Below are 142652 nucleotides of genomic sequence, written 5' to 3'. Positions count from 1 at the left end.
AGAGTGTGGCATTCAAGGCCACATCATCCAAGGGCAAAGCAAAGCAAGAAACATCAAGTGAGGATGATGATTTATGGGATGATAGTGATGATGAGAAGATGGCTCTCTTTGTCAAGAGGTTTGGCAAGTTCATGGTGAAGAAAGGCTACCGTGCAAGAAGAAAGAAGTCTTCATCCAAGAACAAAGATGAGTCAAGAAGATGCTTCAAGTGTGGAAGCAAAGATCATCTTGTTGCTCAATGCCCATATAATAGCGACAATGATGATGACAAGAAGAATAAGAAGAAGATAAGAAAGAAAAGAAGGAGAAGAAGGACAAGACATTCTTCAAGAAGAAGAAGGGTGGATCATATGTGGTCACTTGGGATAGTGATGCTTCCTCAAGTGATGATGATGATGATAGTGATGATCATAAGACCACCAAGAAGAAGGTTCTTGCAAGTATAGCAATCAATGAGACGCCTTCCCTCTTCGACTCTCCATCATGCTTCATGGCTAAGGCCACTAAGGTACAAACTTGTGATGATGGAAGTGATAGTGAACATGATAGTGATAATGATAATGATGATGATGAACCTACAAAAGATGAATTAATTGATATGCTAGAAGATGCTAGAGAACACTTTGACATCTCAAGAAGGGAATGCAAAAGCTTGCGTAAGGAACTAAAAGCCCTTAAGCAAGCATTTGATGAGCTTAATGCATCTCATGAGAGGCAAGAGGATGCCCATGAGAAGCTTTGCAAGGCTCACAAAAAGCTTAAAAAGGCTCATTCCTCTCTACTTGATGAGCAAACCAAAAAGAAGCATGTTGAAACTTGCAATATATGTTTAACTTGTGATTTAATTGATACATCACTATCTATGCCTATCATTGTTCCTCCAACTAACCTTTCTTGTAGCACTTCCACTTCCACCTCATCTAGTAGTGATGGTCTCACTTGTGATACCTCACTAGTGGTTGAGAATGAGAACCTCAAGAAGGAGGTAACTAAGCTCACTCACACCTTGGCTAAGGCTTATGGTGGTGAGGACCACTTGCTTATGGCCTTGGGTAGCCAAAGAGCTTCTCTCTACAAAGAGGGATTGGGCTATACTCCCAAGAAAGGCAAGGCGGCCTTTGCTCCTCACAAGACAAGTTTTGTGAAGAACAATGGTCAGCTTTGCACTAGTTGCAAGCAAGTTGGTCATAGAGAGCATGAATGCACCAACAAAAGCAAAAATGCTAATGTATCCTCTATTAAGCTTAATTCTTCCTATATGCTTGTTAAGGGTACAAATGGTGTGAAGGCTAAGTTTATTGGCAAACCATGGATGGGCTCAAAGAAGAAAGCCATTTGGGTGCCAAAGAGCTTGGTTACTAACCTTCAAGGACCCAAGCAAGTTTGGGTACCTAAAAAGAATTGATCTTCTTTTGTAGGTTAATTACAAAGCCGGAGGAAGGCATTGGGTTCTTGATAGTGGGTGCACTCAACACATGACCGGTGATGCAAGAATGTTCAACTCAATCAACACCAATGGCAATGATGGTTATGATAGTATCACATTTGGTGACAATGGCAAAGGCAAGGTCAAGGGGCTTGGTAAGATTGCAATATTAAATGACATGAGCATATCCAATGTGTTGCTAGTAGAGAGCTTGAACTTCAATTTGCTATCCGTGGCTCAATTGTGTGATCTTGGATTCAAATGCATATTTGGGGTAGATGATGTAGAAATCATAAGTGTAGATGGCTCTAACTTGATCTTCAAAGGCTTTAGATATGAGAATCTATACTTGGTTGATTTCAATGCTAGTGAAGCTAGATTATCTACATGCTTGTTCACTAAGTCTAGCATGGGTTGGTTATGGCATAGAAGGCTTGGTCATATTGGAATGAAACAATTGAATAGATTGGTTAAGCATGACTTAGTTAAAGGCTTGAAAGATGTTGTGTTTGAAAAGGATAAGCTTTGTAGCTCTTGTCAAGCCGGCAAACAAGTTGGAAACACCCATCCTAAGAAAAGCATGATGAGCACTAGTAAAGCATTTGAGTTATTGCACATGGATTTGTTTGGGCCAACACAATACACTAGTATCGGTGGAAATAAATATGGATTTGTGATAGTGGATGACTACACTAGATACACATGGGTATTCTTTCTAGTGGACAAAAGTGATGTATTTGCAACATTCAAATCATTTGTCAAAGGCATTCGCAATGAATTTGAAACAACCATCAAGAGAGTTAGAAGTGACAATGGTAGTGAGTTCAAGAATACTAGAATTGATGATTTATGAGATGAATTTAGAATTAGACATCAATTCTCGGCTAAATACACTCCACAATCAAATGACCTTGTTAAGAGGAAAAATAGAACACTTATTGATATGGCAAGGTCTATGCTTAGTGAGTACAATGTGAGTCAATCTTTTTGGGCCAAAGCTATCAACACGGCTTGCTATTGTAGCAACTGCCTCTATTGTCACTAATTGAAAGAGAAGACACCATATGAGCTCTTGAATGGTAGAAAGCCCAACATTGCATACTTTTGGGTCTTTGGTTGCAAATGCTATATCTTGAAGAAAGGCACAAGATTGGGCAAGTTTGATAAGAAATGTGATGAAGGACTCCTACTTGGTTATTCCACTACAAGCAAAGCATATAGAGTTTGGAATTTGGATAGTGGTACTCTTGAGGAAGTTCATGATGTTGAATTTGATGAAACCAAGGGTTCACAAGAAGAGAATGAGAACTTGGAAGATGTTATAGGCATTCAACTTTCAAATGCCATGAAGAACATGGATATTGGTGAATTGAGGCCTAAGCAAGTTATTAATGATGAAGATGATCAAGTGCAAGTGCTCTCCAACTCAAATGTGCAATATGATGCAAATCAAGCTAGTGCAAGTGACTCTCATGACATTGATCAAGATCAAGTGGCTAGTACATCATCTCAACCCAATGATCTAGCAAGTGCAAGCAATCAAGTTCCATTGCTCCAACCAACAAGTATTGCAAGAGATCATCCTTTGGATACAATCATTGGTGATATTTTAAGAGGTGTACAAATAAGATCAAGATTAGCATCATTTTGTGAACACTTCTCTTTTGTGTCATCCATTGAACCAAAGAAGATAGATGAAGCTTTGAAGGATGTTGATTGGGTGAATGCTATGCATGAAGAATTGAACAACTTCACAAGAAATCAAGGATGAGAATTAGTAGAGAGACCAAAGGGACACAATGTGATTGGAACCAAATGGGTCTTTAGAAACAAGCAAGATCAAGATGGGATAGTAGTAAGGAACAAAGCAAGATTGGTAGCACAAGGCTATACACAAGTTGAAGGTCTTGACTTTGGAGAAACATATGCCCCGGTTGTTAGATTGGAAGCAATTAGAATCTTGCTAGCCTATGCTTGTGCCCACAACATCAAGCTCTATCAAATGGATGTTAAGAGTGCATTTCTCAATGGTTATATCAATGAAGAAGTATATGTTGAGCAACCTCCCAGTTTTGAAGATAATAAGAAGTCCAACCATATGTATAAGTTGAAGAAGACATTGTATGGTTTGAAGCAAGCACCTAGAGCATGGTATGAGAGATTGAGAGACTTCCTCCTCTCTAAAGGGTTCACAATGGGCAAGGTTGACACCACTCTTTTCATGAAGAAGATTGGAAAAGATCTATTTATATTGCAAATCTATGTAGATGATATCATATTTGGATCAACAAATCAAGAATTTTGTGATGAGTTTGGGAAGATGATGGCTAATGAGTTTGAGATGTCCATGATTGGAGAATTGAGTTACTTTCTTGGTCTTCAAATCAAGCAATTGAAGAATGGTACTTTTGTGAGTCAAGGCAAGTACATCAAGGACATGATCAAGAAGTTTGGTATGATTGATAGCAAAGTCATTAGCACACCAATGGGAATGAATGGCAACTTGGATAGTGATGCAAGTGGAAATATGGTGGATCAAAAGTTGTATCGGTCCATGATTGGAAGCCTACTGTATGTGACCGCATCAAGGCCGGATGTCATGTTTAGTGTATGCATGTGTGCAAGATTTGAAGCCTCACCAAGAGAAAGTCATTTGAAGGCGACAAAGAGAATATTGAGGTACTTGAAGTATACACCAAATGTTGGCTTGTGGTATCCCAAAGGAGCAAAGTTTGAGCTAGTTGGTTACTTTGACTCGGATTATGTGGGATGTAAGGTTGAAAGAAAGAACACATCGGGCACATATCAATTATTGGGAAGATCACTTGTCTCATGGCCATCAAAGAAGCAAAATAGTGTTGCATTATCAACCGCCGAAGCTGAATACATATCCGCCGGTAGTTGTTGTGCACAAATACTTTGGATGAAGGCCACTTTGAGTGATTTTGGAATCAAGCTCAAGAAAGTGCCTTTGCTATATGACAATGAGAGTGCAATCAAGTTAACCAATAATCTGGTGCAACATGCAAGAACAAAGCACATTGATGTCCGCCACCATTTCATAAGAGGTCACCAACAAAAAGGGGACATTTGCATTGAGAGTGTAAGCACCGAAGATCAACTTACCGATATATTCACCAAGCCATTGGATGAGAAAAGGTTTTGCAAGCTAAGGAATGAGTTGAACATATTGGATTTCTCAAATATGTGTTGATGCACCCCCACTCATATGACATGCCTCTCCTTCGAGCAATCCAAGGTAAAAGTTGATTGGCATGACATACATCCTTGCTAAGGACATGTTTAGTGCATCTAGTCATATTTTCAATCTTATTAGGACCCTTCAAGTGGTTCTATTTTATTAGGCTCATTCATAAAAATCAAATGAATTTGATGTTTATATGGTATCACTATTGCTTCTATGCTTGACATGATCTAGTGATAGCATATGACATGTTTATGGGCTTGTAAACCTAGTGTTTAATCTAGAAAATGAACTATAAGTGTTTAACTCAACATGGTACAAGATAACCCTTATTTGGAGGTGTGAAGAAGCTTGTCCTTGGATCAAACCAAGTTAAATATCTTTGGCAAATGATCTAGATTAGACCAAATATGAGAAAATGATTCTCACCCCATTGATTGACATTGATAATCTCGGCCCTACAAGTAATACTATCTATAGTTAGAACCTTTGTGGTCATTGATGACAAAGGGGGATAGAAACAAAGATAGTAGTAAAAATAGTGAAAAAGGGGGAGAAATATCATAAAGGGAGAGAAACATAAAGATATCTTGATATATGAGAGAAATGAACAACAGAAAGGGATCAACTAAAATTTTGAGCACACAAGTAGGAGGAGCAAGCTTATGAACTTGTTTGGTGCATTCGAATGTGCATTTCATATGTTTGCTTGCATGGCACAAGTTTTAAAATTCAATATCCATGCTTGTGAGGTGTATGCTAGTTGTCGGTTTGAATGATGAAATGAAAACTAGCATGCATAGGATATCTAGTGATTTCACTTCTAAATGTTTTCCAAGTGGTATTAAATTAACCATGGTGCTAAGGATGGTATAATGGTGCGCTCCGATTTGTATCACGCTTTAAAGGTCCATCTTTTATACCTTAGCATCATGTGGTAGACATTGTCTTCTATATTTCCTATCTAAGCATATGTGCAAGCTACAATCCAAACTCTTAGCACATATGTAGGGGGAGCAATTGCTACCATTTTGGGGTTCATGAAATTTGTCCATATCCTTTTACATATGGTAAATATGCTTGGGCAAGCAACATGAATTCAATTGAATTTCAATTCATATCTTTGTATAAGGGTTGTCATCAATTACCAAAAAGGGGGAGATTGAAAGCTCTAGTTTGGTTTTGGTGAATTGATGAAACCCTAAGTGCTAACCTAGTCTATCAAGTGATCATGAGATAGGTAGCACACTCTAAGTGGTGAAGCAAATGAAGATTATAGCATGATGATGATGATGGCGTGGTGATGATCAAGTGCTTCGACTTGGAAAGAAGAAAGAGAAAAACAAAAAGCTCAAGGCAAAGGTATATTTTGTAGGAGCTATTTTGTTTTGGTGATCAAGACACTTAGAGAGTGTGATCACATTTAGGTTTGATAGCCGTACTATTAAGAGGGGTGAAACTCGTATCGGAATGCGGTTATCAAAGTGCCACTAGATGCTCTAACTCATTGCATATGCATTTAGGATCTAGTGGAGTGCTAACACCCTTGAAAATATTTGTGAAAATACGCTAACACATGTGCACAAGGTGATATACTTGGTGGTTGGCACATTTGATCAAGGGTGGTGAAGTTTGGGTGCAAGGGTAAGAAACTCCATCGGCGCCCTAGACAGAAAAGACGGAGGTCACTGTGAGTGATCGGACGCTGGACTCGGTTGGACCAAAGCGTCCGGTCAGTGGCAGCAGAGGACGTGCGTTTCGGTCTCATGACCAGACGCTGGGTCGCTCAGTGATCAGACGCTAGCAGGGTGCCTCCGGTCAGTGCTGACGTACGCTGGCGTAGGGCGTACAGAGGCAACACTGTGTGACCGGACACTGGCTATGTCTGGTCAAGCATGACCGGACGCGTCCGGTCGGGAAAAATCGCATTTGGAACCTTACTGGAAACGACCGGACGCTAAGGTCTAGCGTCCGGTCACTTTCTAACTGACGCGTCCGGTCAGCAGACGACCTTTGAAATCTGACGAACTGTATTTGAAGCAGGAGACACGTGGCGTGAATCACGTGACCAGATGCTGAGGGCCAGCGTCCGGTCGATCGGACCGAAGCGTTCGGTCACCCCGCGCTGTGCCTAGTGAAGGGGTACAACGGCTCTATTTCGTGGGGGCTTCTATTTAAGCCCCATGGCCGGCTTAAGCTCACTCTCTTGCACATTTTCATTGACATAGCAACCTTGTGAGCTTAGCCAAAGCCCTCCCACTCATTTCCATCATTGATTCATCATCTTAGCGAGATTGGGAGTGATCCAAGTGCATTGCTTGAGTGATTGCATCTAAAAGCACTTGGTGTTCGTGTTTCACTGTAGATTTCGCTTGTTACTCTTGGTGGTTGCCGCCACCTAGATGGCTTGGAGCAGCGAGGATCGTTGAGCGGAGGGTGGTGATTGTCTCCGGCTCTGATCGTGGTGATTGTGAGGGGTTCTTGACCTTTCCTCGGCGGAGCGCCAAAAGGTACTCTAGTGGATTGCTCGTGGCTTGTGTGATCCTCATCTTGTGTTGGTTGTGCGGCACCCTATTGAGGGTTTGGCGTGTGAAGCCAATTAGCGCGTGAACCTCCAAGTGAGTGAATCACCACAACGAGGACTAGCTTGCCGGCAAGCAAGTGAACCTCGGTAAAAAATCATTGTGTTCATTATTGATTCCGAGGTGATTGGTTATCATTATTATTCATCTTCGTGATTGATTGGTTCATTCATCTACACGGCGGTATAATGCTCTTGATCACTCTCTTTAGTTTACCGCAAACTAGTTGACAAGCTCTTTAGTGTAGCTAGTTGTGAGAGCTTGCATGCTTGGTTGGTGTGGCTCTTTAGTTAGCCTTTGAGAGCACACTAACATAGGGTAGTGTCATTACTCTTGTGTGAATTGACACTATCTAAACTAGAATTGTGGTAGGTGGCTTGCATTTTGAGTAGGCTAGCGCAACACTTGCTTCGCCTCATAATTGTCTAACCATTTGGTTAAGTGTTGTTGTAGAAATTTTTATTAGGCTATTCACCCCCCCTCTAGCCATTAGGACCTTTCAATGATTCCAGAGGATTTGGACCTCTCTAGAATCGACCGGACGCTGGGTGGTAGCGTTCGGTCGCTACCACCGGAGCGTCCAGTCAATAGGAATTGTGCGTGGCTTAGTTTCTTTTTCCGTTTCCTTTTCTGACACGTCAGGGGCCACCATATAATCCTAATCATCATCACGCATTGACCTAACCTGTCGTCCTCTCCTGAGCCGCCGCATCGCCATCTGCGCCTATGCCGCTGCTCCGCGCATCGCCCACAGCTCCTCGCGCCATCATAGCAGCGCCTCCCTCCGTGCCAGAGCCGTCATGTCCTGCTCCACGCCGCGCCTCTCTTCCTGCGCCAGCCTCGCACGCCACCACATAGTCCTGTGCCCTAGCGCCACCGCAAGCCCTACGCATGCGCCGCTGTTCCCACACGTCACTGGAGCTCCCCGTGCCGCCGCCGTGTCCTACCTGAGCTCCAGCGCCATTGAGCCATGCTCCCACGCCGCCAAGATCCACTGCTGCGTTCTCATCCCATGCTTCATGTCGGTAAGGCCATGCCCTAGCACCCACATTGCTTTGCCAGTAACCTAGATCGATTTCAAAGCTCTGTTTTCAAATTGCATTCAGGGCCATCAATTCACTGCTCACCGCAAACCCTAACCCTAGCCGATTCGGTGATTCCCCACGTGTCGCTTCTCTTTTCATCGGATCGTCGGTTCATCAGGTAGCAAGCCAGTCGTTTCAATTTTGTATCTAAATTGCTTGCTTCCTAGGGTTTTGCATCTATTAGATATATTGTATTTATTTGTATATCCTATCTATTCCATCGTGCAACGAGTTGGTGCCATTGAGATCGTGTGGCAGTTGTCAGTTAACTCGGGGCCAAGCTCACGAGTACGGATCGAGGCCAAGCCTTGGAAGTGTCAGTGGCAGTTGATCTTGGTCAGTGGTAGTTTTTCTCTTTAGATTCATCAGATGGCTCGCACAAAGAATGTCAGAGGTGGTCCAAGAGATGAGGATCCAAGGCGTCCGCCTCGCTTGCCTGCTGATCCAAAAGACAAGGCGACAAAGAAGACTGCATCAAAGAAGCACAAGTACCCAGATGCAGAGACAACTAGAGCAGCCGTAGTTGCAGAGGCCGCAGAGCATGCCGAGAGAGGAGGTACCCGTAGTGGAGTTGTTATTGCAGATCATCTATCACCAGAAGCACAGGGTAGACTTGAGCATATTGAGCGTCTTCATGGTGGTCCACCTGGGACTGTCATGATGTAAGGACAATGTCTTGCTATTGAGGAGCCTCAGCCTTAGGGGCAGTCATAGCAAGAGCCACAGCAGTAGCCCTCACCAGCAGAACCAACAGAGCAGGCTCAGGAGGGAAAGTAGACAGAGGAGATAGAGCAGGCACCTCAGCTATAGCTTCGCCGCTCTGGTCGTACTCGTGCCCCTGTCACGCCATGGGCTAACACATAGTGGAGGGGTTCTCGTCCACCACCCAGACCACAAGGTCCGCCTCCAGTGACCCATCTTCACTTGAGGGCCGCCACGGCCAAGCAGGTGCAGCAGCTGAGGTTCATGGACTTTGAGGTGTGGTTCCCGCCAAGGAGGGATGAGAGAGCTTTAGAGGGCTTCTACACTCCACTACAGGAGGATTTCTACAATGCCTATCTCAACAGTGGGGCAGTTTTTAGATCTCAGAGGGTGTGCCACATTGACTCTATTGTAGCAGCAGTCGGAGAGCACATTCACCCCTACCTTGCATATCTACCGGGGCTGACAGATCTGATTGGACGGACAGGATTATATGTTCCATCTTGGGTTCATCAGTTTTATGCTTCTCTCTGGATTGACTCGCACCATAACTTCATTCACTTTGGATTCAGAGGTAGAGACTACCGGTTGACGAGTACTAGGGTCAGGGAGATACTCAGGCTTTAGGAGCAGCCTGTCAGACTTTATGAGGTTTGCTATGGACAGACAGCGCCTCCCAGACGCCCGCATGGTGGCAATGTGCCCCCTACTGACTTGGTCCGTCACTGTTTCATAGAGCCTTTTGGTGAGGGGTCATGCAGGAACCCTAGTGATCTTAACCCCACTGCTCGCGTGCTTGAGGCCATTATGAGGAGGACACTACTTCCTAGGATGGGATACAGAGAGGGCTTGACTTGGATACAGCTGTGGCTTATCAACTCTCTGATGCAGTAGATAGTTTTTGATATTTGGGATCTTCTTCTGTCAAAGATGGAGGACACTATAGCTGAGGGCTTCAGAGGTTGCAGGCAGTTGCCATATGCTCACTGGATCACATTCCTTATCCACAGAGTAGTCACAGTGAGGCCACCAGAGATGCTTGTAGAGTATAGTGGTGCTACGACTGAGTTCCCTACCTATAACATGACACAGATGATCCGTCATAGCACTCCACAGGCACCTAGTCAGCCGTGCCGTCGTCTCGATGTGCCAGAGTCTGTAGCCCAGCAGGATGATATTATCAGGGGCATTACAGCTACAGAGGAGGAGAAGCTTGCTCAGCAGGAGGGGATGGTCGTGAGCGACCCCAGCGATAGTTCTGATGATGACTATCAGCCCATCCCTCGGATGCCTCCTCAGTGACATGACCATGAGGCCGGTAGCTCCAGTTCAGCTCCACCTGCCCTACAGACCGACCTAGCTTTACTTGCCATACTTGAGCGTATGAGGCAGGACCAGACACGTTAGGCACAGGAGACCGCCGCTACATTTGCTCAGTTCTAGGCTCAGTAGGATGAGTTCCAGAGCCAGCAGCAGGCGATCCAGCAGCAGCAGCTTGCTATTCAGCTGCAGACGCAGGCTCTACAGTAGCAGTAGTAGGCCATGCATCAGCGGCAGATCCTCATGCAGTAGCAGCTTCTTAGATTTATGCAGCATGTTGTGACTGCTATTGGGGCTCTACCGCCACAGACTACGCCCCAGCTTGGTCAGACCACCACTATAGTGACTCTAGCGTTACAGCCTAGTGGGCTTTAGAGTCAGGGATAGCCACCAGCACAGTATGCTTCACCTACAGAGCAGGTGTCCTAGTGGTTTGCTTTGCCAGTGGTAGCCCCGCAGTTCACACCTCTTCAAATGGGCTTCACACCAGCTGAGACGTCTTCGCTGCTAGTGCCAGAGACCACAGTGTCCAGGGGCCTTGGTGCTTCCTTTAGTGAGTTGACAGGGCATCCCACACCGCCAGACCTATATGTCCCTATACCTACCACCATTGCTCCAGTGATAGGCACGACTGAGACGCTCCCTTTCTCAGTGGCATCATCAGAGCCAGCTGCTTCAGTCGCACCAGCATAGCCTACAGTAGCTCCAGTCCCTGATCCGACCCAGACCGCTTCTGCATCGCTTCCAGCATCAGAGGGTCATACAGCTCAGAGCTTAGGGTCAGATGATGATGGCACTCAGTTCTAGCTCGCTCCTCGTACCTCAGCGCCCGACTCGTCCGCTGCAGCCCCGCCGACCGACCCTTAGGTTTTGGTGTTTGACGCCAAAGGGGGAGATGGATCGAGTATGTTAGCCTTAGGGGGAGCAACATATCTAAGGGGAGCTTAGTTATATTATTAGCTTATATTCTACATTTGTAGTTTTTATGTGTGATACACTACTATGCATTCATCGTGTGTTTATTTTCATGCATTGAAATATATATATGTGATAGTGATATCTACGTGATCGTGATATATGACATGTGTGCTCTCTACTTTGAATTACTTATATGTCATATCACTTGTGTTATGCTCATTTGCTTTTGCTTCCGTGTTTTTACTCCGATGCAAATGAGCTTTATTACTTGTACTCATGCTTATTTCATATCTTTGGAGTATATTATGATGGCTTGGGTCATATAAGCTTGACTAACTCTTTTGTTCTTATTGACAAAAGCTTATATGATCCAAGCATGTTAAAAACCTCATCTCTTTCACATACTCGAGGTGGTATTGTCATCAATCACCAAAAAGAGGGAGATTGAAAGCATCTAGGCCCCTTGTTGGGTTTCGGTGATTAATGACAATACAAGATTACTATGACTAACGTGTGTTTTGCGGAGGCAATTAAGTTAGGTCATGGTAATGGAGATTAATTGGGCAATCAAGGTGGTCATGCCCCTACGATGGAAATCGTTTCGGTTTTCAAAGGATGGACGACAAGGTTAAGGATGGACTAGTTCTAAGTATCGATTGGAGTTGAGGAGACACTTAGAGTAGTTTAGGACTTTGTTTTTCTTTTGACCATACTATTAAGGGAGGTATGGATGGGTAGCTTGACCTAGGTGAGTCTAGTGAGTTAGGTGTGGTGCACACTTGTTAAAACTAGCGCTAGATAGTTCCTACATATGCCTAAGATCCAATGGAGCAAACTTCATTCACGTATGATCGAGAGTTGGAAGTGAATGGAGGGTCAAATACTGACCGGACGCTTGCTTTGGTGTGACCGGACGCTGGCGTAGAGTCCGGTCAGTTCATTTAACCGAGGTGAAATCGTTCGGTGTGACCGGACGCTGGAAGGTCATGTGACCAGACGCTGAGAGCCTACGTCCGGTCGTTTCCTGTAAGGTTCCAGAGAGGGAAAATCACGACCGGATGCGTCCGGTCAGTGCTGACCGAACGATGGCAGCATCCGGTCACATTGTAAACACTGGAGTTCGGGGAGAACTGACCGGAGCATCCGATCAATATGACTGGAGCGTCCGATCACCCCGCAGAGGCACATAACGGTTTGTTTTTCAGCCCATGTTATAAATAGAAGCTCCACTCGTGTGTGGGGGTACTTTTGCTCATTCCAACAACTGAGAAATACCTTAGAGAGTGCCAAGAAGAGCAAGGTTCAAGTAAGGTGATTGAGATTTGAGAATCCCAAAGAGAGCCCTTATTAGTAAGATCAAGAGTAGCAAAGTGTGCATCCACCCTTCTCCCTAGGCTTGTCGTGGTCAAGTGAGAGTTCATGCTTGTTACTCTTGGTGATCGCCATCACCTAGACGGCTTGGTGGTGATTGGAGAGCTTGGTGATCATCCGGAGAGCATGTGGATGACCCAACTCAAGTTGTGAGCGGTTGTGGGTGATTCACCACGATGGAGTGTCGAAGAATCAACCCGTAGAGAGCACTTGAGCCTTGCGCGGATCAAGAGGGAGCTACACCCTTACACGGGTGCTCCAACGAGGACTAGTGGGGAGTGGCGAGTCTCCGATACCTTGGCAAAACATCGCCGCGTTTCTCCTTCTCACTTTACTTTGAGCATTTACTTTGAGCAATTCAATTCTTGTCATTTACATTCTTAGAATTACCATGCTAGAGTAGGATTGGAACATAGGTTGCAAGTCTTTTGTGCGGTAGAACAATTAGAAACACTTTTTAGGCACAATGGGTTAATTGGGCTAACCGTAGGATTTAATTATTGTAAAGAAATTTAGAATTAGCCCAATTCACCCCCCCTCTTGGGCATCTTGATCCTTTCATACCTCCAGAGCTCAAGCAATGGCAGACGAGAGGGAGGCGACGTGCAGGGACGTGGATGGCACGGAGCGGCGAGGTCGCTGGTAGAATTGCCGCGACGCCGAGACAATCGCCAACCGTCGGGACGAACCCCTTTTCCCCTCTCGCCGGGACGATGGGGAAATGAGACAGCAAGAAAACCATAGGCGCGACTTCCGATTTCAAGCAGTAACGCTCAGAGTGGGCCCGACAAATCAGCATCACAAGGCAAATGGACGCAACCAGACGTCGATTCTTCATCCAGCGGACAGAAAATTCGTGTGCCAACAAAACAAAAAACACATGGATGGAGTATAGCATTTATGTATATTAAACTACGAGTCTGTCTACCTAACAACCATGTGTTTTATGCAGTTTGAACACATGAATTTTTTTGCACCATAGAATTAAGATACAACAGCCTCCACCCTCCTTCTACCTCCAACCTCCAGCCTTCTTCTATCTCCAAACAATCAGAAATCACAAGATCACATATCCACAGATCACAAGAAACAAATTTTTTTCTATGGAAGGACAAATCACAACAGAGGAGGAGGCAACAGCACTGCACCAGTCTGGTGTCAGCAGGAAGGGCCACGCACGCATCGCCCGGCCACCCCGGTGCTTTTCCACTCCACGCGCTGCCTCGGCCGCCTACGCCTTGTCTGGTGCGGTGCAGGTAAGGATGAAAACGGACGGAATCGAACGGAGAACTCCTCAACCATTTTCTACTTTTACATTTGAATACGAAAACGAAAACGAAAGCGGACAAACCGAACACGAAAACGAACACGAACTTACGGAATATCGAGAATTTCGAAAACGAAACAATTCGAGCGGAATTATATCGAACACGGTCGGTATACGAAAACTCAATACGGAATACCGACCCGTAGACCAAGTGCATGACTAAGTGCATACATGATCAAGTTCAAGTGCATATAATAATTAACAAGTGCATATTATAGAAACATGAACTCGAACTGAGTCAGAATAATTTTATTAATCTTTTTAGAATAGATGTAGTATTTTATTTTAAAGATTTATTCAGATTTTTCTTTTGAGTAACAAAGATTTATTCGGCTGATGCAAAAACTATCAAATGATTGACTTTGCAGGTGGGGGTTAAACCGATGAGCTTGATGGGCTATGGCCCAGGTGGGCTTTCGTGTAGATGCTGCCGGTTTCCTGACATTTAGCACCATCTCATGAGGTGAAGAGAGACGAGGCTGAGCGCCGTCTATAAGAGAGGGCAGCTGGCCATCAGTAGAAAGAACATAGCTGCGTGGTGAACAACCTGTAATTAGGCTGTATGACCTGTGCAGTTGGCCAAATTCGGTTTAAACCGAATTTTCAATTCGGAATATTTCAAATTAAAAGTAGAAAAGTAGAAAACGGTCGGAAAAATGTCTAAACCGTTTTCTACTTTTACATTTGAAATACGAAACATCTGAAATGCGAAAGCGAAAACGGTAAAGTCGGACAAGAAAATGCGGATTCGATTGGATTAAATATAAAAAAACGATGCGGTTCGGTTCGGGATATTTCCGTTCCGTTTTCATCCTTAGGTGCAGGCAGGCACTGGAGGATGTTGTTGCCATGCGCTCTGCAGCAGCAACAGCTAAAAAAACCCATGTATTTTTTTACGCTAAAACACATGTGTGTTGTATAGCATTTCTGTAAACTTATTCACCAGTGCAAGCTAAAGGCTGGCCACATGCATGCCAAACCAAAAAATAAGGCCCTATTCAGTTCCACCAAATTTCCAACTTTGACACTATGCAAAAAGAAAATTTTCCGTCATATCAAACTTGCGGTACATGCATGGAGTACTAAATGTTGACGAAATCAAAAACTAATTGCACAATTTGGTTGTACTTTACGAGACGAACGTTTTGAGCCTAATTAGTTAATGATTGGATAATTATTACCAAATAAAAACAAAACGACACTGTCTCCGCTTGTAGCTACGGTGCGTTTGGCGGCGCTGATTCGGCCGATTCGGCCGAACTAAACGTGGCCTTACACAAACATCCCAGCAGACTGCATGCTCTCTCTCTGTCACGCCGAGATAGTACAAAGCTAGCTGTTGACTGTACCAAACAGCGTACCATTACCATCAATAGCACCAGGCAGTCACAGGCAGCTAGTGTTCTTCCTGCGACTACACGACGATTTCTTCCAGCTCGGTGTTCTTCCTGCTTGTCATCACCGCCGCCGGGGAAGGAGCTCAACGTGCCACCGGAAGGTGTTTGCCGCCGGCACGGCACGGTGGTGCGTGATGGACTCCCGCAGCTTGTTGTGAACTAATAAGTGTGAATTTGTTGTCACTCTAAAGGAGAAAATGTGTCACATTGCCAGTGACAGACGACCGAGACATTGTTGCTCCCTTCGCTGGTCAATATGTGCAGTTGCAGACTTGCAGGCCTCCTATATAGGCAACCTCCAGCGCCCAGCCAAACAAGCCAGCTTTGTAGCACACTGCAGGAGAGAATTCCTCAAAAACTGAAGCTTTTGTGAGCTACCACTACCAGTAAGCTTAGCAATGGACGCCATTAGTAACCAGACGATGAACTTGTGCCCGTCATCCATCGACAGGTACATCAAGAACCTCACGTCGTCGTACACCGAGAAGAGCAACGAGACGAGCATGGTGTCCGCCTCCGTCATTATGTTCGTGCTCGCCGGCCTCTTGTTCAACCTCAACCTCTTCAGCGGCATCTCCGACGTGAGCGCCACGCTGGACCCCAAAGTGCGGCTCTTCCTCTCGTCGGCGCTCTCCCTCCTGCTTCCCGTCATGTCCTACCTCTTCTCCGAGGCCAAGAACGCCGCCGTCGGCGCCAGCTTCTCGTCATCGGCGACGAGCGGCCGTGCGGCGGCCGAGCTGTCGATGGGGGCCGGGCTGATCCTCTCGTGGATGCTCCTGGTGGAGCTCCTCCTCAAGAAGGTGGACGAGATCCGCATGCGCGGCTTCTCCGGCTCCATCCAGCGCGCCGGCCGCGTCGTCTGGCTGGGAAGCCTCGTCTTCTTCAACATCAGGAGCACCGGCCGGAAGGCGCTGTTTGCCATCCTCTGGATCCTCTGTGCCACCAGGGTCGTGCAGAGGATCGCCTACACTGAGATCGGCAAGAACTCGTACGCCCATGGCAAGAACGCCCGCCTCATCAACTCGTACATGGCCAAGAAGCTGAAAGAAGCTGATGATGAGCATCAGGCTGCCGCTGCCGCCCAGGGTGCTTGCAATGACGACGACGTCGAGCAAGCTCCCGGCCAGGTCAAAAATGGACGGGAGCTACTGAAGAGCTGCACCTACATCGTCATGGGAGAAGAGAAGCTGGTGCAGCAGCCAACCGCAGACGACTACGAGCTGAACATCCGCCATTGACGGTGACAGTGGCGTCGTCACTGTCGGCAAAGTCTGGGAGCTCAACGAGAACGACGAGATCTTCACCTCCCCCAGCGAGGTTCAGCGACTGAAGAGACTCTGCCTCTCGTTCGCTCTCTTCAAGCTGCTGCGCCGGAAGTTCGAGCGGCTGCCGGCGGTGACCGACAAAGAGGCAGAGGACTGCCGGAGCCTCATCTTTAGAGGCCTGCTGCAAAGCCACAGCAGCAACGCCGGTGGTACCAGCTCCGCGGCGGCCGCGGCAGAGGACGTGTTCCAGGTGATGAACGACGAGGTCGTCTTCCTGAGCGAGTACTACCACTCCGTCGTGCCGGTCGTCCTCGCGAGCCCCTTCTTCCTCTTCGTGAACTACTTCCTCGTCCTTCGCCGCGGTGGCCGCGCTGTGCGTCCTGACCGTTACCCTCTGCGGCAACGGGGACGCCGTGTACGCGTTCACGAGCATCGGCGACGACAACTACACCTTTCGCGCCGGCATCGGCAAGATCGCCATCTGCCTCATCGTCAAGGCCAAGAACTCGCCGGAGGCCTTCTTCTCCATCGTGGACCTCTCCATCACGCTGCTCCTGTTCGTCATCTACTTCTACGAGGAGATCTGGGAATTCTTCGTCTTCCTCCTCTCCAACTGGTTCATGGTATCACTGGTCTGCAGCTACATGGCTAAGCCCCACTGGCGTGACAGCCCATGGATCCGGTACGCCTTCCACCGGATCATCTGGCTGAGGAGCATGCTCAACCATGGCAGCCTCAGCTTCCGGCAGTTCTCCGTGCTGCACCATCGCTGGCCACTCGGACTGCCGTTCTTCTCCACGCCGTCCTTGGTTCTCAGAACAGAGCTGGTGCCCAAGAACCTGAAGCACTCCATCATAGAACGCCTCTTGGATTTGGACCATGGCCATTGCACTGGTGGTAGCATTGCGTATCTTACTCCTCTTTCGAATGGCAAGGCCGCTCCGCAGAGCAACTTTCTCTTCGACAAGCTCTCGTGGGCGTGCCGGAGCGACAGCGTCTCCGAGGTCTTCCTCACATGGCACATCGCGACCTGCATCTTGGAGGTGAAGTCTGGTCAGCAGCGGGGAGATGAAGCGGCGGCGCAGAGAACGGCGGTGAGGCTGTCCAAGTACTGCGCGTACCTGGTGGCCTTCCACCCGGAGCTTCTGCCGGACAGTCCGGAGAAGACGGAGCGTGTCGTCGACGACATGAAGGCGGAGCTGGGCGGCATCTTCTGGTGCTGGGAGTACTACCTGTTCCCCCAGAGCGCACGAGCGAAGAAGATCATGGACGCAGCAACGTCTACAGGTAGTGATCAGGTGAACGGGGTTGTCAGAAATGGTGGGAAGCTGGGGAGCTTGCTGGTTGGTTTCCCAGTAGCTGATGCATGGAAGGTGTTGGCGGATGTGTGGACGGAGCTCATCGTCTTCGTGGCGCCGTCGAGCGACGAGGAGCGCGTCAAGGGGCACCAGGACGTGCTGGTGCAAGGAGACGAGTTCATCACCGTGCTCTGGGCGCTGACCACGCACATCGGCGTGTCTCACGGTGCCAACAAGTTACCAGTGAAAACTTTAGAAGACCTGATGGGTGAATCCATGCGTAATGCACCCCAGATTGCCCCCGAGATAAGCATCATGTAGGAGTAGTTGCTTTGTAAAGAGTTTGTTTATTGATTGTATTCGGAAACTACTTCGAGATATATGTATGTAATGTAGGGGCTTGTTTATTTTGGTGAAATTTGAGAATTTGGCTATGGTAGTATTTTCGTTTTTATTTGGTAATTAGTATTCAATCATGGAATAATTAGGCTCAAAACGTTCGTCTCGTGATTTCTAACTAAATTGTACAATTAGTTTTTTTTTCGTCTATATTTAATGCTCCATGCACGTATCGTAAGATTCGATGTGATAACTACTGTAGCACTTTTTGGAAAAACTTTTTAGAACCAAATAAGGCCCAGGTCATTTCAAAGTTGAGGACTATGCACCACTTCTGGGATGGAGACGCTCCGCTCCCCCCAACCACACCCCTCCCCTCTCAGCCAGCCGGCCGACACCCCTGCACCGCCGGCCACCGAGCCTTCCTCAGCCTCCAAAGGTAAGGGGCCAGCCTCCCTCTCTCCCAACGCCATCCCCTTCTTCCCCTCCGGGACACCGGGGCGCTCCAAGGCCATGCGGTGGTCCGAGGATTCCGATTTCTCCGACGACGACTACTACGAGGCCGAATCTGCACCGCCGCCACAGGGGTCCTACACCGACGCCGTCCGCCGGGGCTCTCCGACACAGGCAGGCATGGAGGCAGGGTCTAATCCCTAGCCGCACATCTGTGTCGTCGATGAGCAGCCGGCGGAGGTCACGGAGGCGGGGAAATCTCGCCGCCCGCGCAAGAGGGGGAAGCGTCGATGGAAGCCTCGGCGCCCGAAGTACCTCGAGGAGCAGGCTCTGGCGCACAGCCGAGTTCCTGCGCCGCAGCGTCTTGACCGCCGCGACGGGGACCGGGAGCGGGTGCCGGCGCACCTATGCCTCGGCCAGCGGGTTCACCCCAGCGAGCGCGTGGCTGCACACCTCCACCTCGGCCCACGTATCCCTCCTCGGGGCCACCGCCGAATCTCTCCACCTGATGCTGACGGCTAGAGGGAAATCCTCCCTAGGCAGGCGGACAACCAGGGACGCGTCGCCGACCACCGGAATGAGAATCGCCCGCAACATCTTCACCGCCGGAAGATCCCCGACGCCATGCGGGACAGGTGCCTCAACAGTCTATCCTATTCACATCGGATAGCCACCTGCCGCCGGCCGCTGAGGTGCTGGAACTGCCACGGCACCCGGCACATGGCCCGGGACTGCAAGCGGCCGCGCTCCCCAGCCAATGGTGGCAGTGACAATGGCGCTGCGGACCGTTTCGTCCATGCTCGGCGAGGCCCGGACAGCCCAGGCATGCCGGCCGGCTCCCAAGCTAGCGGCTCCACCCCGCCCATCAGCCCGCCACAAGGCACACCCGGGAGCTCACTGCCGGAGCAGCGGGACCCGCTGCCGCCCGGCCACCCGGAGGAGCGGCAGTGGGAAAGCGCCTGCATCATCCAACGCGGCGCAGCGATCGACGAAGCCGAAGCCGATGCCTCCGTCGGCTGGCTGACGCGACACCCGAGGCCTCCGTCGCGGACGCTTCACGCGCACTGCGTACCATTCGCGGCGTAGCTGAGGGATCCTTCACCGTGAAGCCGTTCTACCCCGAGCACTTCCTCATTGAATGCCATTCAAGCGAGGTCAGGGACCGAATTCTGGGGGCGACGCCTGTGCCAATCGCCGGCACATTCCTGACCCTGCGGCCATGGACTCGTGTGGCGCACGCGGACGCATCGTCCACGAAGTTCAAGGTGGCGATCGAGCTGCTGGCTTCACACCGTCGACCCGCAGTCTGCGTCCAAGGCCGACCTATCGGCGTACAAGCTTTCGGCCTGGACATGCGACCCTCGAGCTATTCCCAAGGTTGTATGGCTCCACATCGCCGAGAATGAAGTCGTTCACGTGCGGCACGCTGAAGCGCCAATCTTCGGCAACCTCTCGCCGTATCTCAGGCGGAAAGACGTGTTGGGGTACAGGGTCCTCGTCCACCTCCGCCACGTGATAGACTTTGACCCGGCCAACCCGTCTCCGCCGGAGTCCGACGACGGGGACAGCGGCCATGACGGCAACCCCGACCGATACCACTTCTCCAGGGGCACCGGACCTCGCATCCAGGGGTTCCGTTGCGCCCGGGGCATCGTCGACGGCGAGCCAGCCGCCAACGGCAACTTCGGCTACGGCGGCGGGTGGGGAGCCGACGTCACTCGACAGGAGCTCGTCCTTCACCAGCAAAGCGCCAATTGCGGGATTGCTGCAGAGGGTCCAGTTCCAGAGCCAGGGCAAGAGACGCAGCAAGCAGCCAAATTCCCTTGGTACTGCAAAGCTGACAGCACAGCTGGTGAGCCGCCGGCCTCGGACCCCATGGTCCTTGAGGCAGGGCTCCACAGCTGTCAACTGCTCGCCGCCAGCCGCCCCCACGGAGGCGGCAATCGTGACCAAGGCGTCCAAGCCAGCTTCTGTGATGAGCACTTTGCTGGGACCGCGGAAGCCGCTGGAACGCAAGACTACCACGTCCACGGGCCTCCTACCTCGGCCCATGAGGACCTGGTGGCGGCAGACATAGCGGAACCAGCTTCACGGGCGGCCCATGAAAAACTGGATGCAGGAGGCGCAGCGGGCCTCCGGTGGCAAACGGACCAAGCAATGCACAGGGAGAGGTCGGTCACGTCGAGGCGCCACACGATTCACCTGCCCACGGCCTCTCGTGGGATCAGAGGCCTGCGCCGCGGGAGTCCTGCCGCCTCCCAACACGGTGGAGGAAGCGGCAAGCCCAGAGGAAGACGCTGAACTGATCGTGCCGTCGAATTTGGCCGCCTCAACTGCTGCCGATACGCCGGGGCCCACGGCGCAGGCGATTCACGTCGCCACACCTCCCAGCGAGCCCACACCTCCTCGCGAAGCAGCACGCCGCCTGCACGGCCGGTGCTTCACCTGGAGCAACGAGCGCGAAAGACCGACGCTGGTCCGCCTCGACCGAGTATTGATCTCCGTCGACTGGGATGAAAAATTCCCCAACGCACACCTTCGCGGTCTGGGGAGCGACGCCTCCGATCACTGCCCTCTATTGCTCCAGACCAACATGGGCCATATGACCAAAGCCCGGTTCCACTTTGAGTCCTTTTGGCCCAAGTTCGACGACTACGACGACTTCATCACGCAGGTATGGCGGCGGCCAAACTAGATCAACGACCCCCTGACGCGCCTCGACACCATATGCTCAGGAACCTGGTTCGAGATCTTCAGAGATGGTCTGCAACAAGAATTGGGGACATCAAAGCACAGCTACTGATGGCACGAGAGTTGGTGCTGCGCCTGGATATTGCTCAGGAACGACGTCAGCTCTCCGACGAGGAACTCGGGCTGCGCAAGCGCATGAAGATGCGGTGTCTAGGGCTGTCTTCTCTTGAGTTGAGCGGACAATGGCCAGGCAAAGGTCTCGCATCCGCCAGCTAAGTGATGGGGACGCAAATACCGCGTATTTACACCTAATTGCAAGAGGACGCAAAAGAAAGAACTACATCCCTTCGCTAACTGTAGCAGGGCATGTAATGGCAGACCATGAAGCGATGGAGAAGGCACTTCATGACCATTTTTGCGCCGTGTTCGGAACGGTTGCCGCTGAAGGAATCACACTCAATTTCCAGGCCCTGGGGATTCAACCGCTGGATCTTAGCGACCAGGAGGCGCCGATGCAAGCTAATGAAGTCTGGGCGGCCATCAAAGCCATGAAGAGCGACCGCGCGCCGGGACCTGATGGTTTCACGGGCGCATTCTACAAAACGGCCTGGCCCGTCATACAGAACGAGGTTATGCCGTTATGGAAGCCATAGAAGCGTTCTCTGTCGGCAACACTTGGAACATGGGAAGGCTTAACAGCGCTTTGGTTGCACTTCTACCAAAGAAAGTTGGCGCCAACAGCCCATCCGACTTCAGGCCGATCACCATGATCCATAGCTTTGCGAAGCTAACTTCCAAGATACTGGCACTGCGCTTAGCACCGAGGCTCAATGAGATGATTGACAAGAATCAAAACGCGTTCATCCGAACTCGTTCCATTCATGACAATTTCAAGTATGCCCAGCGGGCTGCAGCACTAATCAGGAAGAAGAAGACGCCGATGCTGCTCTTGAAGCTGGACATTTCCAAGGTCTTCGACACTTTGTCATGGCTGTTCCTACTCGAAGTCCTGCAAGCACACGGGTTTGGGGAGCAGTGGCGTCGCTGGATTGAAACTTTGCTGTCCACAGCAACCTCCAAGATCATCCTGAATGGACATCAGGGACCGCCAATCAGACATCTCAGGGGGTGCATCAAGGAGATTCTCTGTCGCCCATGCTCTTCATAATTGCAATGGATGTGCTGCATGGACTGTTCCTCAAAGCATCAAGCGACGGGGTACTCACTACTCAGAAAGATGCAGCCGTCAGAAATTAAGTTCCAGTGCAGTCTCTATGCTGATGATGTTATACTGTTCCTCCGTCCGACAATACAAGAGGCAACGGCGGTAAAAGAAATTCTCAGTGTCTTCGGAACAGCTTCAGGGCTGCACACGAATCTCGCCAAGTGCTTCATCACCCCGATATATGGCGGAGAAGAAGCCCTAGGCGACATCGTCTCCATCGTAGGCTACCAGGTGCAACCTTTCCCGATCAGATACCTGGGGCTGCCACTTAGCACTAGAGCGATCACAAAAGCCAATTTCCAATCTTTGGTGGAGCAAGTGGCAAGGAAAATGCCACCATGCCACGGATCACTAATGGCAAGAAGTGGAAGACTGATCTGGATCAAATCCGTCCTTCGTTCAGTCCCTATATACGCTATGATGGCCGAAAATCTGCCAGCATGGGCACGCAAGGAGATCGACGCCATCTGCCGCAAATTCTTCTGGGCAGGATCTTATCAGTCCGTGCAAGGGAAATGCATGGTCGCTTGGCCGTCAGTGTGCCAACCGACTGAATTGGGAGGCCTCGGGTCAGTGACTTGAAACTTGCAGGCTATGCATTGCATACAAGATGGCTTTGGCTCCAAAAAACTGATGAAGATCGGGCATGGAACCAGCTCCCAATCCGAACGTGCCCCCAAGTGCAAGCATTCTTCAAGGCCTCAACGTTCACGGTGGTGGGGAACGGGCAGCAAGCGCTGTTTTGGGAAGACCGGTGGATCAATGGCAAAGCTGCTAGTGACATCGCCCCCTCCCTCTATCCTCTGGTACCGGCAAGAATCCGAAGCAGGCAGTCGGTACAAACAGGGCTGCATAACCGGACGTGGCCGCGCAGCATAACCGGCGGGATGTCCACTCAGGCCATCATCGACTACCTCCACCTCTTGAACACGGTGGCAGACACTCAACTCTCTGACCAGCTAGATAGAACCGTCTGGCCCAGGACCGCTAACGGCGAATACACTGCCAAGTCGGCGTACACCATGTTACGTGCAGGCTCCACTCCCTTCCTCGGCCACAAGCTTGTCTGAAAAACATGGGCACCATTGAGAATCAAGATCTTCTTGTGGCTTGCCCTCAAACGCCGCCACTGGACCGGGGACAGAAGGAGACATGGCCTGGAGGCAAGGGACCGCTGCTACCTATGCGACCAAGGAGAAGAAACCATTGATCACATCATCGCGGCCTGTCCTTTTTCTGGTTCTTCGTCTTGCAAGCGCTATGGCGGCAACTACCACAAGCTTCACCAACTGCGTTGCGCTGTTGGCGGAGGCTCCACTCCTTGTTCAATGAAGAACGCAGATCAGGTCTCGACTCTCTCTTTGGGCTGGTTTCGTGGCAAATTTGGAAGGAGCGCAATGCGCGTTGCTTTCGCGAAGCTTCGGCGACTGTCATCGAAATTCTGCAGCTCACCAAGGCCGAAGCCGATCGCTGGATTGAGGCCGGCGCCGGAGGACTAGCAGCTTTGGCGCGAGGTTAGTACCAGTTAGGCGACTCTAGGCTTCTCTGAATCTTAGCTGACAAAATGTAGCCGCTGAGTATTTCAGTCAGCCGGAACGGCTGCTTGTAACATATACTCTCTCTCTTTTGTCCAATACAATGATACGCACACTAGTGCGTATTCGAGAAAACAAAAGTTGAGGACTATATATATTCTTTTAATTGGTGCAAATTCAATACTGCCTCTATATAAACTGTAAAAATTCTCTATATATTATATCACAAAAAAGAAGAAATGTGTATTGTGGTTACACTTGCACTACTGGAATCTCGTTTTTTTTTTGTGGGTGCGAAAACACACAGAAAAATGCGAATACCATCAGAAAAATATTTTTCTGACGGTGTACCCTCAGAAAAACACCCACAGAAATATAATGACAGAAAAATTCAATTGTTCTGTGTGTTCACCGTCATAAATAATTTTTCTATGGGTGTTACACGCACAGAAAAATTGCGTTCGTCCAGATTAAAACTAATTTTTCTGTGTGTTAATCCACACAGAAAAAAGAAATAAACGCACAGAAAACATGTTTTTTTCTGTCGGTCTAGGTAAACTCACAGAAAAATTCATTTCGCCCAGATTAAAAAAAATATTTCTGTGTAACCAGCCTCACAGGAAAAAAGAGTTAAACACACAAAAAATTTTATTTTAAAACAGTAGCAACAACATATTAAAATATATATTTTCCATACAGTACTTTCTATACATGACCAATAAGGTTTCATTCAAATAATACACAAATCAGTAGTTCATCATGAAACACAAAATTTGCTCCATACATTTTATTTGAAATCTATGCAAAATTTGTCAACTGTTGCAAAATTTTAACAGCATTTGCACCAAAATCCATAGAAACACATTTCATTTCAACAATTCTGGCAGCAGCATGTGTTGCTGCCGTTTCACCGACAGACGTAGCCGTAGGCGCTGCTTGTGGAGTTGAGGCACTGGCTGTTCTCGCTGACATAGCCAAAGTTGTACCGCTTCACTTCCGCCGCACACAAGGATTGTTGAGCGTCCAGTCCAAGACAGCGGATAGAATCAATAATTTGTGAGAAAAAAGAAAAGGAACAATAAATTGCACAATTTAGCACAGAGCACAGAAGCAGAAACTAATGGAGCAACACACGTGACACATTAGGGGGAAGAAAACATCAATCCACCAGCACCGCATATCAGGACGCTGCCCAAAATCCTAATAACGAGAGAAAATTCCTGAACGCAAGCAGAGGGTGGCAAGCTTCAATCAAAGACAGGCAATACAGATCAGCAGACAAGCATCTAAATTAGGCAAGCCTTATAATTTAGGATTAAAAAGAAAAACCAATACAGTTTGGAAATTGGCAGGACAGAATAATTATATACCTAAACAAAAAAATGTGATATGCATTACTTCAAATGGATTAACTAGTTGCACAATACTATAGCTAATGCATCTTTTCTGTTTAGTAAGTGAAAATAAAAGAAATGCTTGAAAATTAAAGTACAAAAATAGAAGGTTAAGATAATTATAAAGCATATTACGTTATGATTCACTATCTTATTTGATACCTCCTGCCGAAACATAATAAAAGAAACACGAGTCATAATCTAATAGATTTATTGATCAATTCAACAGTTCATCCCAAATATATAAAAAAGGACAATTTTCCTTAGCATACAGGTGATGAACTGTCAATAACTCAAAGAATAGAATGCATTTTAATCCTATAAAGAATACTCGGTACAAATAACCTCTCTGCAGTCAATACACATGCTTCAGTCTAGTTTTAAGAATGTTAAAAGGCTGGATGAAAACAATCAAGAGAAAGCAAAAGTGGTAGTAACTTGGCAGCTAACTTCCAGATGTCAAACTGCAAACCTAAGTACAACAGCATGAACACTAGACTGCATGGTTTATATCAGCAATGCTTGTATCAGCACATCTACCATACACTAAGAAAAACACTAAAGACAGCTATGATACAAATCAGAGGGCATCCTATTGAAGTCAAATGTTGAGAGAATCACACTTTGAGGTGCTACGCCAATCAGCGATTTCACAAAAAAACATCCAATTTATTGGTAAGAAATAAGGGATTTCAGCAAGATAGGCATGTAGACACATAAGCATAGTAGTATTATCAATCTAACATACTCTTGCAAGTGAATAAAATAAGTTTCTAAATAGGCCATTTGACATTGCTAACCACCTTGCAAGTGAATCATACATATTCAAATCAGATTGTTATATGGCAATAAAATAAGCTCATATTTATCAAGTGCAAGCAGTCGGTTCTTACTATTGATTTTACAGTTGGGGTCATCAAAAGTTGAGAAATCAAGTGCCAATCTTAGACTCTGAAAAGGTTGGAACAATATCAGGCCAATTCAAAATCAGTAAGGTATGCATTACTCAAAGTCTCAGTCTTAAACAGTCAACGTAGATTAGCACGCAAAACCACTGACATCAACACAAGCTCAAGGTCATCAGTTCTTGGCATGCTTAATATGATATCATCATTGGCAAAGTAAGTGAGGCCTCAGCTTAACGATATGTTGGTACAATTTCCATATACTCAATCATAGGTGGCTGCCAAGGCAAAAAAAAACAGATAGAAGAAAACTAAGATCATGTCCCATGGTTTGCTGACAGTCATGAGAATCATACAGAATGCACAAAAAACAAATTGCAGCCACCTTAGAGTTTATTTTTCATGTTGTATCATTGGCCAAATAGATATCAAGAGTTTGAACATCACAGTCATATCAAGAGATTGAACATTAGTGTCATAAATTCTAGATGCTTCAGCACAAAGAACCCTCACTAGAATCAGAGCTATGGACTTAAGCAAGACACGGCTGCCACACCATAGGGTGCTCCTCCAGCGCCTAGGGTTAAGTAAACATCATCGACCAAGACAACGGTTTGAACTAACAATAGAGGAGAAGAACATTCTTCTAGAAGTTGAACCCATAATATTCCGTGTGAGAAGTTGAACCCATAATATTCCTATGTTACAACAAAAGCACCATCTAAAGGACCTAGCTTTTACAAATATATTGAATTAAGCATTGCCTTCAACAAATAATCAGCACGAGAAGGCTCGAGAAAGTAAGGCAGTGCAAAGGAACAGATCAGTTATATACTAGCACAGAGTAGTGATGATATCTCAAAATAATAATAAGAAGAAAAAAATCAGGTCACGAGCGCTGAACAAAACATGATGACATGCGCAGGTATTAACAGTTCTACTAGAGTTAGGACCCACTTATAGTACTCAAAGTCTCAATCTTAAACAGTCAGCGTAGATTAGCACGCAAAACCAGTGACCTGTGTATGGCATGTAGCCCAGATACACAAAATACCAATAATAAGATGGTGATCAAATAATGTAGTATTCAACACATTGGCCTCAGATATCAGTTGCTCCTCGGTTGACCTTGAGCTTAGAGCATAAGAAACAAAGAGTAAGAAACAAAGTTCCAGTACATCAACACAAGCTCAAGGTCATCAGTTCTTGGCATGCTTAATATGATATCATCATTGGCAAAGTAAGTGAGGCCTCAGCTTAACGATATGTTATTACAATTTCCATATACTTAATCATAAGTGGCTGCCAAGGTAAAAAAAAAGATAGAAGAAAACTAAGATCATGTCCCATGGTTTGCTGACAGTCATGAGAATCATACAGAATGCACAAAAACTAAATTGCAGCCACCTCAGAGTTTATTTTTCATGTTGCATTATTGGCCAAATAGATATCAAGAGTTTGAACATCACAGTCATATCAAGAGATTGAACATCAGTGTCATAAATTCTAGATGCTTCAGCACAAAGAACCCTCACTAGAATCAGAGCTATGGACTTAAGCAAGACGCGGCTGCCACACCATAGGGTGCTCCTCCAGCGCCTAGGGTTAAGTAAACATCATCGACCAAGGCACTTTGCTTAGTTTGTAAATCGGACTAGGCATCATCATGTGCAAAATCTAGGCGACAACACATGTGTACAACAAATAAGAGGTGCACATCACACAGATCTGAGGGCGGAACAAGACGAAAGCAAATGTAAACATGTAGATCAACAAAAATGTGGAGGAAGGAGAGGCGCGAAATGAGGACAGTAACCCTAGCCCAGTCCCTAGGACGACAAGATCTCCCACACAAGATCTGGGGGCAGCGATGGCCGCCGCGACGGTGGAAGAGAGGAGGGGGAGGCAGATCTGGGGGCGGCGGGCGGCAAAGCTCCTTGGTGCGGCAGGAGGCAGATCTGGGGGAGGAGGCGCCGCCATCCAACCTTGCATGGGCAGCCACCGCCGTCTTCCGAGGGAAGGAAGGGGAGGAGTTGTAGTGGAGGAGGGGGTGGTGACCTCACCGATGGAGGAGGGGGTGGCCGCCGCGACGGTGGAAGAGAGGAGGGGGTGGACGCTGCGAGAGCGACGGGAGTGCAGGCGGGTGCGGGCGGCGCGTTTGGGATAAGGATGGGCGGCCGCGTCTGGAGATAGGTTTAGGTTTTTTTTGCGTGTATATAGTTTTTCTGTGCGTTTATATAATTTTTCTGTGCGTTTTGAAAAGACCGACAGAATAATGTCAATTTTTCTGTGTGTATTGACACGCACAGAAAAATCACAAAATTTTTCTGTGGGTTTTCAAATATTTCTGTCGGGATTTTTGAAACGCACAGAAAAATCTGTGTGTATAGAGAAACACACGCAGAAAAATACAACACCCACAGAAGTATTCGAGTTTCCAGTAGTGTTGTACAAGCATGAAGATTGTTGAAATGGCAATATGGATCATGAACCATATAAGTAGAATCTGTCCAGCCAATAACTGGTTGTTTTAGCCTCTCCCAACAACAGATTTTTCTCATGCACTTAGAGCATCTCCAAGAGTCTTTCTAAATCCCACTCTCTAAATCATCATTTGGAGAGCCATTTGCATAAAAATCGCTTTCTATATCTTTTTAATCTCCAACAGTTTTTCTATATCTCATGTGTACTCTAGAGAGCCATTCTCGTCTTCTATTTTTGGCTAGCGAAAAATCCAGAATAGAAGATAGCTATATTTGGATGATCTTTTAGAAGAGTGGTTGGAGGATAATTTTTTATCAAAATCTCTATTACTAGCTTTTAGGAAGAATATGGAGAGTCTCTTGGAGATGCTCTTACACTGTCTTATAGCTATATTTATACCGCCTTATTACTATATTTACATTGATTTCTTTAGTGTAATTTATTTTATAGAGTGATGTAAATTGAAAATAACACAAATATATGCCAAGTTTTTCAAAAAAAAATTATAAATTATTTCTATGGATTCCAGACATCAAAAAAATATATATCAAATTATTCACAAAGATCATCAAATTGTTCACAAATTATGCACAAATACAAATGGAAGAACAAAGAGCAGATCTCGTCTTCGAGCCGCAGAACAAGGGAGCACACATGCATGATCACGTCGTACGATGGCATCACGGGGGAGTCAGCCGGCCAGCCGGCTTTAGTTCACCGACCGATCGGTAGATTTGTTTCGTAATGATAGGTGCTCAGGTTTGTTAAGACGGCCTAGTCCTGTCCTGCCCTGCGATCGGTCGATATCGATATCGCGCTTTTCCGTGGCGCGGTTGACGAGTACTACGCGTACTAACTACACGTACTAACTAGCAGGAGTGGAGCGGCTGCCCCGCGCGCGCTTTTGCGTGGTGGTCGAACCGCGCCGCACACACGCAAGCGTCGGATTGGATCATCGGACGCTCAGAAATCTGGTTGCTGGAGGCCAACAAAATAACCGGCTGAGATAGCAAATCCGTATAAGTATCTTATTATTGTCAATTAGAGGTTCATTTAGGAGCCTTGTGCTTTAATTCTCATGCGACCCTGTACAAAATAGAGAAATCCTAAAATTTCCAAAAATAAAAAATTCTGCCCATTGAGTTTATAACACTGCCCCAGATCTTGACATCACTGTCGGTTCAAAATCTAGCCGTGAAGGGGTTCTTTGAATCGACATCATTTCATACCGGTAGTGATGGCGGGTTGACATCATTGCCGGTTCTTATAAACCGACACTAATATAAAAATGGCAGTGACGTGGAAAGCCAAAAAATGCAAGAAAAAATAGGAAAAAAATTTTAATACCGGGAGAAAAACCAGAAATCACAAGTCACGCGAAAAACGCGCGCTTCGTTGCGACCGGTGCTCGAACACCTGACCTCCTGCTTCGTGTTTTTGGCCCCTAACCACTCTACCTGCAAGTTGTTGGTGTCCAAACGAGATTTTCGTCCTAGCCATTTTATGTTCATCTGATTTTAAAATAAGTATTTGAGGCCCTAAACGAATTCAAATGAAAAAGTTGTCAACTAAAAAGTTTTATAACTTTTTGAGATCTACAACTTTTATTTTGGTAGTTTCTCCTTCCGAGGTCGTTTACAAAATTTGAATTTTAAATTTTAGAAATTCAAACGTAGTTTTCCGTGATAAGATTATTTCAAATGAAAAAGTTGTCAACTACAAAGTTTCATAATTTTTTGAGATATACAACTTTTGTTTTTTCTGTTTGTCCATCCGTGGTCGTTTAAAAAAATTCAAAATTCAAAATTTTGGAAATTCAAACATAGTTTTTCTTGACAAAATGATTTCAAATCAAAAAGTTGTTAACTATAATGTTTCATATCTTTTTAGGATCTACAACTTTCATTTTGGTTGTTTCTCCATCCAAGGTCATTTACAAAATTTGAATTTCAAATTTTAAAAACTCAAACGTAGTTTTTCTTGACAAGATGATTTCAAATAAAAAATTTGTCAACTATAAAGTTTCATAACTTTTCGAGATCTACAACTTCTAATTTGGTCATTTGATCATTTACTCATCCGACATAGTGGTAGTAACATTGTTCACAAATGTTACATATCCCTCTTATAGTTTATGAAACTATAAGAGAGATATATAAATTTTGTGAACAATGTTACTACCACTTTATCGGATAAAAAAATGACCAAAATAAAGTTATAGATCTTGATAAGTTCTACAACTTCTATATTCATAACTTTTTCAGTTGAAATCATTTAGTGTTCCAAAATGATGTTTGAAGTTGCCATTTTTTGAAATTCAAAATTCAAATATATAAAACTAGGTCACATGAAAAGATGGGTAAAATAATAGCTATAATAAAATAATAAATTGATAGAGCATGATTTTAGAAATTATTAGAAAAAAAATCATCAAATTTGAAGTTAGTATGAGGGAGAAAGACTAGTTACAAGTTTTAGCCAGAGGTTAAAAAGAGAAATCAGAGTTCTTCAACTATTTCAAAATTTAATTTTTATTAGCATTTTGAAGTAGTAAATGATTTCAAATGAAAAAGTTATCAACTATAAAGTTGCATAACTTTTCGAGACCTACAACTTTTGTTTTGGGCGTTTCTCCATCCGAGATCGTTTGAAACATTCAAATTTTAAATTTTAGAAATCAAACGTAATTTTTGTTCGATAGATGATTTTAAATGAAAATATTTGGACATCAAAACGATCTCAAATTAAAAAAGTTTAAACTACAAAGTTGTAGATCTCGTCGAGTACTACAACTTTGATATAAAGTTCGTCTTCATTGGACATCATATGAGAAACTTATGAAGTTTTCTTGCAGCATATCACTGTCGGTTCAAGCCACGAACTGACAATGATAGTATTAGTGTCGGTTTTTGGCTAAACCGACTGTGATGACCCAATATCACTATTGGTTCTTGGCTAAAACCGACAGTGATATGAACCGATAGTGAAGACCCGAATATCAGTGTCGGTTGGGCTATCAGTTTCCTATCACTGCCGGTTTTAGCCAAAAACCGACAATGATGGGCTATCACTGTCGGTTTCTCAAAATCTGGCAGTGATAAGGCCGGTAGTGATGTACAATTCTGTAGTAGTATAAATTTCAAAAAACAATGGCCACTGGATCTAATTTCCTTCTAAATTGCTCGCATGACACTGCCTTTAGTAATAGTAATCTAAAACAAGTCCCTAAATTTGTAACCAAATAACTAACCTTTGGCACTATGTTCTAATTGTGCGAATCTACCTTTCTTAGTAGGGGAGGATTTTAATATCATCGGAAACCCATCAGAAAAAAATAATTCAAGATATAATGATAGGTGGCCTCTTTTGTTTATTTCTATTATTGAATCTCTGAATTTAAGAGAACTGGAATTGACAGGGAGGAAATACACGTGGGCTAATTATGCAGAGGTTCTAACATACGAAAAGTTGGACTGAATTTTGATAAAAACAGATTGGGAGCAAAAGTTTATGCTAGCTTCTGTCCAGGCACTTACCCGAGAGATCTCAGATCACACACGTCTGTTACTAGATGCTAGGAATCCATCTCACCGGGGTAACTCTAGAAATTTTAAATTTGAGCTAGGGTGTCTAACAAGGGATGGTTTTTTTGAACCAATTAAAGAGGTTTGGGAATATGAAAATAGGGGTCGGTCACCCTTGGAACATTGGCAAAACAAAACAAGAAGATTGCGACGTTTTCTTAGATGTTGGGCTAGGAATTTAGTATCACAAAATAAAACAAAAAAAAACTAATTTGCTTGATATGATAGATGTCTTGGACAAGAAGACAGAGACATCTTTGTTGTCACCTCAAGAGTCGGAGCTTAGACATCATCTAAAAGGGCAATTAACTAAGCTGCCGAGAGAGGAGGAGATTTACTGGCTCCAACGATCAAAAGCAACAAAGTTATTGCAAGGGGATGATAATACTAAGTATTTCCATCTGGTGGCAAATGGCAGACACAGGAAAACAAAAATTGTATAGCTAGAACAAGAAGAAGAAACTATTGTTGGGGATGAGAACTTGAAAAATTATATAACTAAATACTATAAAGGACTGTTTGGACCACATACACAAAATTATTTCTCAATGGATGAGACTTTGAGGGATGACATACCTCAAGTGTCGGAGGAAGAGAATGAGGTTTTGACGGCTCCATTCAGTGAGGAGAAGATTAAAACAACAGTTTTTGATATGGAACATAGCAAGGCTCCTGGTCCAGATGGTTTTCTCGATGAATTTTATCAATTCTTTTGGGAAATAGTGAAGCCAGATTTAATGAGCCTTTTTCATGAGTTCCATGCGGGGAGGCTACCTATTCACAATCTTAATTTTGGGGTAATCACTTTGTTACCAAAGATCACTGAAGAGGCCCGGATACAACAATATAGACCTATATGTTTATTGAATGTGAGTTTTAAAATTTTTACGAAGGTGCTAAACAACAGAATTTTGAAAGTGGCAGATAAGCTAATAGGACCGTCTCAGACAGCCTTTATTCTAGGCCATTATATCATGGAAGGAATTGTGATCTTGCATGAAACACTTCATGAGTTGCATAGGAAAAGACTTGATGGAGTGATCTTCAAACTAGATTTCGAGAAAGCTTACGATAATTTAAAGTGGCCCTTTATACAATAGATTCTCAGAATGAAAGGATTCTCACCAACTTGGTGTGAATGGATCTCAAAAGTCATGTCTAGAGGGAGTGTTGCAGTAAAGGTCAATGATAATACAGGACATTTTTTTTCAAACTAGAAAAGGAGTGGACAGGGAGATCCGTTATCTCCAATCTTGTTTAATATAGTAGTTGACATGCTGACTGTCCTCATTTCATGAGCTAAAGAGGCTGGACAAATCCAAGGCGTTGTTCTGCATTTGGTAGATGAGGGACTTTCGGTCCTGTAGTATGCAGATTATATTGTCATCTTTATGGATAATGATCTAGAGAAGGCTAGAAACATGAAGCTTCTACTTTGTGCTTTTGAGCAGCTGTCAGGACTCAAGATCAATTTCCATAAAAGCGAAATGTTTTGTTACGGAGCAGCCAAAGCCAGATAAAATGAGTATGCACACATTTTGGGTGTGATATGGGGGGCTTTCCTTTCAGATATCTTGGAATTCCTATGCATCATAGAAAACTAATGAATAAGGATTGAAACATGTTGAACAATGATTTCAAAAAAGACTCAACTATTGGAGAAGTAAGATGTTGTCGGTAGGAGGGAGGTTTGTTTTGATTAATTCTATTTTGAGTAGCCTCCTCATGTTCATGTTTTCCTTTTTTTGAGGTACCTTGAGGGGCTCTGAAAAAACCGGATTACTTTAGGTCTCGGTTTTTCTGGCAGAGTGATGACCATAAGAAGAAATATAGATTGACTAAATGGGAGGTAGTATGTATGCTGAAAGACCAAGGAGGGTTGGGAGTTTTAAATTTAGATGTCCATAATAAGTGTCTTCTAAGCAAATGGCTCTTTAAGTTGGTAAATGGAGATGGGGTTTGGAAAAAGATTCTTAGGAATAAATATCTAAGGGACAAAACGTTGACTCAGGTTCAATACATGCCCGAAGATTCTCAGTTTTGGGCTGGCCTTATGAAGGTCAAGGGGGAGTTTCTTTCGCTGGGTAAGTTTGATCTAGGTGACGGGTCTCATGTGCGATTTTGGGAGGACGCGTGGATAAGACCGCGTCCACTAAAATTTATCTTTCTAGCACTATATAATATTGTTAGGAAAAAAGTGCATCTGTATAAGAACGGTGTTATCCACGATATCGTTGAATGTAGCCTTCAGGAGATCGCTGGTAGGCGTTAATTTACAAGCATATCATGACATGGTTGCGATGGTTGCCAATGTACAATTAACAAACCAAAGAGATCATTTTGTGTGGGGCTACATCAGAATGGATTGTTTTTAGTTAAATCCATGTACAGAGCATTATTGATAGCAGAAGCTGTCCCTTATAACACCCTAATCTGGAAACTGAAACTACCTCTCAAAATCAAAGTCTTTATGCGGTATTTATATAAGGGAGTAGTTTTAACAAATGATAATCTAGTACGGCGGTAGTGGCAAGGAGATAAGAAGTGTTGTTTCTGTTCTTCAGATGAGTCTATACAACATTTACTCTTTGACTATCATTTTGCTAAATTTATGTGGAGAATTATCCATGTTTCCTTTAATTTAATACCTTCAACTAGCATACATAATATGGTTACATGTTGGTTGCAAGGGTTAAATAGGAAACTAAAATCTCAGATACTTGTGGGAGCTAGTGCATTATGTTGGGCGTTATGGCTAACTAGGAATAATATTGTGTTTGACAAGGTCCTAGCACCATCTTATATGTAGCTTATCTTCAGGGGGACCTACTAGATCAGGTCCTGGTCCCTATTGTAGAAGGAGGATTGCCAGATGATAAAGATGGATTGCAGGAATATTGAAACAAACGCGATGGAGGTGTTTCCATGACATGGTTGGAGATTTAACAATAGAATTGGTTTTTAGATGTCTTTTAGAAACTTGTCACGCCCGGTTTTCCAATGAGAACCAAGCTCTAGTCATATGTGTGCCCAGGAAGTCCACACATACAACAACAGAATAGAAATATCGGAAAACAATGGTATATAGCGGAAAACATACTTATATTAACACTTACAACTATTAGAGTATTGCGGAACGGTTGCTAAACTTCTCCTCGGGCTCTATTCTTCTCAGGGATGATTGACTGGGGGCTCCGTACGCCAAGCACTTCTAACAGACCTTGGAAAACTCGTCTGCATCTTTGACCTTCTTCTGAGCAGCACTTTACTACACACTGGGGTGTGGGGGGAAATAGCAAGGGTGAGTCCATGTTGAACTCAGCAAGTACAGGCAGAAAGTACAATGACATGCAAGGCTTAATCAAAGGTAGGCTAACACTGTAGTTAGCATTTTTAGTTGGCAAACTTTTATTATTGCAACCTAATCAATAAAATGAGTAAAAGGTCCCAACCATTAATTAATAGAGTGAGTATAACAATTTTATTATCATCATATAACCAAGGTAGCAACCTCAACATTAACCACGGGGTAGCAACCCCAAATAGTAACCTAGGGTAGCAACCCCAAATAAGAGCACGGGATAACAGTCCCACCAAAGCACGAGGTAGCAACCTCCAACGCATAACCATCTCCATTGCACATGTGAGTCATATTCTAATCATGTGAGAGTCTGGGCCGCTCATGTCCGTGAGCACGGCTGATATATCAGTTTTAACTCTACAAAGGTGTACACTTTCACTTCAAGTCATGATTCCCATTTGCTTGGGTTGTGACTCCCCAAAACACTACCAAGGTGAGCAGGCAGGGTTTCACTATGAGACTGTTCACTGGTTCTAGCTAATAGGATGCAACTCGTATGGTTTGGCCTAGGCGCATGGCAACCGTGCCCATAGCAATGGAACCCAGACTAACCGTCAACTTAATATTCATTACCTAGGTTACTTTCTAACGCCTACTCGGAAAGTTACACCCTACTAGTAGAGGTCCTGGTACTACGTCAAGCCAGAGCCATATGGCTTGAAGCTGTACGGTAAGTCCCAGGTGGCCGCTCCACGAACAGGTCCTTAGGGAGGGCGGACACGGGTACCCTCGGAAACCGGGCCAAGCTCCAATACCCGTTTCCCCTTTCATCACCTCAACCACGATGCTATAAGCATCATCACTTCTCCACCATCATAGTAGCCATTAATCATTAATCATCTTTAAGGTAGTCATTATCCATCATTATTAACATGTAATAATTGTGGGTGGAGCAGCTAACCATAACTACACTACCCAAATATTGAACCCCCGGTAATACAAGGAATGTAGTATATGGCTAGTCATGTCCTTACGGTTTGCATAATTTAGACACAAGCAATGAAAGTAGAGTGAATTATAAATGAGTAGGTACAATATGATCAAATGGTGCCTTCACTTGCCTTTTCCCAAAGTTTAGCTGCTTAGAAGTCTTCGGCTTCTATCTTCTAGTCTCCAGCTTCTGCTTCGATTGTCGGTCCTCAGCTCCTGGTCTTTGGCGTTAACAAACCACACTTCCTCTACTCGCGGCAACCAAACAAAATAGACATCACATACAAACACAACTAAGAACAACAGATCACTCGCAAGAAATGCTTGCAGAGAGCGCACTAACCGACACGGCTTGGCTACTACGGTCATGAGAGCGCAAGAATGACGGAGAACGGAGCTATCGTTAAAAGAACATGACTAGCGAGATGTTTGCAACCTAACGGAGAAGACGGACTACAAGCTTGATGCATTTTAGTTATAGAAATAAGGTGATGGATATTTCAAAGAAATATCCCAAAGTTAAATTAACCAATTCATATTGAAATATAAAAGCCAAAGTGTAACTTTAGTCATATTCTATTTATAAATAATTATATATCATTTAATCCATTTAATAAACATTTATAATTTAGAAAACATAGAACGTGTGAGAGCAGCTATTCGAATCATTATATGCTACGAGGTTGATCTAAGCAAGTCATAATTGAAAAGTCATTTATGTTGATATTAATGATATTAACCTTGATTTATGAAGGACCAGAGATTTAAACCCTAAATTGCTTTTAAGTTAAAACAACATTGAATAAACATTAACTGAATTAATATATATGTCGAAATTCAAAAGCATAGATCATGGTAAACATTGTTGCTAACGCGTAACTTATGCCGCTGTGAAGCTAACGCCACAAGAACGGGCTTAAACGGAGCTAAAACGCGCAATATATGGCTAAAACGGTGTCTAGTGGCAAAACTGTGATTTGTTGGAACTATTTTTGTATTTTAAATAAATTAAAACCACATTTTGAAAAGGTTTGGATCGTGGGTACAAAAACCAGAGCCTTCGGGGGCCAAACTGCTAAAACGCAAGCCTCTTTTGAACTGCGGTGGACCGCTGGTTAATTATCAAAAATTACAGGGGCTTTTCTACAAAAAGGCTAGGGCTGACCGTGGTTGACCGTGTTGATGCGGTCGCTGCCCGCGTGGTGCTTGCGTCGCGCCAGCATGGCAGTTGATGAGCGCGGTTGACTTCACCGGCGGTGGGGTCTGTGCGGCGGCGCGGTCGTGGGAGGCTGTGGTGGCTTGCCGGAGCGAAGCGACGCTCGCGCTACGATGCTCGATCGGGCAAAGCGAGGGCGCTGGGACACGGGACGCGGCACGGCGAACACGACGGGGCTGGTTAGGGTCGTCGAGGTGGTGCCGCTGCGGCGGCACGCCATGGAAGGCGATCATGAGCTCGCCTGAGTTCGGTGGACCAGTGCGGCAGGGCATGGTGAAGCACAGGAACGACTCGGGGAGGCACGGCACGACCTCCTGAACTCGATAGGCGGGTTCACTACGGCGGCCAGTGGCCGGATACGGCAGCGCAAGCGGCGTGGCGGAACGGCCTACGGCGATGGGACTATGGTGAACTTGAGCGCGCAGTACAAAGGGGGAGAGAGTGGGCGGCAAGAGCACTTGCAGATTGCTCACCTCCGGGCAAAGCTCGGGGGCACGGTCTTGTCGACGGAGACGCCGTGGCCGCGGAGATCGATGGCGGCGCACCGGAGCTCAAGGCGGCGGCGGCTATGGCGGCTACGCCGTAGGGTTAGGGTTGGTAGTGGCTACGGCTTCTAGGTTTCAAGGGGGCGCGGCGCACTGGGCAAGGCCCCTAAATAGGCAGCGGGGATCCTCGTGAAGCGCGCAGGGCAGATCGACAGCGGTGGGGCACTCTCCGTATCGCACGGCTCGACGAGGAAGACAGATCCACCCACTCACGCGTGGTGCTGAGCTGCCAAGTAGGGCCCGTGTGGCAGCGGTACCACGGCGGACGTGGAGTGGGCTACGCTGCAGCACAGGTCGGCTGCTGCTGCAACGTTGGGCCAAGGCCCATGCGGAGGGGGGCGTGCGGGCTTGGGGAGAAGGCCGATGAGTTGGGCCAAGGGGGAGGTGGGGTGCCACAGGGCTAGCTGCGCGCGCGGGCAGGGGTGGGCCAAGCTGGGCCGAAAGCGGAGGCAGGGCAAAAGCAAAGAAGAAAAGAAAAAGAAAAAGGGAAAAGTTTTGCTTTTTATAAAACAGGATTCAAACAAATTTTGCAAAACATTTCAAACCAAAATTTGATTCATATTTTAGATTAGTTTATTTGGAACATGTTTTTAGACTATTTTTGAAAGCTAAACATTCTTTTCTTTTAAACACATTTTAAAAATGTTTTTCAAACTCATACTTTGAACTTATTTTGAAATACACCTTTTGATGTTTTGTTTTCAAAACCAGAGAGGACCTAATCGTGGCTTGCTCAAATTTTAGAAATTCATTTTTCTCACACAACTACGACAAAGCAAAGGCACAAAAGCAATCAAACCAATCATTTTAACTTGGTAAAAGTTTTTATAAATTCACATTTTTCTCATTTTGTTTTGACAACAAATAAATAAATTTTGACAAATTTTAGATAAATCATGAAAATCTTTTATTTTATTTAGTGTTTTCAAATCACATCCTAAAATAGAAAATTTGGGGTGTGATAAAACTTTAATTGTGTTCTATTTGGCTCAACTTCGTTTTTGAGATTTCTTGACAACAGTACTCTTGTGTGTAATAAGGAACATCTATATGCATTAGTCGATGCAGAAGCTGAGATATTAAATATATTCCCTTTTTTTTTAAAAAAAAACTTTGGTACTATGTAAAGTAACTACGTACACCTCATTGGCACAACCGATCATATTTGTGGTGGGGGGTACCGATTGGTGTTTAGCAATGTGCGAAGAAGACACATATGGTGATTACTGTAGATACCAACGCTACGTGAGTGGGATATAGGAAAATGTTACTTTACACCCAAGTAAATATGGTACTCTTCATGCTACTGCTCAATGTTGCATCCTCATTGTTGGCTCGGTGATCTGCTAGCAACCACATTTCGTCTTCATCACACGACTATCTAGTAGGCAACATGCTCACTGCAATTCGTCGTGTTTATATTATATTATATTATCATGTGGGAGAATATTGTTATATGTAGTTTGTTTGTTTTTTTGTTTTGCTCAAAACATATACCAAACTGAACCTTTGGCATCAAGATGATGCGTAGTAGGCTCGTAGCTAGGGGTGAAAATGGTACGGATATTTTTTTGATCGTATTTGAGACCGAATTCGTTTAGAGGCGGTTTAAATCTGTCCATATCCGAGTCCGGATATTTAACATCTGATACCGTATTTGTATTCGAATACTCAAATTTCATATTTATGATGTCGACATCCAATCATATTCTATCCGGCATGGTTGACACTATCCGTATTCGAATCCGAATTCGAACAGAAATATAAAAACAAATGTAATATGAATGATATCCCTTCGTATCCGATTTGTTTTCATCCCTACTCGTAGCTCATCACTGCACAATCCATGCCAAGGTCCGACAAGTGACAAAGACACATCACACATGCAACAAGAGCCCACTGGTGTTACGAGCTCGCAGAGCACTAAGACTATGGCCTGAGAGATAAATCTATAAATATAGTGAATTAGTTACTTAAATGCCTATATGTGTTAATAAAAAATCCTAACGCAAAGAGTAGAATAAGTAGTTCTAAACATTGGCACGGAAGCAATTTTTATAAATAAAAATTAAATATAATTTGTATGTAGCACTTGAATAAAGTTTAGAGTGTAAGTATAGTAGATGGAAATGCAACATTAATTTTTGGAGAATAAATACTATTAGTTAGTAATTTGGGAAGTTCAAAAAAATCAAACTTGGAATTTAAGAAGGGTCATTTCGTTGCCGGCAAACGCCTGAACTTGTGTTTAAATGTATCATTCTTTGGCGAACTATATCGGACAAACTAATTAGGAAGTGCTTAGATATTTTGTTTCTAAGAGTTAGTGTGTAGTATGGGCTAGGTCATAGTACAATTGTTAGTTGAATCCAGCAAGGTTTAGATCTTTTAAAAATTCAATCAAAAGTGTTAGGGGAGGTATGTTCTAATCAGACATGGAATTCTTGTAAGTCTGAAATCATAATAGATAATGCTATTTTGTCATTTAAATTTTAACAAAAATACTATAGAACATGTATATGACACCTTAATAAAGTTTGAAATGTGAGATTTGTAGATGACAATGAAATACTTGGTGTTGAGAGATAATGTTGTTAAATACTATATTCAATAGCTTAAAAGTGTAACTAGAAATAGAAATCCATTTAACACTTAGAAAATTTCATGAACTTTTGGAAGGTTAGGCATTGTGATGTTTAGCAATTTTTGTAGAGAAATTGGGTTAAGGAGTAGGGTGGTATTATGGCTTGTTTTAGTAGCCTAATATACCCTCTAAGGTATAGCAAAAGTGGTTTGGGGATTGGATCAATGGTTTAGACGTTTCGAACGCTTTAAAATCCGTGCATAACATGAACTCGGGCCGTCTTCTCATGTTGGGCGCGGTCACCAGGCCGTCCAGCCCTGACGTCGCGGCGTTGGTGCGGTGGGCGCGCGCGCACGCGCGCATGTGGCCACGATGGCCGGTTGCTGCTGCCGCAGCCTGGCCGCGGTGGGCACACCGCGAGCCGCCACGCTCGTCGCTCACTTGCGCCTAGCCAACCTGCCGCCACGCCCGCTGCTCACTTGCGCTGGCCGTCCTGCCACCGTGCCGCGCTGTTGCGGCTGCCGTGGCTCGGCCGACGTGGCGACCGCCCCACCATTTGTTTCACCTACCACGATGATGACCCCGGTCACATTGGCGACGGACGCCTCCTTGCTCTGCTCTACTCTGCCGCTGGTCGCCACCAGCGACCCCGCTCGATGTTGCCACTTCACGCCGTGCGCTTCGCGACAACCCTTCCTGTCTTATCAACTATACCACATGCTCACTTTGCCACCGACCCGAGCTGCTCACCTTAACTGCACGGATTGCTCGTAGACCACTCCACCGCCTCACTGTGCGCAGAGCCGCCATCACTTCTCCCTCTTCCCATTGCCAAGTTATAGCTTCGCAGCAAAATCCCTCGCTCCTATGGATAGCTTAGAAGGTTGGCTAAGCGCCTGGTTTCTCTCTGGTCCATCGGTGCACTGTGGGCCGCCAATTTGGCGTTTTACCGCTATCGGTCATGAGCGCCGACGCGATCTGTGGTTTGGGGGTAAGTCCATAACCCAGAGGTAAGGGTTCGATTGGTGGCATTTCTAGGCTCACCTTGACCTTCTCTATCTGATACTCACGTTGATTTGGCCAGGAAACCCGCGGAACGTCGTCGCCATGCTCGGGCGCACATGGCCGGGCCACCTTGACCCTCACTTGCTTCAACCATCTCCTTAGCGCGCACCGCGGTGAGTCTCTGACCCTTCTCTACCATCACGACCCATCCGATAGGGTGTAGACTCGTCGGAGCACTCGCGCCACCACGCGGATCCTCCGTCGATGTGGATAGGTGGGATTAGTACACCGTTGAACGTGCCGCCACCTTCTACTTTTACGCGTAGGTCTGGAGGTCCATGTTGGTCTAGTAGACGCGTCATTGTGGGCCTCAGTAGGCCGGCGTGGTCAGGCGGTGTCGGCCGGGGCCGCGTCGACTCACACGGCCACATCTGGGACCCAGCCGTTGTGAAGACGAGGTATTTCGGGGTGCTTTGTGCAAAATTCAAGACTAGTGGAACAGTGCCGCACTGTATCGTTTGATTTTCTAAGAGTGTGACCCCTCTTTTGCAAAACGCCAAGCGCACGCGGGTGCCTTAGGCTTGGGCCGCACTGGGCCGTCGCGACTCGCGCGCGGCCACGCCCCGTGCAGGCCACGTTGGACTGCTGGGCCAAAGTGGTTGCTGTCGGCCCTTTTCGATTTCTAAAGCATTGTCTAATTTAGTTTCTAAGGAAAATTTGTAAATTCAATATAAAATTGTGTAGTTAACCAAAAATTGTGAAACTAATTTTGTTAGGTTTCTAAAATCATGATCTATCTGCTAGTATATTTTGTTCACATAGTTTTATAATATTCTTAGGAGCTATATAATAAATTTGAGATACTTAATATTGTCAAAATATAAACTTGTAAGAATTATTGTGATAAATTGGTGATAGTGTTGGCTCTAAAACTTTCATAGTAAATACCTAACATTATTAGGTGCTCACTGTAATTTTTGTAGCTCCATAATAATTAGTTTGCTAAGATAGCTAAATGAGCCCTAGTTCAAAAATATATATTTAGTCAATTAAATGCCAAAACACCTTGCGATTTTAGAACTAAAATATTTTTTTGGAGACAAAGCCATACTTGACGACGTGGATATGTAGACCAGCATGTTAGTCATTAAAGCTAGCTCGTTAGCTTGTGGAGCGTAATTGTATATTTAAGAGTTGAGGTTACCAATAATTAATTGTGTCTCTGCGTTGCATCCACGTATACCATAATAGAAACAACGATGGATCATAGAGTCGACCGAGGTAGCGGAAAAGATGGTGCCTTGATGATCGTGTCACCTTGATGGAATGCTAACTTTTGGTTATATCTTACCCAGGCAAGCCTCGATGCATAACCTCTATTATTCTGCACTTTATCGTATGCTTGTGTCGGGGACCTAATACCGGGGTACCCCAGGAGGTGGAACCAATAACCACCGAACGTTAAAAACTTCTAGACGCACAAGAGCGCCATTTTGTCCCTTGTTCGAATGACAGGAGTTTGGTTCCGCCTCGCCCGACGCCTTTTTGAGATAGCTCTGCCTCGCCCGAGGGCTCAAGGTTAGTCTCCGTCTCACCCGACGCCTTTGGGGCGGGCTCGGTCTTGCCCGAGGGCCGAGGGATAGACTCCGTCTCATCCGACGCCATTGAGGTGGCTCTGCCTCACCCGAGGGCTCAGGGCTAGTCTCCGTCTCGCCCGACACCTTTTGGGCGGGCTCGGTCTCACCCGAGGGCTGAGGGATAGATTCCGCCTCGCCCGACCCCGGAGGGGCAGGATCGGTCTCGCTCGAGAGTGAGGGACTGGTCTCCGTTTCGCCCGACGGCAAGGAATGAGCCTCACCCTGCTCCATATCTAAAGACTGGATTCATCTTGCCTGACAACTTCTCCCCGTTCCCTCGAGATGATAGGTACAGGGCAAAGACAGGACGTTCGGGTCAACCATGGCTCCAAGGACCATACCCTGCGCCCTGGTAGGAAAATTACTGCCAGGGAGTGACGAGACAGGAGCTTTAGATCCTTCCAGGTGCCGTAGAGCCCAAAAGGCTTTACAGGTGCGTGCTCCTCTCCCTGTAGAGTTGTAGGCGCCGCCTTCAGCCCTAGGACACGGAACCTGACGAAGATATATGACAACCGCTACGCTCCAGAAAAGGATTTGCTATCTCCACGAACGACGGATATTCTGTCACCACGCCATGGACCCAAGGGAGCGGCGCCCGCTTCCTGACCCCTTAGGTCCACCAAGTCAGAAGGCCTTGACCACGGCGTTACTTCGGACCCCGACCCCTCGTCCCTCTAACGAAGACTCATAGGAATCAGAAGGCGTGCGGGGCAAGGCTGGGAGAGGCTAGTTGGTCAAAACCACTGTACTACAGCCTATACCCTATGTAGGGCAGCATTCTGTAATCAACCTAACATTCTACAGAGACATCGACAGTATTGTAGGCGGTTATCTTCCTTCGTACTCATCAGAATGAAGAACCAGGTCAGGTAGATGTGAGCCACAAGACTAGGTAGAGTACACATCCTAAACCCTCACCCTTGTAAAAGCCAGCCCCTTCCTCTCTAAAAGGGGATGTGCTTCCTCCATCAAAGGGGGGACTTTGAACCGAATAAGAAGACACAAATATACACAGTCAAGCTGCTACCAAGCTCTTAACCTCCTTTCAACCCTTCCATCAGAGACTTGGGACCAGTCCCTCTCTCGATCATTTGTACCCCCTACTACAAACCGTTCACGGTGCTAATAACACGAGCAGCAAGAAACTAGATGTAGGGACATTCGGCCTGAACCAATATAAAGCTTGTGTCCTTTAGTGCACCATCCGAGCCTAACGCGCATTACTATAAATTTACTTGCCGGTGTTCATACGAAACACCGACAGTTGGCGCGCCACGTAGGGGCTTTGCGCATTCCAGAAAAGGCCTCGGATGGCCACCCACGCAATCAGCTGGGCCCCGGGCGCACACGTGCATTTCGGCGACCTAGATTTCATCATCACACTAGGAGGAGAGCTGGCGCTGACCCACACGGTCGCACGGTCTCTCCCTTCCATCGACTTCAGCCGTCTTAGGCTTGAGGACCCGCCGGGCAACTCCCTTGGACCCCAGTCATCAAGGGAGGCCTCGCACAACGTCACCCTATGTCCGGAAGGTCCCGTATGGAGCGCCCCAACAGCGTTCCCATTCAGTCTCCGCAACACTGCGGCGATCGCTGGCCACCTTCTGGCACTACGTGTGGTTCAGTCACCCACGGACATTGAGTTCGTGGGGGCGATTGAGCATGATACGGAGACCCTCTATGGGCTCCTCAACGAGGAGCCAGGATCGTTCTCCAGCTCAGATTCTAGTAGGGGGAGCCACCACCCTTCCCGGGAATGCTTCATGATGTAGACCCCCGAGGGTCACGTCGAAAGTGTCTCCAGGGAAGAGGTCACCCCTACGAACAACCCTGACGGTGGATCCGGGGAAGAGACGATAGCCCCATCTCGCCTATGGATGGAGCAGCTGAGGGCCCGTCAGCAGGAGATCGATGAGGCCGGGCAAGGGCTCATCCGGGAGTACGTGGACATCAATCGCGAGATTGAACGCCGCAAAGACGGGGGGCGCGCGCGCGCCACGGCCCGTACCATACACCAAAGGATCCTCACCGACAAGGGGACCCTTCCTCACTTTGCCCGAGCCAGCCAGAACATCGCCGTAGCAACCGCCTTGCTGCATGGCCTTCCGGAGGCGGCGACGTCCGAAGATCGCCACGCCCGCCAAGAAATTCGCACGTTGCTCGAGCGTGCGGCGGCGCAGCAGGCGGAAAGTTCGTTGTCCCGACGACACGAACCCGACACCAGCCAGCGCACGCCCTCAGTGCATCCCACCAGGGACACATTCATTCACCAAACACCGCTAGGCGGTAGGCAACCTTCCGCCGTCCTAGTACGTCAATGCCTCGGCCATGGCCGCAACGTACGTAGCATCATTGACGCTCGGAAACACGCCCACGGCGATGATGGAGAAGCAGCACGCCGTGGCTACCATCCCCGACGTGGTGGATGCTACGACAGCAACGAGGACCGAAGCCCGAGCCCCGGCCTGCTAGGTCCTCAGGCCTTCGGTCGGCACATCCTCAACACCACGTTCCCCCTAAGGTATCGACCGCCTACCAACATTCCTAAATATTCTAGCGAAACAAATCCTGGGCTTTGGCTCGAAGACTATCGGCTTGCATGTCAGGCCGGTGGTGCGAGTGATGACGATTTCATTATTCATAATCTCCCGCTGTTCTTGGCTGATTTGGCGCGAGCATGGCTGGAGCACCTACCGTCCAACATCATTCAGAGTTGGACTGATCTAACGGAGATCTTCATGGGCAACTTCCAGGGCACGTACAAACACCCTAGAAACCCATGGGACCTTAAGAACTGCCGCTAGAAGGCTGATGAAACCCTTCGCGGGTACATCCAGCGCTTCTCTCGATAGTGCAACGAGCTCCCTAACGTCGCTGACGCCGATGTAATAGGAGCCTTTCTGTTCGGGACAACCTGTGAATCCCTGGTCCACAAGCTAGGACGCAGGGGCCCGCAGACTACCAAGGAACTCTTGGACATCGCCACCAGTCATGCCTCTGGAGAGGAGGCAGTCGGAGCCGTCTTTGATCGCTCCGATGGAAAGATGAGGCGGGACGAGGACGCCGGCGAAGGCGCCTCCAACCGTCCCGTCAAAAGGAAAAATAAGAAGCAACGGCGCGACAACTCGCTCGTGGCCACTGCCGACCGCAAAGGTGGCCGGAAGCCCACGGAGGGCACTCCGAACCACTTCGAGAAAATGCTCGAGGGGCCATGCCCAAACCACGCCTTCCCGGCCAAGCATCTATACAAGGATTGCGGCCTCATGCGCAAATACATGTCCGAGGGCCTTAATAAAGGGGAGCAGGGGAAGGAGCCTGTTCTCGCCACAGACGACGCAGAGGAGAAGGACGACGCCTTCCCAACGCCGACCGATATCCTCATGATCTTCGGAGGATCGACGGTCTACGACTCCAAGCGTCGCTAGAAGCTCACGCGCAGCAAAGTCTATACAGCCGGACCGACCACGCCAGCCTTCCTCCGGTGGTCGGAGTCCACCATAACCTTCGACCAGACCGACCATCCGGATGCCATCCCACATCCGAGAAGGTACCCGCTTGTCGTCGATCCGATCGTCGGACCTAAGCGGCTCACGAAAGTACTAATGGACGGAGGCAGCGGCCTCAACATCATGTACGCCAAGACGCTCGACGAGATGGGCGTCGATCGAATGAACCTCCGCCCCATCCGAGCGCCTTTCCATGGCATCGTGCCTGGTAGGCAGGCTATGCCACTGGGGCAGATCGATCTGACCGTCACTTTCAAGGATCGGTCCAATTACCGGACCGAGACCCTCACCTTCGACGTAGTGGGGTTCCTGAGGACTTTCCACGCCATCCTGGGACGACCATGCTACGCGAAGTTCATTGCCGTCCCCAATTATATGTACCTTAAGCTGAAGATGCCGGGTCCCCGCGGGGTCATCACCATCGGCACCTCCTTCCAGCGCGCTTACGAGTGCGAAGTCGAATGCTGCGGACACGCATCCGCAGTCATCGCCTCCGAAGAGCTCGCCACTCTTAGGGAAGAGGTCGTTGAAGAGGCACCCGATGCGAAGAAATCAAATGGGTCGTTCGAATCGACAGAAGGCTCCAGGGAGGTCCTCTTAGACCCCAGCAGCTCCGAGGGCAAAAAAATCCGTATCGGGACCGCGCTCTCCTCTGAATAGGAAAGCGCGCTCGTCGACTTCCTCCACGACAACAAAGACATCTTTGCGTGGAAACCCTCGGATATGCCAGGCATCCTGAGGGAGGTCGCCGAGCATACTCTCCAGATCCTCCCGGGCTCCAAGCCGGTGAAGCAACGCCTACGCCGCTTCGACGAGGAGAAACGCAGGGCCATCGGTGAGGAGATAGCTAAACTGCTGGCCGCAGGATTCATTAAGGAAGTATACCACCCAGAGTGGTTAGCAAATCCCGTTCTTGTGTGAAAGAAGAGCGAGAAATGGAGAATGTGTGTCGATTACACCGGCCTCAACAAGGCGTGTCCAAAGGATCCGTTTCCTTTGCCACGAAAAGACCAAATAGTCGATTCCACCTCAGGGTGCGAAACCCCCTGCTTCCTTGACGCATACTTTGGCTACCACCAAATTGCGATGAAAGAGTCCGACCAGCTCGCGACATCTTTTATCACCCCCTTCGGATCGTTTTGCTACATTTCAATGCCGTTCGGTCTGAAGAATGTTGGGGCAACTTACCAGCGTTGTATGCTCAATTGCTTCAAAAACCTCATTGGGCGGACCGTTGAGGCCTATGTTGATGACATCGTAGTCAAGTCCAAGCGAGCTGACCACCTTGTCGCCGACCTTGAACAAACCTTTGCAAAACTCCGGGTAAACAGCATCAAACTTAATCCTAAAAAATGTGTTTTCGGGGTCCCGAGGGGCATGCTGCTCGGCTTCATTGTCTCCGAGCGTGGCATCGAAGCCAACCTAGAGAAGATATCAGCCATCACAAGGATGGGCCCGATCCAAAACATAAAGGGGGTTCAGCGGATCATAGGGTGCCTTGCCGCCCTCAGCCGATTCATTTCGCGCCTCGGCGAACGAGGACTCCCCCTTTATCGACTCCTGAAGAAATCTGACCACTTCGAGTGGACAGCCGAGGCTCAGGAAGCGCTTGACATGGTTAAACGATTTTTGACTAAACCTTCGATCCTAGTTCCTCCATGCAATGGAGAATCCCTCCTACTATATATATCGGCCACCACCCAAGTGGTCAGCTCTGCCTTAGTGGTAGAACAAGAGGAAGAGGGGCACACCTTCAAGGTGCAGCGCCCTGTATATTTTATCAGCGAGGTGTTATCCGACTCCAAAGCTCGCTACTCCCAAATCCAGAAACTCCTCTACACCATCCTCATCACCAAGAGGAAGCTGTGCCACTACTTCGAGTCACACCCCGTGACAGTAGTGACATCGTTCCCCCTCGGCAAGGTTGTCCGTAGCCATGATGCTACGGGAAGAACCGCAAAGTGGGCACTCGAGCTGATGGACTAGGGCATTTCTTATGCCCCCTGAACAGTGATCAAATCTCAGGTACTGGCTGACTTCATTGCGGAGTGGACCGAGGTCCAGATGCCACCAGCACCCGTCGATCAAGAGTACTGGACAATGTACTTCGACGGATCGCTGATGAAGAAGGGCGCCGGAGCAGGACTAGTCTTTATATCTCCCCTCGGGGTTCACATGAGGTACATGGTTCGGCTCCATTTTCCCTCATCAAACAATACTATAGAATATGAAGCGCTCGTCAACGGTCTACGAATCACCATCGAGCCGGGCATCCGATGCCTCGACGTTAGGGGCGACTCCTAGCTGGTCGTCAACCAGGTCATGAAGGAGTCAAGCTGTCACGATGCCAAGATGGAGGCATACTGTCAAGAAGTCTGATGGCTGGAGGACAAATTCGACGGCCTCAAACTCAGTCACATCCCAAGGCGCCTCAATGAAGCAGCCGACACGCTTGCGAAAGCAGCATCTAGCCGAGAGCTAGTCCCGGCAGGCGTCTTTACCAGCGACCAACACAAACCCTCGGTACACTACATGGGATCGGAACAAGCTGACGATGGCCCATCTAGTCCGACCCCAGGGGCCGATCCTCCAACCGCTCCACCCGACCTCGAGGTCATGGAGCTCAAAGAGGACCCAGCAGCGGAGTCCGACCCTCCCGATGACTGGAGAACGCTTTACCTCGACTACCTCCTCCACGACATACTACCGGTAGACAAGACGGAAGCCCGACGGCTCGCACGACGCGCCAAATCCTTCATTCTTGTAGAGGGCGAACTCTACAAACGGAGTCACATCGGGATTCTGCAACTCTGTATCCCTGGCGAACAGGGAAAACTCCTATTGGGCGACATCCACGGCGGAGTATGCGGTCATCATGCCGCACCAAGAACCTTGGTTGGGAATGCATTCCGACAAGGTTTCTACTGGCCCACCGCCGTAGCCAATGCCAAGCAAATTGTACGCACTTGCGAAGGGTGCCAGTACTACGCTCGGCAAACACACCTCCCGACCCAGGCTCTCTAGATGATCCCCATCACGTGGCCCTTCGCGGTCTGGGGGCTCGACTTGGTTGGGCCACTCAAAAAGGCGCCCGGGGGCTTCACCCACCTGCTTGTTACCATAGACAAGTTTACAAAATGGATTGAAGCTCGACCAATATCCACGATCAAATCTGAGCAAGCGGTGCTATTTTTCCTCAACATCACCCATCGCTTTGGAGTACCGAACTCCATCATCACAGACAATGGCACGCAGTTCACCGGCAGAAAATTCGTTCGATTCTGTGATGAATAACACATCCAAATCGATTGGGCAGCCGTCGCACACCCCCGGATGAACGGGCAGGTCGAGCGCGCAAACGGCATGCTCCTTCAAGGCCTCAAACCCAAAATTTTCAACCGATTGAACAAGTTCGGCACACGCTGGCTTGCTGAGCTCTCGGCCGTGCTCTGGAGCCTAAGGACAACTCCTAGCCAGGCCATCGGCTACACACCCTTCTTCATGGTCTACGGTTCCGAGGCCGTTCTTCCAACGGACCTTGACTATGGAGCGCCAAGAATCAGAGCATACGACGAACAGGGAGCCGAGGCATCCCACCAAGACGCCATGGACCAGCTAGAAGAAGCCCGCGACGTTGCCCTCCTCCATTCGGCTAAGTACCAGCAGGCGTTGCGACGGTACCACAGCCGACGGGTGCGGGGTCGAGCCTTCAACATCGGAGACCTCGTCCTCCGTCTTGTGCAGAGTAACAAGGACCGCCACAAACTCTCCCCGCCCTGGGAAGGGCCCTACGTCGTCGTGGAAGTACTTCGTCCAGGCACCTACCGGTTGAAAACCATCAACGGCGAGGTCTTCACCAACGCCTCGAACATTGAGCAGCTACGTCATTTTTATCCTTAAAATAAGCATATACTCTTCCTTATCAGTTTTTATCATAACAAAACCCCGATCCTTAGTGACTTCTGACCCCTGCAAATCACGAGGGGCCAGACCTCACTCGGGGGCTGGCATGTGATCATAACATATGACATATGTAATACAAGTATTACGCTTGCAAAAACCTCCTATGTTATATTTACAAACATTCTCTAAGTTTTCCATTCGTCTCATAAACGAGTCCTAAGGGCTAAGATTTTGGGAACCAATTATGAATACAACTGGTAGGACTGCGGGACACCCACGCCCCAGCGGCTGCAACCTCTTTGCTCACCAGCTCAATTAGAATTAGTTCGCCCACGTTCCTAGTTTCTTATGACTTAGACCATGAGAAGGGTCGGAAAGCACTAAAATCATTTCCACAAAAAGGAGAAAGATAAAAAATTGCTTGCCATATGCAAAAGATGAAAATTTGTTCATTTTTGCGCAAATTCGTCACTTACAAAGTGATTTCATTACAAAAAGGAACAATATACTTGTAAATTCAGGGGACTGTTTACTCGGGGGCTTCCCCACAAAGTTATTCAATTACAGTCTTTGCTTAGCTCTACTACAAGTACTGCTGCGGTCGCCGCGCCACGCTCTCCATCGGCGACGCCCGGGGCGTGTACACAGGCTAGCTCGTCTACTGCGGTCGCCGCGCCACGCTCTCCATCGGCGACGCCCAGGGCATGTACACGGGCCAGCTCGTCTACTGCGGTCGCCGCGCCATGCTCTCCATCAGCGATATCCCACCGCTTCACGGGATCCTCGAAGGCACCATCATCTGCAATGCCTCTACCGAGGCATCCGAGGACTACGCCATCATCACCACCCACCACCCTGGCAATGGTGTAAAGGCAGGAAACGCCTCCCGCCAAAGGAGGAGCACAGCGGACGACGGCGCAGTCGACGACATACAAGGCCCACCGACGTCTCTTCTCCTTCGGCAGCAGCGACTCCTCAGCAAGGGCGGCACGCACCATCTCATCTACGCTGGATAACCTCTGGCTCGACATCACGCTCCAGACTCACGAGCGAATTTGTGAGTTTTCTCTCTCTCTCTGGCATTACTCTTCCTCACTCAGGAACCGCCGCGACATACGGACGCATTCGGCAGAAAGGAAGAAGAAGGAGAGATAGCAGCTCAGAGGCAGAAGGGGAGGTGGGATGAGAACTCCCCTCCCCCTCCCTATTTAAAGAGGAGGCACTATAGCTAAGGAATGGCGAAAGGTTGGACGAAAAACCCTCTCTCTTCCCCTCTTTAAATACGAAATCAATGCTGATTGATACCTGAGGGGACGCGCCGGAACTGACAGGACGCGCCCCGGTCGACGAGGCGTCCCCCCTTGGTCAAACTGAACACTGCCTAGGTATGGCCCACCACTAACCCGCTCCGGACGCGGCAATTAAGGCGCCCACATAGGCAGACAACCCTTCGCCTCCCCATGCGGGACCACGGGACGATCCGACGACATGACCTTTCAGATCTCCTAGGCTGGCCATTCGGCCCAGAAGAGACGACGAACGAACGTCCAAAGAAAGATAAGCATCTCTGCCTTCTTACTTTACGCGTTAAAATTCATTCTCGGGCTTCCGACCCCGTCAAACGGCAGAAACACGAACATCTCTTGGGGCTGCCGAGGATGTCTACCAATCTAGACATCCTCCTCACCCGACCCCCTCCGTACACTTGAAACTAAGGACGCGAAATACGGGCATAAAACTTTGAGTAAAACTGGACAAACTAGCAGACCCTACGCCTCAGTAGCTACGGTGTTTCTGTTCGCCAGAAAAATCATGCTCAACGCCCCTCGCATCTCCAGCTTTGATGTCTGCCTTCTCAGGAAGGGTTCGGAGGGGTCCGCCTACAGAATCTCCCCCAAAGGAGAAGCTGTCAGGTTGCCCAAGTTAATTAAACGGCTCGGAACGCCACCGAGTTACGAAAAACAAAGAATAGCGATTCTTATGCAGGTTACTCCAACCTCATCATGAACATTAGAGTCCGAACCCCGCACGGACACATCTGGTATGAGCTTTTCGTCACTCATACCGCCAAGGTAACGTTACCGACCCCGCCTTCATTTCAATTATATTATACATATGCAAAACATCCCAACGCTTCGTGTCGCATCACGAAACGGCTGTCGCCTCATACGATATAGGCGGCCACAGGCCGAGGTTCGAAGGTCGGCCCGTGAAGGGCTCGAGGCCGCCTCATGCCGAACAGAGCCAGGGAGAAATAACTGAGACAAGCCCCAGCGGCCCTGCCTGACCCTGCTCAGAAGTGGATAGGGACGTCTCAACCTTTTCTCGTTCGATTCTAACCCCAAGCCAAACCCACAGAATCTCCATCGAGGAGAGGCCATCGGGCCCCCTGAGCCTATTGAACGGCTCGGGCATCTGCCGGGAGGCGGGTTAAGAGATTGTGGAGTGCCACCAGAGGGCTCTGCCGACCCCATCAGCAAATGATGGACCCGGATTCCACACGAACGTACCCGTTAGTGAGCTCATTGAGCGCGATACTCGAGCCGTCGAGGCAAGTGTCGTTTACTCAGCCCCTCTGATTACAAAAATCAAGGACGGGGTAACACACAAATTACGGCCGACCCCTGTCAGACCCTAACAAGGCCCTAGGGCTCGAGCCAATCAATATAGGGACACAGGTTCAAAGGCCCCACCTTGCCGAGCCCATAGAGTCCTCAGTTGGGGATTTCTGTTGGAAGACAGGGCGGCGAATATTGCAATGCCATCCAAAGACTTCGTTGACCCTGTCACCAAAACCATAGTTCCGATCTCCAGTAACCCCCGACCCCAGCAAATGCAGGGGTCGGACCTTACTCGGGGGCTGGTTAAGGTACGGCTACCTCCCTTCTTTCTTTCAAAACAAACTCCTCGCATCAAGACCAGCGGCAAGATTCGGGGGAACGGATTGGTAAGATCGCAAAAAATCAAACAAAACGAAATTACGACCCAAAATCACGAAACCGCGTCCAGACTCGAAAATACCGACGCTTGTCCACATATTACATATAAGTTGTTCTCAAAATTATTCGACTAACTACTCCCGTGAAGGGAGAACCATCTCTTTCAGACTATCCGCCAGGTTTTTTGCAAGGGGAGCAACCATCTTCTCCATTTCCTCCAGCTCTTCATCCTCATAGGTGGATGGGAAACCTTCACTCATCACCTTTAGGTTGATTTCCTTCTCGTAATGGGCATGGGCAACGGTGAAGGCCTGGGTGATCCCGGCGTGAAAAGCACTCTCCTCAAGCTGGCCCACCCGAGCCGTGATACCTGCGGCACGAGCCGCGAGCGTGCTGGTCTCCACCGGCTCCACCACCTTCAGGGCATTAAGGACCACCCTGACTGCAGCTTGCAGAAGATTGTGCTCATCGCTCTCAACCTGAAGGGCCCTTCCTGCATGGGCAACCTCTTTTCCAGCTTGACGGAGATGTTTTCGGCGCTCAACCTTCAGCTCACCGCGTCACCGAGCTTCGCCCAGAGAGAGCGGACCACCTCGACGTCCTCGTCCACCTTCTGCTAAAGGGCCGTGGCCCTACTCTCGGCCTTCTGTCGGAGGTCCCGCTCCATCTCCAGCTCCTTCAGGACTTCGCCGGCCTTCTCATTAGCCACGGCATTCCTCTGCAGCAGCTCGTCTCGCTCCTTTTGGAGCCTGACGATCTCCTCCCCATCCAGCTTGGACCTCGCCGACAAATCCTCAAACATCCCGTGGGCCTCCTCCTCGTCTTGACGCGCCTGGGCCTCCCGCTCCTAGATGGCAGCAAGCTGTGCAGCCATGTCTGCTCGCAGCCGGGCTTCCTCGGAGAGGCGATCCCACTCCGCCTTCTGCTCGCGGAGGAATCGGGATTTATTCCGGCTACGAGCAACAAGAACCTGAAGAGGAAGAAGACTGGTATCAGAGATACGAAAACACAAAAACATGTGAAGAAAGAAGAAAATCAAGCAAATACCTGGGTAGTAGGAACAACGATTTCACGCAGGGCTCCTCTGGCCTGGTCCAGGGCCTCCAGCATGGTCAAAATTCCGATGTCAAGACCCTCCCGCTCCATGCTCTCAGAATGATCATCGAGCGAGAAAAGAGCCGCCGTTGGGTCCTGAGCGGCCATCCACTGAAGCGGCGGCTCCCCCCGCGCGGAGGAGCGGCTTCCTCCCAATAAAGGAGCCAGGGGTGGCTCCCTCCTGACCCTATGCGGCACCACCGCCGTGCTCGAGGACCCTCCAACTGGGCCCTCCTCCATCTGGGCCGCTTCGAGCGCCATGGGCGGATCCACCTGGGCCCCTAGGGGCGCGGATTGCACCACGCCCTCGAGCGCCACCACGGCCGTGCCCGGCTGATCCTGGCTTGGCGCGGTCACGACCACCTCCACCGGCGGTATGCGGCCCTCGGCCGGCTGTACCACATCCGCCATGGAGGAAGCCGCCTACTCGGTAACCTCCGTGGGCGTGGGCGCCACCACAGATGCCATCGGGTTGGCCAACGTAGACCCAACGTCGGCACCACTCCTACCCAAAATAGGGGTGACGCCAGGCGACGTCATCTATCCCGCTTGAATGGCGAGACTCTTCTTGGGTGCTAGCCCCAGGGGGTGACCCGTCCGCAAGAACCTACACAAAGGTAATAACCATTAGCTTAAAATAGAATAGAAATAAAAATAAAATGAGGGTGTCAAGAATGGGATCAGCAGCTCACATTGACGTCCTCGGCCGGCGGAAGCGTTTTGGGGACGGATCCCTAGATCCCTGCCCTGACTTGTCTGGGCGGGACCGTTTCGAGCCTGCCCCCTGCACCGGGGCAGGGGGGCTCACCTCGTGGGGCGCGGCACCAGAGCCGCTCCCCTCCATCGTCTTATGGGGCGCGGCACCAGAGCCACCCCCCTCCACCATCACCATGGGGTCAGCAGCGGCAGGCCCACTTTCCTCCATCCACCGGTCCTCGGCCGGCACGCCGTGCGAAGCGGTGGACTCGTCGGCCTCCACCGACCTCACCGATTCACTTCCCTCCACGTGGAACGGGAAGGGTCCCTGCACGGACGGGTGGCCACTTGTCAGCGTGTCCTCGCCCTCCAGGACGTCCCAATCCACGCCGACGGCTACCTCGTCGTCATCGTCATCATCATCGTCGTCATCCTCACTGCTCACGTCCTCTCCCCGATCCCGTGCCTCCTGCTTCAGTCGTTTCACCGCCTTCATCTGCTCTCTTGCTTTCTTGTCCCGCTCGGCCACGAGTCGATTCGCCGCCGCCACGGCCTTGTCCTTGGGCAGCGGAACCGGGCTGTTCTTGAAGACTGGCCCCCTTGGCTGGTTCCAACATCACGAAGGCGAGTATCAACAAATACAAATTCAGAGAAAAGAAAAGGGCACGGGAGAAGAGGGCTTACGAATTCAAGGAACCCAGGTTCCGGCCGCATTTGGGGATGTCCGGGCACCGGATACACAATGTCGAGGACGCTGCCTGTGGAATCCTTCGTCGGCTCCGTCGCCTCCTTAATGCGCTGCGCCACTTCCGAGAAGACATAGAATGGTTAGTTAGTGAACTAATGATGGCTGCTAATAAAATTGAATATAAGGATGCACGCTTAGTAATGCCCAGATAGCCTTGCATATCCTTGGAGTCTTTTCTTTCCTCCTGATGGGTAAGTCTTGCAGAGTACAATTGAGTACTCAGGGTTTGTTCTACTCTGTTGCAGGTGATAGGTGGATGCTAGAGCTGACATTTGTGTGCGGGAATCTCCTGGTGGGCACAGTGAGGATTTCCTTAACGTTGCGGACATAGAGTTTATTTAAAAATTCCACGCAAAATGTTTTATAATTAAAAAACTTATAACCCGTTATGATGTATATAACGAATCATGTTAATGTTTAACTTGTCATTGAATGATTTTGTTTCCGCTGAACTCTGATAATATGGTTATATTCCGCTGTTATAAACAATAAATATTATACTATGATGTTGCATGGAAAGTGATGTAAGAAATGGATTAAGAATGCTGTAAGCTTTATTCTCTCATTTGTGATTCTGATGGAAAAATGTGAATTTTTTTTGTTCTTCCTTGGGGTGTGCTCGACGGAACTACGTAATTTAGTGTTATCCCTTGAGTACTTAATATCTAATAGAAGATAAGTACTCTAAACGATATTAGATTAGACGGTTCTGCCACACCACTGAAGACGCATATCCATGTTGTTGCTTCTTGATTTGAGTTATGTTACCGTCAACGTCGATACCTTTCATGGTGCCACCAGGATCGGTGCTTTCCGCACCGTCAATATTTGGACTCGTGCCAGTGCCACCATTGTGCCCTCTCTAGCATGCATCGGATCTTACATTGCATTGAGCCACGTAACGATCCGACGGCTCACGATTTTTCTTGTTATTGAGCCAATATCATACTCAACACCTGGGCATCTAGCACGCACAGGCTCCATGAAATCATTGCGCCCCTCCATGCATCAATTATTACTTTTCATGTCTGTTAGTCCCACTTCGAAAATGCCTGGTTAGACGGTCTCCAACAGGCTATGCATCACGTTACTCATACCCAAAATGCATCGTTCATAGGAAAAAAACACCCTCTAACAGAGTAGGCAAACAGAGTACCTATTTTGCGTCCAAAGTGAGAGGGAACCCAAAACTGCGTCGTCTCTCTCCTCAGACCCAAATCTGTGCCGTCAAGACATCGTAGGAGATAGGCAAACAGCGTAGGAGGCGCCGGGGTGGGGCGGACAACGACAGCGAGGCGGCCCTGCCAGATCTGCCCGCGGACGACGACGGCGAGGCGGCCCCGAACGGCGCCCCCTCCCTCCTCACAACCTCCCGAGCGGCACCCCTCCTCGCGACCGCCCTTTCCCGGCATGGGTGTCGCGCGCTCTGGCGGCGGGGGCCCTGCAGCGGGCGCCGCGTGGCTCGGCGGCGTGCTTCGTGAGCTCCGGCGGTGGATCGAGGCGGTACGAGGCAGATTTAGGCGGATCGAGGCACATCGAGGCATATGCGACGGCGTGCGGCCGGATCCCTCCTTCCTCGGCCAGATCCGGTTTGGGGGCGGTGGTGCTCCCCTCCTTCCCTGGCCAGATCCGGCATGGAGGCGAGCGAAGAGGAGGCCAGCGTGGAGGCGGGCGGCCCTCGGCGGGAAGGGAGGCGCCCGGCGCTCGACGGGGAGAGAGGCGGGCAGCGCTCGGGGCCTCTCTTTTTGCGTTCGCTGTTGACGTTCACCGGTTTTGGCTTCGTTTTTCTTTCGCTGTGCGTGACCCAAACGGTGAAATAGGTCTCGTGTTTGGGTCGGCTCTGTTGGAGATAGTCTTACTGCAAATCTTGCCATTCCTCACCATCGAGAGATCAAATGTATGTTTTCATCTAGAGAGGTTCTGTTAACTTAATTCAACTTAATTCGTTTCTTTTCTATTTTATTATTTTCAAAGCAGCAATGAATATTGTTTTTTCCTAGTACAATTCTAGGTAACACACACTGATCGACCAATTACCTTTGGTTGTTTTGTAATCTTTTTTTTTTGTAATTCTTATGCAGTTGATCGATGCAATTTTGGTCGACAATTGATTCTATAGTTTTTGTCCAATTTTAGTTATGTATTAGTTATATTAGGTATGGATTCTCCGGTTAAATTTAGGCCGTTAGATCATCATAAAATCTAATGGTGCATATTAATTTATTTTTTATTAACCTCATAATTTCTAGACTTTATCGGCAAAGGTGGAGGTCCTTGAAGATAACACATTTTTTTTGTACATATAAAGACTAAGATATAGCTAAATTAAGAATTTAAAAATATAAAAGAGACTATACCAATTACAATAAGTTCTTCCATAGAAACATCTCAACATCTTGAACATTAGGTGTCGTCAATCGATTTGCATGTTATCCTACTATAGTAAGAGGGTATGAATTAAGAGGTACAAGGCGATGCTTCAATTTAACATGTAAATGAAGATCTTATATTGTAAATGACAGTAGATAAGACTGAAAATTGGGATGAAAAAATTGGTTCTTAAATAAGGGCAAATGGGCTGCAACAAAAGTTAACATATAGGTCGTGCTAATGTTTCTACTAAATATATGTTGGGAAAATTAATGATATGAAAGCGTGATACCAAGGTGGAATACTATTAATTGGATGAAAAGGCATATATCTAGAGTAATTTGTAAGCAAGTTTATTACAATGATAGAGTACCTTTTTGCATATGTGTGGACTCTATATTTGTGCACTGTGTTAGAAACTAAACAGATGAGAGATCATAAAGTATAAGCAATTCTAATTAGATCTAGCTCAAAATTTGTACATAAATTACTTAGCTCTATTTAGAACAATATGGTGTCTTACAAAATTGTTAAGCCACGCAACAACACTGCACAGATACATACTCCCTCCATCCTAAAATGAATGTAATTCTCGCTAGCCGAAAAATCAAACACTTATAAGTTTGTCTAAATCTATACGAAAAATCACAAGCATTTATGAAACTAAATAAACATCATTGGATTTGTTATGAAATATATTTTTTTATAGAAAACATATTTGGAGTTATAAATATTGATACTCCCTCTGTCCCCAAATAAATCACTTCCTAGAATCCGTGCTAGTCAAACTATCTTAAGTTTGACTAATTTTATAGGAAAGAATAACAACAACTATGACATAAAATGAGCACATTATGAAAATGTATTCTATGGTCTATCTAATAATACTAATTTGATATCATAAATCTTGACGGGTTTTTTCTAGAAATTTAGTCAAAGTTTAAAAAGTTTGACTAAAGACAACTCTATGAATTTATTTATTCAGGAACAGAGGGAGTACTATTTTTTATGAACGTGATCAAAGTTAAAAAAGCTTAACCAATCCGAATCTTAGAATTGCAATCTTTTTAGGACCAAGGGATCAAGTAAATAGATACAAGGAGAGTGAGAGAATTTACCACTACTTATGTTCACTTTTTTTTAATCTTTCCCTTCTGCTACGCAACAAAACTCAATTATCACTCCCTGTTTATCAGCTATCACTTGTCGGTAGCTGGAAGCGTACAAACTATAAGTACCGGCATTACTGTTTCTGACGGTCGGTGTTATGTGCATGCGCCGGGCCCCCCATCGGGCGAAGATAGATGAGACGCATGCATGCATCCATGCATATATATTATTTATATATACTGGTCCCAGCACAGCGCGGCACATGCACGCAAGACCTGGGGTCCTCGCGGTTTCTGCAATGACGTTTAGTTCCGCCGGTTCGGCGCCGCCAAACGCACTGCACCTATAGTTACAGTGTCGTTTTGTTTTTATTTAGTAATAATTGTCCAATCGTTGACTAATTAGTCTTAAAATATTCATCTCGTAAAGTACAACTAAATTGTGCAATTAGTTTTTGATTTCGTCAACATTTAGTACTCCATGCATGTACCGTAAGTTTGATGTGACGGGAAATCTTCTTTTTCCATAGTGTCAAAGTTGGAAATTTGGTGAAACTAAATAGGGCCGTACTAGTAGACTACTGGAGGCAGTGCACAGCACAGCGCGGTGGATCATAGGCTGTGTCAGCACGGGCCAGCCAACCACGGAGTATACGGCCTTGTTTAGATCACCTCCAAATTCCAAGTTTTTTCACTCTCTCTCCATCACATCAATTTTTAGCCGCTTGTATGGAGCATTAAATGTAGGTAAAAAAAATAACTAATTGCACAGTTTAGTTGGAAATCACGAGATGAATCTTTTGAGCTTAGTTGGTCCACGATTGGACAATATTTACCAAATAAGACGAAAGTACTACTATTCATCGGGTTGAAATTTTTTACAATCTAAACCTGGCCTACGTAGGGTTTCGATCTGCAAACTGCAATGCCACCAGGGCCTTGTTTAGATCACCTCCAAATTCCAAGTTTTTTCACTCTCTCTCCGTCACATCAATTTTTAGCCGCTTATATGGAGCATTAAATGTAGGTAAAAAAATAACTAATTGCACAGTTTAGTTGGAAATCACGAGATGAATCTTTTAAGCTTAGTTGGTCCACGATTGGACAATATTTACCCAATAAGACGAAAGTGCTACTATTCATCGGGTTGAAATTTTTTTCAATCTAAACATGGCCCAGGCATGCAGCTAGCGACTACTGCGACTGACGAGGACGAGAGACCACACACAGCTGCTAGCTAGGGACGGCGGCCGGCCGGCGCAAACGTCGCTGTCGTTGGGAGAATTTTTATTTTTTAACCCTTTTTTATTTTACATTTTTAATAATAATCATACTTGAATTTACTTTTTAAGAATCTGATACTTTTGGTCACGCTAGTGCTGCTGGCGGGACCAAATAATGTTGTTGTGCCATATGTATTGGCGTGACAACAGCTGCCACATTAGACAAGGTTTCGAAGTGGGAAATCTTATCGCGCCACTGTTGTTGGCGCGATAGTATTGTTTTGTCGCGTCACTGGGAGTGGCGTGACAAAACTCAAACTTAGAAAAATCATAACTTTTTGATACGAGATCTGTAACTTTCTAGTTTTGAGTTATTCCATTTGAGGACGCTAAAATGCTCAAAAAATATATAAAATTTCAGTTGTATAATAATCGCGTACTATTGCTTGTCGCATTAGAAAAATAGTATCTTCTTTGTACGTTGTCAAATAAAGATACTTTTTACACAAAAGTTGTAGCTCTCAATGAGATCAAAATTTTATAGTTTTGAGTTTTTACATTTGAGTTTGTTAAGATGCTCGAGAAAATAATATAAAATTTCAGCCCGGGTATACTGCTTAAATTTTATATTTATTTTTTCGAGCATTTTAATGACCTCAAATGTAAAAACTTAAAACTATAAAGTTATAGATCTCATTGAGAGTTATAATTTTGATATAAAAAGTATCTTTATTTGACACCATATAAAGAAGATACTATTTTTTTAATGCGACAAGCGAGAGTACGTGATTATTATGGAGTTGAAATTTTATATAATTTTTTTAAGCATCTTCACATCCTCAACTGGTAAAACTCAAAACTAGAAAGTTGTAGATCTCGTCAAGATCTACAATTTTTATATAAAAGTCATCTTCATCCAACGTCGTATCAAAGAGTTATGATTTTTCTAAGTTTAAGACTTGTCACGCCACTCTAGGTGACGCGATATGGTTTTCAACGGCAAAAACGTTGTCTATATGTTATCGCTCAATACATGTGACACGATAACGTTATTTGGTCGGTGTTACGTGCATGCGCCGGGCCTCAATGGGGCGAAGATAGATGAGACGCATGCATGCATATATGTTATTTATATATACGGGTCCCAGCACAGCGCGGCACATGCAGGCAAGACCGGGTGTCCTCGCGGTTTCTGCAATGTACTAGTACTACTAAAGGCAGTGCACAGCACAGCGCGGTGCATCATAGGCTGTGTCAGCGCGAGCCAGCCAACCACGGAGGATACGTAGGGTTTCGATCTGCAAGCTGCAATCGACGAGGACGAGAGACCACACACAGCTGCTAGCTACGGCCTGCGGCCGGCCAGCGCAAACGACGCTGTCGCTGGGAGATTTTTTATTTTTAAAATCCTTTTTTATTTCATATTTTAATAATAATCGTACCTTTTTTTTTTTTGCGAATCTGACCCTTTTGGTCACGCCAGTGCCACTGGCGCGATCAAATAACACTGTCGCGCCACATGCATTGGCGTGACAACAATTACCACGTTAGACAAGGTTTCCGACGTGGAAAATCTTGTCGCGCCACTGCCGTTGGCGCGATATTATTGTTTTGTCGCGCCACTGGGAGTGGCGTGACATGTCTTAAACTTAGAAAAATCATAACTTTTTGATACGATGTCGGACGAAGATGATTTTTAAATAGTTTTGAGTTATTCCATTTGAGGACGCTAAAATGCTCAAAAAATATATAAACTTTTAGTTGTATAATAATCGCGTACTATTGTTTGTCGTATTAGAAAAATAGTATCTTCTTTGTACGGTGTGAAAGGAAGATACTTTTTACACAAAAGTTGTAGTTCTTAATGAGATCTACAATTTTACATTTTTGAGTTTTTACATTTGAGTTCGTTAAGATGCTCGAGAAAATAATATAAAATTTCAGCCCGGGTATACTGCTTAAATTTTATATTTATTTTTTCGAGCATCTTAATGACCTCAAATGTAAAAACTCAAAACTATAAAGTTATAGATCTCATTGAGAGCAACAATTTTGATATAAAAAGTATCTTTATTTGACACCATCAAAGAAGATACTATTTTTCTAATGCGACAAACGATAGTACGTGATTATTATGGTGCTGAAATTTTATATAATTTTTTTAAGCATCTTAACCTCCTCAACTGAAAAAACTCAAAACTAGAAAGTTGTAGATCTCGTCGAGATCTACAATTTTCATATAAAAGTCATCTTCATCCAACATCGTATCAAAGAGTTATGATTTTTCTAAGTTTGAGACTCATCACGCCACTCTCGATGACGTGACAAGGTTTTCCACATCGAAAACATTGTCTAGGTGATCGCTCGATACATGTGGCGCGATAATATTATTTGGTCGTGCCAGTGGCACTGGCACGACAAAAAGGTTAGGCGATTATTATTAAAATATTAAATAAAAAAGGATACAAAATATAAAAAAGTTCCCTGACGCTGCAGGCATGCCGAGAGGCGTAATTTATTCGCTTCCAGACACGCGGACCGGTCTGCTTGCTTCTGGGAGGGACCATCCTTCCTGGGCCAACGCCGATGACGACTGCTGCCGATCGTCAAACCTGCTCGGCCTCGATCGACGGCTCGACGCCGCCGTAAGACAGAAGACCAGAGGTCGTCGTCGTCGTCGTCGGCCTGCTCTCCAGGACGAGGACGCACCTCAGACACCTCACATGGACGTGATTCATGAGGCTCCCGGCAAAAGCCTGAGCTGCAATGAATTGCACAATTGGGCGCTGTACGTGTGCCTAGTACTATACAGTACGTAGAGGCCGATGAGTTGAATTGGACTGGTGCACTGCATTGCTCGTGGGCGTACCACTCGTACAATGCAACGTACCCTAGCTTGCAATGGTGCTGCTCCTACCGTATACCATGCCCTAAAGTATCGGATGTCACATCGGAATGTTACACGGGAGTGTTCGGATAGTAATAATAAAATAAATTACAGAAGTCCTCAGTAATCTACGAGACGAATTTATTAAGCTTAATTAATTCGTCATTAGCATATGTTTACTGTAACACCACATTGTCAAATCATGGACTAATTAGGCTTCAAAAATTCGTCTTGTAAATTAGTCGCAATATGTGCAACTAGTTATTTTTTAGTCTATATTTAATACTCCATGCATGTGTCAAACATCCGATGTGATAGAAAGTAAACTTTAGAGAGAGGAACTGAACAAGGCTGCCGAGGGATACTGCCAGAGCAATTAGATTATCTCCAATGGATGACCCATATGGAGATCCAAACCCAAAATAGGTCGTGAATGGTACTGTATCGGTCTCCAACAGAATACCTATATACGAGGCCCATTTTGAGTTACAGTAGAGGAATAACTCAAATATGACTATCCTCTCTCCTGGAGACTCATTTGCAGAAAAGGTTGTCTTTTGGGTCATGTTGCTGGAGAATTCAAAAATGTGTTTTTGTATACTATTTTAATCAAAATATCGAACACAATCCTCAATCTCTTCGAACAAAGTTAACAATTTCCTTACTAATTAATTAAAGACTTGAGTGAGGACTGAGGAGTGAGTTATGGAATGTACCACGCGGAGATCATATATATGATGAGGCAGCTTTAGCTAGGCCCTGAACTGGTGTATAAATTGTTGGTAGGCGCTCAACCGATCCACATTTGCTTTACCTATGCACATACACATATATATTCAGATTCAGAGAAGCTAAGCTTGTGCTGCACTACAGTGAATAAACCAGAGCAGGTAGTAACTGCAGACTGCAGTTAGTCTGCGGCGGCGGCAGCGCAGTAGCTATGACGGCAGACGGCGAAGAGAAATCAAAGTTCCGGTGGCTGGACGCGGCGCGCTACGCGGTGGCCGCCGCGGTGACCGTGCTCATCATGGCCGTCATCGTCAACGCCGTGAAGGTGGTCCTTCGCCCCGACTCGCTGCAACTCTCCGTCGACAAAGGCTCCATCTTCACGGCGCAGTATCCGCCACAGCTGACCATGGAGCTCAAGCTCCGGGCGCAGAACCCCAGCGGCCGGGTCCGGATGTACTACGTCGGCGTCACCGGGTACCTGTTCGACAACACGACGTCGGCGTCGGCGTCGTTAGATCCAGGATACGATTCCGTCGTCATCTTCAAGCCGAAAGACATGGCCGTGGTCCAGCAGGAGGCACTGGACTGCAGCCTAGGTATGAAGGTGGTGAGGGAAAAGCAGATGGATCCGTCCCACTTCGACGTGCTGTACAATGGCAGCAGCTTCAGCGACATGACGCTGCGGCTGGACGGTGACCTCATCACCGAGGTGACGTCCGAGCTCAACATGACTCGCCGGACCACCTACTACTGCGAGGAGCTCCTCGTCGGCGGGAACGGGGACGACGAGGCTTTCAAGTACAGGCAGGATGCCATTTGCAAGCAGCGAAGGGCCTCGAATTAGACTGGCTAGGGGCATCATTTCGACCGTATAATGTTTCAACGTAGTATTATCTTGTATTCTGTTATAGATGTTGCTAGTATCTATGGAGATTGCTTGGCTTGACCAGATACTGATGCTTTCGACGATCTCTATTCTATTCAGCTCCAGTATGTACTTGTTTCTGAAAATCGGCACTAAGACTAGAGTCAGTAAATTCCAATCGATACACTGCTACGTAGATGATTTTTAGAGACATCTCGTATTTTCTTTTTCGAAGGCTTGTAGCCAATAGAAACGACGATCGCCCTAAAACTTGATTTAATTATAAAGGTATTTTTTGTTACGAACCACCTCAAGAAATACCTAAGTCGGTGTTACCAACCCCCATACAAGTGGCCACCCCTAAAACTTGATTTTCAGGAGCATTTTATGTTACCAACCATCCCGAGAAATACAACAATTTCTCATCAAGTATTCGCGCTTTCAAAAAAATTATAAAAGTACAAATTTGAGAATCCGAAAACTCGTAATGAATACGATTTCAAATCATTCACCTTTTTTCCCCCAAAAAATCGTGACTCATGAGGCCACAAAACCAAGTCATTGGCCATGGATGCATTGTCTGTTGTTCCCATGGCCTATATATACGTAGCTTGGAAACTACTATGGGAACTTGCAAAGCACGGTCGAGTAACAGAGCACACAGCCATGGTTGTAGTTTTGCCGCTATTACTAATCCTCTTGTTCGGTTACTGCCCCACTAGCCGTGCAGCTGGCGACGAACATGGCTTCATAGGCATCGTCGACATGCAGAGCTCACTGAAACCACAGGCCGCCGCCTGCTCCGGACAGAGCACCGGTACGTCCGGTCCGGCTGCAACATCTTCAATGAGAAACATAAATGATGCAGTATTTTGTTTGCTGACAATTACGATGTGTGTGTTAACAATGTTTGACGCACAATGAAATGACAGTGATCCCGCCACACAAAGGCACTTGGGTCCCGTTGTACCGCCATCTCGGGCCGTGCTCGCCGGCGGCGGCATCTACCTGCGCGGCGAAGGCGAGGCCGCCGCCGTCATTGGCCGACCTGCTCCGCCAGGACCAGCTCCGCGTCGACCACATCCACAGGAGGCTGTCGTCGTCGTCCGAAGGCGTTCGCGTGAGCAAGCAGGCCGGTCCCGTCAAGGAACCGGTGCGTTCCGAGGTGATCCACCTCCACAACCAGCCGGTTATCCAAGTCACAATCGGCTCCGAAAGGAAGACCTCCGCCGCCGGCGGCCAGCAAAGCCAGGCGGCGGGAGTTGTCCAGACGGTGGTGCTGGACACGGCCAGCGACGTGCCGTGGGTGCAGTGCCACCCCTCCGCGTCGGCGACGGACATCTCCTCCTCCTCCTACGACCCAGCTAGGTCGGCCACGTACACCGCCTTGGCGTGCAACTCCGCGGCCTGCGCGGAGCTCGGCCGCCTTTACCGCTGCGCCTGCGTCAACAACCACTGCCAGTACCGTGTCCCTATCCCCAGCTCCCCCGCCTTGTCGTCGTCGTCGGGCACGTACGGCTCCGACCTCCTCGCGCTCGCGGCCGACCCCGCCAACGGCGCCCTATCCTTCAAGTTCGGGTGCAGCCACGCCGAGGCCAAGCAGGGCGAAGAAGGCAGCTTGGACAACGCAACCGCCGGAGTCATGGCTCTGGGCGGTGGCCCGGAGTCGCTGGTGTCCCAGACCGCGGCCACCTACGGGAGCGCCTTCTCGTACTGCATCCCAGCGACGGAGAGCCGCCAGCCGGGGTTCTTCGTGCTCGGCGGCAGCGGTGACCCCTCCGCTGGCGCCGGGTACGTGGTGACGCCCTTGCTCAGGTACGCGCGGGTGCCCACGTTCTACCGCGTGCGCCTCCTGGCCATCGCCGTCGACGGGCAGCAGCTCAACGTGACCCCCTCGGTGTTCGCCGCCGGCTCCGTGCTGGACTCCCGGACGGCCATTACCCGGCTGCCGCCGACGGCGTACCAGACGCTGCGCGAGGCGTTCAGGAGCAGGATGGCCATGTACAGGGAGGCGCCTCCGCAGGGGAACCTCGACACCTGCTACGACTTCACCGGCGCCTTCTTAGTCATGGTGCCAAGGATCGCGCTGCTGTTCGATGGGAACGCCGTCGTGGCGCTGGACCGGCAGGGGATCCTGTTCCACGACTGCCTCGCGTTCACGTCTAACAGCGACGACCGCATGCCTGGGATACTTGGCAACGTGCAGCAGCAGACGATGGAGGTGCTCTACAATGTCGGCGGCGGCTCCGTCGGCTTCCGCCGCGGCGCGTGCTGATGATGCCGGGCTCCTGGCTACCCCCGCTAGCACCCAAATAATCTACTGCAGTTTTCAGACTTGGCATTTGTTGTTTGGTTCATTATGTTGTGACAAGCGCTATCTTATTAGCAAATATCCTCGTGCGTTGCAAGTTGTAACGGTACATACGACTTGTGTTGTGCAGTGAACTAGATGTGCTCGTGCCAATTATAATGATGTAGCAACCTTTGTTGGATTAAATTCGGCTTGGCCCAACCCTTTTTTTACTAATCACATAAATTTCAAGACCTACAATAAGTGCCAGGTACAATAGAGGATTAAAATCCCATATAAAAAATTGACTCGAGATTAATTCACCTTAAATAGGTGGATATTATCTGCACCTGAGGTTAAAAAAACTATTGTAAAGCGAGCCACGTACTCTCGGATTTGCAACTCCAAACTATAACTGATACCATGTTAGAAGACCAACCTCATCCACGCCATGCTAGAGGAGGATACAATCTGCCTCTACTAAACCATGGACTTCTGTCATGGATGGGTGGGAGTGGAAAATGGAGCAGAAGTGGGGTGGGAGTAAGAGGACATATGGACATGAGAGAGTGGATGGGCCAAGAGGAGCTGAAGGGAGAGACTAATGGGAAGGAGGAGAGAGCGATGGACCAAAAGAAGGTGGAATGAGTTTTAGCTCTTTACCTCCGCTACCACCGCCAAGCGGAGGTGGATAGTCACCCTTGAGCGAGAGGACTATGGACCATGTCGAGCCGAGACCAGGAGCTAAGTAAATGTGGCATGCCATGTAGATGAGGAGTGATGATGGAGCTAATAAGGCATGAAAAAGTGATTGTAGTATAAGGAGTAAGAATTAACGGCAAACAAAAGTTTTAGGACTGAAATGACCACTTTGATATATAGTTATGGATGATTGGGTCCAAAAGTGAAATTTGAGGATTGAAATGGCTAATTTGATAGTTTAGGATGAAGATGAAGCTGAACTCAAAAGTAAACTTTATGGCCAAATCGACCACTTTGCGGACGAAATTGAACATCACCTGATAATTAAGGATTTGAGGGATGAAAATAATTATTCCAGAAAAAAATGTGTTGTTTATATGTTTGTGTTAAGTAGGCAGTAAGTTTAAAAAAATAAAAAGCCTTCACATCATGCTAGGGGAGGATACAATGTGCCTCTAATAGACCATGGACTTCTGTTGTGGGTGTCTTGGAGTGAAGGACAATAATGGAGTTGAAGTGCGGTGGGAGTAAGAGGACAGATGGACATAAGAGAGAGCGATGGGCCAGACGGTCTGAAGTGAGAGATTATTGACGGACAGAGGAATAAGTTTTAAATCCTGTTCGCTTCTCTTATAATCTGTACTTTTCAGCTTGTTTTTTCAACTGTAACAGTATTTTTCTCACACAACAAATGAGCCAGAACAGTATTTCGACTTATTTTTCCAGAGAAGCGAACAGGGCCTTATCTCTTTACCACCACCAAGCGGAGGTGGATAGTCACTCCCTGTTTATCAGCTATCCCTTGTCGGTAGCTGGAAGCGTACAAACTATGGCCTCGTTCGCTGGTCTGAACTTTGGCTGAAACTGGCTGAAAACATTGTTCTGGCTGAATTGTTATGAGAGAAAAGCACTGTTTCGACTGAAAAAACAAGCCGAACAAGCCGAACTTTAAGACAAGCGAACGAGGCCTATAAGTACCGGCAATACTGTTTCTGACGGTCGGTGTTATGTGCATGCGCCGGGTCCCCCATGCATGGGGCGAAGATAGATGAGACGCATGCATGCATGCATGCATATATATTATTTATATACACTGGTCCCAGCACGCAAGACCTGGGGTCCTCGCGGTTTCTGCAATGTACTGGTACTACTGAAGGCAGTGCACAGCACAGCGCGGTGGATCATAGGCTGTGTCAGCACGAGCCAGCCAACCACGGAGTATACGTAGGGTTTCGATCTGCAAACTGCAATGCCACCAGGCATGCAGCTAGCGACTACTGCGACCGACGAGGACGAGAGACCACACACAGCTGCTAGCTAAGGCCGGCGGCAGGCCGGCGCAAACGACGCTGTCGCTGGGAGAATTTTTATTTTTTTAATCCTTTTTTATTTCATATTTTAATAATAATCATACCTGATTTTTTTTTAATCCGACCCTTGTGATCACGCCAGTGCCGCTGGCGCGATCAAATAACACTGTCGCGCCACATGCATTGGCGCGACAAAAGCTGCCATGTTAGACAAGGTTTCCGACGTGAAAAATCTTGTTTGTTTTGTCGCGTCACTGGGAGTGGCGTTACCAGGCTTAAACTTAGAAAAAATCATAACTCTTTGATACGATTTCGGATGAAGATGATTTTTATATGAAAATTGTAGATCTCAACGAGATCTACAACTTTCTAGTTTTGACTTTTTCCATTTAAGGACATTAAAATGCTCAAAAAATATATAAAATTTCAGTTGCATAATAATCGCATACTATTGCGCATTAGAAAATAGTATCTTCTTTGTACGGTGTCAAATGAAGATACTTTTTACACAAAAGTTGTAGCTCTCAATGAGATCTACAATTTTATAGTTCTGAGTTTTTACATTTGAGTTCGTTAAGAGGCTTGAGAAAATAATATAAAATTTTAGCCCGGGTATACTGCTTAAATTATATATATATATTTTTCGAGCATCTTAATGACCTCAAATGTAAAAACTCAAAACTATAAAGTTATAGATCTTATTGAGAGCTACAAATTTGATATAAAAAGTATCTTTATTTGACACCAAACAAAGAAGATACTATTTTTCTAATGCGACAAGCGATAGTACGTGAATATTATGGTGTTGAAATTTTATATAATTTTTCGAGCATCTTAACATCCTCAACTGAAAAAACTTAAACTAGAAAGTTGTAGATCTCATGAAGATCTACAATTTTCATATAAAAATCATCTTCATCCAACGTCGTATCAAAGAGTTATGATTTTTCTAAGTTTGAGACTTGTCACGCCACTCTCGGTGACGCGACAAGATTTTCCATGTTGGAAATGTTCTAACGTGGCAGGTGTTGTCGCTCAATACATGTGGTGCGGCAATATTATTTGGTCGCACCAGTGGTACCGGCACGACAAAAAGGTTAGGCGATTATTATTAAAATATTGAATAAAAAAGATTAAAAATATAAAAAAGTTCCCTGTCGCTGCAGGCATGCAGAAGGGGTAATTTATTCGCTTCCAGACACGCGGACCGGTCTGCTTGCCTCTAGGATGGGGACCACCATCCTTCCTGGGCCAACGCCGATGACGACTGCTGCCGATCGTCAAACCTGCTCGGCCTCGATCGACGGCTCGACGCCGCCGTAAGACAGAAGACCAGAGGTCGTCGTCGTCGTCGGCCTGCTCTCCAGGAGGATGATGAATTGCACAATTGGCAGCTATACGGTCTTATTCGTTTCTCTTATAATACGTCTTTCCGTCTTTTTCAACTTACTTTTTCAGCCAGAACGGTGTTTTTCTCTCACAGTAAATCAGTCGGAACAGTATTTCGACTTGTTTTTTCAGCGAAGCGAACGATGCCGATGAGTTGAATTGGCCGCTGAGTTGAATTGGACTGGTGCACTGCACTGCTGCTCCCATGTCGTGGGGGTACCACTCGTACAATGCAACGTACCCTAGCTTGCAATGGTGCTGCTCCTACCACATACCATGGCCTGTTAACTCAGGTGATGTTTAAATTCAGGAAGTAAAGTTTAGGGATACCACATTGGATGTCACATCAGGGTGTTACATGGTAGTGTTCGGATAGTAATAATAAAACAAATTACAGAAGTCCTCAGTAATCCACGAGACGAATTTATTAAGCTTAATTAATCCGTCATTAACATATGTTTACTGTAGCACCACACTGTCAAATCATAGACTAATTAGGCTTAAAAAAATTCGTCTCGCAAATTAGTCGCAATCTGTGCAAATAGTTATTTTTTAGTCTATATTTAATACTCTATGCATGTGTCTAACATCCGATGTGATAGGAAGTAAACTATTGTAAAACGAGATTAATTCACCTTAAATAGGTGGATATTATCTGCACCTGAGGTTAAAAAACTATTGTAAAGCGAGCCACGTAATCTCGGATTTGCAACTCCAAACTATAACTGATACCATGTTAGAAGACCAACCTCATCCACGCCATGCTAGAGGAGGATACAATCTGCCTCTACTAAACCATGGACTTCTATCATGGGTGGGTGGGAGTGGAAAATGGAGCAGAAGTGGGGTGGGAGTAAGAGGGCAGATGGACATGAGAGAGTGGATGGGCCAAGAGGAGCTGAAGGGAGAGACTAATGGGAAGGAGGAGAGAGTGATGGACCAAAAGAAGGTGGAATGAGTTTTAGCTCTTTACCTCCGCTACCACCGCCAAGCGGAGGTGGATAGTCACCCTTGAGCGAGAGGACTATGGACCGTGTCGAGCCAAGACCGGGAGCTAAGTAAATGTGGCGTGCCATGTAGATGAGGAGTGATGATGGAGCTAATAAGGCATGAAAAAGTGATGTGCCTTGCTTGTAGTATAAGGAGTAAGAATTAACGGCAAACTAAAGTTTTAGTACTGAAATGACCACTTTGATATATAGTTAAGGATGAATGGGTCCAAAAGTGAAATTTGAGGATTGAAATGGCTAATTTGATAGTTTAGGATGAAGATGAAGCTGAACTCAAAAGTAAACTTTATGGCCAAAACGACCACTTTAGTAGTTTGGGGACGAAATTGAACATCACCTGATAATTAAGGATTTGAGGGATGAAAATAGTTATTCCGGAAAAAAATGTGTTGTTTATATGTTTGTGTTAAGTAGTGTAGTAAGTTTAAAAAAATGAAAAGCCTTCACATCATACTAGAGGAGGATACAATGTGCCTCTAATAGACCTGGACTTCTGTCGTGGGTGGCATGGAGTGAAGGACAATAATGGAGTTAAAGTGCGGTGGGAGTAAGAGGACAGATGGACATAAGAGAGAGCGATGGGCCAGAGGGTCTGAAGTGAGAGATTATTAACGGACAGAGGAATAAGTTTTTGCTCTTTACCACCACCAATCGGAGGTGGATAGTCACCCTTGAGCAAGAGGACTATGGACCGTGTCGAGCTGGGAGCTAAATAAATGTGGCATGCATGCCATGTAGATGAGGAGTGGGGCTAGAGGTGATAATACATGAAAACGTGATGTGCCTCGTAGGATGAGTAAGAATTAACCCAAACCAAATGTTTCAGGACTGAAATGGCTTATTTATTTTAAATAATGGAACAAGGCTCCGGCCGCTACACCCCTGGAGGGATATACAAAGCCGTACAACACACCACCAAGCACTTCGGCTCACAAAACATCGAAAAAAATCAAGACACAATTACACAAAGAAACAGAAAACACCAAATAAACAGAATGAATGAGTCCAAGAGTAAAATTTGAGGATTGAAAATGGCTACTTTGGTAGTTTAGGATGAAGCTGAACTCAAAAGTAAACTTTATGCCTAAAACGGCCACTTTAGTAGTTTAGGGATGAAATTGAGCATTACCCGATAACTGAGGGAGAAAAATAGTTATTTCAGGAAAAAAAAATTGTACTGTTTATATGTTTGCAGAGTATTTTGTAAGCAGTGCAATAAGTTTAAAAACAATGAAAAGACTTCACAAGTTTTAATCTTTTTTGCTATGCTCCTTTTCGTGGCCATTGGCCTATATATACGTTGCCAGGAAACCACATGGCAACTTGGAAGCAGGATTCAGTAATAGTATAAGCGCAGATAGCAGCAAGATACACGGCCATGGTTGTTTTGCCAATATTGTTAGTACTCTTGTTGGGTTCTTCTCCAACTTCCCGTGCAGCTGATGAAGAACTTGAGGTCACTGTCCTGGACGTGAGCTTGCTGGAACCGCATACCAGCTGCTCCGGACACAGGGGTACGTTCATCGTCCTACCGGTGCATATGACTGTGTAAAGTCAAGTGTAAATTAACATTGGTTGGCACACAATGACAGTGATGCCGCCCCACCCCCACAACAACAGCTGGATGCCGCTGTTTCGTCCTCTCGGCCCGTGCTCGCCGTCGTTCAAGGCTGCTGCGGCGGCGGCGAGGGCGAAGCCGTCGCTGGCCGCCGTGCTCCGGCAGGACCGGCTCCGCGTGCACCACATCCATAGAAGGGTGTCCGGCTCCCGCGGTGCCCGCGCGAGCAAGGGCTCCTTCAAGGAACCGGTGTCTGTCGAGGAAACCCAGCTCCACCACCAGGCCGCCATTTCCGTCGAGGTTGGCACGTCACAGACGAGCTCCGAGGTACGTTCGAACTGGTAGTTTGGTCTTTGTTTTTCAGTGATTTCTGTCATGCATTAATTCCTGTACATTATATATCAGCCTAGTAGCAGCATTCTTCCGGCGGCCACCGACGGCAGCTCAAGCCCACCGGTGACGGTGGTGCTGGACACGGCCGGCGACGTGCCGTGGATGCGGTGCGTGCCCTGCACCTTCGCGCAGTGCGCCGACTACGACCCAACCAGGTCGAGCACCTACTCCGCCTTCCCCTGCAACTCCTCCGAGTGCAAGCAGCTCGGCCGCTACGCCAACGGCTGCAACGCCAACGGGCAGTGCCAGTACATCGTCACGGGCGACTCGTTCACCACGTCGGGGACGTACAGCTCCGACGTGCTCACCATCAACTCCGGCAACCCCGTCCAACGCTTCCGGTTCGGCTGCAGCCAGAACGAGCAGGGCAGCTTCGAGAACCAGGCGGACGGGATCATGGCGCTAGGCCGCGGCGTGCAGTCGCTGATGGCCCAGACGTCGTCCACCTACGGCGACGCCTTCTCCTACTGCCTCCCGCCGACCGAGACCACCAAGGGCTTCTTCCAGATCGGCGTGCCGATCGGAGCGTCCTACAGGTTCGTGACGACGCCCATGCTGAAGGAGCGGGGGGCAGCGGCGACGCTGTACCGCGCGCTGCTGGTGGTCATCACCGTCGACGGGAAAGCGCTGAACGTGCCGCCGGAGGTGTTCGCGGCGGGGACGGTGATGGACTCCCGCACCATCATCACCCGCCTGCCCGTTACGGCGTACGGGGCGCTGCGCGCGGCGTTCAGGAACAGGATGAGGTACCGCGCCGCGCCGCCGCAGGAGGAGCTGGACACCTGCTACGACCTCACCGGCGTCCGCTACCCCAGGCTGCCGAGGATCGCGCTGGTGTTCGACGGGAACGCCGTCGTGGAGATGGACCGGTCCGGGATCCTGCTCAACGGTTGCCTCGCCTTCGCGTCCAACGACGACGACAGCTCGCCGTCGATCCTCGGCAACGTGCAGCAGCAGACGATCCAGGTGCTCCATGACGTCGGCGGCGGGAGGATAGGGTTCCGCAGCGCCGCCTGCTGAGTGCTTGCTGCTGACCGATAGGAATCTTAGCTTGGTTCCTTTTGCATGTTGTGCACGCCTATGCACAAAACTGAGTATGTTCTGTTAGTGCCAGTGGACCTTGTGTAATACGTATTGTTAGGCAATAATGGAAATTCTATTTCGTCAAGCACAGAGACAGTGTCGGAATCATGTTGTGAATTCATTGTGATCGCTCCGGTGGCGGGTATTCCTGATGAAGCCAACACGGTTTAATTTGGTTGCATCATCGTGCGTGCTCCGTTGGCGTTCTATGATGGATTGCTTCAATTTCTTGGGTACTAGCTCTGTTCTCATTTCTCAACACCAAGGACAGTGTGCAATAGAATGGCAATCCGACAAAGAGGATATGAAGGCCGCGTTCGGATGGCCGGATATCGTTGGAATCCGAAGAAATTAACGCTGTCAAACGCATTAACCGTGAATTGTTTTTACGTCGGAATGCATAACCCAAGGGGGTTTTGCGAGTGGTGTGGAGTATATATTTGTGTAGTGTGTTAGAAAACAAACAAAAGCGAGAACAAATATAAGCTATTTTGATTAGACCTAGCTCAAAATTTGTACATAATTAATGGCAGCACTAGCACAACGGACGTCTGGAGGCCCGGAGCTGCTCCGCACCGTCCGCTCGGATTCACGCGCCGCTCGCACAAGCTCCATTTCCCGCGCTCGCAACCAAACCGTCTGCTTCAGATCCGCTGCCCACGCTGCTCGGATGACTCGCCCCCGCATCTTCCACACCGGCGCGGTGCCCCATCTCTTACAAGCTGCCCGAAAGACTCGCCCCCGCCTCTTCCACAACAGCACCGCGTGCCCTGTGCCTCCTTCCCACACCGCCGGCAGCGGCCTGCGCCTCCTTTATGTGTCGGTGGCCGCAGCTCGGCCCTGCCCGCCCTCATGGACACCAACGCCGGCGGTCTGCACTTGCAACATAAAACACTCGAATGCAACATATATTTGAAACAGATGAAATATTTGGGACATACACTTGCCACATGTGTGTGAAACATATGCAATATCTAGATAAAACAATTGCAACATGAAAAAAACACTTACTGCAACATAAGACCGAAATAGCTGAAACATTTGTAACATACTGTTGCAATATGTCGGTGCAGAAAGTGACCAACATGTAAATATTTATAGTTTTGTTGTACGTTGTGATCGGAGATGGCCTAGCACTCAATGACACAGGGTTTATACCGGTTCAGGCAACGTGCCCTACGTCCAGTTTGAGTCAGTCGGTGACTTTATTCCTGAGCCCAGGTGCTCGAAGTTTGCAGTGGGGTTAAAAACGGAAGGGAGAAAGATGGGGGTACAAGGGGTCCTGTCGGACTCTGGTCTGAAGGGCCGAGAGTGACGGGAGCTCCGCTATATGCTAAGTGTTGGAGCGTGTGCTCTGTATATCCTTAGAGTGTCTAAAGTTACAGAGGGTGAATCAATGTAAGTGAACTGAGGGATCTATCTCTCGGGAGAGAGCGCATCCCCTTTTATAGATAAAGGGGTGGCCTTACAAGTGAGAGGGAGAGAGTACGTATGCTACTAAGTCTTGTTGCCCACGCCGACGGGTACAAGATGATGGTAGGCGCCCACAATACTGTTCAATATTAGATGCACGTGGGAGGTTACGTCGTCTTCTTCTGATATGGCAGACGTCGATGCCTGTCATATTGTTGATGCCCAGAGGCACGTAGGAGGTTTTACCATGTTCGTCTGGTATGATAAATGTCGGCGCCCACAACACTATTGATGCCCAGAGGCATGTGGGGGGAGCCTTTACCGCGTTTGTCTGGTATGGGAGTTGATAGCGCCAACAATACTGTAGAAAAAATGTCGGTGCCTACAATACTATTCGGGAAGGTCACAGGGTACTGTCCTGTAGGTCTACAGGGTACGGTCCTTGGTATTACGGTTTGACTTGAGTGCCCTGCCTTACTTTCTTCGTCCTTTTCCTGGTCCTTACCGAGCAGGCGTCCCCGGTCGGTTGGTCCCAGTCGGCTCTGATTGTGCTAGTTGGAGAAGAGCTGTGAGCAGGGGTTCGGCGCCGCTCCGGTCGGAGACACGAGTCGGAGTCGGAAGTAGTGTTTGGCCAGACCTTTCGGTCGGAGAGGCCGTCCGTTGGCGGGCCGGAGTCAGAAGCGAGGCCTTCCGGTCGGAGAGGCGGGCCAGAGTCAGAAGCGGACGCCGTTCCTTCTCGGCCAGGTCGTTTTAGGTATTTGGGCCGGCCTAGGAGTTGCACGTCGTTCGCAACGTTGTCTGCTTGGGCAATCCTTTGTTGGGAAGCCGGTCTATGAGGTACCTCGGGTTTATGAACCCGACAGGAGCCCCCGGGCCCCCGGGCGATCCGAGTTGAATCGTCTGGGGGATTTTTGTCTTGACGGCGGGTGCACATGAGCGCACCCGTGGGTGTAGCCCCCGACCCCCCAGGCGATTCGGGTAGAATTGTCTGGAGGGTTTTTCATGTTGCCAGCGCGAAAAGTTTTGTTTCGTCAGCGGGTGCGCGTGAGCGCACCCACGGGTGTAGCCCCCGAGCCCCCGGGCGATTCGTGAAGAATCATCTGGGTGGTTTTGTTAGCGGGCAGTTTTAGGGATTGAGATAGTTTTCAACAATCGGGTGAGACAGAGTCGCGTCGGGTGCGCTGGGGGATTAGGCAAGTCGGAGTCACGGATCCAGGCGTCGGGCGCGCCAGGGGATCGGATGAGACGGACTCACGGATCCAGGCGCAGTCGAGGCAGTTTACTGATCGGGCAAGACAGGGCTCGTGGATCCTGGCGTCGGGCGCTCGCGTCGGGCGCAGCCGAGGCAGTTTAGGGATCGGGTGAGACGGAGCTCGCGGATCCTGGTGTCAGGTGCACGCGTCGGGCATAGCCAAGGTAGTTTAGGGATCGGGCGAGACGGAGCTCGCAGATCCTGGCGTCGGGCGCAGCCGAGGCAGTTTAGGGATCGGGCGAGACGGAGCTCGCGGATCCTGGCGTCGGGCGCACACATCGGGTGCAGCCAAGGTAGTTTAGGGATCGGGCGAGACGGAGCTCGATGATCCTGGCGTCGGGCGCAGCCGAGGCAGTTTAGGGATCGAGCGAGACATAGCTCATGGATCCTAGCATCGGGCACAGCTGAGGCAGTTTAGGGATCGGGTGAGACGGAGCTCGTGGATCCTGGCATCGAACGCACGCGTCGGGCGTAGCCGAGACAGTTTAGGGATGGGGCAAGACGAAGCTCGCGGATCCTGGTGTCGGGCGCACGCGTCGAGCGCAGCCGAGGCAGTTTAGGGTTCGGGCGAGACGGAGCTCATGGATCCTGGCGTCGGACGCACGCGTCGGATGTAGCTGAGGCAGTTTAGAGATCGGGGGAGATGGAACTCGTGGATCCTGGCGTTGGGTGCACGTGTCGGGCGCAGCCGAGGCAGCTTAGGGATCGGACGAGACAGAGCTCGTGGATCCTAGCGTCGGGCACAGCCGAGGCAGTTTAGGGATCGGGCGAGACAGGGCTCTTGGATCCTGGCGTTGGACGCACGCGTCGGGCGCAGCCGAGGCAGTTTAGGGATCGGACGAGACGGGGCTCGCAGATCCTAGCGTCGGGTGCACGCGTCGGGCGCAACTGAGGCAGTTTAGGGATCGGACGAGACGGAGCTCGCAGATCCTGGCGTTAGGCGCATGCGTCGGGCGCAGCCGAGGCAGTTTAGGGATCGAGCGAGACGGAACTCGTGGATCCTGGCGTCAGGCGCACGTGTCGGGCGCAGCCGAGGCAGTTTAGGAATCGGGCGAGATGGAGCTCGCGGATCCAATCGTCGGGCGCACGCGTCTAGTGGGAAAAGCAAGAATGCCAAACAAAAGCAAAAAAAATCATTGAAGCTTGGTGCTCATCTCTTGATCAGGCGCTGAACAATAGGACAAATGTAATTTAGACCAACTCAGAGTTGTAAAACCGCAAATCCACCTTGTAACCACCATTGTAATCATGTTGAAAAAGAAAGCAACGCTTGGTTTCTAAGGCTCAGTCACGGGAATAAAAGACGATGTTCTTGTCTCTACATTTGCTTTTGCTTCCTCGATACTCACCGTACGACACATGCAAGAGAGAAGGAGAAGCTTGCGTGGAGTGGCTGGGTGAGCACATAAGGCAAAATGGTTGAAATTGGTTTTAGTGAGCTATCTTATGCCTCAGTTGCTTATCACCACCGCCACCTAGAATTGTATTTTTCTAGAGAATTTTTTTACTCTGTAGTTGCATTTTCTGACGGAGGTAGTAGTACTCATTATTGTTATGACTTACTCCGTACGAATGAACACCCCCTGGACGACCAACGCATCTCCCGTCTGTCTTTGAAAGTCGTCGAGTCGTCTGTTTATTTTTTAATAAGCAGTCGTCTGACTTGATTGTACGTACGTAGGTACTAGTACGTGCGTACGGCAAGGCTTCATCGATCGGGCAAGCTGTTTGTGAAAGGGTCTCGGCCAAGACGTGGATATAAGATCATGACACGACGACGGTGATGCTATGATGATGATTAAGTATTTGGATTTGAAAAGAAAAAAGAGAAAAATAAAAGGTTCAAGGTAAAGATATAAGTGGTAGTAGCTATTTTATTTTGATGATCAAGACACTTAGCGAGTGTGATCACATTTAGGTTCGATAGTCGTACTATTAAGAGGGGTGAAACTCATATCGAAATACGGTTATCAAAGTGCCACTAGATGCTCTAACTCATTGCATATGCATTTAGGATCTAGTGGAGTGCTAACACCCTTGAAAACATTTGTGAAAATATGCTAACACATGTGCACAAGGTGATACACTTGGTGGTTGGCATATTTGAGCAAGGGTAAAAAAGATAGAGTTAAAAAGGAGTTAGTCGCGCTAGTCATAGAGTGACCGGACTGGCGACCGGACGTGTCCGGTATTAATGACCGGACTCTGGCTCAGTGGAGTGACCGAACACTGAGGAGTTACTATTCAGTGTCCGATCAATGTGAGTTAGCTCGGTTCAGGTTTGCAGAGAAGCGACCGGACGCGTCAGGTCGCCACACTAGACACGTCCGGTGTGAACCAGCAACTCTCGTGTTTCAGTGCTATAATTGATCAGACTCTGGGAGCATCCGGTCTGGTGTGACCGGATGCGTCTAGTCGACCCAGAGCGGCTCTGGGAGCTCTCTGGAGTCGACCGGACGCTGAATCTCCTACGTCCGGTCCGGTGTGACCGGACGCGTCCGGTCATTCCAAAGCGGCTCTGGGAGCTCTCTGAACTCGACCGGGCATTGAGTTTCCTACGTCCGGTGGTCCACACCAGATGCGTCTGGTCGCAGTTGAGTGTGGTACTCATGGTAGCAACAGCTACTTCATTTGAATGGGACACGTGGTGGTCAGGCAGCGACCGAACGCAGACGACCGGACACGTCCGATCACCGACCGGACATGTCCGGTGCACATGATCGGTGCATCCGGTCATCCCGCAGTCAGCCCAATAATTAAGCCAACAGCTCTATTTGTGGGGGCTCTCTATTTAAGCCCCATGGCCAGTTCAAGCTCACTCTCTTGGCCATTTGCATTGACATAGCAACTTTGTGAGCTTAGCCAAAGCCCTCCCACTCATCTCCATCATTGATTCATCATCTTTGTGAGTTTAGGAGTGAATTCAAATGCATTGCTTGAGTGTTTGCATCTAGAGGCACTTGGTGTTCGTGTTTCGCTGTATGATTCGCTTGTTACTCTTGGTGGTTGCCACCACCTAGATGGCTTGGAGCAGCGATGATCTTCGAGTGAAGGTTGGTGATTGTCTCCAGCTCCGATCGTGGTGATTGTGCGGGGTTCTTGATCTTTCCCTGGGGGAGAGCCAAAATGTACTCTAGTAATTGCTCGTAGCTTGTGTGATCCTAATCTTGTGTTGGTTGTACGGCACCCTATTAAGGGTTTGGCGGGTGATACTAATCAGCTCGTGAACCTCCAAGTGAGTGAATCGCCACAACGAGGACTAGCTTGCCGGCAAACAAGTGAACCTCGGTAAAAAAATTATTGTGTCATCATTTGATTCTGATGTGATTGGTATTCATCTTTGTGATTGATTGGTTCATTCCTCGACTCGATGGTATATCTATCTTGCTCTATCTCTTTATATTACCACAACTAGTTGTCAAGCTCTTTAGTGTAGCTAGTCGTGAGAGCTTGTTATTTTATTTAGTGTGGCTCTTTAGTTAGCCTTTGAGAGCACACTAACTTACATAGCCATTGTGTGGATAAAGACTATAGAAACTAGAGTTATGGTAGGTGGCTTATAATTTTAGTAGGCTAGCGCAACACTTGCTTCGTCTCATAATTGTCTAACCGGTTTACTAAGTGTTGTCGTATAAATTTTTAATAGGCTATTCACCCCCCCTCTAGCCATTAGGACCTTTCAGCGGCCTAGACGGGTTCGGAGATTCCTAGCCCAGGCCCTGGTTGTGGCCTGGGCATAGGGGAGCAGGCGTGCGCACTGCGTTGGGCCGCTGCTGGGCCACGAGCGTGGACGACATTTTGCTGCTGGGCCAAGCACTGTTTCAATGGGCTAGCCCAAATGAATAGTAGAACTGTATTATTGTTTTATTCATTTTTAGAAGCAAATTTTGATGTTTTTTTGTCTAGTTTAAATCTCTGTCAAAATTTGAACCAACGGGGTAATTTTTTTAGAGAGTAGATGAGTACAGTAAAATGATTCTGAAAAGTAGATAAAGAATTTTTTGATGTTTCCACTACAAAGTTTAATGTTTATTATCTTCTAATTAAATTTGAATCAACAGGAGAATTTAATTTGAAGAGTAGTTATTTTTATTCAGTAAATTATGATATTGTTATTTTTCTCGCCAACGTTGATAATAGCAATATTATAATAATTATTCATAAGTTTTCCATGCATTAATTCTATTTCTGCCCAACGGTGATATAGAATTAGTGTATAAGAAAGTTGTATGTTTTAATTTGACCAACGTTAAATTAATACATGCAATTATTATGATATATTTTTCTCACTATCTCTGATGGTGTTTTTAGGACTCAACCCAATGGCATTTATCTCATGCATACCGCCTCTTGAAGGAGGCAACTATAGGGTATGGTGAGAGAAGTATGAACTAGCACTTGCGCTGTATGAAAATGACCTAGCGCTTACCTCCCTGTGTCCTACTGAGCCAGTGGATCCGGTGAGGGAAGAAAATAAGACTGATGCTGATTTCACTGCTCGGCAGCGAGATCATGCAAAAGTACGAATGAAATATGATCTCAAACGCAAGAAATGAGATATTTTAAAGCGCAAGTGCTTGATGGTGGCTAAGTCCACTATTTTAGATGCGCTAAGAGAGTCTATCCCAGATTGTGATACCGCCACAAAGTATCTTAAGAAAGTGGAGAGTCAGTTTACTGACTCTTCAAAGACTTATGCTAGTACTTTGATCAATAAATTGTTCAATGAAAAATACACTGGTGGCGATATCAGAGAGCACATACTGAAGATAAGCAACACAACTTCGAAGCTGAAGCCAATGGATTTGGGGCTCAAGAATGAGTTTCTTATTCATTTGGTTTTTACTTCATTGCCCGAAGAATATGAAACTTTTGTTGTGAACTACAATATGCAGCCCGATAAGTGGGATATAGAGAAGCTCATTGCAATGTGTGTTCGAGAAGAGGAGAGGTTAAAAAGCTCACAGGGTGACTCTGCTAACCTTGTGAAGGATAACAAGAAGAACTTCAATAAGAATGCCAAACCTCAAGGGAAAGCCCCTCAGACTGAGCACCATCAGAAGAACAGCAATGCCCAAGTTGAAAAGGATTAGTGCAAACGGTGCAAGAAGCATGGACATTACCAGAGGGACTGTCCAGACTTCCTAAAGAGCCTTCTGAAGAGAGATGAGGACTTTATTACATTCATAGATGAGTCCTTGTATTTAAGTTATACAAAATCTACTTGGTGGATTGATTCAGGTGCAACTGTTCATGTTGCAAATTTATTATAGGGATTCCGTACGAGGAGGACCCCACAAAGAGGAGAAAGAAAAATTAAAGTAGCAAATGGAGTCGAAGCTGAAGTTGAAGCCACTAGAGATCTCTCTCTAGAATTAGATGATGATTTTAGACTTCAGCTTTCAGATATTCTTTATGTACCCTCTTTGTGTAGAAACTTGATAAGTGTTTAATGATTAGATGATGATGGGTATGATTGCCATTTTGATAATGGCAAAAGTTGGATTGTGTATAATAATAAGTGTGTTGGTCTTGCCTTCCGACAAGATAAGCTTTATTTATTATCACTTTCTGAGAATGTGAATGTTGTGAGCACTGAGAATGAGAATGTCTCCTCATCTATGAATGCAAGTAATAAGCGGAAGAGAGTTCATGATACATCATCAAAATTATGGCATTGTCGTTTATGCCATATTTCGAGGGGGAGAATAGAACGATTGATTAAGAAATCAATTCTTCCGCCTTTAGAATTTTCAGATTTAGAACAATGAATTGATTGCATAAAAGGAAAATACGTTAAGAAAATAAAGAAAGATGTCAAACGAAGCGTAGAAATTTTAGAAATAGTTCACACAGACATCTGTGGTCCTTTTCCTGTGAAGAGTGTGGATGGTTATGATTCATTTATAACATTCACAAATGATTATTCTCATTTTGGCTATATTTATCCAATTAATGAAAGATCGGAAGCATTGGATAAATTGAAGATATTCAAGGCTGAAGTAGAAAATTAACACAACTTAAAGATTAAGGTAGTAAGGTCCGACCGTGGGGAGAGTACTACGGTCGACACACCCCATATGGCCAAATTCCTGGACCCTTTGCAAGGTTCTTACAGGAAAATAGCATAGTTGCCCAGTATTCTACACCGGGCGAGTCTCAGCAGAATGGAGTAGCTGAAAGACGCAACCGTACCTTAATGGATATGGTGAGAAGCTTGATAAGTTATTCTACCCTACCGATAAGTTTATGGGTGGAGGCGTTAAAACCCGCCATTCATATTCTTAATCGAGTGCCAAGCAAGTCGGTGCCCAAAACACCGTATGAGTTGTGGATAGGAAAGGAACCCTCACTTAACTATTTACATATGTGGGGTTATCCAACTGAGGCAAAAGTCTTTAATCCAAACAAGGGAAGCTAGACTACAAGACAGTCAGTTGCTATTTCATTGGCTATCTAGAAAAGTCAAAAGGTTGCCGCTTCTATTGTCTTAACAGACAAACGAAGTTTATAGAAACAAGACATGATGTATTCTTGGATGATGATATGATCAGGGGGAGCAAGGTAGCGCGAGAAATTAATTTTAAAGAGAAGCGGCTATACATGCCCACTCTGATGGTTTAGGAACCATTTTTCACGATACCTATTGTTGTTGTACCAACAGTGCAAGACACTGTAGTAACAACACCTGTTGTCAGTTCTCCTGTAGCAACAATGAATGAACATGAGGAACCTGTCGTTCAGGATCCCATAGAACCCGTTGTCATATATGAGGAAGAGCACCAACAGCCTCATATAGAACAAGCGTCATCTAATGAGGCCCCTAGAAGGTCTCAAAGAGTCAGGAGATCAGCCATTTCTAAAGATTATGAAGTTTCTTAATGTGAGGAATTTCAAATAGAGGGTGATCCCACCTCATTTGAAGAAGCCATGAGAAGCACTCACTCATCAAAGTGGCTTGAAACCATGAAAGATAAAATGAAATCAATGAAAACCAACGGTGTTTGGGACTTAGAAATAATTCCTAAAAGAGCCAAGACAGTAGGTTATAAATGGGTCTACAAAACCAAACATGACTTCAAAGAGAATATAGAAAGATTCAAAGCGTGTCTTGTGGCGAAAGGCTTCACGCAAAGAGAAGGTATAGATTATAATGAGATATTTTCTCCAGTCTCATGTAAGGATTCTTTTAGAATCATAATGGCGCTTGTAGCACATTACTATTTAGAATTACATCAGATGGATGTAAAGACAGCGTTCCGAAACAGGGATCTAGAGATAAATGTTTACATGACACAACCGAAAGGTTTTGTTGTGGAAGGAAAAAACGTATGGGATGCCGCCTGAAGAAATCCATTTATGGATTAAAACAAACTTCAAAACAATGGTATTTGAAGTTTGATAGTACAATAAGAAAGTTTGAGTTTCAAGAAAATGTAGAGGACAATTGAGTTTATACAAAGTTCAAGAATGGGAAATACATTTTCCTAGTCTTGTATGTGGATGACATCTTGCTCGCTAGCAGTGATATTAATCTACTACTAGAAATAAAGAAATTCTTGTCCTCAAAGTTTGATATGAAGGATCTCGGTGAAGCTTCGTTCGTCCTAGGAATAGATATTCATCGACATAGAGAAAAGGGGGTTTTAGGATTATCACAAAAGGCATACTTAAAAAAAGTTCTAAAGAAATACAGTATGCAAAATTGTAAGTCTTCACCTGCTCTCATAGTCAAGGGCGATAGATATGGGGAATTTCAATGTCCCAAGAACTAATATGAGATCAATCAAATGAAAGCGGTTCCATATAGTTCAGTTGTTAGAAGTTTATAGTACGCTCAAGTGTGTACTCGCCCTGACTTTGCATTTATTACTGGGTTACTTGGCAAATATCAGAGTAATCCAGGAATAGAACACTAAAAATTAGTAAAGAAAGTTTTGCGTTACCTACAAGGTACAAATGGTCTCATGCTAACGTATAGAAGATCTGATTCCCTGCACATAGAGGGGTATATAAATTTTGATTATGCGGGAGATAATAGAAAGTCCACGCCATGATACATATTCACTCTCGCGGGAGGAGCTATATCATGGAAGAGCTTAAAGCAAACCGTCGCTACATCGTCCATAATGTATGTCGAGTTTGTAGCATGTTATGAGGTCACAGGGCAGATGAATTGACTGAAGAAATTCATACCCGGGTTGAAAGTGGTAGACGACATACATAAACCACTCAAGTTATACTACGATAATAATCCAGCAGTATGTTATGCTCACAACAATGGCCCCGTTCGCTTCGCTGAAAAAATAAACCAAAACACTGTTTCGGCTGATTTGTTGTGAGAGAAAAACACTATTCTGGCTGAAAAAATAAGCTTAAAAGTACGGATTATAAGACAAACGAACAGGGCCAATAAGTCAAATGGTGCTGCCAAACACATTGACATAAAGTATTATGTTGTGAAAGATAAAGTCCGGAATCATATAATTAGTCTTGAGCATATAAGAACAGAAAAGATGCTCGCGGATCCGCTTACAAAAGGCTTACCGCCAGCGTGTTCAGAGAGCACTTAGCTGGCATGAGTTTAAGGGAAAGCCTATGATTCCTGGATAATAAGGGCCTAGTTGAAAATCTGTTTCAAAACAGAGAGGTGCATTGTAGTTGTTTAATCTAATGGCAATAGACCGTGACGATGAGGCACGCTCTATGCACTGATCTATGATGGAATGGGAACAAGATAAAGCAAGTAAGTTGAGTTTATGTCATAAGATGAGATCAAGGAGAAGAATGTTAGATTTATCTCCACCAATTGGCCCGGCCCTTGGATCCGTGCCCTGATCGGGGGCGTTCGACCGCTCCATGGTTGGTGGGCCCCCATCGCATAGTGCCATAAAAAGGAAGGTGTGGGCTGGGGCACAAGACACGAGGTTCACCTAAGTCGTCAGACGCCCCACCTAAAGTCCCTAAACCATAAGCCGATCTAGTGAGGGGGCATTGCCAGCGACGGAAAGACCGCCACCTCTGCGTCCACGACTTCACCGTCGGACCTCACTGCGCCACCGACAAGCACCACATGGCAAACTCGTCTTCTACGAAGGCGGCCGATGGTTTACACCTCTACAACCCTCCTCTCTCTCTCTCTCTCTCTTTGTTTCTCACACTAGCATGTTCTAGAATTTCCTATTCATTCAGATGTCAATATATATGCTAGATCTATGGCCAGTGATCCTGTTATACAACTATCATCTCCACCTCATGGTCACCGGAACGCCACGTGGCTACGACTGAGTCTCTCCCATGGCCCCTGCTCGCCGCCGTCGTCGCACCGCCGCAAGGGGCCGTCATTGGCTGAGCTGCTACGGCAGGACGAGCTCTGTGTGCAAAACATCCAAATGACGCTGCTGTCTGCTGGTGATGACGACAATGCCGCCGACGATGAGAAGGTCAAGAAGCGCCCGGCGAGAAGCACCACAACCGCTATGGAACACGGGCCCGTAGTCGACGTCAACGACGGCTCAGCAAGTAGCATTTCCACGGTACTATGAACGAAACTATGTTTTTTCTTTGTCACCAAGATTATTTAGTTTTCTTTTCCTGCAGTCTAGGATTGACCCGATGGCCATCGGCGGCGACGGCAGGAGGAGGCGGGGCATGCCGGGGACGGTGCAGACGATGATGGTGGACACCACCAGCGACGTGTCGTGGGTGCAATGCCACCCGCCGACGACGGGTGGCAGCAAATTCTTCGACCCAACCAGGCCCTCGTTTAGTTGGCCTGAGTAGGCGACGACGAAATTCTGCAGATTACTGTAGCACATTGTAGCATTTTGTTTGTATTTGGTAATAATTGTCCAATCGTTGACTAATTAGGTTCAAAATGTTTATCTCGCAAAGTACAACCAAATTGTGCAATTAGTTTTTGATTTCGTCAACATTTAGTACTCCATGCATGTACCGTAAGTTTGATGTGACGGGGAATCTTCTTTTTGCATAGTGCTGAAGTTTGGATTTCGATGGTAACTAAACATGGCCCAGGTCGCCCACCTACGCCGCCTTCCCGTGCGGCTCGCCGGCGTGCGCGCGGCTCGCCCCCTACGGCAACGGTTGCATCAACGGATGGTGCCAGTACCGCGTCACTTACCCCAATGGGCGTCGACGCTGGGCACGTACAGCTCCGACCTGCTCACCATCACCCCTGCCACCGCCGTCCGCAGCTTTCAGTTCGGGTGCAGCCAGGCCAAGCAGGGCCTGAGCCAGGGCAGCAGCAGCTCATCCGGGACCATGTCGCTCGGCAGCGGCCCGGAGTCGCTGGTGTCCTAGACGGCGGCCACCCAAGGCAACGCCTTCTCGTACTGCGTCCCGCCGACGCCCAGCGACGCCATGTTCTTCGTCCTCGGCAAGCCGCCGTCTTCCAGGACAAGGATGTTCGTGGCGACGCCGATGCTCAGGTTCAGGCAGGCGCCCACACTGTACCGGGTCCTCCTCTACGGCATCACCGTCGCGGGGCAGCGGCTCAACGTGCCGGTGACAGTCTTTGCCGCCGTCTCCGTGATGGACTCCCGCACGGCCATCACGCGCCTACCGCCGACGGCGTACCAGGCGCTACGCGCCGCGTTCCGGAGCAGGATGGGCGCGTACCGCCGGGCGCCGCCTAAAGGGAGCCTCGACACCTGCTACGACTTCACAAGCGTCATGGTCGTCAGGGTGCCGAGGGTCGCGCTGGTGTTTGACCGGAACGCCGCCGTGGAGCTGGACCCCTCGGGGATCCTGGTCGACGACTGCCTCACCTTCGCGCCCAACGGCGACGACCGCGCTCCGGGTATCATCGGCAACGTGCAGCAGCAGACCATCGAGGTGCTCTATGACGTCGGAGGCGGCTCCGTGGGCTTCCACCGCGGCGCGTGCTGATCGAGCTCTACTACATGCTGCAGTGCAGGCAGGCTACCGGCGGCCTACCATGCAGGCCCGCTAGCTTTGTGCTACCAATAACTACCGATTTGGCATTCGGCATTATATTTCAGAATGTATTTGCACTAGCTAAGCTAGTAGTTTATGTATTTTGCATTGAATAAATTCTAGGCATGATAGTTTGTTTAGTTCAATTAGCTGGCCGTCAGAACTTATTTACAAGTGCCTAGTCTGACACGCGCTTTGTGTTGGAGTTGTTCCAAATTCACTCTAGGATATAGGCCGGGCTTCTGACGGAGCGAAGCGGAGGCCCGTCGCCGGAGGCTTGGGCCGGGCTTCTGACGGAGCAAGTGGAGCATGTTGATGATGATACAGGTGTGCAGGTGGAGCCTGTTGATGAGCATGGTGACCATGATAATGATGTTGCTGAGGATGATGCTCATGATGATGTTCAGCAAACTCCTCCTATTTTGCAGTTAGAGGAGGATTTACCTATTGCTCAACGCAAGTCAAAAAGGACAATTGCACCTCCTAAGCGTCTTATTGAAGAGTGTAATTTGTCTTACTATGCTTTGAGTTGTGCTGAACAGGTGGAGAATGTTCATGAGCCAGCAACCTATAAAGAAGCTATTCGTTGTGGTGATACTGAGAATTGGATTTCTGCTATGCATGAGGAGATACAGTCTCTTGAGAAGAACAGTACATGGGAGATTGTACCTTTGCCTAAGAATAAGAAGACCATTAGCTGCAAATGGATCTTCAAGAGAAAGGAGGATTTATCTCCAAGCGAGCCTCCAAAGTATAAGGCAAGGTTAGTTGCTAAAGGCTACAGTCAAATTTTGGGTGTTGACTACAATGATGTGTTCTCTCCAGTGGTAAAACACAGGTCAATTCGTACTTTCCTTAGTATTGTTGCTTCACATGATCTTGAGCTTGAGCAGTTAGATGTGAAGACTGCGTTTTTGCATGGAGAGCTTGAGGAGGACATATACATGGACCAATCAGAAGGGTTCATAGTGCCTGGCAAGGAAAAATATGTGTGCAAGTTGAAGAGATCCTTGTATGGTTTGAAACAGTCCTCTCATCAGTGGAACAAGAGGTTTGATTCATTTATGTTAGCACACAGTTTTAAAAGATCTAAGTATGATAGCTGTGTTTACATCAAGTATGTTAATGGATCACCTATATATTTGCTGTTATATGTTGATGATATGCTGATTGCTGCCAAGAGTAAGATTGAAATCACTAAGTTAAAGAAGCTATTGAGTAGTGGTTTTGATATGAAAGATCTTGGTAGTGCTAAGAAAATTCTTGGTATGGAAATTAGTAGAGACAGAAAATCTGGTTTGCTATTTCTTAGTCAACAAAATTATATCAAGAAAGTTCTTCAGCGTTTCAACATGCAAAATGTTAAGGCTGTTAGTACCCCTATTGCACCTCACTTTAAGTTGTCAGCTGCTCAGTGTCCTAGTACAGATGCAGAGATTGAATACATGTCAAGGGTTCCTTATTCTAGTGCTGTTGGGTCTTTGATGTATGCCATGGTTTGCTCTCGTCCAGATTTGTCATATGCTATGAGTCTTGTTAGTAGATATATGTCTAATCCTGGCAAAGAACATTGGAGGGCAGTTCAGTGGATTTTCAGGTACCTCAGAGGCACAGCAGTTTAAAGTTTGGAAGAACTGATAAGGGTCTTATTGGCTATGTGGATTCTGATTATGTTGCTGATCTAGACAGGTGAAGATCACTTACAGGTTATGTGTTTACTGTTGGTAGTTGTGCTGTGAGTTGGAGGGCTACTTTACAGTCAGTTGTTGCTTTATCTACTACTGAAGCAGAATATATGGCTATTTGTGAAGCGTGCAAAGAATTAATTTAGCTGAAAGGTTTGTACGCTGAGCTTTGTGGAGTTGAATCTTGCATAAGTTTGTACTATGACAGTCACAGTGCAATTTACCTCACTAAAGATCAGATGTTTCATGAGAGAACTAAGCACATAGATATCAAGTATTATTTTGTGCGTGATGTGATTGAAGAAGGTAAGCTGAAGGTATACAAGATTAGTACTCATGATAATCCTGCTGATATGATGACAAAGCCTGTTCCTGTTGCTAAGTTTGAGCTATGCTCAAGCTTAGTTGGTTTAATTGGATAGTTCAAGAGACTATTGTTGGCACAAGCGGTTTTCTATCTTTGTTATGTTCAGGATGAAGGGTTGATTTATGATACAAGATGAATTTGTCTCAATGTGGAGTTTGTTGGAGTTGTTCCAAATTCACTCCAGAATATAGGCCGGGCTTCTGACGGAGCGAAGCGGAGGCCCGTCGCCGGAGGCTTGGGGCGGAGCGTAGCGGAGTCTAAAGCCGGCTCATCAGGTCTCGCCCCTGTGCTCGGGGGGTGTGGGGGGCGGAGCCCCCGCGGTACGGTACGGTATATATACCCTTGCTAGGGTTTCGTGGAGACTTGATTCTCTTGTAAGCCGCCGTAGGTGTGTAACCCAAAACTCTTGAGATAGTGAGATTGTTGCTGGCTGGTGCCCGTGGTTTTTCTCCTTCACATCGGAGGGGTTTTTCACGTTAAATCGTGTGTCTCCTCTATGGCTTGATTCTTTACTTCATATTCCTATACGTTATTCATGACACTTTGTTCGCGTAGGACGGTAGGAGCGCGTTACGCGCCACGACTCTGACATTTGGGATGGCAGGCACTGCTCTCCAGTCTCCCGTCATGGTGTCAATTCATTTATGAAATTAATTGCTACTTTGTTCATGTAGTTCTTTCTGATTTTCCTCTGTTTAGGAATCATATAGACATTATTTTGACAACAAAAAATTGACCCAATTTACATGCATTTCAAATTTGACTCGAATTTAGGCCCCGTTCGCTAGTCTGAAACTTGACTGAAACTGGCTGAAAAACACTGTTCCGGTTGAATTGTTGTGAAAGAAAAATAATGTTTCGGCTGAAAAAAGAAGCCGAACAAACTAAATATGGGGTAAGCCGAACAGGGCCTTAATAAAATTTGGCAAATTTTTAATCACGATTCCTACGCTTCAGGTGCCTGAGAAAACGATTGGGATTCAGGCGACGGTTTCACACGTGCTCCATGCATGCGCCACCGTCCGTCCGTCCCCAGCGACGCAGCAAGCGTATTCCGGATCACAGGTCTGCATGCACGGCACACGCACCCACAAGTTCGGATAAGGAAACGACGGCATGTGTATGAGAACAAACAGCTACGTATGTACGTACTAGGCGGCCGGCCGGTACGGATTACCTGTTGTAAAGTTTGTGATGATTTGTTAATTGTTTTTATGTTATAAAATATTAAATTCTTGTCCTTGTCTTACAATAAAAATAATTGTAAATTGTCTTTGTGCCAAGGAAGATTGAATTTTGTCAGATTTATGGTTTTGTCTAACGAGGTTTTTATTCCCAGAACAAAAAACGAAGATTATATCTACATAAATTGCAAACAACAAAAACTATAATTTTAGCATAAAATGTATGCAATAACCGTCGCCTGAAAAAAGCTAAAATTTTAGGCACCTGAATTTTAGCAAGTCCCGTTTTTAATAGCATGCATGCCAAAAATTTGACATGCATAATTTTTATTATGGCACAACTTGCATATATTAATTCATGAAATCATATATGGCAACCATGACATAGCAACACGTCCAAATTACTTTCGTATTGCAATGCTTTCTTATTGAACCAGCAGAAAACGTTAAAACCGGCCCAAAGGAAAATCAATCTGCTGTAGACGTGCAGCCCATGTCATACGCGGAAGAATCGTCTCTCTCTCTCTCTCTCTCGAGCCTCGGCAGATTGGAAGATTTGGAGAAGGAAAGCAAGCAGGCAGGCGGGCCTCCCAAAATGCCGCAAAGGCCCATCACTTATCAGGCAAGGCGCATCCCGATCAGGCAGGAGGGCCTCCCCCGCCCGGCCGGCCGGCCTGCAGGCCCATCCCGATCAGGCTGCCAAAACACACCTGCACAGGGCATCACAGCCCAATAAGGGCTCGTTCGGTTAGCATAATCCAGGGCCAGGAAGTATTCCAGATCTACTTGATCCACTTGTTTATTCAAATTAAGCTACCCGATCTAGTTAGATTTTTTCCAAGGAGCCATTCTCTAATAACTGAACGGGGTCTAAGCGGAAAACCAAATTTCCTATATGGAGTATTTCCTTTAGGGGGCGTTCGGTTAGCCCGTTCCCGGCCTGAAATGGCCAGGAATCATTCCCACGCTATGTAAATTAATGAAGGAACTGTGTGGCTGGAAATTATTCTCAGGTAACCGAACGAAGCCTTAAGGATTGCTGCAGGTGGTTTTTAGGGGCGTCTGGCCCAGTCACTCGTACCAATCCATCTCTAGGAATTACCAATTCACTATCCACTACACCACAGCCCTAGAATAACAACGTACCATCGGTGGGTATAGGTCGATATAGCGACTCGGTCGGTATAGATCTATGCTGACACTTCCTTGAAGTCGCTGAAATTGGTGTTGGTATAGAGCTATGCTGACTGGCAAGTTTTTAGAGGCTATAAATACCGATGAATGATACCGACAAATGGTCTGAGGCTATAAATACTTTTAGCAACTAACAGTCCAACGCGAATAATTCACATAGAGACAATATATATGTTGCTAATCTGCAGTACATAATGACCCCCAAATCATCTATTATCATCACACAGACAACTAATGTTAGCAAGTTTATTAGAAAATCGATGAATATTTGTACATGCCTATAGAAACTTGACATTTCATACATATCAAAACTTGCTTTGACCAATGAAAAAAATAAATTAACTAGGTGAAACTCATATATTAAGACCGGCAACAGGGAATATATTTTCATCAACAATACAATTTTGTCAAATGGAAATGTAAAAAATAATACTATGGTCAAAATTGTGTATTGGAGACCGTGCTAATGGCGAAAAACATTGTGTGCTTATTGGAATAGAGAATATAATAGCAAGTATTTAGGGAGTTAAGAGATCCAGATTTCCCTTTTGAAAGAATTGGCACATACATGTGCCTACATGACTAGATCTACATCCACCTATTGAAGCCTGAACAAATTAGGATGAGGACAGTAGACAACTCGTCATAACCCAGATCCAAACTTGAATTAATGGTCAAAGTATATGGGTACATTCGCCTAGGAAAGAATACTACTATTCTAGTATTTAAATGTTGTAAAATATAATAATTCTAGCTACTAGCTTGTTAGCTCCTCAACTCTAGGTATAGTGCCAATTTTTAGCAAAACGAATAGGGCCTCTGAAAATTAGCTTATGCTGATACTTACGGTGATTTGTTGTGAGAGAAAAACATTGTTCGTTCGCTAAAAACTACCACTGAAGTAGTTCAAGCGAACAGAAAGGGCCATCATATAAATGCAAGATGGCAGTAGGCATAGGGTTTGTAGATGTGATTATTTGTCTTGTCCTCACCAATACATGTGCAGAATAAAAAGATATAAATATTTGACTTAAGATAAAGCTAATTAGACATGTAATAAAAATGGAGTATATATTGCTTCAGAATTTGTGGCATAAATTACCTTGGTTTTGTAGAAGGCGCATAGAAATTGGTTATCACCAGGAACTGTCGAAGCTCCAATACTTTGCATGGCGCCCCTATGCACGGAAGGGCAATCCTTAATTGTGGCGTCCACAGGACTATCCGACTACCATTCTTGGGCCGGTTCGCTGGGTCGTAAACGATCGTAAATTTTCAGTCAGAACAGTATTTTTCGCTCACACCAAACCAGCCACTGGTAATAATCCACGATCATATACGATCGTTTCAGCCCGGCCAAACAGGCTGCTTATAGTCCGGCAGGTAAATTCTACTCTTCCGACGTGAATACATCTTCCAAGACAACGAGATACCTTTGCTCTCTCATTCGCTGCATGAGCTTAGCTTTCATGGGGCTGTCTTCTTCCGTAACCTCTGCTTGGTGAGAGCCGCTGCTCATCTCATGGAGAATTGAGCCAGCAAGCTCTTGACAAACTCATCGTGGTTGAAGGGATGCGTCAGCTTCACCTAGGCACGGATGGATTTTGAATTTTTCACAGGTTCTTGGGTCACGATAGACCCTCCTAAAGACGGAGGCCGTCCCAGGATCACCACCACTTCCTTCTCCTATATTGCTTCCCCAAATGGAGATAACCTGGAGATCATGGTCACCATCATTTTTAGGGACGACCAACTCTTGGAGGCTATACCGCCGGCTGTCGCTGTGCCACATCCCAGTGGCCTCCCACGCATCGCGTAGGATGTCGAACGCCGCCGCCGATGGGTAGGTGGTGGCATCCGGCGGCTGCTCTACCGGAGGCATGGCAACAGTGACTGCAGGCTGCTGCTGCTTAATTATTGTTGTTGGAGCCGTGGAGGATGAGGTTGTTGTAGCGAATGTTTCTCTGACTCACGTCCTCCACCCTGGCCTTGAGCTGCTTGATGTCGGCCACCGCCACATCCAGGGGCAGTGGTGGCGCACGGCAGTTCACCGTGTACCACAAACGTCGCAGCCACCCCCAGCGCGAGGACTTGCCGTCGTCGAGGTCAAGGTGGACGACGTACTCGACGCAGTCCTCGACGTCGAAGGCCAGGTTGCGGAGCTGCCTCACCCTGGTCAACGCCACTTGGTCATTGTTGTTGCTGTTGTTGTTGGCGGCGCGGAGAAAGGACTGCATCATCTCGAGCTCGCCGGAGATGAACACCAGGTCGTTCTGTACCTTCTCCCTCAGCTTCTTCTCCTCCTCCGCCGTCGACTTGACCAAGCTCAGCGTCCCCTGCACCGCCGTCTTGGTAAGACCAAGAGCAAACGACGACATGGTTGCGTTGCGTTGCTCTCTCGATCGGTTCCACTCTCCGGCCGGCCCAGTTGTGTTTTGTGGTGGTAATGGCTAATAATGCTCTGCAAGACTGCAATGGACTCTGCACTGCACCTGGCTGGACATGGGGTTATAGATGTGATTCATGTGAATGAGATTGCCCAGCAGCCGCAGAATAGAAAACTAACGTCTTGTTTAGTTCCAAAAAGTTTTCCCAAAAAATGCTACAGTATCCATCACATCGAATCTTACGCTATGTGCATGGAGCATTAAATGTAGACGAAAAAAAACTAATTGCACAGTTTGGTTGAAAATCGCGAGACGAACGTTTTAAGCCTAATTAGTCCATGATTGAATACTAATTACCAAATAAAAACGAAAGTGCTACAGTAGCCAAATTCCTAAATATTTGGGAACTAAACCCGGCCTAAACTAAAACATTGTTAATACGTACTGTACTTACCACGCAGGCTTTTCGCAGATCTCGAAAAGAAATCAATACACCCAGCAGTATACTCTCCAAAAATTTGAATGTGCCAGCTCAATTATTCAACGGATCTACTAGCTATTAGAATAGCAAATTGAGCCATTGTTAAACCCAAAATTTTTTGGATTGTTGCAAGCTAGTCCTCGAAAGAAAACAACGTGCACATCCAGTCTAGTAGATAGATTAATAATCTTTTGAACCGATCGAGAGCACTCACGTTACTGGGAGGGATGCGGCCACCCAGCGTCTGTTTGGAACGAAGAAATCCAAAACATAAAAATAGAAAAAAAAATATAGAAATAAGATATGATAAAAAATGAAAAACTACGGGATTTCAAAGCATAGGGACAGAAAATTTAGGCTATTTGAAACACAAGAATTTATAACATAGGAATTGTAGTACGCAGCTGCCTTGGACTTCCACACAGGAAGAGAAAACCAGAGGTCTGGATAGATGTTTCTTTTCGTGTGAAAGTTTAAAGATGGTACAACGGAGGAAAGGAATTGAAGTTTTCCTTTGTTCCAAACGTTCCTCTCATCTTCCTTTTCTCTGTTTTGTTTCCTCCACTTTTTCTAAAAAATTCCTTTGATCCAAACACAGCCTAAAGCAACATCGATAACACCACGCATGCGGAGTTACTGCAGTAGCTAGATTGACCAGAACGACCGACGGGGATTCTTCAGTTCACACAACGCATGTGAAGCGTCTCGATCGGGTTCATGAAACAAACAAACAAACAAAAAAATATACTAGTGGTACCGTAGATGCAACGGGGACTCGACTCGAGTCAAGCTCAACGTGAACGTACTGTTGCATCTCCGAAGTCTTCTCTCCAAGTCATACAACCGTGAATACCTCAAAGCAAAATGAAGTAATTTAATGCTCCAAAGATGAGCTAACAATTGCTTGAAGTAGTACTTCACTGTTGCAAAGAAATCACTCGACAAAATAAGAACCAATCACGAAAAGCACGTACTGGACAGACAGATGTCCCCAAGTGAGCACTGGTGCTTGCGGTGCCCAGGGCGCAAACCAGAAAGAGCAAGGGCAGGGCACCGGACACTGTGACGGTGCACCGCTTGGCACCGAGGCGGTGAACACCGGAAGGTGCGGTGACAGCAGCCTACGAACAGAGCAACGAACAGGGAGAGAAACGATCACAAAAATCAACTAAATCCGATCCAAAACTCCATGATACATTCCCAAAATTTGCAAAGAGAATCACCACGGAGTAGGGAAGCTATTTCCAAGAAATCATCGCCCGATTTGAACCCTATCTTCGAGAAATTTTTGATTGAGTCAAGAGCACAAAAAAAAAAGTTCCCAAAACGAAAATCGTCGATTTCTTCGTGCTCGAGTCAACTCAACCAAATTAACTCTTAGGATAGCTTCAACTAAAGTCATAACACGAATCAACGCAAAAAGAACGACTCAAATTGGTCTAGAATCGACCAAACAAAAAATCTCCAAAAATAGCTCTGAAAATCACACAAAAAGGAAAATCTCATAATTGGGGGAGGAGAACCAGCGGTGAACGAATTTGATCCTCGGATTAGATCAAGATGTCGGATTACAAGCCACTCCTAATCAAATCAAAGATAAGATGTCAAAAAGCTCAAGAATAAGAGCCACTTATCTCTCTAACCCTAGCCTCCTCTCAACACCACACAAATGAGAGTGACCCCAAAGGATAACTGTCCAACCAATCCCTTCACATATATATAGGCGCCTCTCAAAAAACAAAAACATCCTCACATGAAGTACTTATCCTAAATACCCGCTAGGGGTAAATCTGTTCAAGTTTTTCTTCGTCGATCCAACGGACCCGACGCCTTCTCGACTTCGATTCGCCTCAACACAAGCTTCGCGATACCACCACGTGTCCGCCAATCTGCCACTCCCCGGTTTTGAGGTCCAAACCAGTCAAAACCGCCACCGATGGCTTTGAGGCCCAAACCACTAAACTGTCCACGCCTGGTCTTGAGGCCCAAACCAGAAAACCGTCATCCGATGGTTTTGAGGATGAAACCACCAAACCTCTCCGATGGTTTTGAGGACGAAACAACCAAACCCCTCCGATGTCGACGCGTGTCCTACCTCCCCCAAGTTTGATGCATTCTCCTCCTTGTTGACTTGACCGACGCCATCTACATCTCCCATGTAGATGCATGTCCAGCCTCCGCCAAGTGCCACGACGCCATTGTCCTCCTTCTTGACTTGGTCGACGCCATCTTCATCACTCATGTACTCTTGCGCTTGTCGATGTCTCCAAGTTTCAGCCACCGTGGCTGGTCACCCGGCCTCCTGGTCCCTCGGTCCAAGCCTCACATCTGTCCTAAACCGCTCCTAGTCCATCGGCACGGCACGTCTCTACTTGATCTTCACCTTGCCATCGACCACAGCCTCCGAGCTCCACACCTGCGCACCACAAGCCAAGAGACATATTGCACAACCCCAACTCACGCCATGGTTAGTTCACCGACTCAACCCAAGACACAAGTCACGTTGACAATCACTCATCACAACCGAACCGCAAGGGCACATATCAACCTTGTGTTCGCATATTTACAAGCTTCACGTCATATAAACAAACTCTTACATTTACAACTATAGTATTGCACATCTGACTCATACTAAACACAAAGGCAATCACTTAACTAATGGCATTACCTATCACGGGGCTCACATCGAAACAAATACCAGTAGAGGGATGCCTTTAAGTGAATTTATGTTATAAATAACTTCATAGATGTCATAATTTACCCAATGGCCAATATTTGTGATGTTGTCAACAGATTCAAATTACACCCTTAGCTCATCACAAACTTTGAATTGTGCAATCTTATACTTACTTTCAACAAGGCTATCCGGCATGCCAGCTCAAGTACCTGAGCAGCTTCATTGAATCAAATGTAATCCTGTTTAGCTTTTTCCAAGGCACACCAGTCTGTTGTCACTTGTCAGCACAACATCTGCGTTTTTCAGTACATCAGTGACTGCAAGCTGTTGTTATTTTCTCTCCACTTTTGCATGGGTTTTGAGCTCTTTCCTGATGTCCCGTTTAGTATTCCTATCTTAGTCTTTAGTGCTCCTATCTTAGCCTTCAGCAATCTGCTATTGAGCACCTACAAGAGAGAGGACGCGTATCAATAAAATCCTAACCACAGAGAATAAAGAAACCGAAGTCACAATTATAAGAGCTTCGTCAGTAGTTTGTTGTGATTTTCTTCCTTCCTTTTGAAACCAAGTTGGCTTTTGAAAATCACAACCAACTTGGTAGAAAGAAAGGAAGTTTGAAACCAGTTTGAATTTGAAACACTCGATCTATCAGAAAATAAGCATTGTGTCTAAAATTATGTGGTGGTTCCAAGTGCAAGTTAACCGGGAATTGCTCATAGGGAGCAAAGTTGAAAGTGCTGTTGCAAGGAAGAAGTGGTAAAATGAAGATTGGTCGCATCCTACGCATTTCCTTCTAGTAGGCTGTGTACTTTTTCCAGCTCCGAGTAATGATTTTCTGGTTTAGAGCTTTCACCGAGTAGCAGTATGTTCTTGTGCTATTTTTCAATTGCTACAGTTCATTGCTTCCAGGTTATGTTTTCTGCAATTAGCAGTAGGCTCTGTACTAAACAGTTAGAAGGTTGAGGCTTGCTATTCGGGATTGGATATTTACTACAGTAGCAGACTACATGTCAACGCTAGATGGTTCTCTGAGGCAAACAGGTAGGGGAACAGAAAAATAAATTGAAAAGTGAGAAGGTTTGCTTCACATTAGACGTGAGCACACAGAATTTAAATGACTCTGCAGCCGTTCTTCCCACTTAAAATAACCTTCTTGGCATTCGTCTTTTACAACAGCAGAACAGAACGAAACACACATTATATTAGCACACTGGTTCATAAACACCTAACAATCCAATGAAGATTCAAGTTCAGAAATTTCAGATGCTTGGCCTTGGCCGACCACCGGACAAACCCTTTTATGTCATGCCAACAAATATATTAAAAGGTAAAATGATTGAAAATGCAGTGATTAGCTGGTAATTCTTTTACATTAGGGAGCTAGTGAGCTACTCATGTTGCTAAAGTACTGTGAAACTCAGAAACTCTGTAGCTTCTCATGTTGCAACCCTGAAACTAATTTTTTGAAACTACTAAAATTAATGCAAATTTGTACCCAGTTTCCGGTTTGTAAAAGGATATTATGTTTTCGTTACTAAGCATAGAAATTTTCATCGAAACTATCCAGAAAAGAAACAAGATATAGTGATGCCAACAGAGAAATCATCTCTAACACCAAACCTGAACAATTTTCAGACAAGATTTTCAGATTAAAAAAAAGATTATACAGTTTTTCAAATGTTTGCTTTCAAACCGGACACATTCTTTGATGTAGAGGACAAGAAAGCGGACAAAAACCATGCATGGCAGCCAGGAAACAGGACTGGCCAATAATATTGCAGCCAGGAAACACTTAACGCTAAAAGAAATACTTAGGAAGGGAGAGGCACAGATGGCAGAGGTGCATGGTGAAGTGCGAAAGAAACCTTATCTCAAAATACATGACATACATGCATGCCCAGAATTCCATACAAGGCCAAAGAAATACAGTAAACAGATTGCATCGATAAATCCAGGATACCAAATATACAAACTAAAAAAGGGTAACCCTCGGAAATCAGCATACACTAAAATATCAGTACAGTTTTTCTATAGGAAAATCTACTTGGCAAACTGATATATTGCACAAGGCAAATAAAATAATAATTGGACCAATGCCCAGAACCCAACAATCAGGGTACATATAAGAAAAAAAGATATGCCCATAATATATTCTGAATTTATGCAATCTAAAAAAAATTCTTTCTTTGTAGCTTTATCATTTGTTGGCAATCCAATTAATAAAACAACAAAAGGAGTTGCTAAAAATAGTCCTGTCTCGATAAATATGAGGACCCAATAATTTATGGGAATGGGGAAACAGAATTAGAGGAATAGACATGCCATGCTTTCAGGAATAGAATGTCATGCTTTCCATTAGAAGAACCAATAATAAGATTAAAAAGTCGTTTCTCTCTCTACATGTCTGTTTTAGCTTGGTTGGGATGCTGTTGAGCACATCCTCATGCTGCAGTAGCTATGCGATTCTAAGTCTGACACATACTCACTACAGGAATCAGTGGCTTTGCCGAGTGCCAGGGGCACTCGGCAAAGCCCAATTTATACTCGGCAAAGAACACTCGGCAAATAACCCGTCGGCAAAGGCGTCTTTGCCGAGTGCCGACACTCGGCAAAGTTGAAACCGAAAAAAAACCTGAAAAAATGGGAATTTTTACCCAATTTTTTTTTTGTCGATGGAGGCCCCCACCGGCCAGCGCCCACCCATCTCCGACATTTTTCGCGTGAATTTCATGGCTACGCGGCCGACGCGATTCGAACCCGAGACCTCCCGCTGTGCACGGACCTCCTCTACCACTACACCACACTATCACTTGTGTCTGGATTCCGTTTTAGTTCCTAATATATTATACTAAACCGAGTGTAAATTGCATGTTTGAGGCCCTAAACGAATTCAAATAAAAAAGTTGTAAACTACAAAGTTTCATAACTTTTCGAGATCTACACTTTTAGTTTAGAAAGTTTTTCCATCCGAGGTCGTTTACAAAATTTGAATTTTAAAATTTTGAAATTCAAACGCAGTTTTGCATGACAAGATGTTTTCAAATCAAAAAGTTGTCAACTACAATGTTTCATAACTTTTCGAGATCTACAAAGTTTATTTTGGTTGTTTTTCATCCGAGGTCGTTTGAAAAGTTCGAATTTTAAAATTTTGAAATTCAAATGCAGTTTTGCATGACAAGATGTTTTCAAATCAAAAAGTTGCCAACTACAATGTTTCATAACTTTTCGATATCTACAGAGTTTATTTTGGTTGTTTGGTCATCTGTTCATCCGACATGGTCGTTCTAACATTGTTCACAAATCTTATATATCTCTCTTGTAGTTTCGTAAACTACAAGAGAGATATGTTAGATTTGTGAACAAATTTACTTTCACTTTGTCATATGAAGAAAAGACCAAAACAAACATTGTACATCTTGATGAGTTATACAACTTTGTAGTTGAAAACTTTTTCATTTGAATTAATTTACTGTTTCAAAATATGCTTTGAAATTTTCTTTGCCGAGTGTAAAAAAAAACACTCGGCAAAGAGCCTCTTTGCCGAGTGTTAAAAAAAACACTCGGCAAAGAAGTTTTTTTTGTCAAGTGTAAATTACATGTTTGAGGCCCTAAACGAATTCAAATAAAAAAGTTGTAAACTACAAAGTTTCATAACTTTTCGAGATCTACACTTTTAGTTTAGGAAGTTTTTCCATCCGAGGTCGTTTACAAAATTTGAATTTTAAAATTTTGAAATTCAAACGCAGTTTTGCATGACAAGATGATTTGAAATCAAAAAGTTGTCAATTACAAAGTTTCATAACTTTTCGAGATCTACAAAGTTTATTTTGGTTGTTTGGTCATCTGTTCATCCGACATGGTCGTTCTAACATTGTTCACAAATCTTATATATCTCTCTTGTAGTTTCATAAACTACAAGAGAGATATGTTAGATTTGTGAACAAATTTACTTTCACTTTGTCATATGAAGAAAAGACCAAAACAAACATTGTACATCTTGATGAGTTATACAACTTTGTAGTTGAAAACTTTTTCATTTGAATTAATTTACTGCTTCAAAATATGCTTTGAAATTTTCTTTGCCGAGTGTCAAAAAAAATAACACTCGGCAAAGAAGCTCTTTGCCGAGTGTCAAAAAAAACACTCGGCAAAGAGCCTCTTTGCCGAGTGTTAAAAAAAACACTCGGCAAAGAACCTCTTTGCCGAGTGTAAAAAAAAACACTCGGCAAAGGCGGCTTTGCCGAGTGCCCGAAAAAGAACACTCGGCAAACCACCTGGCACTCGGCAAAGAGCCGATCTCCGGTAGTGACTGTTCGATGGCTACAATGTGCATGGTTCGTTTTTTCACTCCCATGGTTCGATTTCATGATACACTAGAGGTGCTCTAAAAAAAGAAAAAAACCATGTTAGTAAAATTAGCGATGATTATATAAGCAAATTCAATGGTAATGGGCAACAATACATACATGATTTAGATCGGGTCATTGTTGTCATCTCATGGCCCTCAGCTCTTTCCCCTTCCCCTTTCCTCCTCGCCTCCCAGTAGCATTCGTACTATATGACAGGAGTAAAAACATGTTTGTAAATTAGCATTGATTAAATGGCCTAAGTAAATGGTAACAGGCAGTAATGCATGTATGATTCACATGTGGTCATTGCTGCTGTCTATTGATCCTTCTTGTGGCAATGAGAGCAGCGGCGGAGTTAGAGCAAATCCGAGGATGGTGCATTTGTCTTTGTTGGTGCAATGATTTGCAATGTAGGTGCATATATGGTGAAAATTTATGTTTTATTGCTATTTTTCTATATTTTTTTGTGGGTGCGGCCGTGGCCACTAAGTTGAATATAGCTCCGCCTCTGAACGAGAGCCTCTCCTCCAATGATTAGCAATGAAACCTCGATAGCATGAGCACCTATTGCCCATGAGAGTGGGTCCCACAATTATTCTGCCACATGCAGGAGGAGAAGACGAGGCCCTATGGAGCTGTGAGGTATGCTAGGCAGTCAACTACCAAAAAAATAGTTGAAGCAACTCGCGCATGGATCTTAATGCGAAATAGACGCAACAGATAAGAGCAAGCCCAATAAACTTGTCTAATAGCTAACTATTCTTATAGACAATTCATACAATAAGCAAGGCTCTTCACAAATTATGAAAATAACTCATTTGTATACTCTCTCTTTCCCTCGATTGTCGTCCGCAGGCCTGCCTCATGCATCGACCATCCCATTCTTTCTCCTCCGCCTATAAGACTTTGCCAAGTTGTCTTGACTATTAGCCAAGCTGAGATGACTTATTATACTATCTCTAAAGGATGCTGTGACACCCGCTATGGATATGATTTTTTGGATACGTGTATATGTCGCTCTCCGTATTCTTCTTCACATGCATCAACAAATGGAAAGACAGGGAACCGCATATATCTTTGGTGTTCTATATATGGAACTAGGTTGTGCATGCATGCATTATTTGCCAAATCTGCATGGTTGGTTCCTGTAACCCCTCCAAACCATTGCTAACATCTTCGTCTAAATTTAACCACTCTACATATCCTCTTATAAATGCAGACCATCTCCCCCATTGCCAAGCTACCTCCACACATTCAAACACCTCCTCGATCGCCTCCTCCACCGGCCAATAACCCAGCCGCCGCAACCGCCACAGCAACCATGGGTGCCTGCGCAACCAAGCCCAAGACGCTTGAGGGGCAGGCCCCAGCTGAGGCCAACATCTCCACACCCAAGGTTGCACTCGAGACCACTACCGTCCCCACTGAGGTGATGTGATGACAACACATTCGATCATGCATGAACTAGTTATATATACATTTTTGTTTTCTCTTGATGTGGATTAAATCTTAATAATGTGTGTGCCATCCATGCACAGGTTGCGGCTGAACAGGTAGTTGAGAAGGTGGTGGAGGAGGACAAGGAGGAGGAGCCGGTAACGGTGGCGGAACAAAAGCCGCCAGCCACCGCCGAGCCCGAGCAGCAGGCTGATGAGGTGAGCACTCTGGAGGAGGCGGTCGTCGTCGAGCCCGAGAACAAGGAGGAGGAGGAAGAAGAAGCCATGGTGAAGACCGTCGTCGAGGAGGAGAAGCCATCAGCCCCTGCAGAGGAAAAGATCTCCACCGGTGAGGTGACGGCTGAGCCCACGATGGAGGTGAAGAAGGACGCTGAGGAGGAGGAGAAGGAGGAGAAGGAGAACGAGAAGAAGCCAACACAAAGCTGATCAACTGTCCATGCATGCATGTTAATTGGCTGATGCCTGATTATTAGTGGTGTGAGCAAGGGACCACTTGAATTCTCTAGAGTTGGCATACATGTATAGGTCGGGAGAGAAACTCAGCCACCATGTAACAAACCTTTGATGTCTCCCATTTTTCCTCCACGGGGTTCTGATAAAACAATATTCTTGGGCTTATTGAACGCCGTCTCCTTACTAATCTTTTGCCATGGATTATTATTCATCAACCCAGCATTCCTATTATGCTAATGATATCTACCCTACTTCTCAATGCGATGTCTTTGAATGCACATTAGAATGAACAATTCATAGCTAGTTTGGTTCTACTCAAGGTTAGATTATAAGTCAAATCGGAGATCTTTATATAAATTAGAATCACTAATCTTAGACATAATAATAGTAATATAAACATAGATTTTGTCAACTAGCATAGTAGAATTAAACTCTCTAACTTTGTTCATGTCGAGAAGTAACCTCTGATAGCAGAATCGAGATTTTAACAACCATGACATGATTCCACCTAATGCAGGCATACATCATCCCTAGGCTTGGTGCTTGTAAATAGAGTAAGAAAGCGGAACAAAACCTGTTTGCATATTTCACCCGCCCATTATTTCTGTAATTCCAAAAAAATAGGACGGGGGCCAAGATGAGGGTGGCCAGGACCGGGACAAATAAACAGGAGATGAGTCCTCTTTGCAGTAGTGCAAGGGGACTGCAGTGGCTGGCAATGGGCCATGGTCCCTCTGCAGTACTGCAGAGGATTTACTTTAAAAAATGGAAGAGGGTCCATCCCACTTAGGATTTGCTTTCAAAAACGGAAGAGGATCCATCCCACCTATCTTTAGGGAGCCCATATTTAGCCGAAAAAGTCCCATGTTTGATATTAAAAAAAACAAATTTAGGACAAGCCCAACACGCATAACCATAAGCCCAACAGCTAGCAGCCTTCCATGGCAGCCCAGCTACACGAAATCCTATCCTTTTCCCATCCGTGCGCAGCCAGCGGCGTACTTACTGCCATGTGCAAGCCCAAGCAAATACGATAATGATACATACTAGACGTTTGGACGGACGGACGCATCTGTCCGCTCATTTCTGCACCCGCTCGTTCCTCCCGCGCCCCTTCCCCCACCGCGGCATCTCCGCACCCACCACAGCCATGCCGCAACGCTCCTCTGCCGAGCCGCGCCCCCGTCCCACCCCCATGCATGTTGCACGAGCCGTGCGCCCCGCTGCATCCCTCTCCCTCCTTCTGCTCCTGTGCGGCAGCGGCCTCGGCGCGAGCACGAGCTCTGATCCACGTGGCCACCCCCGGCGACCCCCTTCCTCTTCTTCGGCTGGCCACCCCCAGCCTCAACTCCGGTGCGAGGACGGGCACGACCCCGGTAACAGCCCTGCTCTGTCATCGGGAGCCCCCAATGCCTGTAGATTCGGCCGCCATGGCACTCCCTACGCCAGGCTCTCTCTCCGCTCTATGGTGCAATTGTATGTTTCAATTGTTTCAGACGTTTCAGAGGTATGTTGCAGTTGAATCTAATAGATATTGCAAAAGTAGATCAGGGATGTTGCACATATTGCATATGTTGCAATTATTTTCAGAGGCATGTTGCAATAGTATGTTTCGAGTGTTTTAGATGTTTTAGATGTATGTTTTATCTTTGTTTTCACGCATGTTGCAATTGTGTTTATTTGTGTGGCAGAACCGCCTAATCTAATGCCTCCCAGGAGTGCTTGTCTTCCATTAGACACTAAACACCTAAAGGAGAACACTAAATTACTCGGTTCTGTCGGGCACACCCCAGGAGAGAACCCGAAAATCCACATTTTTACCGTCAGGATTATAAATGAGAGAATAAAGCTTACAACATTTAACCATTTCTTACATCACTTTTAATACAATATTAGAGTATAATATTTATTATTATAACCGTAGAATGAAATCATATTATCAGAGTTATGAATAATTTAATTGAACAATGGAATTTAAACATGTGAATAGAGGTACAGTGGAAATAAACATCTATTAATGACATAATGAAGTATTGATATATACACTACGACAATAGATTATGAAACTTTTATTTATAAAAGCATTTGGTGAGAGTTATAAATAGCAACTACGATCGTAGTGTAAAGGAAATCCTCTCTGAGCCCACTAAAAGAAATCCACACACAAAGGTCAGCTTTGGCATCCACCTGTCGCCTGCAACAGGGGAAATAAAACCCTGAGTACTCAATTGTACTCAGCAAGACTTACCCGACAGAAGGAAAGAAAAGACTCCAAGGATATGCAAGGCTATCTGGCTTATGGGTTCATTGTATTTGCAGGAAGCATTACTAAGTGTGCGTCCTTATGTTCGATTTTTACTAATAGCCGCATTGGTTCATTAACTAACCATTCTATGCAAGCACCTGTGCTACTTTCAAACAGGTGGTAAGCAATCAGATTTCCTTCGTCCATCTTCCATCTTTCATCTTTCAGTTCTTACTACGATGCTAAACCGTAGACAACCCGTACCGGATCGCCCGGCGATTCGCGAATCAATGCCCCCAGCTGGGTACCCCGAAAACACACGCCCCGCTTGTACCCCGGGCACAAGCAGGACCAACCCATTACTCTCCTATCCCAGGTGTCCAGGTCCCCGTCCAAACTGGGACTCCAAGCCCCCGCCCCTGAGTCTCGGACTCAGCGCGGTGCAAGGACCCCCTCCACCAAAATAAAACCCTAACAGTCGGTCCGGAAAGAGCCGGATCCGTGACAAGAGAGCAACAAGTCTTCCAAGCACCCATACACAAGTATATGCTCAGGATAAAAAGTCTGTGACCTGCCTAGAGTCATATGCAACGATCGGTCTTTAACCGACCAGACAGGGAAAAACGGTGTAACCAAGCTATGACCCGCCTCCACGGTGACACAACTTCTTACACCCACCAATACCCAAACCATATCCCTACCCGGTCACCATTTTTCTTTCCACCATTTTATATATTCCAAGTGATAATCATATAGTAACATATTTCCTATATCTCGCGAGTGACAGGCAATCACTCGACTTCTACCGGAGTCCTGTAGCACAGCAATCTACACGATCCTATCATACTAGTAAGACTCAACGTATAAAGATATATATGCAAGTGGTTTCATTCAACTCCTTGCAACTTAATGTACAATATAATTTAAACTGCAGAAAAGTAGGAGTTATGCACCGGGGCTTGCCTAGGTAAAATATAATCAGAAGTTAGCTTTCCATCATAGCGACATGATCTCCAAAAGCACCATTTCTCCAGCAACTCCCGATGACTCTGTGATCCATCGATGTCCCTATCATGATATGCAATGTAATGAATTGCAAGGGTATGATCAACTGACTGCAATCGTGACTCGTATAACTACGCTCTATGTCTCTCAAGTGAACGAGCTAGTTCTAACGACGACCGTACTTAGGCTACATACATGTTGTCGAATAAGACGTTATTGAGCTACAAAAATTACAGTGAGTAGATAATAATATTAGTAGTTTACTGTCAAATTTTTAGAGTCAACACTATTACCGATTTATCCGGAAAATTCCTACAAGTTCATCTTTTAACAATATTAAGCGTTTTAAAATAATTATATAGCTTCCAGGAATAATATCACACTATGTGAACCAACTATACTAACAGGTAGATCATGATTTTAGGAGACTAACAAAACTGGTTTCACAATTTTTGGATTTTTATTTGATTTATTACGGATTTACAAACTTCAGCCATATTAGGTAAAATAGCAAGCTCAGTAGAAAAAGGAAAACCACCCACAGCCGCACAAGGCCCAACGAGGTGCGGCCAACCGACCGGGCAGCCCAGCTGGGCGGAGCGCGCTGGCGGCCCAGCAGCGGGGAGCGGGGCAGTGGCCCAGGTGGGCGCACACAGAGCGGCCCGACAACGACGCTAACCACGCTGGTCGCCTAGGCCCACAGCACATGGCCCAAGCGCCAGTCGCAGCCCAGACAGCGGCAGGCCGGCCCAGCAAGCCGGCCCAACGCGGTTAGGGCACGGTGACGATGGCATATAAGCGAAACGACCCCTATGCTTATCTCGATTCGACCCTAGGTCCATAATACTGTTCAAATGGGTCATGTATTTCGCAAAAACACCCCCGTATAAACTATTTCCTTGGATTCTTACCCCTGCCTTCATCCGCCAACGTAGAGTAAGCACTAAAGACCAATCACTGGCCATAGAAGCAAGCATCCAGGCGTGCGGCCGACGGTCGTGGCCACGGCGTAGCAAGCACCACAGCACCGGCGGCCAAGGCGTGCTCACGCGCGGCTGAGGTGCATGCGCACGAGCGAGATGGTGACGTTGCGGAGCGGACGCGCGGGGCAGTAGCGGGGTGCTGTGGCCGGACGGTGATGGGCGTAGCCATGGCGACCGTGGAGCAGCGTGGTCGGCGCGGACAGGATGACGCGCTGCGGCTGCAGAGCTAGGATGGCGGTGGGATGCTATGGCTGGACGGCCCTACGGTGGAGGCGAAGGGCAGCGCGGCGGAACAGCGGGGTTGGCACGGGATCGAGGGCGTGAGCGGACGGCGGCGCAGGGAGGACTGGTTCCAGCGCGGTGGTGGCTTCACGCGCACAAGCAAGGGAAACCGGCGACGGCGGCCACAGCAGGCTGCGCGGGTTGCTCGGATGGGCGAGCTGGGGAAGGGCGCTGTGGCATGGACGCCGAGGAACCGTGGAGCTTCGGCCTTGAGCAAGGGGAAGAGCGGGAAGGAAAAGCGGGGGCGTCTCGGGGGAAACTGCTGGCCAAGAGACGCGGCCGCTGTGGTGGTGGGGGGCGGCGCAGCCAGAGGAGGGAGCGCGGCATGGTGAGCTGCGGTGGCGAGGAGCAGCAGGGCGTAGGGCAGCGAGAAAGGGAAGGAACAGAGAGCCACGTGCGGCCAAGGAACTCACGCACGCGCGCGCACATGACGGCCACGGCCGGAGCAGCAGGCCCCAACGCGGACCCGAGGAGCGTGGGCACGCTCACTCGCGGGGACGGCCAGCGTCGGCGGGACGAGGCGAGACCGGCGAAAGTGGCTCGGGCGCGCACGGGCAGAGCACCGGCACGGCCGCGGGAAAAGCGTGCACGCGCGCATGGAAGGAGCAGCGGACGACCGCGTGCGCTCGCGCAGGGGAAAGCCGGCACCTGCGGGCGGTGGCGCGGGACAGCGGCGACCACGGCGAGCAGAGCAAGGGAAGGAGAGGGCACTGTGGCTCGGCGTGTCGATGAGCAGCAAGCAGAAAAGGGGAGAAGGCAGCGCTTGCGCTGTGGCCGAGCGACGATGGCCGAAAATCAGTAGAAAAAGGAAGGGAGCGAGAGAGGGAAACATTGCGAGCAGGAGACAGACGGAGACATGCACGAGAAAAATCAGGACACAGACATAAACAGGAACTGTGGGGCTCGCTCCTGATTTGCTTCACGTTTCACAGAGGAGAGCGAAGCCAAGCCAGCGGTGCCTACAGCTTCAGCTGGGCGGTGCTCCAGATTAAATGCACTGGGTGGTGAACACGAGGAACAGAGGCAGTCAGACAAGACAGAGACGCAGCGGAGAAAAGAAAGGTAAGCAGCAGGTCAACTAGCACAGTTACATGTTCTTTGATTAAGAGTTACTATATATATATATATACACACACGTATATATATATAACGGTTTACTGCTTTACACAAATTGTAACGTCTAGGCATAGTAAAATTTCCGCAAACTCGCATTTAAATTGATTCAAAAGCTATATATATATATATATATATATATATATATATATATATATATATATATATATATATATATATATGTATGTATGTATATCGTTCTATTTATGAATGGGTTTTATTTTATTTATAAACGTTGCTTTTCATGCTTAATCTAATAGAACGAACCGTTTGCTATCGATTGGCTCGAATTGTCGTTCGACATTCCTAATTATTTCTACGCCCGGCGTGATTCAACTTGAGCGTTTACTTGAGTCCGCGAACTAAGTCACACTGGATTCGCGTATCGCGTCGAATACGTTTTAAATAAAAATCCGAAAAACTCATTTCGAAAACTTTACTGAGGCCTAAATCGCGGCGCTAAAAAGGATCGTAACACCGGGGTGTTACAATTTGGATGTTGCATGTGTTTTACACATATATTGCATGTGTTTTATTCAAATGTTCCTTGTAGGTTGCAATGGTTTTCAAGTGCGTTTTAGGGTGTGTTTTTCAAGTGTTTCATAAGCATGTTTCAAGTATTTCAACTACCTTTAGACGTACGTTGCAACTATTATATTTGGATGTTTCAAAAGTAGACCGAGTGTTGCATCTCTCCTCGTCGCACCATCTGTTGCATCGTAGAGCCAGCAGAGCATCCATATGAATGAGGGATGGGTGATGGGCATGGGACGAGGGAGCTACGTGCGTCAAGCGCAAGCGATCGAGCTCCGTACGAACAGACGCTGCGTCCGAAGCGGGATGGGCGCTGAGCAGAGGGGCTACGTACGTCGCGGTTTTGGAGCAGGGGCGTAGGCGCTTGGTGACGTGGGCGCGGCGGGCGAGTGCTCTCATGTTTTGTTTGTGCAGCCTATGTGAGGGACGTGGATGTTGCGTCGAACGAGAGCCACGTCTGGATACAGGCATAGGATCGGACGTCCAGACGCTAGTCTTGGCGAAGCAAATAAGGGTGCACCCATTTGGGCCATGCATAACTTTGGGCCATACCATACTGCCTAGCAGCAGCCGCCCGCTACAACTACAGGGCCATAAGGGCCTTTTTTTTGCTGAAGAAAATACCCTTTTCCTGTTTCTCAAAAAAAAAAGGGGGCCCTTTTCCTTGGTTCACCTGTGTCTCTTCTCCGTCCATCCGTCCAGCTCCATCTAGGAGGGCCGCCGCACCTCCACGCACGCGCCGCAGCAACTAGCGAGTCCCAAGGGACGGGAGAGAGAGGAACCCGAGGAGGACGAAGATGATCTACCGCAACTGGTCGCTGCTCTCGTCGACGGTCGTCATCTGGGGCGGCGTCGCCACCGCGGGCCTCGCCGGGATCTTCCTTTTCGGCGGCAAGGTACTACCCTTGATCCCCTCCCTGGAGCGCGTACTTGCCCGATTCCGTATCCGCGTCTGTGCCGTCCGTGCACGGTGTTTATTTGTTTCGGCTGCTCCGTCAGTAGATTAGTGGTATGAAGCGTGGATCTGGTTGATGCATCCGTGGGGGATTGGCCTGCCGCCCGCGATCATTACGAACCCTAGATTTGGGCATATTTCTATGGTTAGCTTAGGTCTATCAAGGACTAGCAAGCCTTGATTTCAGCCAGATGCTATGTAATTTTGGGTTGCCACAGCCATGCGGGTCAGGTCAAAACTGTAGTGGATTTTTTGTTACTGGGTAGCCAATAGGGGATTTGACAGCCTAATAAGACACCGGATAATTTTAAGGATTTCAGTGTGCAGGATTAGATTATGGTGTGGCTCGTACAGTTGATGCTGATGATTGGGTTGCACTCTGATTTTTGTTTTGTGATTTGGTGGTAGGTTGGGCGATGCTCTATGCAATGAAGCATTTGAAAAATAAGTACCAAGAGTGACTATGCATATATTACAAATTGCTATTCACCTATATTGATCATTTTAAACTCAGGTGTTTCTTTCACTGTATGCCTGCAGCCATGCACTTGTTTGATTAGTTAATGGATTTCAGTACCTCTAATTTCATTTTCTGGAAGTAAATAGCTGCAGAGTAGAAAAAATCCTCATGTGCTTACTAGTTAAATGCCTGCGCATTGCTACATGCTACGGGCTCATTGCTATGAACAACGTCATCTTTGATATCCATAGATGCACCTGCATTGATCATTTATATATATATTTTTTTAAAAAGTAAAAATACACATGGACCATTGGATAATTACAACACTGAGCCCAATAGCAGCACGATGCAATTTCCTGTGTGAATAGAAATATTTTTTAGATTCATGACAACATTACTGGTAATACAAAAATTATTAGGCACCAACAGTTTGTATATAAGCATCCAGTACCTTAATTATCGTTTCAGGACCTTCTTATACGCAATTTTCCTAGTCTATATCCCACTCTGCTCTGAGTGTTTTTTTTGTCTTGTCTCGTTTTGAGCGCTTTTGTTTCTTCTTATCAAGAGCAACTGGTTACGACAGAAGGCATTTAATTTGCCGCCAATGAACAATCATGTCTTATATAAGACAGAAGGCGCTTAATTTCGTGCCGATGAACAATTTGTTTGTAGTTCCAAAGACATTAGCTGATGCAATTTTATTTGTTACCGCTTCCCAGTACCATGCTTTTTTTGCTGACTCCACAGCTGACAACTTATTTAGTTCTCTGACACCAAAATGTAGCAGCAAAAACTGGAAAATAAAGAGTTAATTGTAGATATGCATTTCGAACAGAGTGCATATACACTTCAGATAAGGTTAAATTTGCTTGAACAAACTAAATAAACGAGATATGAGTACACTTGTCCTTCTAGAAATCCAAATTAACCCTGCACATGTCTGTGACATTACCATTACATGCTACTGAGCTATTGTCCAGGTACATGAAATTATTTAAAACTCATGTTGGAATCATGACAAATAAACCAGCCATTCCTTTGCGTTGCAAATTATTCTGTAACCTAAGTAGCCATCCCTTTTCCTTGCAAATTACACAAAACTCATGTTGGCTAACTTATCAGATTCTGAAGAAGGTTTTCCTAGAGTCAGGAAAAGTAGGTTCTTCTGAATCAATTTTACTCACGGAAAGTCATCCCACAAGCTAAAACAATTGATTAAATGAACCCGAGTATAGTACAATACATCATTTCTTTCATTTAACAGATTCCTTTGCTTGCAAACAAAATGGCATGCCAGAATTTACCGATTAATCGATCTTCAGATCATCATCATCATCTCATTGTCTCTCCAAAAGGTTACAGTTATAGGCTGACAGGAGTGATGGCATCCTCTTTGATGGCGGCGAGGATGGCATGGGTGAGATAGCGCAGGATGACGTACAGGACGCCTCTGTACGACAATGGGGAACACAGCAACTTGTGTGGGTATTGATGCGGAGGATGAGGTAGAGAAGAGGATGGCACACGAGCAGATTGGTCGGATGTAGTAAAGAGGAAATCGGAGCGAAGGGCGGCGGCGGGCTGTGGAGCAGAGGCGTGGGGTATGGAACACAGGCGGGTGGCGCTTGGTGCCACGGGTGTCGGCGGTATTTGGAGCGGAGGCATGGGTGTGGAGCACAGGTGGATGTGTAGCGGAGTCGTGGATAAATCAGTTGGGTGGGAGTGGGTCTGGGAGCCTAGCGGAGATGGCATTTAGGCCGGCGAGCGGAACGGGAGAAGCGAGGATAGGAATTTTGCGTAATTTTTAAGTAGTAGAGATAGAGATTTGGCAAACTGGCTGCTCATTACATAATAGTTTTTTAGGCTTCCAAATTTCAATAGTCTCTTCCTGGTTCAGTTTGCCTTAACAGCTGATCACCAATTTGCGAAGAACTACGATGCATTTAGAAATCATGAACTGCATACTAGATTAGGCATACTAAATGGCTAATTCACTACAATCTATTTGTTCCCTGTTATGCTTTTTCTCACAAATATGCTGGAGCAGTGCATCTTATTAAGAAAGAGAAATTAGTTCCCAGTACAAGGCGTTCCTGGTTGGTTTTCTGTTACATTCAGAAGAGAGAAAAATGACCTGAAGCTGCCTATACAGATGCCCTAGACAACAACTCCTCTAGTGCCTTAGCTGCAGCCATGCCCAATAGCCAGGCTTCATGTGAAATTTCTCTCAGAATCAATGCAATGCATGGGGTTCCCTGCTATGCTAGGTACTTATGCATTCTTTGCTGAAAAAACGTATGTCATTGTTATTCAGCGGAATGTGGATTTGAATGTGAGTGCCTGTTCTAACACATATAGCCTTTTTGTCATGATTTATCCTTTTTTTTGGGTTGTAGTGTGGCTTGTACAGTTGATGATTACAATCTGACCATGTTCAGTGATTCTTTTGGTGTTGGGCAATGCTCTACATACTGAAGTGTTTGAAAAATAAGTGGCAATAATGATTATAGATATGTTAATGCATTACAGTTCATCTATATTGGTCAGTTTACACTCTGGTGCCATTCTTTCATTGTACGCTTGCAGCCATGCACTTGTCAGTTTAAATAGTGGACTTTGATTCGTCCAGCTTCATTTTCTGGGAATAAATACCTGCATAGTAGAAATAATCCTTGCATGGATATTATTTTGGCAAAACGGGGTACTAGTAGTATGTAATATTCTTTAGGCTTCCAAATTTCCCTAGTGTCTTTATTTTGAATGGAAAAGGTTTGGTTTGCTTTTCTGTAGTAGCACAACAGCTGATCAACATGTTCTCAATTGCAGTGGTCACCAATTTGTGCAGAACTATGGTTAAGAAATCATGAACTGCATACTAGATTAGGCATCCTTAATCACTATTCTAAATGTTCCCTGTACATTATTTGCTGAAGAAATTTGATGTTATTTGTATTCAGCGGAATGGGGTTGTGATAGTTGATAGGCAGGATAAAACTGACTTAGATTTAAATAACCAATTTTAGAGTTTTCTCCCTACAAATACGAATTGGCAGATCTCTTGATGCGTCATGCATGAGATCATCCAATACTTGGGTAACAGGTTAGGTTGCTCGCTACACACTCCACTTGTTTATTACTTTGATTTTTTTTTTGTTATATTGTTGTTGGTATTCTAAGTCAGTCAGTATGTTAGTATTTAGTACCTTGGACTGTTTCTCATGGCTACCAACTTGTCCAAGCTGAAGTAAGCTACTCTGTAGATGCCTTGTAGAATAGATAATTCTTGATATGCATTGTTCTTCTCAAGGAATCAAGACTTACTTTATTCTGATGTGTTGTTTAACATGCATGTTGGCAGGAGAAATTCAATGACTATCTGTGCCGCGAAGGCGAGAGGCTTAGGCTGCAGGACAGAGCCGCGATGGGCCGAAGCTAGAGGGGAAGCATTACCTTGTTCTATATCAACGGAGCAATAGCTTTTCAAATTTACAAGATTCCTGCCTCCCTATCAGAACAAGTCCCTGTCTAGGATGGAATCCCTATACTTGCTTTCGCTTTCCTGAGCAAAACTTGCTCGGTACAACAATAATAAATTGACTCTGGTTTGTCTTCTTTCTGCAACCTGCGCGGGCTGTATAAATCATTGAGAACGACGGGCTTTGGCCTTTTGGCCCCTGGTTTGTCGTGGGTTCAGTGCTTGTTTGGCGTCAACTTGTGCGACATGATGATGTGCAACTTGCTCTGAATAAGGTTGTTGCATTTAGCGGGACTTCAGAAATATCTGCCTCCTTGCTCAATGTTTCATTTGACCGGACTTCACAAATTTCTCACTGCTTGCGCAATTTGGTGGGGTCGTACTTGTACCTTTGGCGCTTGGGGGCGGATTTTGCCAAATATTGGACCTACTGATGATCAATCCTGTTTAACTAGATTTATAAAAAAATATTATTAACACCTATATTCCCTAATATATTTATTTATTATGAAAATAAATTTTACTATTAATCTAATGATACTAGTATGAGATGAACCGGCCGGCTTGCTGCAGCGTCAGTGTTGCTTGCTACAGTGCTTCTGGAGTAGTCGAACTCGAGTGATGTGCAGGAACTGACCAGTAATCCACTGCACGCGCAACCTGCAACTTGCGAGACCGACACGATAGCACGCGCAGGCCGCCGCGGGTTCCGTAGAGGATGCATGCAGCGGTGCAGCACATGTGTCCCCGGTGCATGCACGGCATCAGCTGTCTTTGTCTGGCCGAACTGATAACCCAATTGCAACAAAGTCACAAAGCAGTGGGAGACGCGGCCGTCAGATTGTGCCAAAGCCACGGCTGCCAGCCGACGCCCGCCGGAACGCGCAAGTTGCATGGCGAGGCGCGGCACACCCACCAGCCAGCCCGCTGATGCATGGAACCCATGGAGGACGCGTATAAAGCAGCCACACCATCTCCTTCTGCTCCGGCACCCCCGCCCCAGCGGCTGTAGCTGAACAAAGGGAGTATCTGTGTGTCTATCTATCTATCACACAGCTGGGACGGACCGTACGTAGATATGGAGGCTAGGTACGTGAAGGTGGCGTCCCGGTTCTTCCTCGCCGTCGGCGAGGGGAACGCCGGCGGAGATGGGTGCGGCGACAACCGCCACTTCCTCGACGCATGCTTCCTGTGCAAGCGGGACATCACCTCGGACCGCCACATCTTCATGTACAAGTACGTGTACGCATGATCGATGCGCTCGATCGTCGTCGTCTCTGTCGTCTCTGCACCTGCACGCACGGGATCATGCATGCCTGCATGTTAGTCTTGGTCAGTCGATCCATCAGCTCGTGCTCGTGCTCGTGCTTCAATTCCGATCCGCATGCATGCAGGGGCGACGCGTTCTGCAGCGACGACTGCAGGCAGGAGCAGAGGGGCATGGACGCCGCGCTCAAGACCGCCAGGCGCCGCCACCGCCTGCTGCGCCGCACCACCTCCTTGCCGGCGTCAACGTCGTCGTCGTCGGCCTCCGCGTGCACCGCCGCTACTGGGAGCCGGAATATCGCTGTGGGCGAGGGTTTTTTCTGACGGCGTGGCGGCAGGGACGGAGCTAGCTATAGCTCGGTCGCCGAGTCATGCTGGATCGGAGCTGATGGAGGAACGAAGATGCGGCGCGTCCCAGGGTCAGCTGTGTACATATTTTTGCCATCTTGGGTGGTTTTGGTTTTGTGCAGGCCACCTGCAGCGGTCCGTCAGAGAAGACGCATATGCATGGCGCATGGTGTGTGTACGTACATGTTGGATCGGGGACAGGTTTATGAGATTAGACTTGTGGCATGATGTTTTGCAAAGCGGACTAGCTAGCTAGCTAGATCTCCCTGAGAAAGGTTGACAAGAGTAGATAAACCACCTCTTTTTCTCTACGTACATGTACTGTTTCTTGCTTCTCAACGCATGAACTGCAAGGATGGTCACGTAAGATGGACAGGTTTCAGGTCTGCACCCAATTTTTTTTTTCCGGTTTCAGCGATTACTGATCGCTAGGTAGTCCAATAGCAAGCCATGCACGTACTCGCTCGTTCCAGGTTGTTCTATTTTTTGGTCTTAAATCAAATTTATTTATCTTATTTTATAAATTTTATAGAAAAATACACCAACACATATATATATATATAACATTAAATTAGTTTTGCTAAACCGAAATATGTCTTCATAATCAATATTGCATATGCAACTCTAACTCTCACGTCGACCTCGTGTGGCCGCCGTCGCCACCATGACTATTGATGGTGGCATCGTCAAAAGAAGATCGTGTGGCTCACGCCCTCCATGCATCCTTCCTCTCCCATCTCATTACCCATCTTTCCCTTGTTTTGAGTGTCCCTCTGTCCCACAAAGAAGGTCGTCAGACAGTTCAAAATCTGTCCCGCAGAGAAAGTCGCTGTAGAGTTCTGCAGCGCTATGCCTAGCTACTGCCGTACTCCATTTCCTTGGTACTCCCCCCATTTGGGGACGGAGGGAGTACATGGATAAATTGGCTTGGTGGGCTAGATCCTTGTACTCTCCTCCGACCTATAGATGGCCTGATGGGCTGGGCCTAATGGGCAATATGAGGCCTGACCCTAAAAGGACCAACACTAGCAAAGCTCTGCCCTATGATCTTAGTGCTAGTTCTGACCTAGCCCGATACATCAGGTAGTGCATGGGTTGACACCCTACCCTATAGTGATGCCCAGGCACGTCCAGATTTTAGGCCAGGCACTATGCCAGCCTGACCCCGAGAAAACGCTGATCGTCTATTATCATTGGACGATTGGATCGTCTATTCAATTAGTAGAAGACTCATCAACATGCAGAAATAGGCAACTGATTCGTTGGTCCAGCAAGCTCCAAATAAAGCTAATCGGCGCAACAATACATATATGCAGAATCAAGTGAACAAGTTTTAAAGTTGTTAATATGCAGCAAGGTTAATTGTTCAGTAACTTATCTGCATTCTGTTCTATACTTTCTTTATGCATCTTATTCTTATTTACTTTCTTTATGCATCTTATTCTTATTTAATAGTGTCATCAATGAATTAGTTCGATAGCAGTCATGTACAAAATGTTCTGAGTAACATTTCAAAACGTGCTTAGTAAAACTTCAATAGCAGAATTGAATATGGACACCGAAGAAACATTATTATGGCAATGATGTTGAAGAAATCAAAACGGCCTACGTAAGAAACAGTCCAGAGCGCTCAGTAGAGAAACGGCTCAACAAAGGAACTAAAATATCTGCCAGCGCTTGCGTCGTGTTCACCTCGCCACCGCGACGCGTCCCGGGCAGCGCCGACGCCATGCTCATGGCGGGCAGCACGCGCCAGTGGAGCCCCGGCGCCCGCGCCTTCTCCACGGATCCGGCCACGCGGACCACCGTGCCGCTCGCGCACCTGGCCCCGCTCCCGGCATCCCTGCCGGAGTCCGGCTACAACGTCACGCCGCCGGTCCAGCCCTGGCCGCGCCGCCTCACGGCGCGGTCGCTCTCCCGTCTCCTCCTCCGCGCGGCCACGCCCGAGCACGCGGTCCTCGCCCTCCGCCACGCGCTCTTCCACGCCGCGCCTCCGCTGCCGCCCTCGCTCCCCGTCTTCGCCGCGGCGCTCTCCCGCCTCTCCCACGCCGACGCCGGCACCGCGGCCCGCCACCTGCCCCCCGTCCTCTCCCTGCTCCGCGCGTCCCGCCTCCCGGTCTTCTCCGACCGCCCGTTCCTGCCGCTCCTCCGCGCGCTCCGCCCGCTCCCGTCCCTCCGCCTCTTCCTCTCCCTACCGTCCTTCAACTCCCACCCCTCCACCCGCTCCTTCAACGCTCTCCTCCACTCACTCGTCTCCGCGCGCCGCCTCCGCCTCGCCGCCGCGCTCTTTCGCGCTGCGCCAACCAAGCTGTACGTCACGCCTAACCTCGTCTCCTGCAACATCCTGCTCAAGGGGCTCGTTGGCGTCGGTGACCTCGACGTCGCGCTAAAGGTGCTCGACGAAATGACTGGGTGGGGGATCGTTCCGGATGTCGTCACGTACACTACTGTTCTCACTGCCTACTGCGCAAAAGGGGATCTCGAGGGTGCACAGCAGCTCTTTGATGATATTATTGCCAGCGGGCGTAGGCCAGATGCTACGATGTACACGGTGCTCATAGATGGGTACTGCCAGCGTGGGAAGTTGCAAGATGCAGCGAGGATCATGGATGAGATGGAAGCCGTTGGGGTGCAGCCAAATGAGGTTACATACTCTGTGGTGATCAAAGCGTGCTGCAAGGAGGGAAAATCCACAGAGGCGCGTGATTTGACGAGGGAGATGCTAGGGGCAGGATACGTACCGGACACACCACTGTGTGCTAAGGTGGTTGATGTGCTATGCCAGGATGGAAAGGCAGGAGAGGCGAATGAGATATGGAGACAGATGGTGAGGAAGAACGTCCCACCAGATAACACTGTCGTGAGCACATTGATCTACTGGTTATGCAAGAATGGAATGATTCTGGAGGCGAGGAAGCTGTTTGAAGAGCTCGAGAGGGGGTTCGTGCCAAGCTTGCTGACGTATAACTCGCTTATTGTAGGATTATGTGAGAATGGAGAGTTACAGGAGGCTGGTAGGGTGTGGGATGACATGGTTGAACGGCGGTATGAACCAAATGCAATGACTTATGAGGCCTTGATCAAGGGTTTCTGCAAAATAGGCAAGTCAAATGAAGGTTATGCACTATTTAAGGAGATGATGGCCAAAGGGTGCACTCCGAGCAAATCTCTTTACCAAGCATTGGTTGATAGCCTTTCTGAGCCAAGTCATAATGATACTGTTTTCACTATCGTTGAAGATGCAGCTTTATGTGGTCCAGATTTCTTGGATGGTCAATCGTGGGAAATATTTATCAGGAAAGTGGTAGATACAAATGAAACTTGGAAAAAGCATCTCGATTTGGTGCTGAATATGTAGCCACAAAGAATCAGATTATAACTGGAAGCTTGGAACTTCAAATTTTGTTCTGAGACTTTTTCTTATGAAACTTACGTCATTGGGCTTCTTCAGAAAATTAATCAGGTTAGTGTGTTGTGTTCCCATGACATCATACAGGTTATGTAGCAAATAGGCTCACAAAAAAAAAGGATCTGTAATTGATAATGCTTACTAGTCTAAAGACACATCTTTCTTTGTTTATGTTATTGGGCATCTTCAGAAAATTAATCAGGTTAGTTGTTGTGTTTCCATGACCATGAGATCAGACAAGTTCTGTAGCGCGCGCACGCACAACAACAACAACAACATAGCCTTTCAGTCCTAAGCAAGTTAGGATAAGTTGAAACCCACCAAGAGTCTCAAGTCACGGTTCAGGCACTTCAATAGCTGCTTTTCAAATACTCCTATTCAAACATAGATTTTTAGGTATATCCTAAGCTTTCAAATATCTTTTTATTGCCTTCATATTAATTTCGGTCTTCCTCTACCTCTCCTCATATTATTAGCTTGGCTTAGGACTCCACAATGCACTGGTGCCTCTGGAGGTTTCTTTTGGACATGGGCAAACCATCTCAACCGATGTTGGACAAACTTTTCTTCAATTGGTGCTACATCTAGGAGATCACGTATATCATCGTTCCGAACTCGATCCATTCTTGTGTGACCGCAAATCCATCGCAACATACGCATTTCTACAACACTCAGTTGTTGAACATGTTGAATCTTTGTAGGTCAACATTCTGCTCCATACAACAAAGCGCGCGTATGCACACACACCAAAAAAATAAGAATCTGTTATTGTCAATGGTTACTAGCCTAAAAGATGCATCTTTCTTTGTTTATTTTTTATGAATAAATTATATCTATATGTTTCGTTCTACCATGGTGTCGGTGTTTTCGGACCATCGACGAGTAAATTTGTATTTGCGCGTTTGGCTCGGATGGTGTGCTCGAAGGACACAAGCGTTTATACTGGTTCGGACGGAACGTCCCTACGTCCAGTTCGTTGTTGCTCGTGTTACTGGCGCTTGGTTTGCAGTAGGGGTTACAAACAGGCGAGAAATGGAAATGATCCTAAGTCTCTGGTGGAAGGAGTGAACGGGTGCTGAGAGCTCGATTGCCGCTGAGCCGTGTGCTCATGTCGTGCTCTTGTGCTTTTTATCCTCTGTCCGGATCCCCTGGTAGTGGCGCCCTACTTCCTCTTTTATAGGCGAAGGGAAAGTGCGGGTTACAGAGGAGGAAAAGGAGAAGAACGAGATAGAGAAGAAGGCTTCCAGGATCATCAGGTCCTTCTTCTCCTTCATGCGGGTCCCGTCGATCCTGTAGATGTCAACAGGGACGGCTTCATGTCGTGGCCCTGTTCGTCACTGGCGCTATGCACATGCGTCATTTGTCAATCATGGCGTTCCACTCCGTCCCGACGGACGTCGTGTTGAACTGACGCGCCTATCAGCATCCATACGAGGATTAGGCAGAATAGTACCGGCACGTCCGATACTGTTCTTGATGTGAATCGCCAGGTATGACCCATCATGGTCATGGGTTACATCGAGGCGCGTCAGCCTCTTCCCTGGTGTCAGATGTTTGACATAGGCCCATACGCTCGGACCTGGAGTGGTTGGCGGTGGTATGGGTCCCCGTCGGACGAGACGGAGCCCACGTCCTTGACGTCGGGCGAGACGGAGCCCGCGGCCTTGGGGTCGGGCGAGACGGAGCCTGCGACCTTGGGCGAGACAGAGCATGCGACCTTGGGCGAGACGGAGCCTGCGTCCTAAGGGGTCAGGCGAGATGGTGCCCGTACCCAAGGGGTCGGGCGAGACGGAACCCGCGTCCTTGAGGTCGGGCGAGACGAAGCCCGCACCACAAAGGGTCGGGCTAGACCTTTTAATACATCTCGAGCCATCCGGGGAAGTCAGCGTGGGTGCTAACTTCCTTGCTTTGGGTATCCCTAAGATCGATACCCGACAGCAGCCCCCGAGCCTGCGGAGGAGTAGAATACTCCTTTGGAGGCTTTACCAGACAGGAGGACTCTGAGGGCCTTGGCCTTCTTTTTCTATCCCGCGACGTGTCCTGGTAGGATGGCGATTCCCTTTTGTCGCGATCGGTCTTCTAGGGGGCATGTAACCGTAGGATTCGGGAGATCGAAAAGATTGTTCTTGATTTCGGTCCCCTAGGATCTGATCGGTCTGCCGTCGTACGACGACCGCGCGTTCGCTCTCCTTACGAGTCCAACTTCCCTCGAGCCCCCACGCGTAGCAGGGGTCCGGTCGAGGGTCGGCTCGCCTTTGTGATCGTCATCCCTCAAGCATTTTTTCGATAAAACAGAGGGGCTGAGCCGTGCCACGTTTTTCCTCGATGGACGAAACATGGTGCTCAGTGAGCTGTTAATGGGCGTCCGAGTGGGGCCCCGGCTTCCCACTAGTGGGCCCATCCCTTTCCACCCCTCACTGTAAAGGTGCCCTAGAGCGGCTGTGAACCCGTCGGAGGGCCAGCCTTCGAACTCCAGGGCCTGAATGGGCCATAGGAGCGTTTTAAGCTTTGTATCCCTCCTTACCTGTGATGGTTCTGTCGATGTTTTACCACCGATAGCCTGCCACGGGGGTACCCGGGGCAGTATGTTCGAGCTTCGGCGTATGCCGAACTCGATGGTTAACGCAAGAGACAGCCGATTTATCCTGGTTCAGGCCCTCGATCGTAGATCGAGTAACAACCTTACGTCCAGTCGGCCTTAGCCTTTGCGTTGGATTGATTGTCAAGTGTTGTGTCGTACAATTGTTCTCTCTTGCCTCAGGAGCCCTGCCCTCCTTTATATAGTTAGGAGGCCAGAGTCCTAGTCGGTTTACAATGAGGTTTCCTGGTAGGATTACTTAATAGTTCTACTACTAAGATTACATGGAAAGAATCCTAGTTGGACTAGATCTTCTTTCTCCTTTGCGGGGTATCCTGTGGGTCCCGCATCGACAAGCCCCCGAGCACTTCATGGTTGAGCTCTGAAAGTCTCGCTTTGCTCTTTCAAGTCTTGTTGAGTAGGAACAAAATGTCATCCGAGTGCTTTCTGGAGCGAAACCTTGTAGCGCTTCTTGGGATCTTCAAGTGGCGAGTGCTTTTTTTTTTGAAAAAAGTACATCCATCTGGTTGTAGCCCCCGAGCCTCTTGCTAATTGGAACAAGGAGCTGGAGGATCTTGTCTTGAAGTTGCTCTGATTGTTCGTTGAAGTTTTATGAAAAAGGACTCGAATATGGCTCGTTCCGGGTTCTTTTTGTCGTAATGTCTTGAAGTGGTCTGCGTTGAGTAAGTCTTTTGGTGACGTGCGCTTTTTCGAAGAAAAAGTGCACTCACTGAGTGTAGCCCCCGAGCCTCTTGCTATTTGGAACAAAAAGTTGGAGGGTCTTGATCCTTTATGTTGTTTTAAAATTTGTGTTCTGAAGTAGTTTCTGAGACTTGGATTATTTCATCATCCGAGTAGTTATGCGGCATGCAGCCTCCGAGCTTATGTCCGGGTTCTTTTTGGTTGGGTGCAATTTTTTGTAAAAATTGCACTCACTGAGTGTAGCCCCCGAGCCTCTTGCTTTTGCTTTGCAAAAGTTGGAGGGTCCCGATTCTTGTCTTCAAAAAATTCTGTGGTTATGTATCCTGCTTTCTCCGAGTTTTTCTCTTTTAGAAAAAAGGGGTTGGATGAAGAGTCTTGACGTGTCTTGTATTCTTGGTCCTTTGTCTTTGGTTCCGAGCCTCCGGGAGTGGTTGATAATGAAAGCCGAGCTCCCTAGCTTAGTGTTGATTAAGCTATGATGTTGGCCGAGCCCCCGAGCGTATATCCGTGTTGTTTTGTTTAGGAAGAACCCGGATGCGAGGTGTTGGCGTATTCTTTTGATAGTCTGCTGTTGTCAGATGTAGTTGTGTGGTGGTGGTTGAGTGTAAATGCCTTTTGTTCACGGGTTGTACTGTGCTGGTATATTCTTTCGAATATGCTCGTCTTCGAGTACTGTTTCTTCTCGCCTGAGCCATCCATTATTGAGTCCTGTCTTTTCGCTGTGTCCTTTGCTAGGCTTATTTCGTTGGTACTCCTGGTCCATGTGCGCCGATCCTTTGGCCTATAAATACTGTCTTGGGGTGCTTGTTTTCATCCATTGGACATTCTGTTGAAACCTTCGCGGTTGTGAACATGGTAGTTTGTGAAGTAGAGCAGCCCCCGGGCGTATTTTGTAGTTCCTGTGTGTCTTGTCGTAGCTGGAGGAAGTCTTGTGAAAGGGATTAGAGGTAGGCTAGTCCCGCGACAGCATTGTGCCAGGATGTACGTGGTGGTAGTTGGAGGAAGTCTTGTGATGTGGGCTTCGTTCCTTCATCCGGCAGTTCTGGGTTGATCCTCGTCGCCTGTCTTGAGACCGTCCGGCGCAGATCAACACCATATCCAGCATCACATCGGTCTTGGGTAGACAGATGCCCGCCGGCCTTCTCTGCTCCATGTTGTCCTGCCGTGCTGCCGATTTCCGCCTTGGATGCGCTGCGTCCGTCCTTTGAAGAAAACAGTGTAGCTGATGGCGGTCTGTCCTTCCGAGTAGCAATTTGGGACACGTAGTCGTTCCAGAGCTTAGTCGTGTCCGTGTTCCTTTTTGCTACTTTGCTTTTCGTGGTGCCGAGTTCGTTGGGTCTTGTAAGATTTGTAATCCTCTATTTTTGAAGTCGCTTGTAATGTAATGAATCTTGTCTTCTTAGTTGTCTTTGACTTTTCTGTTGTGATCCCTGTCGTTCATGAGACTACCGAGTTCTTTCTTATATAACCGGGTTCTTTTGTCCCTCATGAGGTGGCCCTTTTATTCTTCTTGGTTCAACGAGTTGTTCTTGTAGTTATCTGATAACCCTGCTGTGGTGCTGTGCGGATAGGTCTGAAATCTGCCCGTTGATTTGTACCGTTGTGTGGATTCGTGCCCTCCGTCGTTTTAGCTGCGTCGGTAAATGGACCGTTGCGTTTCCACGCTGTGCTTTAACGGGCCTTATGGGCCGTTTGTATCATTGAGAAATCTATTTAAAGACCTTTTATCTTCCTTTCCCTTGTCACCCAGCTCTCGCCTTTAAACCCTAGTTCTCAGAAACTCGCCGCCATCATTGTCGCCATTGCCCGAGCGCCATCATTCTAGGTTCGTCCTCCTTAGCGCCTTTTTTGCTCCCGCCAGTTCATGGGAAAGAAGAAGACCGCAAGCAAGTCTCAGGCGACCTTCGTGGACGAGGAGTCATCCCTGTCTTTGATTGAAAACCAGGAGTTCGTGGCCATGAGGGCAGCTCAGAAGGTTTGGCCTGCTCCAACAACCGGCGAAGACCAGCTGCGCGAGCTCGTTAGTGATGGCTTGATCCAAAGCAAAGTCATCGCTGAATGGAGAGTTCCGGGCGAGCATCGGGTTCCGGCCCCGGGTCCTGGTGAGATTGTCCTTTTTGTTTCTTTTGTCCGCGCTGGACTTTGTCTTCCTGCTTCCGCCTTCCTTCATCAGTTTCTTGGCTATTTCGGGGTTAGTCTGAACCATCTAACCCCCAATGCCGTTCTCCATCTTTCTGTTTTTGTTCATCTTTGTGAAGCCTTCCTTGGGATCCCTCCTTCTCTCTCTCTTTTTCGCTTTTTCTTTCGCCTAAAACCTCAACCCCGCCGTGAGGAAACCAGTGCCCTCGGCGGTTGCGGGATTCAGTTTCGCCAGGGTCTCAAAATCAAGTTTTTTGATTATGACCTGGTCGATTCTGTCAAAGATTGGCGTGCCGAGTGGTTTTACGCTGCCAATTTGATCCCTTCTCTTGCCGTTCACTCCGGATCCGGTCTTGTGGTGAATGACCGATGGGACAAGAAGCTTGAGTCACCTGCTGAGATTCAAGTGATCCAGCCACTCCTTGATAGGATTAGCATGCTGAAACAGCAGGGTTTGACCGGCTTTGGTATTGTTTCAAGTTTCCTTCGTCGCCGGGTTCAGCCCCTGAAAGAGCGGGAACATCTCGGCTTTGAGTATTCTGGGGCCGAGGATCCTTCGCGTATGGTCCCAGCTCTTGAGCTGACCGGTGAGGAGGTACTCGAGCGCCTTCAGAAGATGCTGAAAGGAGTAAGCGTCATTCCTCCTGCCATCTCTGAGTTCTCGGCCATCAACCCGCCCCCAGCTGTGAGTTGTCTATCTTTTTGTTTGAGTTCTGTATGTACTCTTGCTGCATCCGCCCTTGCTTAGCTTTTCCTTGTCTCGGTGTTTTATCCTTTTTCGCAGGAGCTTGGGCGGAACTTTGTCGATCCGATCCCCCTTGATGTTCTCCCTGCCGTGGCGGAGACTGGGGATCGCCTAGCTGGTACTTCTGCAATTAGTAAGTCTCGAACCTTTACAGCCCTTCCTGGGGTTTCTTCCGGATTTGTTGATGTATATGAAGAATATGTTCCTCGTCTAGTCCCTCGCGGTCCTCGCAGTGTCCCGAAGAGGGGGCGAATGGACGGGTCTTCATCTGGCTTGCCTATCTCCAAGAAGCCTCGCAAACCAAGTACTCCCTCAGGTACTCCAGTTGTTGCTAGCATGCTCTTAGGTGAGCGCATTTAATACTCTTTGTTCTTTTATTTTCCTGTTTCTTTCTTGAACCGAGTACTTTTCATCTCCTTTTCAGCAGGTGCTCTGGTTTCGTTGGCTGAGGAAGAAGAGGATGATGAAGTCCCCCTCATCATGCGGCGGTGAGTTGTTTGTCATGTTCTTGTTGCACTGAATTTCTCCTCTTTGTTTTGAATTTTAGTTTTGAACTTTCTGAAGTAATCGGAGGTCGGGTGTGAGTTCTTCCGAGGCTCCCGCGCCGACTTCTTCTGAAGCTCCGGTGTCGAGTTCTTTGGTTGCCTCTGTCCCGAGTTCTACCGCTCCTCCGGTGCGGAGTTCTTCTACGGCTCCAGTTCCGGCTTCTTCTGTGGCCCCGTTGGCGGCTATCCCGCTCCCGTCGCCGGGTGGCGGGGACGTCTTCGCCGTCGTGGTTCCTCCTGCGAGGCCTTCTCTTGGCTTCGCGAAGAAGAAAGTGGTTGGGTGAGTAGATTCTAGCTTTATCTTTTTGGCTTTTATCTTCCTTCCTTTGGTTCTTAATGGTGCTTCCTTTTATCATCTTTCAGTGTTTCGTCTTCTCTCATTCCTTTATCGACTTCTTCTCTGCCTCCTGCCGTACCCACGAGTTCCGAGCCTCGGGACTCACAACATTCTGTCGATGAAGTCACCGCGGGGGCTTCAGAGCTACCCGGCGGAGTTGCGAACTTGGCCGTTCCGGAGGTGACTGTGGCCGTCGCGCCGGGTCCTTCTGAGGATTTGGCTCCGGCTTCTCTGGAGGTTGCCTTGGTCGCTCCTTCTTCGCCCCAGCCGGCCTCCCCTTCCCCTTCTCTTGCTTCCGGCGGCCCCTCGATTTCTGGTGACGTGGTGCAACAGTTCGATGCCACTCATCGGTTATCGGAGCTGACCGCAGCCTGGGGGAGCTTGTCGACCCTTGCGTCTTCTTTTGGTGAAAAACTCCAGGTAGGTTTTATTGCTACTTCTTTTTTGCATGTTTGTTTCTCTTCTATCCTTACGTCTTGTTTCTCTTTGCCTCTTTTTGCTCAGTCTTTCTCTCACGATCATTCTGGCTTCTTCTTCTCATCTGAGAATGAGAGGAAGTTGTCTTCGGAAGTGGACACTCTGAAAGCCGATCTTGACCTCCTCCGGGCTGAGTTGGAGACGGAGCGTCAAGTGCACCAGAAAGAGGAGAAGACCCTTCGCGTCCGGGTAGTGGAGACGGAGAAGCAGAGAGATGCTGCGGTGGAGTCTGCGAAGAATGAATGCAAAGGTGCCACGGGTTCTGCCTGTTTCTTCTTGTATTTTGACTTGTTTTCCCGCTGACTTGTTTTTGGGTGTCCTGTCTAGCTCTCCGAGTTGAGAAACAGAAGCTCTCGGAGAGTATTGATGAAATGAAGGCTCTTGTCCGTTCTAGTCACAATAAAGCTGAGGAGGTAATTACTCATGCTGAGGAAGAACTCGCCCTTGCTAGGCTGATTAGGCGCGGAGCTAACAGAGATCTTGTGCAGGCCCAAAAAACTATTGAAAACTTGTCCGGGAAGCTGGCGACGGCTACTGAGAATTGGAATGCTTTGTGGAAATCTTTTCGTTCAGTAGCCGATGTCCTTCGGACTCCGGCGGATGACGGGCAATCTTGGGCGCAGTTCATTCCCCGGATTCCGACTCGTTTCCAAGAGTTCGCGAAGAGGTGTGCCCAAGTATGTACCAAGAATGTGCTGGCCCAGGTCCGGGTCCTTGCTCCAGAGGCGCCTCTCTCCAAGATAGCAGAAGAAGCTGATAGCCAAGAATATCTTGACGCCGTTGAAAGGATGGAGCCTGAGGTCGAAGATCTAGCCAGTAGGGTTGTAGATAGTCTAAATATTGATATTTCCCTTTCTGATGACAATGCCTGACTCGATTGAGCATCCTCTTGTAATATTACACTCTTTTTAAATGAAGATTCTTTATTTTTGTTGATGTATTCTTTGCCTGGGTGCGGTTGAAGTCATTTGACTGGCTGAGTACCTTGTCCTGTTCCCGTCTCTTCTCCATAAAACAACTCTGTGCGTTATTCTGACGAGGCCCCTCGATTTGTCGAGTACTTTTCTTTTCTTTCTCCCTTGTGATCCGTCGGGCGCTTTGTGTTAGCAACCTTTCGCCTGCGCTATGTGAAACGACTCGGTATAGAATGTTGCCTTGACAAACTTCGGCATCCGAGTGCTTTCTTGAGTGGCGCTCGTGCTTTTCTGAAGAAAAAAGTATTCCTATTCCTATCTAGATGTAGCCCCCGAGCCTCTTGCTTTTCGGAACGAAGTGCTGGAGGGTCTTTTTGAAGTTAAATTTCAGTCGACTTGTTTCGGGTGTTAGCTTTTAGCTACCCTCATCGGCGGGCTCAAGCATGTTTTCAGCTATTTTGCTCTCGGCCGGGACGCTCAGGCATGTTTTCAGCCATTTTGCTTTTTGTTTCGGGTGTTAGCTTTCAGCTACCCTCATCGGCGGGCTCAAGCGTTTTTCAGCTATTTTGCTCTCGGCCGGGACGCTCAGGCATGTTTTCAGCCATTTTGCTTTTTGTTTCGGGTGTTAGCTTTTAGCTACCCTCATCGGCGGGCTCAAGCGCTTTTTCAGCTATTTTGCTCTCGACCGGGACGCTCAGGCATGTTTTCAGCCATTTTGCTTTTTGTTTCGGGTGTTAGCTTTTAGCTACCCTCATCGGCGGGCTCAAGCGTTTTTTTAGCTATTTTGCTCTCGGCCGGGATGCTCAGGCATGTTTTCAGCCATTTTGCTTTTTGTTTCGGGTGTTAGCTTTTAGCTACCCTCATCGGCGGGCTCAAGCGTTTTTTCAGCTATTTTGCTCTCGGCCGGGACGCTCAGGCATGTTTTCAGCCATTTTGCTTTTTGTTTCGGGTGTTAGCTTTTAGCTACCCTCATCGGCGGGCTCAAGCGTTTTTTCAGCTATTTTGCTCTCGGCCGGGATGCTCAGGCATGTTTTCAGCCATTTTGCTTTTTGTTTCGGGTGTTAGCTTTTGGCTACCCTCATCGGCGGGCTCAAGCGTTTTTTCAGCTGTTTTGCTTTCGGCCGGGATGCTCAGGCATGTTTTCAGCCATTTTGCTTTTTGTTTCGTGAAAACAACTCGTTGAAAGTCATGACCAGACATGCTGTGGACGAATGTCATCTTTATTGATCATGAGTATAAACTACTACATATGTTGCTGAAGAGTATTGCTTTTTGTTGATTGTGAACGTTGGTCCCTTGTGGCTTGCATATCTGTTTTTTCTTGAGTTGTTTTTACGCGTAGAATCTTCTTAGCTGGCTGATGTGCCATGTATTGCTGACTTCTTTTCCATCTTCGGTTATTAACTTGTATGTTCCTAGTCTGGTGACTTTTGTGACAATGAAAGGACCTTCCCATGGACTGAGTAGCTTATGTCGTCCGTCAGTCTTCTGTATCCTTCTTAGTACCAAGTCTCCGACTTGTAGTGATCGAGGTTGGGTACTCTTGTTGTAATGCCGTCTTAAACCTTGTAGGTATCTGGCTGATTGGAGGGTAGCGTTTACTCTGACTTCTTCTGAGCTGTCGAGTTCTAATCTTCTTGTGTGTTCTGCTTCTCCTTCATCGTATTGTTCTATTTTTGGGGATGTCCAGATCAAGTCGGCAGGTAGTACGGCCTCTGACCCGTAGACTAGGAAAAAGGGTGAGTGGCCTGTTGCTCTGCTTATTTGAGTTCGTAGCCCCCATACTACTTTCGGTAATTCTTCAATCCATTTGGACCCATAGTCCACTAGTTCTTCGTATAACCTTGGTTTTAATCCGGCTAGTATGAGTCCATTAGCCCTTTCTACTTGTCCGTTGGCTTCTGGATGTGCCACAGACGCATAGTCTATACTGAAACCACAGTCTTGTGCCCAGCTCCTGAATTCTGTAGCTGTGAAGGGGAGCCTAGATCTGTGATGATTCGATTGGGCATGCCGAAGCGGTGCATAATATCTTGGATGAACTCGACTGCTTTGGTTGCGCTGTATTTCGCGAGTGGTTTGTATTCAATCCACTTGGTGAACTTGTCGATTGCCACAAAGATGTACTCGAAGCCGCCTTTTGCTTTTTTCAGAGGTCCTACTTGATCTAGCCCCCAGCAGGAAAAAGGCCAAGCAGGTGGGATGCAGATAAGATTATGAGCTGGTACATGGGCTTGTCTTGCAAACATTTGGCAACCTTTGCATTTTCTGATGAGTTCTTCCGCGTCTTTCAAAGCGGTTGGCCAGTAGAATCCGGTGCGAAATGCTTTGCCAACCAGTGTCCTTGAGGCGGCATGATTTCCACAGCAGCCTGAGTGTATTTCGTCTAGGATCTCTTTACCTTCTTCAAATGAGACACATTTTAGGAGTACTCCTGATGATGCTGCTCTTCTGTAAAGTTTATCTCCTACTAGAACGTAGTTTTTGCTTCTGCGAACAACTTGGGTGGCTTCTGCCTTATCTGCTGGTAATTTGTTTTCTTTGATATAGTCAATGAAAACTTGGGTCCATGAAGTGTTGATTATTAGGATCTGAATGCCTTTAGCCTGGATTTCTTGTGTTGTTTCACCGGGTTGTTTGATAGAGGGAACTGATAGCTCTTCTATGAATACGCCGGGTGGAACCTTTGCTCTGTCTGATCCGAGCTTGGCAAGGACATCTGCTGCAATGTTAGAATCGCGTAGGACGTGTAAAATTTCTAATCCTTGGAAGTGTTTTTCAAGTTTCCGTATTTCAGCACAATAAGCACCCATGTTTTCTTTGGTGCAGTCCCAATCTTTGTTGACTTGGTTGATGACTACTGCTGAATCGCCGTATACAAGTAATCTTTTTATTCCGAGGGTAATCGCGACTCGTAACCCGTGGATGAGGGCTTCATATTCTGCTTCGTTATTTGTAGCTTGCCATAATATCTGAAGGACGTACTTGAGTTGTTTTCCTTCTGGAGAAATGAGGAGAACACCTGCACCAGCCCCGCCTAGTTTGAGTGAACCATCAAAGTACATCTTCCAGTGGTCAAGGATTGTATCTGATAAAGGCTGTTGAATCTCTGTCCATTCGGCCACGAAATCGGCGAGGGCTTGAGATTTTATTGCTTTCCGTGGGGTGAAATTGATGTCAAGAGCTCCGATTTCGACTGCCCATTTGGATATGCGTCCCGTGGCATCTTTATTGCGCAGGATGTCTCCGAGTGGAAAATCCGTCACTACGGTAATCTTGTGGTTTTCGAAATAGTGGCGAAGCTTCCGTGAGGTGATGAGTAGAGCATAGAGTAGTTTTTGTACATGCGGGTACCGGATTTTGGATTCTGACAGTACTTCGCTGATGTAGTATACGGGACGTTGCACTTTATACACGTGCCCTTGTTCTTCTCTTTCTATGACTATTGCTGTGCTGATTACGGTAGGAGTTGCCGCAATATATAACATCATATCTTCATCTTTCTTTGGAGGTGTTAGGATAGGCGACGAAGTGAGGTATTCTTTAAGTTTTTTGAAAGCTTTGTCGGCCTCTATTGTCCATTCGAACCTGTCCATCTTCTTTAGTAGTTTGAAGAAAGGTAACCCCTTTTCGCCGAGTCTTGATATGAATCGGTTGAGGGCCGCCATGCATCCTGTTAGTTTCTGCACATCTTTGACACTTCTAGGCGGGCCCATTTCTGTTATAGCTCGAATTTGCTTGGTGCTGGCTTCGATCCCGCGCTGACTGACCAAAAATCCGAGTAGTTGTCCTGAGGGAACCCCAAATACACATTTATTTGGGTTCAATTTCCATCTCCATTTCTTTAAGTTTTCGAAGGTTTGCCTTAAATCTTCAATTAGAGTGTCTGGGTTCTTTGTTTTCACCACCACATCGTCCACGTATGCCTCCACATTTTCACTGATTTGATTCCCAAGGCAAGTCTGGATAGCTCTTTGGTACGTGGCGCCAGCGTTCTTTAGTCCAAACGACATGGTCTTGTAGCAGTAGGCACCGAACGGGGTGATGAAAGATGTCTTGCTCTGGTCTTCTTCTTTTAGTGCGATCTGGTGATATCCTGAATAGCAATCGAGAAAAGATAATAGCGCAGATCCTGCTGTCGAGCCAACTATCTGGTCAATGCGTGGTAGCCCGAACAGATCTTTTGGGCAATGTTTGTTGAGATCTGTGTAATCGACGCACATGCGCCACTCGTCCGTGTTTTTCTTCTGTACAAGGACTGGGTTTGCTAGCCAATCCGGGTGTAGGATTTCCCTGATGAATCCGGCTGCCATCAGTTTTGTTATTTCCTTTTTAATTGCTGCCTTCTTGTCGGGTGAGAATCGTCGTAGCCGTTGTTTTACAGGTTTGGAGCTTTTGTTAACATCAATTCTGTGCTCAGCCAACTCTCTTGGGACCCCTGGCATGTCGGCTGGCTTCCAAGCGAAGATATCTTTGTTGTCCCGAAGAAAGTTGGTGAGCGCGAGTTCCTATTTTGCCGAGAGGTGAGCGCTGATAGTTGCTGTCTTGGAGGTGTCGCCTGTGCCTAAGTCGATTTGCTTGACGTCGGCTTCTTTTGGTGATGCGATGATACTGGGTTTTTTAGCTGGTATTTCTAATTCTTCTTGGCTTGTTTCTGCAGCGATTGCGGCTATTTCTTTTCTTCCGTTGTCGGCTTGCGCTTTAGCTGCAATTTGGATCGCCTGAACGTCGCAGTCAAAAGCGCGCTTTAAATCGCTTTGAAGAGAAAGTATACCGTTGGGTCCTGGCATCTTAAGCAGTAGGTATGGATAATGTGGTATTGCCATGAATTTGGCCAGTGCTGGACGTCCGAGGATTGCATGATATGATGAATCGAAGTCGGCGACTTCAAATTTGATAAACTCTGTTCGGTAGTTTGAAGGAGTTCCAAAGGTAACAGGCAAAGTAATTTGTCCGAGTGGCATGGCTGCTTTGCCGGGTACTATTCCGTAAAAAGGTGTGCTTGTTGGCGTAATCATCCCGGCGAGTTGTAGTCCCATTTTCCTTAGAGTTTCTGAAAAGATGATGTTGAGTCCAGCTCCTCCATCGATTAGTACTTTGGTGACGGTCATACCAGCAATAGTCGGATCTAGAACCAGTGGGTAATGGCCTGCGTTTCCCACGCTAGTCCATTGGTCTTCTCTGGTAAATTGGATAGGATACTGTGACCAATTGAGGTATCTTGGTGTAGCCGGTTCTGCCGTCATAATGGTCCGTAGTGCTAGTTTTTCTTGATGTTTGCTTCTGCAATCCGGAGCCCCTGAGAAAATCACTGCTACCGTTCCCCTGGGTTTTTGGAATCCTTTGTCCTCGTGGTTGTCTTCTTCTCTTTTTTGATTGTCCTCTTTGGTGTTTTCCTTACTATCTTTTCTTGTGTATCGATCGTTGAAAGTGTAGCAATTTCCGATGGTGTGCCTCCCGCCAGGGTGCAATGGGCAACGTATGTTTTCAATGTCATCGTATCTTCTGGGTTTGGGAAACTTCTTTGATTTGTCGGCCATTGCCACAGTATTGTCTGGTCTACGTTTTCTTTCTGGATGTCTGCCATTTCGGTGATTTCGCTTGTCTGAGTTGTCCTGGTTGCTTCTGTCCGGGAACCTCTCTCGTGTTTTTTCTTCTGCAGTAATCATTTTTTCTACTGTACATCTGAATTCTTCATTGTTTCTCGGATTTTCTTTGCAGAAGTCTTGGAATTGCCACCTAGCCATGATTCCGTGAGAGAAAGCTTCAATTACTTCTCGTTCGGTTATGTCATGCACTTGAGCTCGTAGTTCGCCGAATCGTCGATAGTAGTCTCTGAGACTTTCACCTCCCTTTTGCTTGAGTCCTTTTAGTTCCGCATGAGTGATTGGATGTGTGATGATTCCTGCAAAATTCTCACAAAAAGCTCTTTGCAAATCCTCCCAATTTCTGATAGATCCTGGGTTCAGTTTGTCGAACCATTGGAGAGGCATGGCTTCCAGTGCCATAGGAAAGAACAGGGTTTTGATATCGTCGTCTCCTCTGGCTAGTTCAATTGATTGTGAATATATTCTGAGCCATTGCCTTGGTTCAGTTTTGCCATCATACTTGGAGTGGTTAGACGGTTTGAATTTGTGAGGTAATCGTACCAATGCAAGCCAGTTCGCGAAACAGGGGAATCTGTCGGGTGTCTTGGTTTCTTTGAATTCGGATTCGGCACCTTCTTCTGGCCAACTGTCGTTTTTATGGGAATAATCTCGCGAGGTTGTCTGGGTAGGTACCCTACTCCTAGTCTTCCTTGGTTGTTCAAATCGGTGGCCTTGATTATGTTCTTTCCTACTTCCTCCGTCATGGCTTCCACCCGGCCCAAGTCTTTCGAAAGCGGATTTCCTTTGATTTTGATCTTCTTGCCTGTGGGTTGTAGATCTGGCGGGTAGTCTTGATCGGGCTCTCTCTTCATGCGTTCTCAGGATCGTTGATCGGAGCAAGTCTTGGAGCTGTTCATACTTCTCACCGGGATGTGAAGTTGTTCCGAGTTCTTCTAATGCTTCTCGAATCTTATCGTAAGGCGTGTTCGTCGTGCGTCTCCCCTCGGCTTCTCGTTGCGATTTTCTTTTGTCGTACTCAGCCAATTCTGACTCGTATCTGATCCAAGCCTCCCTGCGCTGCCTAGCACGGTGTTGACGCCCTTGCTTCAACTTGTTTTTTCTTTCTCTAGCTTGTCTCTGACTATCTGTTTCTCCGTCGTAGCCCTGGGCAAAAGGTGATATGTTGGATTCTGATTCATCTGATGATCTGACATCGGGTGCTTCCGGGGGATTTAATGGTGACCGCGGTTGTCGAACCATGAGCACTTCTCGCGCATGAGTCAAGCATTTTGGTATATTGAATAATCAAATCAGGCAATTTACCAAGAGCATATTCAAACCTCAATTTCTCAATAAAATATTCAACCGTCAATTTCACAATTTCATATTGTACCCTCAATTTCTCAATAGAATATTGAACCTGGATTAGAAACCCTGTTTTTATAGTGATCAAAATAGCACAACCTATACCAAAAATAGCACATCCAATATATTGACAGATAGATGAATTCGATTTGACACAGAATGATATACTATCAGTGAAACTAGTTATATTAACCCCTAAACTAGTTATACTAGCTAAGGCTGTGTTTATATAGGTTCCTATGTTTTGTGTATAATCAGTCAATATCGTTGGTATAATATTATTTATAGTTTGATCAATATGTTGAATGGTGTATTTGCTAATGAATTTGAATAGAAAAGAGATATCAGTTCTTATATATAGATAATCTTTCTTACTCTTACCAAGCCCATTCTCTCTACTATTACAATACGTGGATCCTTTGTTGGCAAAAGATTCCCACCTATAAAGCACTATTCGGATTTCTTTGTTTACTAGAGCAGACACCTGGTCCCTAAGTACTCCATACCATAGTTTGGAATGGTTCCCGTTGATATGACCCTATGTCTTTGGATTCCACTAAATTTGAATCATTGGTAGAACACAATAGAGAAACATTTCTACCGATTCGTCCATAGTTTTATGATGAACACCGTAATACAAACTATAACTATAGGATGTATAAAGTAAGTTTCATGAGTATGAGTGATATAGTCTACTTTATCGATAAATATGTTATCGTCTGGATACGGTTTATTATTAACATTCCATTCTTGATTTTGGATCGTATTTATAATATTTTCCACTGCTTCAAGTTTTAGCATATAAATATCCATGAAAATTAACATAAAAATATAGAAACAACCCACTATACTTAATATATTGACTAATAATACGTAGCATAGTGGCACTCTAGATTTTGAGATCCTACGCATGGATAAAAATAGATTCCTGATTCTAAGATTCAGCCAACGATATGCCCCTTTCAAACGAATCCTTATTATATTTATTAACCGATACAATAACATGAAGATCAAAACCGTTATTTTATCCAATAACCTATTAAAGAACTTAAACATTTCTACAATCCATTTAGTAATAAAGTCTTTCAAGTTGTTTATTTTATTATAGCATACTACTTTAATAATAGAGTTCATTTGATTGCCTATTTTATTGCTTGAGTCAGAAAAGCATCTTTTCTTATCCGTATAACAGACTCTTAGATCCATAAAACAGAACGGTTGCTTCCTAACTTCAATTAGATCGACTATCCTTTTTTGAGGTATTGGATAAACCCTTTTCGTGATTATTCTCATGGTTGTTTTTATTCCATTTAAGAAACATGCTATTTTGTTTAGGGACCCCGCTACATCCCAAGGCAACCTTATAGCTTATACAGAGGATTTTCCTAAACCCTAATTGAATTTCTATAGCGGATTTTGAACAGTAGTCTTATTAACACAAACTTTTAGCTAGACGATGCCAAGAACATATCAAACAATCATATGTTACAGACATCACACACTATGTACTAATAGACTAACATGGTATACTAGCTATGTACTAATAGACTAACATGGTATACTAGCTGGTGTAGACTCCACTAAACTCATTAATAGAATTACTATGACCATACTAATCACTTGCGACTTTCTTCTTTTTAACATACGACACTCCGCTGTATCATTAAAGTCTTCTAATGATTGCCCAACTGCTTCAGCACTCTGTTGGAGAATATCCAGTGGGTCGAAAACAAGAGTTAGCGATCCAAGTAGAGATTTCACTCTCTTATTCAGCAATATAGAATCACCAAGTTCTTCGGGTCGGATATGTTTTAGTTCACTCCAACCGGGATAGTAATAATGTTTGATATATTTCACTGTAGTACTACTAGTATCAAAGTCGAAATCAGTTGATGGTGTTAGAATTGACGGTATTTTCTTCAGAATACACTTTGTTGGTTCTATTCTCATATGTTGACTAGAACTCAATATTGAATGAGTTATTATATAGACGTATGGTTGTTGAACGATCTCTCGACATAATTCGATCTGAGGGATATGAACCGGGTGTGAGTTAAACCAGAGTGTAAACCCTATGCTTAATAACAGGTAAATAATGATACGAAAGTCATGAGTATAACCCCTTACAAGTATATCCGTGAAATTCCAACTTTTGATTCTATTTATAGGTTCCAACGCATGGAAGATTTCTAGATCGACGTTCCGGAATGCTTCAATTCACTTGGGTAGAAAACAAATCAATTCTAAGTTCTTCTCGCTCCATTCATCCACTCGCTGGGAAGGCTATTTTTATGGATGTTCCGCTACCCCAACCTCGGAAACAACATCTCCCACGACACATGAATTACCCGCAACGAGTTCACTCTTCGGAAAGCCCCTACTACCGGAATAAGATCCATTCGAGAAACTTCACTGTTTGACAGTTTGTGTTCGAATTGAACACTCCCCTTTAGATGGAGCCCCTTAGAAACTTCCTCCTTACGGACTACACCTTCGCTCAAAGCTTCTTTAAGGGCTCGCGCCTCGCACGTACTCACCTTTCTTTATCAGCTACCTTGCCTTTGCTCCACCTCTATTTACTACGGGACTAGGTTCCGTTCCAACGCATAAAATGAAAAGCAAGCAGATGAACGCTGTTTAGTTGAAAAAAGCATCCCCCATCATCCTCATTCGATCCTGCCGAAGAAAGAGTTGAATAAGCTAGGAAAGGGCCCCTAAGCTAGAGCTAGAAGGGCTAAGATACAAAGACAAAGTAGGTTTAAAGCTAAGAGTTCACTTTTCTCAAGCAGATAAGCCAGATAATAAAGCGGATAACCCTGTGCTATTCCATGCATACTTGAGCTACAGCCTTTTGAAACCCTTTTCACTTACTTTGACAAGCAAAGGCTACTTCGGACAATATAGACAAGATCAGACACCTTTAAAAAGGTTTTCCCCCGAACCAAAAAAAAAGTACTCGTGCATAAAACGACAGCCTGAAAGGGGAGGTTGGAGGGGCCCCAAGGCACCGACCCTGGTTCTTCCTTGTCTCGTATCTGACTAGATCAGATAGGCTAGACCACCTATGGTTATGCCGGGTAGAGACCCTAGACTTTCTAGTGATTTACTTTTATTTTAAGTTGCTAGAAAAGATAGGAAAATCCAAAGGAAGAATGAAAACTCAAATCTTAAACTGACTCCACTATCACTTTTGTAAGCAGAAAATGAGGAATGCCTTTTGTAAACAGGTTGGTCAAGCAGGTCACTAACCTATAGATGAGATAGGAAAAGTCTAATGTGGCTAGGTAAGAGTTTCTGTCTAGGTATTGGTTTATTAAGTGAATTCTTGGTTGCGGTCACCTACTGTTTATTTATTCTTTTCTAATAGAGAGCGAAGACTAGGCTTATGATGTCGAGTATACCCCGGAGGAATACTAAGTAACAAGTGCGAGCGCTAGTCTTGTTCAAGCAGAACTCAACTAGAGAGTTTATGTCAAATAGAAGAGTTGTTCTTAGGGAAAGTGTGTCCAGTGCCCACTGCCGGGATAGGTCAAATAGGTGGTGCGTACCTGAGAGAGAGAAGGATAAGCAAACTAGATATTCTATTATATTACTCCTCTCTTGTCTTATTTGTATCCGTCACTAGGATTCCTTCCTTTCTGACTACGCAGGGTTCTTGTGAAAGCTTGCATTTTTCCTAGTTTTTGGGTCGAAGCATTGCATGTAGCCATACATCTTACAAATCGCATACCATCTTGTTCCGTTCTAGCTGGTCAGTGTATATATCATATTTTGCATGGTCATGTGCCCAATGACATACATCTTATTCGTACATTTTGTTTTCTATGTTATCCTGATATACAGGATGTTGCACCGCACAAGCTCTCCCCAAGATCTCTTCCATGTGTCTGTTGAGTAAACACTAGGGTTTTCGTTGTCTTTACCCAGCTACAGGTAGAGTGTATATTTCTAGACATGTTACATTCTCTGAAGAAATTTGTCTATATAGCTGTTTGTCAAAGTTCTCTACCAACACTAATGTCGTTACTAACTCAAGTGATATGCACCAAATTGACTCATTCTTATCCAACCCTCCTTGACTTGGTATGTAGTAGAAGCATTTTTCTGTTCCACTACACCGCTAGACCTTTTTGTCTACCCTCTTCCATTACCTAATTTCGGGATTTCGAGGTCTGGAGATGATTGGAATTCTCGTGGTTGTTATTATTCTGGACGCTATGAAAAGAAAGAAGTCACTTGTTCACAAGCCAAGAGTTCCCTCCTCTCTTATCTACGTTCATGCTTACTTAACCTGTAGTGAATGGAATAAAGTAAGAAGTCTTTCCTTTCCACACTCGTAACCTAGAAAAGGTGTAATTAATGGGAGTCGGTACAGATTGGGTGTAGTGAAGAATGGAACCCCCTACTCTGACTTGGTCTAGTGAATGTCAGTCCGTACTCATACTCGGTCTAGTGAATGATAGGTAGGTAACAGTGAAGTAGTCGGCGCACCTTCTATAATATAAAGAAGCACACGATCTAATCTACTCTTATTGTCAGTCTCTCTATAAAGAAGAAGCACACCCTCTTTTCTTCCTTCAAGGCAAGCTTCTCTTTCTTTCGCCAATGAAGTTCATATAAGTCTATATAAACCCTTCTTTTCACAACCATGCACAAACCAAAGTGCTGCTGAAACGTGAAATCCATGCACCAACAAGTTCCTGTTCATAAGCAATGAAAAAGCAGAGTATATGGGAGGATAGTGGCTAAACTGTTCACTTGAGGAGAGTGGGAAGTGACTAGTCCGATAGGTGAAGAGCGGAAGTGCGATCTTTCGATCCAATCTACGTCGACTAAAATCCATGTCTCATGGCACGAGGGCTATAGGCTTGTGGAGACAGGATACAGAGTTTGCAAAAGAATAGTTTAGAGAAGGAAAGCCAGGATTTCTTTTACGAGCGCGAGAGGGACGAGCTAGATACCTTTTCTATATGACGAGCGCTAGAGAATAGAAATATCATACTTTTTGCGTTGGATCATCCGAATTTGGAAGTGGATGCATACATCTCAAGTGGCATTTTCCTTGTGGTGTAATGTGTTCCCATATGGTATATGTAGGTTACAGAACCTTTTCTCTTCCTATTTGGATACTGATTTCTTCTTCAATAGAACCATCCGCTTTCTTTTGAATCTTGTATACCAATTTACATCCCATAATGTTTTAGGAGTCGGTGTAAGGAGCTAGAACCCATGTTTGATTTTGGGCTAGGGCATCTTGTTCTTTCCTAGCCAGTCCCAAGAAAAGGACTGGAGACATAGCCTACTCTCTTATTAAGCAGTAAAGAAAGCTCTTCAAGCAAGGTAGGAGAAAAGCAGGGTAAGGAATTCAATCAACTAGTACCGTTCGTACCAAAGCAGCCAACAGCATAAGAGCCTAACATGAGGGAACTAACAACTATGAAATTCAATGTAGAAATCGACCCCGGCCTATTTTATTGAACATAGCCCTCCACTTAATTGCCGAGACTTTGACAAAGGTGATAAACTAACAGCAAAGTCGTCGGTTTATTCAGCACAAAATAATACTCTACAAAACCTAGTCCGAAATACTTTACTTTCCCCTTCCTTTCTCCGCACCGAAAAAGCCTTCTTCGGGACAAGACGACGGACGCTAGGTCATTCAAAGCAATTCCCATTTTTGATCTTCCTGCGGAAAAGAGTACGAAAAAAATGACTCAACAAAATCACATATGTAATG

The 142652-nt window shown here is 46.6% G+C and overlaps 10 protein-coding genes, 1 long non-coding RNA gene and 2 pseudogenes across 11 annotated transcripts; 12 read left to right on the top strand and 1 right to left on the bottom strand.

The window, feature by feature from the left end:
- Positions 1 to 15692: 15692 nt before the first annotated feature.
- LOC136529557 (uncharacterized) lies at positions 15693 to 18285 on the top strand (annotated as a pseudogene).
- Positions 18286 to 51897: 33612 nt separating this feature from the next.
- On the top strand, positions 51898 to 52209 carry LOC136525413 (large ribosomal subunit protein uL2-like). Its single transcript, XM_066518408.1, has one exon. The coding sequence runs from the start codon at positions 51898 to 51900 to the stop codon at positions 52207 to 52209; it is 312 nt and encodes a 103-aa protein (XP_066374505.1).
- A 12842-nt stretch (positions 52210 to 65051) lies between these two features.
- Positions 65052 to 65901, top strand: LOC136525234 (uncharacterized). Its single transcript, XM_066518225.1, has one exon. The coding sequence runs from the start codon at positions 65201 to 65203 to the stop codon at positions 65831 to 65833; it is 633 nt and encodes a 210-aa protein (XP_066374322.1). The 5' UTR covers positions 65052 to 65200; the 3' UTR covers positions 65834 to 65901.
- A 592-nt stretch (positions 65902 to 66493) lies between these two features.
- Positions 66494 to 68356, top strand: LOC136529398 (aspartyl protease family protein At5g10770-like). Its single transcript, XM_066522471.1, has 2 exons — positions 66494 to 66671; positions 66787 to 68356. The coding sequence occupies exons 1-2, from the start codon at positions 66521 to 66523 to the stop codon at positions 68127 to 68129; spliced, it is 1494 nt and encodes a 497-aa protein (XP_066378568.1). The 5' UTR covers positions 66494 to 66520; the 3' UTR covers positions 68130 to 68356.
- Positions 68357 to 73890: 5534 nt separating this feature from the next.
- Positions 73891 to 75674, top strand: LOC136529464 (aspartyl protease family protein At5g10770-like). The gene is made up of 3 exons (XM_066522543.1): positions 73891 to 74069; positions 74148 to 74440; positions 74519 to 75674. Exons 1-3 carry the CDS (start codon positions 73934 to 73936, stop codon positions 75524 to 75526), a joined length of 1437 nt encoding a protein of 478 aa, XP_066378640.1. The 5' UTR covers positions 73891 to 73933; the 3' UTR covers positions 75527 to 75674.
- A 7160-nt stretch (positions 75675 to 82834) lies between these two features.
- Positions 82835 to 83347, top strand: LOC136525412 (uncharacterized). The gene has a single exon (XM_066518407.1). The coding sequence runs from the start codon at positions 82835 to 82837 to the stop codon at positions 83345 to 83347; it is 513 nt and encodes a 170-aa protein (XP_066374504.1).
- A 4558-nt stretch (positions 83348 to 87905) lies between these two features.
- On the top strand, positions 87906 to 89162 carry LOC136526915 (aspartyl protease family protein At5g10770-like; annotated as a pseudogene).
- A 3793-nt stretch (positions 89163 to 92955) lies between these two features.
- On the bottom strand, positions 92956 to 98155 carry LOC136529479 (disease resistance protein Pik-2-like). The gene is made up of 2 exons (XM_066522553.1): positions 94743 to 98155; positions 92956 to 93156 (listed from the first exon to the last, which is right to left on the bottom strand). The coding sequence occupies exon 1, from the start codon at positions 96016 to 96018 to the stop codon at positions 95551 to 95553; it is 468 nt and encodes a 155-aa protein (XP_066378650.1). The 5' UTR covers positions 96019 to 98155; the 3' UTR covers positions 92956 to 93156; positions 94743 to 95550.
- Positions 98156 to 104753: 6598 nt separating this feature from the next.
- Positions 104754 to 105626, top strand: LOC136529581 (cytosolic calcium-binding protein 2-like). The gene is made up of 2 exons (XM_066522656.1): positions 104754 to 104963; positions 105073 to 105626. Exons 1-2 carry the CDS (start codon positions 104856 to 104858, stop codon positions 105415 to 105417), a joined length of 453 nt encoding a protein of 150 aa, XP_066378753.1. The 5' UTR covers positions 104754 to 104855; the 3' UTR covers positions 105418 to 105626.
- An 11617-nt stretch (positions 105627 to 117243) lies between these two features.
- On the top strand, positions 117244 to 118464 carry LOC136525242 (FCS-Like Zinc finger 3-like). The gene is made up of 2 exons (XM_066518239.1): positions 117244 to 117738; positions 117897 to 118464. The coding sequence occupies exons 1-2, from the start codon at positions 117581 to 117583 to the stop codon at positions 118090 to 118092; spliced, it is 354 nt and encodes a 117-aa protein (XP_066374336.1). The 5' UTR covers positions 117244 to 117580; the 3' UTR covers positions 118093 to 118464.
- A 1210-nt stretch (positions 118465 to 119674) lies between these two features.
- Positions 119675 to 121732, top strand: LOC136528950 (pentatricopeptide repeat-containing protein At5g16420, mitochondrial-like). Its single transcript, XM_066521960.1, has one exon. The coding sequence runs from the start codon at positions 119846 to 119848 to the stop codon at positions 121472 to 121474; it is 1629 nt and encodes a 542-aa protein (XP_066378057.1). The 5' UTR covers positions 119675 to 119845; the 3' UTR covers positions 121475 to 121732.
- A 5812-nt stretch (positions 121733 to 127544) lies between these two features.
- LOC136525411 (endochitinase A-like) lies at positions 127545 to 128518 on the top strand. The gene is made up of 5 exons (XM_066518405.1): positions 127545 to 127629; positions 127729 to 127822; positions 127904 to 128005; positions 128117 to 128177; positions 128254 to 128518. The coding sequence occupies exons 1-5, from the start codon at positions 127561 to 127563 to the stop codon at positions 128516 to 128518; spliced, it is 591 nt and encodes a 196-aa protein (XP_066374502.1). The 5' UTR covers positions 127545 to 127560.
- Positions 128519 to 129383: 865 nt separating this feature from the next.
- LOC136526846 (uncharacterized) lies at positions 129384 to 129984 on the top strand. Its single transcript, XR_010776603.1, has 2 exons — positions 129384 to 129461; positions 129537 to 129984. It is a non-coding gene; the product is annotated as an uncharacterized lncRNA (long non-coding RNA).
- Positions 129985 to 142652: the final 12668 nt, after the last annotated feature.

Source organism: Miscanthus floridulus, chromosome 19, assembly GCF_019320115.1.
Source record: "Miscanthus floridulus cultivar M001 chromosome 19, ASM1932011v1, whole genome shotgun sequence".
Classification (NCBI taxonomy): domain Eukaryota; kingdom Viridiplantae; phylum Streptophyta; class Magnoliopsida; order Poales; family Poaceae; genus Miscanthus; species Miscanthus floridulus.
The sequence above is the reverse complement of the archived record's forward strand: the minus strand, read 5'-3'. Positions and strand labels throughout refer to the sequence as shown.

Bases quoted from the DNA above. Each gene is read 5' to 3' on its own strand.
- LOC136525413 (XM_066518408.1), top strand. From the start codon at position 51,898: ATGTACACGGGCCAGCTCGTCTACTGCGGTCGCCGCGCCATGCTCTCC.
- LOC136525234 (XM_066518225.1), top strand. From the start codon at position 65,201: ATGACGGCAGACGGCGAAGAGAAATCAAAGTTCCGGTGGCTGGACGCG.
- LOC136529398 (XM_066522471.1), top strand. From the start codon at position 66,521: ATGGTTGTAGTTTTGCCGCTATTACTAATCCTCTTGTTCGGTTACTGC. The intron at 66,672-66,786 runs GTACGTCCGGTC...ATGAAATGACAG, and splicing joins CTGCTCCGGACAGAGCACCG to TGATCCCGCCACACAAAGGC.
- LOC136529464 (XM_066522543.1), top strand. From the start codon at position 73,934: ATGGTTGTTTTGCCAATATTGTTAGTACTCTTGTTGGGTTCTTCTCCA. The intron at 74,070-74,147 runs GTACGTTCATCG...ACACAATGACAG, and splicing joins CAGCTGCTCCGGACACAGGG to TGATGCCGCCCCACCCCCAC. The intron at 74,441-74,518 runs GTACGTTCGAAC...ATTATATATCAG, and splicing joins CGTCACAGACGAGCTCCGAG to CCTAGTAGCAGCATTCTTCC.
- LOC136525412 (XM_066518407.1), top strand. From the start codon at position 82,835: ATGGTGGCTAAGTCCACTATTTTAGATGCGCTAAGAGAGTCTATCCCA.
- LOC136529479 (XM_066522553.1), bottom strand. From the start codon at position 96,018: ATGTCGTCGTTTGCTCTTGGTCTTACCAAGACGGCGGTGCAGGGGACG.
- LOC136529581 (XM_066522656.1), top strand. From the start codon at position 104,856: ATGGGTGCCTGCGCAACCAAGCCCAAGACGCTTGAGGGGCAGGCCCCA. The intron at 104,964-105,072 runs GTGATGTGATGA...ATCCATGCACAG, and splicing joins CCACTACCGTCCCCACTGAG to GTTGCGGCTGAACAGGTAGT.
- LOC136525242 (XM_066518239.1), top strand. From the start codon at position 117,581: ATGGAGGCTAGGTACGTGAAGGTGGCGTCCCGGTTCTTCCTCGCCGTC. The intron at 117,739-117,896 runs GTACGTGTACGC...GCATGCATGCAG, and splicing joins CGCCACATCTTCATGTACAA to GGGCGACGCGTTCTGCAGCG.
- LOC136528950 (XM_066521960.1), top strand. From the start codon at position 119,846: ATGCTCATGGCGGGCAGCACGCGCCAGTGGAGCCCCGGCGCCCGCGCC.
- LOC136525411 (XM_066518405.1), top strand. From the start codon at position 127,561: ATGCTGAAAGGAGTAAGCGTCATTCCTCCTGCCATCTCTGAGTTCTCG. The intron at 127,823-127,903 runs GTAAGTCTCGAA...TTCCTCGTCTAG, and splicing joins AGCTGGTACTTCTGCAATTA to TCCCTCGCGGTCCTCGCAGT. The intron at 128,006-128,116 runs GTACTCCAGTTG...CCTTTTCAGCAG, and splicing joins CAAACCAAGTACTCCCTCAG to GTGCTCTGGTTTCGTTGGCT.